General features: G+C 35.3%; 6 protein-coding genes across 6 annotated transcripts; 2 read left to right on the forward strand and 4 right to left on the reverse strand.

Moving 5' to 3' along the window:
* The first annotated feature begins 43,242 nt into the window (after nt 1–43,242).
* On the forward strand, nt 43,243–44,017 carry atoh1b (atonal bHLH transcription factor 1b). Its single transcript, XM_051127833.1, has one exon. It carries the CDS (start codon nt 43,295–43,297, stop codon nt 43,991–43,993), a length of 699 nt encoding a protein of 232 aa, XP_050983790.1. The 5' UTR covers nt 43,243–43,294; the 3' UTR covers nt 43,994–44,017.
* A 156-nt stretch (nt 44,018–44,173) lies between these two features.
* Nucleotides 44,174–57,684, reverse strand: dok3 (docking protein 3). Its single transcript, XM_051127830.1, has 6 exons — nt 57,566–57,684; nt 57,360–57,456; nt 55,486–55,794; nt 51,950–52,031; nt 49,423–49,592; nt 44,174–47,412 (listed from the first exon to the last, which is right to left on the reverse strand). Exons 2-6 carry the CDS (start codon nt 57,414–57,416, stop codon nt 46,162–46,164), a joined length of 1,869 nt encoding a protein of 622 aa, XP_050983787.1. The 5' UTR covers nt 57,417–57,456; nt 57,566–57,684; the 3' UTR covers nt 44,174–46,161.
* Nucleotides 57,685–57,695: 11 nt separating this feature from the next.
* Nucleotides 57,696–70,222, reverse strand: LOC127176250 (probable ATP-dependent RNA helicase DDX41). The gene is made up of 17 exons (XM_051127832.1): nt 70,049–70,222; nt 68,375–68,464; nt 68,030–68,183; nt 67,261–67,335; nt 67,114–67,174; nt 66,907–67,043; nt 66,746–66,818; nt 64,856–65,009; nt 64,528–64,664; nt 63,835–63,997; nt 63,498–63,629; nt 62,211–62,282; nt 62,023–62,119; nt 61,516–61,665; nt 58,645–58,716; nt 58,354–58,464; nt 57,696–58,194 (listed from the first exon to the last, which is right to left on the reverse strand). The coding sequence occupies exons 1-17, from the start codon at nt 70,073–70,075 to the stop codon at nt 58,058–58,060; spliced, it is 1,842 nt and encodes a 613-aa protein (XP_050983789.1). The 5' UTR covers nt 70,076–70,222; the 3' UTR covers nt 57,696–58,057.
* Nucleotides 70,223–70,657: 435 nt separating this feature from the next.
* fam193b (family with sequence similarity 193 member B) lies at nt 70,658–90,627 on the reverse strand. Its single transcript, XM_051128111.1, has 10 exons — nt 90,171–90,627; nt 88,071–88,346; nt 85,129–85,312; nt 84,501–84,716; nt 80,030–80,432; nt 79,755–79,941; nt 77,884–78,117; nt 75,058–76,099; nt 74,878–74,953; nt 70,658–72,531 (listed from the first exon to the last, which is right to left on the reverse strand). The coding sequence occupies exons 1-10, from the start codon at nt 90,345–90,347 to the stop codon at nt 72,435–72,437; spliced, it is 2,892 nt and encodes a 963-aa protein (XP_050984068.1). The 5' UTR covers nt 90,348–90,627; the 3' UTR covers nt 70,658–72,434.
* Nucleotides 90,628–91,916: 1,289 nt separating this feature from the next.
* Nucleotides 91,917–103,397, reverse strand: abhd18 (abhydrolase domain containing 18). Its single transcript, XM_051128009.1, is given in 14 exon segments — nt 91,917–92,946; nt 94,576–94,738; nt 94,825–95,203; nt 95,391–95,492; nt 99,742–99,831; nt 99,964–100,102; nt 100,202–100,228; nt 100,340–100,425; nt 101,577–101,652; nt 101,775–101,875; nt 101,989–102,004; nt 102,006–102,071; nt 102,645–102,754; nt 103,286–103,397. Coding segments are annotated over 13 exon segments (1,392 nt in total). The 5' UTR covers nt 102,737–102,754; nt 103,286–103,397; the 3' UTR covers nt 91,917–92,891.
* A 1,710-nt stretch (nt 103,398–105,107) lies between these two features.
* Nucleotides 105,108–121,081, forward strand: LOC127176008 (metal cation symporter ZIP8). Its single transcript, XM_051127410.1, has 8 exons — nt 105,108–105,800; nt 105,933–106,092; nt 107,569–107,738; nt 108,310–108,432; nt 108,903–109,037; nt 112,462–112,651; nt 112,799–112,983; nt 120,378–121,081. Exons 1-8 carry the CDS (start codon nt 105,585–105,587, stop codon nt 120,525–120,527), a joined length of 1,329 nt encoding a protein of 442 aa, XP_050983367.1. The 5' UTR covers nt 105,108–105,584; the 3' UTR covers nt 120,528–121,081.
* Nucleotides 121,082–121,896: the final 815 nt, after the last annotated feature.

Raw genomic sequence — 121,896 nt, forward strand, 5'->3', positions numbered from 1 at the left:
GCATCTGAGAACGGCTCGATTTGAAAAAGGGCATATTATTTTTACAGATTAATTAAAAACCACTGCATGGATTTTAATCATTATAGGGTAGATGTGTACATACACTGTCAACACACATTAATGTTTAAACAACATGAAAGAGTGAACTTTGCATCCGATGACCCCTATATACAGTCATAACAGTCAAAAAAAAAAATCTAATTTACTTGGATTTGCCAAAAATGTCTTTTTTAAAATTACTGATTTAGGGCTTGAACCCTGGTAATCACTGCTTGCAGCTATATTTTAAATTGTTACTGCCTTGAGTTAATATTTTGGAATAAATATAAAAAACTTAAAAACACTAACTAGAGATTCATTCTTAGCTTTAATAAATAGAATACTGATTGCATTGTTAATGTAATTTTTTTTTTCTCGATAGTGTAAGTAATGTTTATTTAAGAAAATTTAAGAAAATGGGACATGAATTTATGTTTGATTAAAAAAAAAAAAACATTACCTCTTCATTACAGAACACCATCGCACACCACTGGTAAATAGGTAAGGTTTCTGAAAGAAATCTCTTTTGCTTACTAATGCTCATTTATTTGTTCTAAAATACTGTAAAAACAGTAATATTATGAAAGATGATTACCATTTAAATGAACGATTTTCTATTTGAACATATTTTAAAATCCTTACTCCAGTCTTAAGTGTCACATGATCCTTCAGAAATCATTCTAATAAGCCTATTTGCTCCTTAAAAAAAAGCTATTATTATCCAAATCAAAACAGTTGCTCTCATAAATACTTTTGTGGAAACCATGATACATTTGTCCTTTCAGAATTCTTCTGTGAATAGTAAGTAAACACACTTTCACACGAACTTGACATGATATGCTAAATAAACACATAGATTTTTGAGATAAACAAACACCACATGGTAGAACCAAACATGCAGAGTGATGACGACAAACGCTCACTGCATAATGCATAAGGCTTCACTTACTATTTTTATAACATAGCATACAGCACATGCTTCACTCTTAGCACTAGTCCAGCATTTCATGCTGAGCACAACTATGATTTTTGATTATTTTGGACATGCACTTACAGCATGGTAAAATTAACAAACAATAACTTAAAAACATATACGCATTCACATACATGCAGAACAAAAACCATTCCATCAACCTGACAAATAAATTAACAGGCATACTAATAACTCCGGCTTCTCACCCCCCCCAGGCAGAGTTCATCAGCCCAGGTGTTTACACCTCTTAACATACTGAGCGGAGCATGTAATTGACATTCATTTGAATAACAATAGCACCTGTGTGTTTGATTATATGGACGCCAACCATCACTCCCGGCACTCTGAGGCCATCTAACCTCTTACAAGACCATTCCAATTCCTTATCGAAACCAAGTGATGTAGCGGCCATTAATACGGCAGGAGCTCAGCCCTAATGGAAGATAGCTTGAAGCCTGTTGACAAAGCATTTGAGAGCAGGCCCTAATGCTGTGCCTCATTAGGATTACCCGGGGCCTGAGCCCCAGCAACATCACTCACGACGGCCGTCATGACAACAGGAGAGTGCAGAGCTGTCACGGAGCCCCGGCTACAGCCAAACATATACTTCAGGCGGAGCTGGAAAATGAAGCGTGCGACAAAGGAGAGAGAGGGAAGGAGGGGGAAAAAAGAGAACAAGGGTTGATATACAGTCTATCACTTTCCCCTAAATAAATCCTCACAAGGGCAGACCGGCAGTGTCTCTTAACGTGAGACGGTCCAGATAGCTGCACAATACAGAGGCAGGGCTTGAACTGTCCCCAATGGCTAATAAATCTCCGCATCAAGACAACGCTGCAACATGAGCTAGTTTATCCAAGCACTGGTCAGCCTAGCAAAGACCTGGTTATCGTCTCAGGGCTTCTCATCGCACGGCCCGAGGGGAATCGAGACGACGAGACGCAGATGACAGGATGTAGTTACGGCCTGCATATCTTATTCATGTGGTCAGATTCCACCTGGGACTTGAGGTCGCCTAGAAACATCTACTTGCCACCATTGTTTTTTTTTTAATTTACGGTGTACCTCAGGGGACGTACCAGACCAGACAACCATTCCAGGAAGAGTAAATACATTTCAGCGCCATCCCAAAGCTAGCGTGTTACAGATAAATCCGGCTAAGTGAAAATGATCTATGTGCCGTTTATATCTCAACAAAGTGAGATATATATAAGTAAGACTATATAATATACAGCAAATCTCAGCTACTTGATTGCTTGTATCGTCACAAAATGCGACTACATTATCGCCTTGCTCTAATCAGCTAAATTCAACTATAAAGGGTATAAAGGCAGATTTTATAGCCTATATATGACATTAATTTGATATAATATTTAGTATTTTCACATGTAGGTGGAAAACATTGCAATTTGTACTACTTTCTGTTTAAAATGAAAAGAAACCTAGCATAGTAGATTTGTTTGTTTGTTTTTTCTGTTGTACCGAAATCGCATCGAACCGTATTTTCATAATAATTAAGTATATTTGTAAGCCATTGCTAATCGACATATAGTATAGAATATATTGTCTGCCTCATTCTATGATAAGAAGCCACATCAGATCACAAAAGGAAGTTATTTCAAACACTCGACTGATGCTGTGAAGTAAAAATAAGTTATAATGTTCTCTTTTGTTGGACAACAAGTTTAAAACGCCTTATCGCATTTCATTAGAAGGGAAGATGCTCTGCAAGTATTGCTTTTTCAAATAAAACGGGGAGGCATTTTCTCATCTCAGCATGAGAAATAACGGGCACACACAGCAAATCTTGAGAGAAATAAAACAAGCAAATTATTCACAAGGACGTATTGAACCGTGGATGTCGTACCAAACGGTTCAATATTATATTAAGTATTGTGACATCCCTAGTATTTGACACACTCAAATGTATCTAGTATGATAAAACAGCACTGCTTTTTTCTACATACACATGACCGGAAGAAGTGGAAGTGATCGACTGTGGCATAATAACAGCGCAGCTACTTTGAGCCGTGTATAGCGCTCGTCCTTCATTAGTAATCGCTCCAGCGTCCTCGTCTCGCTTAAATGACTTTTAGCCCCACCCTGCTTCATACTACAGTAACCTTAATAAGCATTTAAAACATTAGCTCATCAAAGAACATGATTTCTGTCTGAGTCACATTGGGTTGCATTGGCTGTGATTCCAATGATTTCAAACTTAATCATGGCGTCATCAAACTACGCCTTTGTTCTTTGTTTGTTTTGAATATGCGCCCTCTAGCCACGAAAACTTACCTTTAATAATTATAAGAATCATTTCTGCCATAATTATTCAAAACCACCATTTTACAGAAATATTAAAGGGTTAATTCACTCAAAAATGACATATCTGTCATTAGTCACTCACCCTCATGCCATTCTAAACCATTCTAAACCATTCTGAACCACTCGTCTCAGTTGTGTTGCTGTCTATGCAGGGTCAGAAAGCTCTTGGATTTCATCAAAAATATCTTAATTTGTGTTCCGAAGATGAACGAAGGTCTTACGGGTTTGGAACGACATGAGGGTGAGTAATTAATGACAGAATTTTCATTTTTGGGTGAACTATCCCTTTAAGAAATAAACATTAAAGGGGTCATTGGATGCAAAGTATCTCTGATTGAGTGATTAAGGTGTTGTGTAGCTGGATGTAATAATGAACATATTGGTCGTCATTTACTCCCAACATCTGAGCCACTGAAGATGCAGTGGAATACACTTGTTTGTGAAAGGAATGCACCTCCCAATCCACATAAATGCCTCTATGTTCGCACAAATTATTCGTGATCCAGCTTCACCTACAGAAGAAGTGAGTATAAGGGTTTTTTTTATGAATCTCTGCAATCACCTTTGCTAATAACGTGCTAGTTAGCAAGTTTCACGGCTAAACGCGTTAAGTGCGTAAATTTAAAGGAACAATCCATTAGAATGGGTTGCTTTTTGCAGAGCTGATTTTGACAAGGTAAAAAGGGTGTTGTTTTACAGTACCATTGAGAATTTTTAACCAAAGTATGTTATAGACTTTTCATTAAGACCCTAAAGAATCATATCAACTTGTGGAAAATGGGCATCCGATGACCCCTTCAACATTATTATTTTCTGTAAAGCTGCTTTAAAAAAATATATTGCAAAAAGTGATATACAAACCATGCCAAGAATATCGCTGTCCCAAATAACACACTATACACTATGCACACACTATTTACTCTACCATGGTTATTTTTATCTAAAAAAAATGGCATAGAATTGTGAACAAGTACACAAATTGACAAGCACAATACATCTTTCCTCCAGGTGCACAAATCACACGATTGAGATTAAGCTATGTCTACGTTACCAAACATGATTTTACATTCTCAGACGACAACAATAGCTAGCAGAATTCAGAAGCTGCGGTCATGCACGGATTCAAGGTTGGCCTGTCAACACTTTTTGTCCACGGGAAGGGAGGCACTCCAGAGAGGGCATTTGCATGACTTCATTGTTTTCCGCCGTGAGTCATTTGAATGGCGCAGGGGGGAAGTGTTAGAACAGACACTCGACGAGAACGAGCGCCGGGGCAACAGCTGCCTTATCTTCTCTCCATCGTTTTTTTTGTGCGAGCAAAACCATAACGGCTGTGGCACGGTAAAGGAGATGTCATCGGAATGGAAACGAATTTGACAGTTGAGAATGAAATGAGGTGAAAAATCAAAGTCACATTCTATTTGGGCTCGGTGTGTGTGTGTGCAGCTGTCTGGTCTGGTCTGAGATCAGTCTGAGCACGTCTGTGTGTGTGTGTGTGCTTCCGAGCGCTTGAGCCCCTGCCTGTTTATATTATCGGCAACACACTAATAATTCACAACTAATCCCGACCGTATCAAATCACAGATGAAATGCAATTTACAGCAGTAATCACTGGCGATCATTGAATTCCTGGCTTCGAAATTGATTGGCGCGATACACTCAAAACATTCCCCTTACAGGCTGGAAATGGAATTTCACACAAAATGTCTGTTCTCAGGATTAATCTACGTCTTCCAGGCCCACCGTGATGTATATTCCGCCGAGCGTGTTTGTTTTGCGTACACGTGCGTCAGCATAAACTCAAAGAATCATTGTAGTCTGTTCAAGTGGCCTGCGTCCTGCTCCGAGAACAGCCTGCATCTAAAGAGCCCTAAAAGCGGAGAGAGGCACGGCAGTTACATCTGACACGCCGCTGGTCAGGGAAAACAAGCAGAATGGATGAGTCTATTCACAAGCTGTCCATTAGTTTTCATTAGTCTGTTCTGGGAACCTGTAGATTTATTGGCCACATTTGCTTCACACTAAGTCCTGGGGGCTTCTGTGCGATTGCGGCACTGCACAAAAGAGTGATCAGCTCCCATACGTTTCAACTCAAATGCTTCATTTTTATCCCACGTCAGGGAGAAAAGTCTGCCAGATGAGGCCTACCATTACCCTTGATCTGATTCATTTGATTTGGACCCGTTCTATCAATTTTGGAAAATCTGAATCGCGCCACACTCTTGTAATGTGTCCTTAACTACTCAACAGTTGCATGCTTCAGTAAACGTCCTTGACGGGCTCCTCAAAGATTCTCCTCGCAACATGGCGGCTCCAGATATGAATTTTCTTCAGCTTGGGTTGAGAATCACAACTCGTGACCTGCATCGACCGGTGTGGCGAGTTGAGAATCGCTAAAGACGAATTGCTTCTATTGATTCCACAAGTATCGATATAGAGGAGGACATAAAAGAAAGCGCAATCTTGACTAATAATACCCTCCATTCATAAACACACTTTGCACGAGCTGACAAAACCCTCATAATATTCATTTCTCGCCATGCCTGCGTTTGTTGTGACATTGAAGCATTATGTTCTTGTTTATGCCGGGTGAGGTGACAGAAAATCGGGTGTTTCATGTATCAAAGATATGATATTCTTAACCGCATCCACCCAATATTTAAAGTGCAAACAGAAATGATTAATCTGATCACCATGGAGATATTGGATTCCTCCGGCAGCTTCCAATCGATACGCTCTTTTTCTCAAAGGGGAAATTTGGAGATTTCATTAACCCACTACGAAGCTCTTGACTGCGGTGGCTGAACCATTACATGAGGTGAGGAAGGGCAAGTCCATTCTTTTGGCCTAATCAAACATATTTCCTTCCGCATGTCTGTACTGCTTTTTTGGGGCTGTACTTTCGCAAAGCAGTGACCAGGATTTATGGTGCAATAAACTGAAATGTATTCAAAAAAATGAAGGGCCATTTTTTACAGCTTCCCACTGGTGATATATACTGTTTTGCTATTTGTTTCAACACGTTTCATCTTTCTCGTCTGCAATATTTTGCAATTAATATCGGTTTATGTTTGCCCACCGCATGGCCTGCAAACATCTCTGCAGTATTGCATGGTTTATTCATGTAGAATTTGTTGAATGTGATTGCAAGCCATGCAGATCAATTCTTAAAGTACCATTGTACGCTGAACATCTGAAAGCTTTGACTTACTGTCTCGCAGTTTACTGAGTCTTTTTAGTAATCAGTCATTAGTTATTTCACTTTCCATTCATCAACAAGCCTTGTGATTCACATAACGCCCTTAGCATCGCTGTGAATGAGTGCTTTAAATCAACATTGAAACTAATTTTACAAATCTCCTTTCTCATTTGCTTTTCTATCTGTACAATCTCATGCGGGAATATGTGTGGGCTTCTGCTCTGGAGTTCATCCCAAATCCTCCTGAATTTGTATTCGGAAGGGCCCCTTTCCTCTGAAACGCTCTGAGACAAAAAAGACAAAAGCCTCATTAGCAAAATTTGTCAAACTTGCATCTGAAGTGCAAAATTAGTTCTAACACAAGGGTGGAAAACTCAAGATGACCTTGTTGGTAATATATAGCCAGCTCCTCTGTTTTATTTCTTTAATTTTACGGCTTGGGAGGCACAACTTTTAGAGCTGAAGTGTGCAGAGACTGGCAAACATGCTCAAACTTTAATCTTTGCAATGGACAGGATGGACAAAGCGTTTTATTGTAGTTTTATAAATTGCTGTCGAGTGCTACTTAAACCCTTTCCAAATCATGCATACTAGAGACAGTACAGTCCCTCACAATGTCACGGTGTTTTGTCTTAACAACCTTGCAGCCGGTATTTCCGTTCCTCTTGTGTTTCATTGATTGATTACACTCTGTCCTCACCACAAACCCACCAGACGGGGATAAAACACGAATGATTTTTCTACTCTGCCACAATGAGGATCTGTTCAGCAGAGTCTTGTCATTACATTGAACTATTTTAATCAAGAAGGATGCCCTCAAATCAATGAAATTACATTCCATTTTTTCTCTTTATATATGCTTTATTGAAGTTCTACCACTGCAATCTGTCATTGTTCATCTTAAAGCTTCATCCCAAAGGTACTGAAACGTGATAAAACGGTGGATTTATCTATATGTTCATTCAATATTCATTCAAGTCTTTCTTTCTTGAGTCGCAAAGAAATTTATTTTTTTTAAGAAAACATTTCAGGAATGTTCTCCATATAATGGACGTCAGTGGTGGTCAATGGGTTCAAGGTCCAAATTGCAATTTCAATGCAGCTTTAAAGGCCTACACGATTCCAGCTGAGAAATAAAGCTCTTATCTAGCAAAGTGATTGGTCATTTTCTACAAAAAATCTAAATCTATATACTTTTTAACTACAAATGCATGTCTTGCACTAGCTCTGCGATGCACATTCGCATTGCGTTATCACACTGGAAAGGTCACGTGTGGTTGGCTGTTCGTCTGTGTTCTTCGGTTCAAAAAGGTAGGGGAGGGCGAAAAACTCCAGCTCATTTTCTCCCCCAACTTCAAAATTGTCCAACATTGTTGTTTTGCATTTTTTTGTAAAGGGTTTTTGACTTTCTATGCACGTTCACTTTGTAAACACTGGGTCGGTACTTCCATCTATGTCACGCATGTGTGATTTGTGTGATGTGTGAAAATCCTTGATTGCATTTTGCCCGTGTCCAATAATCGGCAAAATACCGAAAGTGGTGCATTCCACATATTAAACCCATTTAAAAATCACAATAAAGCATTAAGAATTAAATTAAATAAATATATGTGATGCAGGTTTAATATATGCGCTTTAATCATTTACATGCCTGTAAGTTACGTATGTAGGGCCCTATGAAATCTGTTTTATTTTTCCCAAATTCCGTTTTATTTTTTTCAAAATTCCGTTTTTTTTTGTTTGTTTGTTTTTTTTCAATTTTAATTTTTCTTTTTTCTTTAATTTATTTTTTAACTAATTATTATTGCCTCATTGCTATTATATATGTATTTTAAGTCATTTTAAAGGTTATTGTGCACTAAGGTCTATTCTTATTACTATAAAAAAATATATATAATTATCCAATTACTCGATTAATCATCAGAATAATAGACAGATTAAATGATTACCAAAATAATCGTTAGTGACAACCCTAGTGTGAATACATGCGTAAGGTCGAGCTAGTGCAAGACGAGCATTTGTGGTTAAAAATTAAACACATTAGTATTTTTCTTAGAAAATGACAGATCGTTTTGCTAGATAGGACCCTTATTCCTCGGCTGGGATTGTGTAGAGCCCTTTGAAGTTGAATTAAAACTGCAATTTGGACCTTCAACCTGTTGAACCCCATAGAAGTCCACTATATAGAGAAAAATCCTGGAATGTCCTCAAGAACCTTAATTTCTTTACGACTGAAGACAACATCTTGGATGACATGGGGGTGAGTAAATTAGGAAATTCTGGAAGTGAACTTTAAGACATAGAATAGCTGAAATTTAAATAAATAAAAAAAAATGGACATTTCTGTTAACTCTCTGTAAACACACTTCAACGCAAATGTCAAATACAGGTAAAACACCTGTAAAAATATGGAATAAAAATATGTAAACTTCCTTCAAATCAACTCTGTACATTGTGCCCTATTTTTATCTTCAAACTAATATAGTACATTGTGTTCAATTTTTTTGTGTATTTTTTAAATTCTCTCTATAAAGAGTTTTTAACCAAAAAGAGAAACAACTGGTAATCCACACGTCCTGCTACAGCCCACAGATGTAGTTTAAGTCATTTTGTCTCCTCTCCTGGTGGAGAGATGGAATTACCCATCCTTATGTGCTCATACATCTTTTCTTCTTCAGATGACCAGCCCCCCCTTTGGGATTGACACCTACCATTTATTCTCATTTTATGCTTTCTTCAAGACGTACAGAGCTCCTTAGTGAGGTATAACCAGCCTGGCTATCAACAGACTGTGTCGTCCGAGCTATCCGGGAGCTCTGAAGCTCCCACTGTGCTAAGCCATCAGCGACGGCCAGTATCAGAAGACTGATGCTATCCCATCATGCTGTGGGAATAAGCGCCAACACATCAGTCCATCCTCGGTGAGGAGGGTAGAGAGGAGTCATTTGTCATTATCAAATGCCGATTAATTTCTGCATCTGATTTATGAGTTTCATCCCTCAAAGTAAGACGTTCATTGGCAGTGTTTTCTGTTCTGTGGCATTTAGTTTTCATTAATACGTGAGTCACAACGACCATTCTAGAATGAATGACGTTATAATTTACGTAATACTGCATTTTTGTGCTATTCAGAATTGAACTGAGAATCAGTGAATTTATCTTTAATTTGAACTTAAGTAGTAAAAATTATGTAGAATTGTAATTAAAAATGTATGTTAAAGAAGTATATATATAAAAAAAAAAAAACATAAATGTGACCCTGGACCTCATAACTAGTCATAAGTAGCACGGGTATTTTTGTAGCAATAGCCAACAATACATGTATGGGCCAAAATGATCAATTTTTCTTTTATGCCAAAAATCATTAGAATATTAAGTTAAGATCATGTTCCGTTAAATTCTTTTGTAAATTTTCTACCACAAATATATCAAAACTTAATTTTTGATTAGTAATATGCATTGCTAAGAACTTGGACAACTTTAAAGGCGATTTTCTCAATATTTTAAATTTTTTTTTTTTTTTTTTGCACCCTCAGATTCTAGATTTTCAAATAGTTGTATCTCAGCCAAATATTGTCCTATCATAACAAACCATACATCAATGGAAAGCTTATTTATACAAAAAAATGTACCCTTATGACTGGTTTTGTGGTCCAGAGTCACAAATGTTGTTGTACAACATATGTACCTTGCTGAAAAAAAAACAATAAAAACCATCACAGAACTTGCAATGGCTTTACTGGTTATAATGGGAATTGTATTGGTTTTATTGTTTGATTGTTTGTCATGTTTGTAACGGTATTTGTAGTGGAAACCATTAGAATTTTTGTAATGGTTTCAGCAGGGGAATATTTCCAAAATATTGTGAAAACTAATTTTCCAACTGTAACATAAAACGCCTCAGACATAGCCTATATTACAACAACAACAATACTATCCACACTATGTCAAGTTAACACAACATGTTGGCTTACAGATCATATGTCAGCTAACCAGCTTTATCTAACAGCATACAGCTATGGTGCGCAAGCAATAACAACCGCAAACCTACCGAACTCCACCGCGTCCACCTGCGTCGCATATCCGGTACCCGCCAAATTTCTTAGTGCCAAACTTTTTACACGCTAATATACATTAGAGCGCCTCCTTCACAAGTTCAAGCGATGTGCATGGTGCCACCATGTGCATTTAGTTTTACCCAAGTCACCACAGTTTTGAGTTGTTTGAGAGGGTTCTCGCGTAGCCTATTCATTTACATGTAAATGTATGTATTTTTGACTTATTTTTAAAACTACAAAAGGCTAGTTAGAGAGAAAAATTCTTAAGCTTTAGCCACAAGTTTTACTCCTTTAAGTAAACTTAGCCTATGTTTTAAAAACAGAAGTGAATGAAATAGTAGGCATTCACAATAAATGTTTTAAAGACTAGTATGCTGCCTTGTGATATAATCTCACCAAGCTAAATGTTTAATTCAGAATATAAATGTGTAAATAAAGAAGTTATTTTGCATTTCTAGTGGGATAATAATAGTATGCTACTCCACATATAGCCTTAAATTCTGAATATTATCCAAATATGTGCACTCATACAACTTGATTTGGTAATGTATCATGATGATAATGTACTACTTTCTTTCATGTTTTATGTATACCTTCACAGACTCCAGCAGAGGTCTCAGCAGATTCCGACAGGCGTTGTCTCCAAATTCTCATATCTATACAAACATGCCTTGGGCCAATTTGAATATGCAAGGCGTATTAAAACGGGCCCCTTTAGCTTTGTAATGCATGGCTTCACTTGCTCTTTGTTTGTCTGTGGAGACAGTGTTTTGGTTTTAAAAGTTTTCTCTTTTTTGTGCACTCTTTTGTGCTGCTTAATTCATTACAGCGATTTACAATGGGACACCATACCAAAAACTAAAAAAAGACTATACAGTTGTTCCAGGATCCTTGAACTAGTCCAATTCTTTTAATGCTGTGCTAATGCTTTCATTGAGTTTATTCATTCTTTTGACATTAATATTAAATATTGGTCTTTGCTGAATTAATTAATTCCCCCAAGAAAGTAATATGCAATCCTCGCAGATGGAGGCAGCGCGTAGGTACCGCTGTTTTACAAAGTGAGCAAAACTCTTTGTTCTGTGCAAAACAAACAGGCCAGGAAGCCGCCATCCTGGGCCAAGGTTATAAAGAAACTCATTTATTAGGTTTGCAACATAGAACATAAGGGAAATTACAATGCACCAACAGCTGAGCAATAACCGACTGCTAACCTAAAAAGCTAATTTGATTCATTTTCCAAACAGCTGAATGGAATCTCTTTCTGTGACTCATTTGTTTACCGTCCGTGACTGAAGATCCACAATCACTGGAAACCACATCTAGAATGAGAGAAGAGGTGAAAAAAGAGTCGCTGGTGAAATAGACTGTGATTCAGATTGCTCTTAAAGCCTCCTGATTGTGTAGAGAGACCTCGTCTCCACTCAGGAACAATCTCGACAGCGCAGGAGCGTTCCAGTTCGGGGGTGGCATCTAAATTGCAAACAACAGACACAATCAGCAAGGAAATGGCCATTTCCTGTGAGTCAGTCACCGTGACAATTCTCCTCTGATAGCTACTGTTACAGTACAATGAGCAGGCATTGATGGAGATGCGGGCAGGGAAAACAAACCCTCAGTAAGTCAACAAGCTCGTGCGGTTTGGGATGGGCAGTGGAGGGGAAAGGGGTCCGGATCACCTGTGGGGTTAGCGGGGCCAATGCAGGACCAATTGCGGCTCTGATTGGGCCAATTTAACATGTTTCTTTGCGGCGGGAAGGTAAACAACCCCTGAGACATGGTCAAGGGTGTGGATACACAATCCCACCTGCTCTAATTCATTATAGACTGTGGCAACTTTAAACTGCATTTTATGAATTTTATCAATCTGTCTGATTTTACAAATCCTGTCAGTTTGTTGCATTCCGTCGGTGCGATGGGAGGCATATGCTTTTCGCATTTGCCTTCATTATAACAAATACGTGAAGTTTGAGAATTATATTGCATGGGACGCACCAATGTCGCTTTCTCTCTGATGGCTTGTTTATTGTTTAATTTGGGTTCAGCGAGAGCTCCTGCCCAAGTGCTCCAGCCCTCAGTCACAGAGCAAAACAAGCATGTCTTTTCACTGATGGCTTTAATGATTGTCTTTCGGGCTTGTTGTCCGGGTAACCATTCCTTGTTTAGACGTGTTGTCAAGGCAACAAAGATGGAAAAATCAGTGGATTGAAATTATATTTTTAGAAAATCACCAAGATGCTGCTCGAGGTTGATCTAAGGGGCTGTTAATTCTAGAGATCTGCATGTGTGAAAAACACGAGAACGTTTCATTTTCTGCCACTCTGTAACCCTGAAATGTCTTTTTGAATGGGCCATTAAAATGAAATGGAGATCAAGACTTTAGCTTTTGTATGAACCCTCTACAATAAATGCTCTTAAATGAACTTCTGTTCACAATTATAGATTTTTCACCTTGATTATTTATTACTCGCATAGCTGAGGCTTGGATTAATTTGTTGTTTGTTTTCACCGGTTTTCATCGGAAAGCTTTGAGCACTGCAAAAAAAAAAAAAAAAAAAAAAGTGCGATTGGAGATTAGATAGATTTGTTGTGTTGCTATATAATTGCTCTTTCTGCATGAGAGGCTCTCACTGCTGAAGTTGTAGTGCTGCGGTCTTGAGAGAATAGTCGGGCAGTATGGCACTGTATAGTTTTTGCCTTAAACTAAACCTGGCCCAAATCTCTTCCCACATAGCTCTTTTGTTTTCTGTCAACACACCCACTACATCTGTCATGTTAAGCATTCTCCTCTCACTTCACTTTTTTCCTATTTTCTCTGCGATTCACACTGTCTGCAACAGTGATGCATATTTGAGTTTAACACCTTCTAGTCAACATGATACACAGTTCACAACCCATTTTAGTTCTGCATAAAGTGGGATATTCTGATATTCTTTGTACTTTATTTGTATCTTCCAATTCAAGACAATTCATTCTGTTTATATTTTATCCTTTGTTGTGTGTATGTGTGTACATAAAACAGTTCTTTCTGGTCCTCAAATCTGATTGATTGAGAGGAGTGTGATATTCTAGTTATATCAGAATCAACCGTTTTACCATTTGTGTCATGGCGGAGGTTCAAATCCGCCATAATTTTATAAATAATACTGTTTTTGTGTCACCGAATGTAGTTTTAAAAGTTTTTAGGTGAGAATGTACTAGTTTAGACTTCAAATATGTGGTTTGTTAATAAAGATAATGTGTATTTGCTCCAGGGCGTCAGCGGACGTTCAGCACTCATGAACCTGCCAAGAGTAGCCTTACCTCGGTCAGATCTTCTGGAATTTGCCGCTGGCTCTGATGTCTCTGTAGTGGTTAAAAATTTGTTTTTTTTTGCAAATCTAATGTGCAGTTTTTGGTCTCATTAATCTATTCTTTGTTCCAGATAAAATAGTTTTGGCTGAGGGCAAAATCTCATCACGTTATATTTTATGTAAATTTAATGCTGTATATCAGAGCGCTGCCTTTGTACTTTTGACTGAATTGCCTAGCGACTTTTATGATGGCTGTTGTTATTCAATAAATACTATTATTCAATAAATTATATTTTATAGAAATAATAGTAGTATTTAATAACAATATTTAGTGTTGGGAAATGGTGTGTGTGTTCATGATTTTGTGATTTTATTTACATTGATGAGACTGTTTTTATGAGTGAGTCAGCAGTAAACACTTTTTTTATTGAAAGAGACTGGAATAGGTTTGTAAACTTTTGTTGTAAACAAAAGTAATTTTACTTTTAACAACACATTGTAAGACGCAGCCAACAAATGCACTAAGCAGTGCTGATTGGAAATCACCCTTAACAGATGAAAGGATAGTACGACAAAGATATCGCTTTCCTCAGCAAACATTCAAATTAATGTTTTATTGTGAATATAAGATTGAGCTGAAGAATGAATACTGTATCAGATGCAGGTAATCACACTCGTTTAGTCCATCTCTCTCCCATATTGCTCAAATCTACATAACACAGTGAGCTGTTAATAGTACAATAAGCTTTCAATGAAGCAATTTAACGTTTCTTCATTACTAGTTCAAAAGTGATTTTTTAGAATTAGTACTGGAGGCTTGGGCTCAGCTGTTAAACTGTCAACTTGAGATTTGAATCCATGGCAGAAGGAAGTAGTTCGCACATAAGAAGGTATTTAAAGACACTCCGTTGTTTCTTATGTATTTACACACTTGTGATATTGAACTGTTGTATAAACACAATATCTCACTCATAGCTGTGAGATATGGCTGGTTTTGGTGAAAGATTGCGAAGATGCTTTCTTCAGAAAAAAACGAGCGCTGAGTAACTATAATAAAACCAAAAAACGTCCATTTTAATTTCATGTTGTCTTTAAAGTCTTTTAAAATGGTCCTTCAAGCAGCATCTTGGATAGCTACCCCTATTTTGTAGAAATGCTTGTTTATATTGCAGTGAACAGTGCAATTAGTATGTAATTATTTTAAAACCTCGCTTGTCATACTATTAGCACTTTCTCTCTAAGAATTCTTTGTGTAAAAATGTTCATTTAGCTGTAAGCGATCATCTTCCTTCACGTAGCATTAGTCACAAAGATGAGAATTATGACAACTTCACAAAAACATCTTGAGGAGCCTGTCCTGGTGCTGACGGAGAGGCTTTGCAAAACTTCATTTAGAGGATAATTGGTGTGCAGACATTGTTAGATTACAACCTTTCAATGGCAGTTCACTGAAGGCAGGTGATTATAACGTCTGATGTTCATGGTGAGGACAAAGCCGAGTGCACTGCATGACAAGAACTCCTTCTGCTGCCATTCCCTCTCCCGACCCTCCAGAAAACACCTGCCATGTGAGACATGGTTGTCTACTTTAATGGGACGAGGGGCTGCTTAGGGAGAAAGGGACGCAGAGACACTCATAAAAATTATGTCTTCAAAAATCTAAATTATTTCTTCTAGACAGCAAAAGATTAAAAGAAGAGCAATTTTTCCCTAAGTCTCGTGTTTTCTAAGAAAACCTAGTTATCACACATGCGTCACCTTTATTTTCAGACGTGATCTCAACAGTGTCTCAAAATGTACTCTTTATTTGACAAGGCAAAGACAATCAAAAGTTAAGAGGACTATTTTAACAATGTCCTTACTACCTTCTGGGCCTTGAACGTGTTAGTTGCATGTCCTGGTTTAGAAAGCATTTGGATTTCTTAAAAAAAATCTTCATTTGTGTTCCGAAGATGAGCAGAGGTCTTACATTTTTGGAACAAGATGAAGGTGAGCAATTAATGACAATTTTCATTTTAGGGTGAACTATCCCTTTAAATCAGACTTCAAATTGTTTAAACTCAGCTTCAAGCGTAGGTTTCATCGGCGGGTTCTACAAAGTTTTCCATGTGAGCGCCAATCTGGTTTGTCGGTCTGCAGGGCAAGCTTTGGTATTTGCTACAATACATCTACAGAGAGGCTCATTACTGAGAAGGAGGGTCTTTTCTGTACTGGCTCACTCACCTTATTAGCAGTCTTTATTACTTTCCATTTTAATGAACCACAGAGCAGAGGATCAGTTTGTCTGTCTGTGTTTATTTGAGTTGCTAATGGACCAATCTAATGCAGCTCAAGGCTAGAAATTCAGATCTAAGAGCTGGGAACAGTCCCTCAAGAGATGACGATGATGGGAATTTTGATGATTTTTGGGACAAAATGCCTTTATACTGAAAGGAAGAAAATGGATTTGCGTGAAGTTAAAAACACTTTTGTTTAGGGAAATCTGCTTTTGTCTAATCATGCCTGATGCCTCAACTGATTAGACAGTTCAGCACTGTCAAAACAATTAACTAATCCGATTTAAATCCTGCTGCATAGTACTACAAAAAGACAAACTCAGTGTTTTAAAATAACTGACATGAAACTTTAAATATATAGATTTTATGATTTTTTTTTTAATTCAACACATTCCAGAAAATGAAATGTATGTTAAACCTACACGTAAAATTGAATATTATTCATTATTATAATAACACCTCATGTTTTTGGAAATACCAGACTTATTTTTAAAAAGTTTTTTCATGATTGATTTACACATACTTCTGTCGCTAATGGATTGTAACAAAGGATTGTAGAAGAAAGCTTTTAATTAATAGAGGACAGCATGAGACAAAATGACAGAAAGATCATTTTGTCACCTTAAACTTCACCATAAATGAGTCTGTCTCACTTTTTTTTTTTTCATTTCAGCAGGGTAGGTGACAAAACACTTGCTCTTTAACAAATATATTGAGTAGTAGCTAAGACAACATGTTGTCGTTAACGTTTTTTCTTCTATGTATTAAATATATGTGATAATGTAATGTATATGAATACTTTTTTCCTTGTTCATACAATCTAGCACCCAGTAGAGGTGCAAATGACATATTCACTGATCTCTGAAGACCTTTTTTCATCTTTTAGACTATTTTTAATTTCTTTTTTCCATCTCTCTAATGTCTTCTTGTAAAGAAATAGTTCAACCAAATATGAAAATTCTGCCATTATTTACTCACATATGTTGTATGTGTATGACTTTGTGTATGAATAGCAACATTAATTTAGTCTGATATAGTGTGATTGGAAATCTAGTGTAGAAATCAAACTACTTCAATCAAACTACTTCAATTATAAAGTATTTTTTAACTTTATTTTGGAGGATAACAGTTCCAGTCCATTCACTTTTATTATATTGAAAAGGGTGAGTTAATAATTCTAATCGTTCAATGTCGGGTTGTCCTTTAGTACTGTATGTGTACTTGGTATTGCAAATAATAAAAATGGAAATTTACAAGCTCACACCACCCAACAAGGTTGAGATCACGGATTATGGCACTGCATGAAAGCAAGTGCCATACAAGTGCCAAGCATGAGATATTCACTGCGCTAAAGCCCACCTTGAATGGAAAGGCACAAGGACGGGGTCTCTTTAAAGAGGAGAAATATCTACTTAGCCCTTTTCATCTACAGCCCACAGTGGGGAGGTGAAGATCAATCAAATGCATTTTCAGAAATGTCAACTCCCCGTCTTCCTCCGGCCCACTGTACTGTAAACAGAAGGGCCTCTATTCGTTGAAAATTGCTGCTGTTAATTATAAAGCCCATTAGGTTGGGACGCAGTCGATAGAATCCTGCTATAACAAACTAGAGCTTGTTTTTTTTCCAAAACTCATTCCAGCAACCCTTCGCAAACAATCTCTGTCCGTGCACTGTTAATCACCTCCACGTTGCCACGGCGACATTAGTTCTGAAGACAGTTCTGTCAATTAAACAGCATTCAACAGAAAACAAACAGCCAATCAGGGATAGTCTGTACCGTGGCCATTATGTGTGTGGCAATAATATTTATCTAGAATATGGAGATGTCGAATGTGGAAAAAAAATGAGAGAAACATCCAGGTGATACATGGATCTGGTATTTATATATGGAAATTGTAGGACTGGAGGCATTTATTTATTTTTCTTAACAAAAGTCGTCCTACAAAAAATTAATTAATTAAAATAATGAGTACATTTTGTAGAAAGCTGGCAAGACATTATTAATGGATTACATAATGAAATATTCATTAGATGAAGTGTGACTTTTATTCTGTCTAAATCGAAACGAAACCTGTCAGTTGATTAAACATACAGGATTGTCAATTCATTAATATAATGAATTATAATAACTGCACATATAAATATGTTGATAGGACAAGAACCTAAATGAAAATACATTTAGTATGGCAAAAGAAAAAAAAAAAACATAAATTTGCTTCATTTAATAAACATTAAATATATACAGTGGTATGTGAATATTTGGGAACCCCATGCAGAATCTGTGAAAATGTGAATAAATTTAACAGAATAAGAGAGATCATAGAAAACGGATGTTATTTTATATTTAGTACTGTCCCGAGTAAGATATTTCACATAAAATATGTTTACATATAGTCCACAAGAAGTTATTAAAATAACCCCCTTCAAAAGTTTGGGAACCCTTGGTTCTCAATATTGTGTGTGGTTACCTGGATGATCTACGATCTACGTTTTTTTTGTTTTGTGAAGGTTGTTCGTGAGTCCCTTGTTAGTCCTGAACAGTTAAACTGAGAACTGTTCTTTAGAAAAATCCTCCAGGGCCTGCAGATTCTTCAGTTTTCCAGCATCTTTTGCATATTTGAACTGTTTCCAGCGGTGACTGTATGGTTTTGAGATCCATCTTTTCACACTGAGGATCAAACACAACTATTAAAAAAGGTTTGAACATTCCAGAAGGAAACATGATGCATTAAGAGCCGGGGGGTGAAAACTTTTTGAATTTGAAGATAAAGGTTAATTGTACTTAATTTGTGTTTCGGGAAACACGCAAATATTGTTTGTTGCTTCCAAAGGGCAGAACTAAATGGAAAAAAAAATGATATTTCAATAATATAAGAAAATTTCGGACATCTTCATCCTTTTTAAAAGTTTTCACCCCCCAGCTCTTAATACATTGTGTTTTCTTCTGGAGCATCAGTAAATGTTTGAACCTTTTTTTAATAGTCGTGTTTAAGTCCCTCAATTGTCCTCAGTGTGAAAAGGTAAGAAAAGGTTTCAAATATCCAAAAGATACTGGAAAACAAGAGAATCTGCAGGACCTGGAGGAATTTTCTGAAGAACAGTGCTCAGTTTAACTGTTCAGAACAAACAAGGGACTCATAAACAACCATCACAAAACAAAAAAAAACTGTCGTAGATAAACCAGGTAACCACAAGCAGTTATAAGAATCAAGGATTCCCAAATATTTAAAGGGGGGTATTTTAATAATTTTAGCTATTTTTTTGTCTTGTGGACTATATGCAAACATCTTTTATGTGAAATATCTTACTCAGGACAGTACTAAATAAAAAATAACATGCATTTTGTATGATCTCTCTTCTTTGTTAAAATTATTAACATTTTCACAGATTCTGCAAGGGGTTCCCAAACTTTTGCATGCCATTGTATCTATCACTAGCTTACAGTTTACGACATTTTATTTTGCAGTCACGTTTGTCCGTTTGTTTTCTATTTCATCTGCACTATTTTCAAAATGGGTCAGGGCATAATTAATTGCATAATTAAATGTTATTTTCTTCAAAAGTAATCCGCTAAATTAGCATGCTAAATTGAAAGTAGCGATGTTTGATTCTTGAACAAATTGTTCTTTTGAGCCAGTTCTCAGGAAGTAACAGGTTGAGCCGGTTCACAAAATCGTACCAAATCGAACTATAGTTCAGGGCTGATGACACAAGATGCAAAGCCAAAGGCCCTGTCCCAAACAGAATAGTTCATGTGTGCTTACGGTCTTATGGATTTACAATGGCTGCCACATAAGCTTGTCCGTTGAATCCACGAGACTGTAGGGTGTCCCATTTGTCATTTTAGCATTCAGAAGGGTGCTCACGTCCTCGATATGCACTTCTGCCGAGCCCGCACTGAGGCGAGCTCTGTGGCAGACTGCTACCCGACAGTCAAAGCGGCATTACGTTACAAAAGTGTGGACTCAGAAGAAGGCCACAAGGGTTTAGGGTGCGATTTGACAGAAAACAGAATGTTTGACTAAAAAAAAAACCAAATGAGCCGGTTCAACGAACTGTTGAAGTGTGCCGGTGATTATCAATGGTTTTGACGGGTGAGTTGCTGACATTGTACAACGAGCCTGATGCGCCATCTAAACTTCTTTAATAATAGACAAAAGTACAGAAAAAATGCTTATAACTGGTCTTATTAAGTAGGCCTTAATTTTCATTCAAATCATTGGGAAAAAAACTACATTTTACTATGGCTTATTGTGTGTGCAGATTATATTCTAAATCAAGAAGTTTATAAGGACAATAAACTTACAATAATGAGTTGATAAAACTGCGTTTGTGGATTAGTGTCTGTAATGTGTCCTGTAGGTGCGCATTTAAATGTTTCCTTGATATAACACAACGCTTAGTTTTTTGAAAAGAAATACATAGTGACATTGTTGATGATGATGTCAGGAACAGATGAATCAGCTTTTTGAACTGATTCATTGATCTGAACTGTCAGAAAAGAATCAGTTTGTGGAAATGAATCAGACTTTGCATCAGTAATTGATAGCTCAAATCAAAACATGTGGATTTAAATAAATTGTAAGTAAGTTTTTACCTTGAAATATCAGTTTTTAAATCATTTTGATGGTATACTGACTTCTAATAGGATGAATGGCTTTGATTTCTATCCCTATCTGCAAACATCTGTTCTGGGAGCATGTTTGGTGAGCTTACAAAACATTATGGTGGGATAACAGTCTGTTGGATGTATCATTATCCTATATACACTTTTAGGCATAACATTACATTCTTTGTGATATTTGTGTTTTATAGTTATAGATCTGAGGTGTTTAGCCCAGTTGTGTCATGAACCAGCCTCAAAAGGATTTATTGAGGTAGCACTATAAGCCAAATTTCATGATATTAATAGTAAATCCATAATACTGGGAGACTTCACATTATGTTAAGCTGAGAAACAGTGGGAAAGAGTGAATGTGTCTAAGCAGAGGAGGATCCAGGCTGATATCTTTTGCATAATGGTATGATTTGTGTCCCTGGACCACAAAACCAGTCATAAGTAGCAAACAATACATTGTATGGGTCAAAATTATCGAATTTTATTTTATAAAAAAATCATTAGGTTATTAATTAAAGATCATGTTCCATGACATTTTGTAAATTTCCTACCAGAAATATATCAAAACTTAATTTTTGATTAGCAATATGCATTGCTAAGAACTTCATTTGGTCAACTTTAAAGGCGATTTTCTCAGTATTTTGTTTTTTCCACCCTCAGATTCCAGATTTTCAAATAGTTGTATCTCGGCCAAATATTTTCCTGTGCTAACACACCATATATCAATGGAAAAATTATTTAGTCCTCTTTCAGACTGACCCTTATGACTGGTTTTGTGGTCCAGTTTGAGTTCCTGGATCCACCTCGTATCAACCAATAAGATTTTAGTATTAAGTTATAGGTTTAAAACATTTTTATGATATAAAAATGAAGGAATTGTTAATTGTTTGGGCCAATGGGTCAAGGTTAGGCTGGTTAGCAGTGCTCCACTTGGCTCTGACTAACTGGGGAAAAAAAAGAGAATTTTTAAAATATGTATAAATTAATTTATAATATATTTATTTATTATTAATTCATAAATATTTAAAATAATTATACTAATTACAAATAGTGTTTAATATTTACACACATTTTAAAAATAGTAATAATTATTTGTACATTTCTAAGTATTTATTTACATGTAGTCGGTGTAGCTCCATGATCAAAAGCAGTATGCGTGTTGAAGTCCTGTTATAAAAATTAAGAAGAAATTGTTATGAATGTGCATCTACCTTTCAGACAAATCATTACCAGGGCCTTAAAATAGCACAGCTGTCTGTTTTGAACTAAATCTGCCAGCACAGATTCTCTCCAAAAACAGACCTAAAGGAAAAAAAGAAAAGATACATGATTTATAAGCACCTTTAATCCATAAGTGACTTCCTCATGAATCATTTCATTGTATTCTGTGTGTTTCCCAGTTCTGTCCCTGTGGGAAGGCAGGAGTAATCAACAGAGCCATATAGAGCAGCAGTGCTCTTACCTCCCGTGTGGAAAACAAAGTGCCAATCCTAATAAGTAATGGTGCAGCTATGGCAACTGCGTTTGGCGGCTGGTGCTCGGACTCCATTCCTTCAAGTGCTCACAGCGAGGAGGTGCATTATGGGATGTGTTTTCTTCAATGTCTGGACCGCCTATGAGTTAAAGGCTTCCGCAGTGATTGCTACACAACCGCCCGAGCCCTGTGTGTTGATGTTGCAAGCGCAGTGCAGACAGCCAGTCACGCTGGGGACTATAGAGGTGGACAATGTCAGGCCAGGCTGAATAATGGGCCCTGCATTAGCCTTAGCTCTCAGCATATGCCAAAAAAACACATTCCCCCTTAGCTATTCTCTCTTATGTTTTTGGAGCACCTCTAGCCAGTCTGCTAACTGGACATGGATGAAAGCAGTAGGGGAAAGTAGAGACTTAGATTTAGTTTTCTGGTATGAGGAAAAAGCGAAAGCTTTCTTGCTCCTTAGAGATGTGTCACTGTCATTCTTTCTCTTTCTCTCCATCAGTCTTTGTCCTACATTCATAAAATGTATTACACTACAGCGGTTGAAGGGATTTGATTGAAGTTGCTCTGGATGCTGAGCGTGCAGGATCATGGGTCTTGTGTATTTAGACTCCGAAGGTAAGGCAGGAAAGAAAAAATACATTATAACAATAATAATTAAAATACAAAAACATAAAACAGAATATTACAAAATACTGGTGAAACATCTGGTGACAGCCTCGTTGTAATTGGCTAATTATGCTGTCAGTGCAATAATGCCCGACTACCAGCTTAGTTTGATAAATACATCTGTTCTTTTTGTGAATCAAAAACATTGAGCACCACCAATGTGTTTTGATTTACTAACAAATGTCTATTATGAGTTCTTTTCGTTCAATCAAAAACATGCAGCATGACCAGTGGAGGCCATTGACTCCTATGAACCTAATCTTTGATTTTTGAATAAAACAATACAGCAGGACCAGCGAAGACTGATTCATAAACAGCTCTTATGAGCCAGTTCTTTTAACAAATATTTACAAAAAATAACCTGTCTGATGAATGCATCGCTGAACTGAATGCAAGGAGGCAACGTTTCCCAAAAGCATCATAAGCGTAAATAGATCTACTTAGGCTTACAAGGATTTTAGGAAACACATCCTTGTCCATCAAAATTAAAGGGATAGTTCACCCAAAAATGAAAATTACCCTATGATTTACTCACCTTACTCACCTACTTTTTTTACACCAAAAGTGAAATGAATAAGCCACAAGGCTAAAGGAAAAGTAAATTCATGTTTGTACAGCAGGAGGAAGGAGTAGGAGAAAAAGTTCAACACTCTTCAGCAATAAAAAAAAAAAAGAAAAGAAAAGCAAATGTTAGTTTATCTTGGGTAATTTTTGTTTAGTAGTATGGCTGAATCAGATCATCGAAGGTCAGCAGCAAAATTGGATTAAATAAAGGATATTTGTATTATTTAACATATTTAATTATTGCAGGATCGCGTCATATTCTGTATTGTATTTCACTGTTTTTGTTCATTTTGGGGAATACTGAATCTGTTTTTTGTGAGTGAGATGAATTAATGCATGTTCACATTTATTCTTGAACTAAAGTAACATCTTACTCCCAATTTCTCTCAACATGAGGACAGGAGAGCTTTCAATCAATAAAATGGGGCGGGGGGGAAGGTAACTGGCGTTACTTAATTGAAAAAGTAATTTAGATAATTTTTTGTAAATTAAAAAGTAATGTGTTACTTTACTATTTACTTGAAAAAGTAATTTGAATACATAACTTACGTTACTTGTAATGCGTTACCCCCAACAGTGCCAGTGAATGGCTGTTGAGATTTTGAAGTCCAAAAAAGTGCATTCATCCATCATTAAAAGTACTCCACACAGCTCCACAGGGTTAATAAAGGCCTTCTGAAGCAAAATGATGCGTTTGTGTAAGAAAAAATTCCAGCAGATGACATAGGATGTAGGCGTAAGCTCCAATGAGAATATGCTAGTTTCATGAGAACCAAGTTTTGTTTACAGCAAAGGAAAACCAGTCTCCTCTTGCCTTATATCGAAATCCTCCAACATTTTCTTTACAAATCCTCATTTTGTACTTCTAATTCATGAACTGTGTTTTGTTTTGCTCTCTCCTCTGTGCTTCTGTGTTCGTCACTTCTCACCAGAGCTTACATCATCCACTGGAACGCCACTCTCTCATGGACACGCATACGACAGTTAGCGGACGCTAGAGATTACGGTTTATAAAGTTTTAAATATGGATATTTTTCTTACACAAATACATCAGCTCATTAGAAGGCCTTTATTAACCTCCCGGAGCTATGTGGAGCACTTATTTATGATGGATGGTCGCACTTTTTTGGACTTTAAAGTCTCAACAGCCATTCACTGCCATTATAATGCTTGAAAGAGCCAGGACATTTTTTAATATAACTCCAATTGCATTCGTCTGAAAGAAGAAAGTCATATACGCCTAGGATGTTTGTTTTTTTTGCTAAACTATCTCTTTAAGAAATTTTTGTGACACCAGTATTACTGATTGAACATACACGTTGTCAAAGATACACAATCAAAACAGAGGTTTTGATAAATGCTGTAAATGTCTTTAACATCAGGTGAAACTGAAGCATGAATTTGTACTGGACAAAAAAAAAAACCACATGCAGAGTGGCAACTTTGCTTCTTCAATTCAGAAGACCAACAAACACCAGTGATTTCAGGTTTTAAGAGTAGCTTCTCTCCCATCCCACAATCACGACCGCACGGAAGGGTTTTACATATGACTCAAAGCACAAGCACACAGGGGTCTTTTTCTCCATTGAGCTGAGGTTTCTGAATTTGAATAGTTCTCTCCCTGCAGTGATGACTGCGCCCTATGCAAAGGCCAGACAAAATATCTTCAAAGCGGTTTTGCCGAATTTACCACAGAGCACGATCTCCGTTTACCTGCTCTCTACATTCATCAAGAAGCTTTCAGCACCTTCGGATTTCAAAAGGAGTGACTCAACAGTGCTGTGTAGTATGAAATCCTGTTGGAAAACAATGCTGCATTCAGCAGGAAACATATTTATGCATGCACTGATGCAATGCTTAAAGTTGAATGAGACACAGTGAGGCGATATAAAATGGAACAAAGAGTAATATAAAATAGAACAAAGTTCTGCGCAGATGCTCAAACTTCTTATTTTCATGTTGAAATCTGAGAAAACTTCAAACTGATAGCAAAGACCCCTTGACTCCTGCTAAGCCTTAAATATGTATGTCTCCTATTTAAGAATTTAACGGCACCATTCCTGCACTCACTGTCTCACTAACATTCCTCCTCACCCTTGACACCACTGATACACACACAGACTTTATTCTACAAGTCCATTACCACTAAAACTGGCGGCGATGTCTCACTCCCCTAATGCAGCCCTGCTCATCCGTAAAATTATGTTTTACATAAAGGACCCGTAACTGAATGTGTGGTCGACCCGAAATATCCACAACAGCCACTCGCTCAAACGCTACTAGTTAACTAATGCTCCCCCTGGTTTAATTATTCTATTTAAAGCCACCGACTTTAAGGAGGGCTGTTTTTTGGGGATCTAGTCTGCGTGCATGTGCGCTTGAGACAGCCAATTAATTCAGCTCGTGGAGAGAGGGTGAGGAGACATAGTGACTTCCAGGCAGTATTAGTCATGCGGCGTGCCACAGAACGCCAGTCATTGGGGAAGCTCTCATGCATTTTAAAGGTGATGGTGGAGATGTGCTCCTTCTCCTCTCTTTGCCTCCTGGCTGCGGTCCTGTCCTGTCCATGCCTTCTCTCGCAGTGGCACGGCAGTGCCCCGCATGATATTCCCAGCGCTGCTTAAACTTGTGCTATCGCAGCCTTGTTTAAAAAGTTCTGAGAAAAATGTAACTATTCTGAGAAACTATAATTTACTATTTACTTATCCTCACTGTTAGTCTATCAGGGATTTGTACAATTCGTAATATAACTGACACTGCCTTTTAAATTCCAGTTCAATTCCTCAATTTCAAATGCAGTTAAACAGTAAGAAGAACAGGATGCAATATGGCAATTCAAATCCAAAAATAAAATTACAATGAACTGAAATTCAAATTCATTTAATGGCAATAAGTGTAATTTCTAAATGAAAAAAGGTTATCCAAAGAAACTTTTTAATGCTAATGTGACAAAGCGTTGTTTGAAAGTTCTAAAATTAGTAAAAATGTATAATTAAAAACATACACTGTAAAAAAAATAATAATAATTGTTGAGTCAAAATAATTTGTTACCACACTGCCTTAAAATTTTAAGTTCTGTTGACCCAAAAAAGTTTAGTCAACTTGAAATGTTGAGTTGTACTAAGTGACAACTTCAATATTTGAGTTGATTCAACTTACAATTTTAAGGCAGCTGGGTAACAAACTCAGCTTTTAAGTTTAACAAACCAAATTTTTTGTTTAGTCAACCCAAATATAACATTTCAAGTTGACTAAACTTAATTGAGTTGACTGAACTTCAAATTTTAAGTTGACTCAACAATTTTTTGTTGTTGTTGTTGTTGTTTGTTTGTTTTTTGTTTTTGTTTTTTGTTACAGTGTATTTGACCCTGGACCACAAAACCAGTCTTAAGTAGCATGGGAATATTTGTAGCAATAGCCAAAATTACACTGTATAGGTAAAAAAATTATTGATATTAAGCAAAGACCATGTTCCATTAAGATTATTTATCAAAACCTAATTTTTGATTAGTAATATGCATTTTTAAGAACTTTATTTAGACAACTTTAAAGGTGATTTTTTTCAATATTTTTATTTTTTTTTTTTTTTTTTTTGCACCCTCAGATTCTAGATTTCAAATAGTTGTATATTGGCCAAATATTGCCATACCCTATAAACCATACATCAATGGAAATCTTATTTATTCAACTTTTAGATGATGTATAAATCTCAATTTCAAAAAATTGACTGGTTATGACTGGTTTTGTGGTCCAGGGTCACATACATTTTAATTGTATTATATGAAACCTATTTATGTATCTATTTATCAATATATATATATATATATATATATATATACATACACATATACAGACGTTGTTTTATTTTTGTACCAAATTTTTTCTCATCCAATATTTTGAGGAGCCATATGATAGCTTTGTGTCAAGAACAGAGTTAAATTCAGGTTAATATTAGATCATTTTGTGTTCCATAGAATAAAAAACAACAACATATGGGTTTAAAGCGTCGTGAGCGTGGGTAAATAATTCATCAACATGTGCCAGCACCGGGTAGTCATGTGCAAAAACACGCATACAAACACCGTGCAATCACTACCATGCCTTGGGTAATTTCACTACTACTATAGGGAACATAAAGCAAACAGCTGAGTTCAAATTAAATTTCCAATCACTCAGGCTTGTTGTGTTTCGGCAGCAGCGTGCGCTGCCCATAAGGATGAAAACATTGGTAGTTAAATAAGACGGAAGGAGCGCTAAGAGACTACAGCTGCACTGAGCTGTCTTTGGGCTTGCAGAAGTGTTATGAGTAATTAAGACTCGGTTGGAAGCGGTTTTGGACCACTAGAGGACTGTAACTGTACACTTATTGTTATCGACTTCTCTGCGGCTGCCAAAAGGTTACACACGTTACACAATACAGAAGATGATCAAGAGCAATAAGACACTGGAAGATGAGTTCAGCATTTCTCAAACCTCATGCATAAAAATTAATGGGAAAAATACGCCATCTTCTCATCATCTATTCATTTTTTAAGGAGGGTTTTAGAACAGGCCCTCACATATGAATCAAAGGTGTTTCTCGTTTCTTACAAATATTACTGAGTGCTTCATTGTAATGCCTACGCTCACTTTATTAACACTCCTGTGCGCTTTATGAACACAAATGAAGCTGGGTATTCACTAGGCACTCAGTTGTTGTCAGTGCTCTTAAAAGTGTTTCGTAAGCCTAGTAGATTTATTGCAATTTAACGCATTTAATGAACATAGCCCGTTGTCTTGATTTACTGGTTGTGACAAACAACAAAGTAGCAAATCATGATGTTAAATATTCACTCGCACACACACCAACTGCCTTGAAGCCTTTTGTAAATGGGTATACAGCAGCTATGAGAACTCGGAAGCCTGTTTTTAAAACTGAATTAAATACATTAAATGTTTTTTATATCTATATTCCCATGACTATATTCACCTTATGTTGCAACACTGAAGTAAGCTATTTTCTGTGAGTATGCAAGACTTCCGATTTAATAGCCACTAAAAATAACTAGAAGAACAACAAAGTGCAGTAAATGGTTTGCAAATATCAGGCAGCGTTGTTTTTGTACAACTGAAAACGGATAACACCTGAAGCCCTGTACATTTTAGTTACAGATGAACACACTTGCTTTTACCTTAAAAATTAGGTGGATACTTTCACATAATTGCAATATGTTTCATGTATTTCATTCTCAGATGTGTTCCTTGCATTTTAAAAATATTACTGAGTGCTTCGTTGTAATGCCTGTGCTCACTTTATAAACACTCTTGCGCATTTTATGAACACAATTGAGTTGCATATTCACCAGGCACTCAGTTGTTGTCAGTGATTTTTACAGTTTTTTCTCATCTGCTTTGACTCATTTGTTTGTTTGTTTCTTTCTTTTAGTCAAAATATGAGTTCAGATCTCTGAACAATTAGTTTCTATGAATTTCCAATTTAAGCAAGCTGCACATTTCAGCTTGTGTGCAAAAGATTACATTTACAATTTGCAAAATAACAATGCATATGAATTTCAATCAAAACGCTGATTCACAATGAAATTGTACACTTACTAAGACTGTCAGCTCTTCACTTCAAAACATTCTTTCACTGTGTGAGTAATTCAGTTATCAAAATCTGCCAGACAAAAATGTATATGTATAATTGGTCCAAAGTCAGAGTTGGAAACGTTTTAAAATATATATATATATTTTTTCCAAAAAAATTTGTATGTATGCAAATTGTATAATATCCGAGGTACACATTTCTAGTAATTGTGCAGTTCATTCTCATATTGTATTTTCAGAAAGTTTTGGAATATTTGTCCTCTCCCCAATTTGTCACTATCGAAACACAGTAATATATAGTTTAATAAGAAGGGTTATATTGCCCTAATACGATTTTTCTTAAATCTAGATTGTAGATATATATAATATAATATATATATATATTTTTTTTTTTTTTTTGCTATTTTATTAGTTTTTTTTTAGAGGTAAATCCATAACAGTTACATTTTTAACAATATTTCAAGTGTAATATATGAGATTTGTTGTATTTTGAATTCAACTTTTGTTTGTAAAAGCCAAAAAGTTGATCATACTGATTTCAAAGTTAAGTATTCATTAGTTTGAATATACGATGACCAAAAAAGTGTCATAACATCTTAGCTGATAATTCAGTATACTTTATTTTTGACAAAACATCCCATGTTTCGGCAGTGACATTTTCGGTAGTGACAGTAATGCTTTGGTAGCGAACCACATCACATTACAGAATTTATAACTTACATACTAACAATACTAAAACATACTAAAATACAAAAAAATGGTATAAAAAATACAAACATACTAAAATACAAAAAAAAAAAAGAAAAGATGTCACTACTCAAACTCCACCAAATGTTTCGGTAGTGACAATTTTTAGATAGTTTTGAGTCATCAAAGATGTTAATCAGCACATGGGTTAGCTAGCACAGTTCTGAATAGTGGTGTACATATACAAAACTAAATGTTATGGAATAACTCCCAAAAAAGTATGCTTAACTGCAGAAAAAAAGATGTTCAGTAGTGACTTTCCTTTAAGTTACACACAGATTTTTCAGAATTTTGAACACATTTACCTCAAAATAATGAGATCTACTCACACCTTGTAGCTATGTCATACTGGTAATCTTCATTCTGCATTCACACAGAGGGTCAAGGTCAATCTTAACTTTATTAAGATCCCTTACGGGCAGTTTGGATGCAGCGAGAATCAGAAACACAACAGACCCATACAATACATTCCAAAACATAGATACATAAAAATACATAAAAAATATAGTAAGATCGAATATAATTTCCCTAACAAAGACCATTTATTAGCCGAATTGCACAAGAAACAAACTAATATTTGTATTGGTTACTAATCTTTGGTAGTCTATAACGAGAATCTAAAGGGAGCAAAAAAAACTCTGGAAACAAAAATGGTCACTGTCTAAGAGCACAGATCAAGCCCGACTCAGAACATTTCTATTAACAAAAATGACACATTTCTTTGTTCTTTACCTATAATCTTCCCACTAAGAGTAACTATTCTATCTAATGCATTTTTATGTTTCACACTGAGATTACCAAACCAGCAGCTAATAGAAAAGCACAACATCAACTCATTGTAAGACTTACAGAACAATTCCATCAATGTCCTATCTATATTGAATGATCTTAGTTTCTTAAACAGTATAGGCGTTGCTGTCCCTTTTTACATAATACCTCTGTATTCACATCAAAACACAATCTGTTATCAAGGGTGGTCCCCAGATATTTATAACTATCCACACATTCCACCTTCTCACCCCTAATAAGAGTAGCCTGGGAAGAATGTGTTTTTGTTCTAAAGTCGATGATCATATCTTTTGTCTCAGACACATTCAACTGCAAACAAGCATCATCACACCATAAAGTCGTCGACCACTGGACTATGACACATTTCATTGTTTTCCAAAAGACTAATGATAACTGTATTATTACCAGACTTTAAAAGAAACCTATTGTTTTGACTTATACAATCATTTTTTATAGGAAATATATAATAAATGAGACAAAACACAGCCTTGAGGAGTTACTGTGGATGTCGTCAAGGGAGCTGATAAACTACCATTAACTCTCACTCTTTGAGTTCTGCCAGTTGCCAGAATGAATTTAGCGGCGTTTTTGAAAACGTCCTGTTCACACATGATCCCCTAACGGTAATTTACCAGCTAACGACTGTATGTGTGAGGGGCTTATGACATGGAATGTTTGCAATATCTGTTAAATTGGTAAATGTTTATAGTCTTACTTTCTATGTACTACAGCATAGAGTTTTCCCTGTAATGTTTTACCCTTCCGTGAGACAAAACTGAAATTCTTGTACAGTGTCAAAAAAATCTATTTTGTGGCATTGGCCAATTTACTGACACAATAACTAGGCTTTGAAACAAATGTCTTTAGTGAGTTACTACATTTTGTAAACATGGGTTGTGATGTCCCATAAAACAGTTGCACTTACAGTATAGAGAATGTTAACTTTCTTTTTGAACCAAATGAACCAAAGCAATTGAGAAAACCTATAAATTGATTTAAGTCTGTAGTATGATCTCACATTCTCATCCATCGTGCACAGGGGTGGATCCTGGCACAAGCATCATGTTTTCCCGCACAAGACACCCACTCCACTTTTCTTTTGCTAATTCACGGCAGTTTTATGGGATTTAGCCCACTTTCCATTCCGCCTCCAACTTTCATTGGAAATGAATGGTGTTACTTCCTCCGGGCAGCACCTTGCGCTTTGCTATAGTGCCACCCCACCTATTTATACCGCTATCTGTTTACCAATAAAAAAAAAAAAAATCCTCAAAGTCATATAAAAAAACAGCTTCCCTAATATCTGAGAGAACAACACAAAGTATAAGGCAGGCATTGATTTTGTCCATCTACGATTGATTGGATTGTTGTCGTTGACAATTTTAAATTCATGGTGACATTTACATTTATTTCATTGTTTAATTATGACTTACAAATGACAAATAATACAAAACAGATGCTATTACTATAAGGCAGAATCAAGTGCAACACAGTGTTATCATAGTACGACACCATAGAGCAGTGCTGAGAAGGATATTTTGGAAATGTAATAGGTTACAGATTACAAGTTACCATATCTGAAATGTAATAAGTAGTGTAACTATTTCAATTACTTTATTAAAATAATGTAACTGATTGCATTTGATTACTTTTCTAAATGCAGTACTCAAAACTGAATAGTGTCAGACTTTTAAAATCCTTCATCACTTGAACTAAGATTATAACAATTTAATTTTAAAGCAAAGCCACCACTAAAGCAGACTTTGGCACCTCTTTTTACTTTGAGACTGTTTTGAGGTTAAATACAAATTTAAAATCATAAGATGTAGTTTAATATTTATGATACTGTTTTTGAAATCAAATCTTTGCATAGTTATGACAGTAAAACACTGGCATCTAACAACGGGTGGAGGGGGGGGACAGTTAATCTTAAAAAAAAATAAAGCATATGCATAAACCCAAATAGGAAATAAAACAGTTCTCAAATAAGCATGTGTCCTATTCTGTGTCCTGTGCAATTTGGTGAAAATATTCAGATGTAATCCTCTTTTCAGTTATTAACATTTTTATAAATAATTGTAATTTAATTGCATTTTTTTCTCAGTAGCTGTAACACAGTATTTTGCAATTAAATTACATAACTCTGTTACATGCTAGTTACTCCCCAACACTGCTATAGAGCCAAATTCGAAGTGCATTCAAGTGCAAACTGTGTTTTAAAGTACAAGCTTTTTTTAATGCAAGTGCAGAGCTTTTTTTAAATCTAAGTTTCTTTTTAAAGTGAAAAAAGGCAAAGTGCAAATAGGCTTGTTAGTTAGTCAAGTGCTCACAGATTTTGCAGCTTGAGTGAAAGTTGGGAGTTCTTTTCTACCAAGGGACAGTAAGTGTTAAAGTTTTTAATAGTGGCCTTGCACTCAATCAAAAATACTCACTAAAGATAGCAGATGGATAAATGGATGAACAGATAGATATATAGATAGGTAGACATAAATTCACACCTTCTATTTGCACCATTAGCAACAACAAAGCGTGTACAAGGTCATGGAATGCTTTGTGTGAAAGACCAGGGATGCATTCTCCTATTTATGCTCATCAAATATGTACTTAACCTGGGTCAGCTGATCAAAGACTCATGAGCCAAATTCTGCAGTTGATGCATGACGGCTCCCCGTAGATATAATGGCCATGTTATGATTTACAGTGTCTGTATTTAACAGGGGATATTAATTACCGGGAGCGGAGTGACAGGAACAATGGAATGAGGAGTGGGACGTCTCTGCTCCGGCGTTCTTCAACATCTCCCCCTGCAGCAAGGCTGACAGCAGCTCACTGGGCTTTACATTTGCCCTTCAGAAGCCCTCTCCCAGCCAGGAGCATCTGCAGAGAGAGAGAGAGAGGGATAGAGATGGAAACAAGAGATCAGAAAGATAAAGGGGATGATCCATGAAAGCAAAAAAGAATCTGGTTAAAAACAAAAAGGCCTTTTGAGGAACTAAAGCACCAAAACAAGAGGAAAAAACAAAGGATAGAGTTAAACAGGGAACCCAGACAGTAAAGGAGGATTGAGTCAGTGCTCATGAAAGCCTTTACGAGTCCCCGTGATCCATTTTGCCATAACTCACATAAGCAATGGCTCAATGATCAGAGCGTGGTCGCAAAATCATCTCTGTTGAACCAGAACCTTTCCCAGGGGGAGCACGGCCTGTCTTACCCTCTTTCCAGCTGCCTGCAGCAAACTAAGACAGCTTAGGACAAGACCGCACTGACGGAGGATGTAAACACGGTATTGAAATGAAACGAAAAACCAACAGCCAGTCTTAAACATTCATGGCCTGACAACAACCTGCAAGGTTTATTCCCTATGAAGTTTACAGAATGTTCAGCTTCCTGCGTATTCTCATCCCATCAGGACCTTGAAAGGAGTCGGTCGCTGATTTAATCAGCAGCCTTTTTGTTGACTTTTTCTCAGAACAGGAGTTATTGATTAGTGATGTCACCGCGATAAGCAAAAATGCCAGATAAATGGCGGTGAAAGACATGCAGTTCGCAGACGCCTCACCTTCCTCTCAATCAAATACAGTGTGCCGAGAGAGAAGCTTTCATGCAAACAGTGAATGTCACTTTCATTCTCATTATAGAAATATCCCAAAGGACGTGCACAGTGACAGTTGTTAATATACAATCAACAAGCACCAGTTAACAAACAATTAAAAGAATGCTTCCAATAATTGAAACCTCCTCTGATAGTGTTACTGATTAGATAGTTAAATCTCTTCTTATAATGTCTCAATTATAAGAAACGTATCTATTGCTGCATGACTTAAATGAAATATATTCTCTTAAGTAAATCACTGTCAGCGAACTAAACCACTGAATCAAGCTGAATTTGATATTAATTTAGTTTGCATTTAAAGCTAGTTGCAACTCCTGTGAATTTCCACAGCAAAACAGGTGATGTAATGAGGTATACCGAATACTGAATAAACCGATGGTGAAGAGAGATGAAGACAAATTCAGGAAAAATTGAACAGACAGGGACATGTTTGAAACACTAAAGGGGTATGACATGGGGGCATTTTTGAGAGTCTTCACTGATCAGGAATCTAAGTTTGAAACACCAGGACGCCATGACATTTCTCTCACCATGAATTTAATTACTGGGGTTACTAAGGGCAGCGGCAAAAAGGAAAAACACAGAAAGAAAGAAACTTGGCATTCAACAACAACAAAGTGGAGCACTACTGCCCTCTGTTGATCTGAAACATTAAGCCATTTGATCTCATTTTTGTCAGTACATGTATTCTTTGCATACATCGATAAACTCCAAACTGTACTTTTGAAAAGTTTCAGAAAAGTACATGATGTTTTATTTCTGTGACCTATATAGTAAATTATAAGTGTTCTACTAAAATTGTTTACATCAGGGAATTGTAGACGGGAAAGACAACCCTGGTGAAAAAAATGCTGGGATGCTGGTTAGGTATGTTTTGGTGCTGGTTTAAGCTGGTCCTTAGCTGGTTTATGGTGGTCCTTTGCTGGTTTAAGCTAGTCCTTGACCAGCAACATGACCAGCATAAACCAGCAAAGGACCAGCGTAAACCAGCAGGACCACCCTGGTGAAAAATCCAGCATATGCTGGTAGGTATGTTTTGATGCTGGGATGCTGGTTAGGTAGGTTTTGATGCTGGTTTAAGCTGGTCCTTTGCTGGTTTATGGTGGTCCTTTGCTGGTTCATGCTGGTCCTTGACCAGCAACATGACCAGCAAAAACCAGCAAAGGACCAGCTTAAACCAGCATCAAAACCTACCTAACCAGCATTCCAGCATCAAAACATACCTACCAGCATATGCTGTTTTTTTCACCAAGACAACGTGTTAAATTATTTATTGTATTTAATGTAGCCTATTTGTGAAATGGATTTTATAATGTAAGTTAATTATTTATTTATTCAAAATAGGTTAATTAAATGCTTATCAGACATGATGATGTGCCTTTGGTTTGAAGAAATGAAACAATGTAGTGTTCTCTTTTTTTCGCAGGAGATGAACACAACAGTCTCGATCTCGATCACATGTCCGATTGAGTATTTACTGGAGATTGTTTTACGCATGCGTATTGCTCAGTGTTGATGTCATTGAATGGACAGAGACCACTTATGCCAGTTCATTTTCCTCTTCGCCGAATAACGAGTGGGCACAGTTCAATGAAATGCCAGCTGTTTGGACTTGGCAAGAATTTATAATGCTCTGAATAAATGGGTCTGCCTTTTAAGTGTTTGGTTTATGTTGGGTCTGTTGAACTAAGTAGCCTGCAGAATAAACACTTTGAGGCAGAATGGTTTATATTGTCTTTATTTCATCTAATAAGCTTAATAAAAAATAGAACATAGACCATTCAGAACAAATATTTGATACATTAGGAATGATTTTTTTCTTCTTCTTTCTGGCCCGGATTATTGATGAAATGTTAAAAGTCTCTGAAGCATGTTCACGAAGTGAAAGTTCATCATATCTAAACATTTCAGAAGTTTCGCTCCCTTTTATTCTTTCTGCTCTGTCTATTGTAGACAGTACATTACTGCCATCTGTCGGAAGGTGGAGAAAACACCGGAACCACTTAAAACCCGTCAACATCACGCCACAGGCAATCCATCCATATTAATTTATAAAGAAAATAAATAACCGAAAATAGACAAACTCACAATAGTTCGATTTTGTGATTGCTATTACTTGAATTCATATACTTATACTTGCTATACGTCTACCAAAAAAACAAACAAAACTAAACATAAACTTCCTACACTCTTAAAAATAAAGATTTTTTTTTTATTAGCATCAGTTGTTCTATGAAGAACCTTGAACATCAACGAAACCTTTCAAATGCAAAAAATAATCTTTATAGTCGAAAAAGTTTCTTTAGATTTTTAAAATATTCCTCAAAATGGTTCTTCTAGGAACTGTTTCCTGAAAGGTTTTTGAGGAACCAAAAATGGTTCTTATATGGCATCACTGCAAAAACACCCTTTTAAAACCTTTATTTTTAAGAGTGTATAACAATGATAAAAAGGCACTTGGTGTTTTCTTGTTAGTCCAAGATGATTAGACATATTTTTATTATTAGCTTTATTATTAGTAAGTATATAGCCATGTGCATTTCTGGAGAAGGCTTGGCTGGTCTTATTTTCTGTTGTTTGTAGCCACATGTTCATTTAAAAAAGTACAGACTCATTAATTACATAAACTCTTTAGGTGTGGACTGTGTTCAGACCAAACTGACAGTCATATGACACAGAATGTGTTGTGAAAGCAAAGTTATTTGGAGTTATTGAATTATGGGTGTCACTGCTGAATTGTTTGCCCAGGGTCAAGAGTGTGCCACGTGCCTCTCGTTGTCCATATGCCATCATGACGTGTTGTGTACAGCTTTACTGATGGTCATGCAAAATTGTAGTTGAATTTCCTACAACCATAACACCATATAATATCTTTAAGTAATCCAACTTCAACATCTACTCTACCATTTTTTTTTTTTTTTTGAAAGAAATTAATATTTTATTTAGCAAGGATGCATTCATTTGATCAAAAGTGACAGTAAATATTTTTACATTGTTAGAAAAATGTTAAACATTGTATTCATTAAAGAATACCATAACAGTGTATCACTGTATTTGTGTATTTCCACAAAAATATAAAGCAGGACATCTGTTTTCAACATTGATAATGATAAGAAATGTTTCTTGAGCGGAAAATCAGCATATTAGAATGATTTCTGAAGGATCATGTGACACTAAATACTGGCATAATGGCTGCTGAAAATTAGAGGAATAGGCCTAAATGTTTAATCAAATAAATGCAGCCTTGGAAAGCAATAGAGACATATTTCAAAAGTCTCTCTTAAAGAAAATATTACTGACAAAAAATATATATATATATTATTATTATTTTATTATTTTTGTTGTTCACTAATAGATAAAACACAAATGTGACCCTGGCCCACAAAACCAGTCATAAGGGTCAGTTTTTCAAAATTGAGATTAATACATCATCTGAAAGCTGAATAAATAAGCTTTCCATTGATGTATGGTTTGTTATGATAGGAAAATATGCGGCTGAGATACAATTATTTGAATATCTGGAATCTGAGGGTGCAAAAAAATCTAAATATTGAGAAAATCGCCTTTAAAATTGTCCAAATGAAGTTCTTAACAATGCATATTACTAATCAAAAATTAAGTTTTGATAGATTTACAGTAGGAAATTTACAAAATATTTTCATGGAACATGATCTTTACATAATTTCCTAATGATTTTTGGCATAAAATAAAAATCAATAATTTTGACCCATACTATGTATTTTTGGCTATTGCTACAAATATACCCCAGCGACTTAAGACTGGTTTTGTGGTCCAGGGTCACAAATGTGTTTCATACTTTTGTCTCAAATGTCAAAAATAGTTCCTTGTGACAACATCCCTTTATTTTCTCAACTATCTGTCCAAGTTTTTATGAAAATATCAGCATTTCAAACTATGTGAAGTTTGAAGTTATGTGATATCCATATGTGTTACAGTAATAATTTAAAAGCATGATTACAGACTTTGGATTCATATAATAAAAAATATATTTTTGGTGGATCATCTGTGCAAGAGTGGATATCATTCTTTATTATCTTTAACATCAAAGATCTGATCAATTGAACGACTGTACTGAACAAATGGTTACCGTAATATAATGTGGATTTTAATGAGCCCTTAGGCTCAACACAATATTACTTCCCTTCCCAAAATTAATGAGGCCGCTAATTTGCTTAATTTGCGGGTAAACCCCTAAATTAGACCTAGAGTGACAAGTCAGTATCTAAAGAAGCACGTCCGTACCTCGGGCTGAATTGGAATAATTACATGGGGCTGAGATCAAGGGCGGTGTAAAGATAGGCCGAGCGATTTTCACTGTTTCTCTGTGATATTGTCTATTGTGTGAAAAGTGGAAGCGTTCGATCTCGGCAGGTCTTTAATTAACTAGAGAAAAAACAGGCGATGCACGCGTACCCCCGGTCAAACGCGGATCATTCACCCTCGCTTGACTGAGCTCCGAAGAAAGGATCCATCGTTTCAGGCTCTCCTGGAGTTTTGTATTATAAGAGCCTATGTTCTATTTGCAGGCTTTTGTCTTTTGGCGCATATTTCCACCTTAGATGCTCACGAACAAAAATCGCAAGCCTGAGGAGGTAACCATAGAAACAATATATTGCCTATATAATGTCCTAATACTGTGTGTAGCCTCATTGTGCCTCAAAAAGTTCAGTAACAATTATTCAAATTCTTTTTGAAAAAATGATAGACTAGACTAAATCTTATTTTTTCTGTTTTTCATTAGTCGCTCGTCACTTTTGACGTTTTTCTGCCAAAAGGCGACTAAACATTGTGCATCAATAACCATGACGCCATGGGAGCTCAAAAACTGACCTTTGATATGCTCCCAACACCTTCCGCGGTCCTCCACCGCCACCCCCGTCTCAGGGCCTACAGCAGATGGGGAGTGTGTCCCTGTCTGCTCAGGGCTGCAGGCTGTTGCGCTGGCAGTAGGGTAGCGAGAATTAAATATTCATGTAAAAAATGAATGGAGAACCCCTGGACTGAGAGCGTGCCCATTTATTCAGCTCGCGCAAGCCTCATTAACCCGATGACTGGCTAGCAGGTCACGCTGATTTCCTTACCAACATTTAACATCTACCGCCTGTCTCCAAACACATACAACCAACAGAGCTGCGGAGAGGAATTCCAGACTTTTGCTTTAGAGTTTCAGAAAATAATTGGCCTATTCAGATAAAACGGAGTATAGTTTTAGCATGTTTTTTACCTTTATTGTGCCTCTGTTTTGATATTTCTTCTGTTCATTTCTTCTGTAGCGTATTTACTGTCTTCTCCCTTAAAAATATTTAACCAGAATACATTTGCTGTTATTTTCCACCGCTGTCAACAAAAAGAACGTAATTAAATAGCGAATTACAGAAATTTATGGAAGCCCATTTGCGCCACTGATTAAAAAAGGCAACTGCGACTTTTTATCTCACGATTCTGTTTTTTTATCTCGCAATTGCGAGTATACATTTCGCAATTCTGCCATGTTTTTATCAGAAATGCGTGATATAAACTCTCAAGTGGGACATAAACTCACAATTCTGAAATAAAAGTGGCAATTCTGACAAATAAAGTAAAAATTGCGAGATACAAACTATAAAATTCGAATCAGAAAGTACAGATACGTAAACTCCCAACTGTGAGAACAAATAAGAATTGTGAGAGAAAAAAAAAAAATCGCAATTACCTTTTTTATTTTTTATTCAGTGGCGGAAGAAATTTTAAAAATGTTTTTAAAATAAAACTTAAATAAAAAACAGTAAGTTTAGATGCTGCTAGCCTACATAGTTTTTTTCAGGAAACATACATTTAAAATACAAAATATGACTTAGTAGTGAAGAGCTGTTCACACCAAGAACGAAAACTATAAGGATAGCCATAAACAGGGAAATCCACACCACAGCTATATTGACAAAGCTGGGTAGATTACTTACAAATTGCAATCCGTTACTGTTTCCAAATTACATGACAAAAATAACAGTTATCAACATAGGCTAATCTGTTACATTACACATTTTAGGTAATATAATCAGACTACTTTTAGATTACTTTTAGATTACGTTTGACCTTGCTTGTTTATCAAGTTGATTTAAATAGGATAATCTTGTACCATATTGCCATAAAAATAATAAAGAATTAATAAAAATAATAAAAAGTAAGAAAACATTCAATTTGTTGTTATTAACAGCATGAAGTGCATTAAACATTTACATTACATCAAGGTTTCCCAAGTGAATAAAAAAAAATCCAAAAAAACTTACTAAAATTTTTTTTTATTTACCTGCATGTCATGTGACCATAACCAACTTCAGAGAACCATGCAAATAGGATACTTAATTATTAAAATGATCTTTGTGTGAATGTACAGTAAACTGGAAGAATTTCTGAATGTACATAGACTAAGCGGTAAGCCATTTTAGAAAGGAAATTTGAAAATTTGAAAAAGAGGAATTATGGATTATGATTAATAATTTATTGCTATTGTGTAAATAATATGTAATCCATAAAAAAGTAACTGTAGTCTGATTACAAGTATTTTAAAATGTAGCCTAATTTAATTACAAGCAATTAATTTTTGGAATCCGATTATGCAATCCAGATTACATGTAATCAATTACTACCCTGCTCTGTGTATGATAACAACACAGAAGGGATAGTTTTCAAGGTTCATCAGATAAAAAAAAAATTGTTCGCTTTTAGAACAATTTTTTTTTTATCTGATGAACCTTGAAAACATTGACAGCCAATCAAAAACCACCCAGTGTCGGCGCCAATAGCCTCGCGATTAGTCTGCTGACATACACTGTAAAAAATAAAAAACACAATTTGTTGAGTCATCTTAAAATAATTTGTTACCCTGCTACCTTAAAATTTTAAGTTCAAGCTAAAATAAGTTTAGTCAACCTGAAATGTTAAGTTGTACTACGTAACAACTTAGATATTTGTGTTTGCTAAACTTAACAGATGGGTAAGTAACCCAGCTGCCTTAAAATTTTAAGTTGATTCAACTCAAATATCTAAGTTGTCACTTAGTATAACATTTCAAGTTGAATAAACTTTTTTTTTTTTTTGAGTTGACTGAACTTAAAATTTTAAGGCAGCCAGGTTACAAATTATTTTAAGTTGACTCAACAAATTGTTTTTACAGTGTACAGCGCAACAGCGCTCACAGCGACCCGAGTTCGAATCCCGGCTCGTGGTCCTTTGCCGATCCCATTCCCCTTTCTCTTCACCCAGTGCTTTACTGTGTGCTCTACACTGTCCTTTCCAAATAAAGGCATTAAAATCCCACAAATAAATCTTTAAAAAAATCCATGGTGTCGACGCTAAAATAATGATCTTTATAGTTATCGTTAAATTTATGGTTCTTGCTGTAAAACGGCCTTAACTATGGAGTTTTGGCATAGCCTAATTATTGTTTCCATACATCTTGCAAGGACTAAGCGTGGGGCTCGAAGGGGAGTGCTAGCCCTGTAAATTAAAACGATGATGCTGTAGTGCTCAGTGATTAACACTGTCATGACTGAGGGGGGAAAAGTGTGAAAGTTAAACTATCCCTGGACGCGTCGCAGCATATGGGAGACGTTAGTGTCGGCCTCTGACTGTGAGACGGGTGCCAGGGGACAACAGCTGACTGGGCTGAAGTTTGCTACTCTATTCAACCCTTATGACGAGCAGCCTCAGAGGGGCCGCCACTGTCATCACGCTCTCTGTGTGTGTCTCTCTCTCCATCACCTCATTTGAGCAAAACAGTCTCGTGTCTAAAAGACGTTGACTTGGACGTTACATTTCTGTTGTTGTTATTGTCTGACTAAGAAGTATGGCTACATAGCCTTGCTGTTCAAAATATAACACACACACATACTGCTGACTTAGTATTTTGGATATGCATCTCTGTACTAAACTGGAGAGCTGAATTAATGGCATACGTTTAAAATAACCTGTTAAACAACTTAATAAAACAAATATAAATTAATTAGAATATAGGATAGTGCCACTTACACATTTCGACATCTCGGCGTTTGAGTAACCGCAAAGTTAGATAGCGAGTTATCAGACATACATCGACACGACATAAATGCTGTTATTGTGTATATATTAGATATTTTTAGAAATACATGTTTTACGGATATTTAATTTTTTTTATAGATATTTTTAAATTTAAAGAGAGTAAAAAACATTTGGTGTTTTGTTTAAAAGTTTAGATTACGGACCAGCTGTGATAGGAAGATTTTCCTTTAACATGGTCGTTTCGTGTGTTGTTTCTCAGTGGGTGTCTCCACCTATGATTTGTCCAAATATTGTTTTGCTTCATTGCTAAATGATTTATGACGAGACTGAAGACACTTATCAGTTTTCCTGGACTCTGACGACAGGTGCGACTCACAACCTGCTTTCCACCTGCTCGTTTTATTGCCGCAGATTTTACAGTTTATTTGAGAAGAAATATGACGCTGCTATGCAAGTTTCTTGCTAGATTTTATTGGATGCCAATTCCGTTGCTTATCTTGGATGAAGTGGATAAGGATGTTGGATCAAGTCCTCTGAGGTTTGAGATTTGGGTTTTATTTATATTTATATTTTATCTGATTCTGTTTTATTTATATACCTTTTTCCTAAAATATATAAATAAAAATTCATTTAAAAATAAATCCAGACATCACAAAGTATAAAATAAATGTTTGTTTTTTAAAAAATATATATATATAATTGTATTTAAATTCACGTATCTACCGTCATTTATGTAAATGTACGAAGTAAATGACAGTTGGGTAAATTCTAATCTGTGTTGTGATCGTTCTTTGGAAAAGATCTTCCATCACTCAGCTGACATGTGAGGGGGAAAAAACAACACTTTATTCTATGGAAGTTTGCTAAGCATTTTCTATTGGCTGTGAGCACTCAACAGGAGCACTGAGGGGAGGAGGGAGAGGAGGTGATGCCACTATAAGGACGACCAGGATCCTGTCTGAAGGTAAAGGGCCCACCCAAGACAGATCGAGTTCAGCTCCTTATTTTATTTTAGCACATTATACCAGCAATGACAGCAAAAGCCAAACTTTTGCACTGGTCAAATGGAAAATTTCGCGAAGGACCGGAGGAGTTTACGCTCTCTGAACATCCGAGGTTGACCCGCAGTGACCCACGGGCCTGGATGACCTCCGCGACCCCCGCGTACTCACCCGCAGGTGACCACTACGCACACACGTCGGTGGATGCTGCGATGGACAAGTACATGTCTGGAGGCAGCAGTCCTTTGACAGCGGAATCTGACCTGGGAGGATCTAAATCACATGGTGGGACCAAGCAAAATCTCACCGGACCTCAAAGACACAGACGTGTGGCCGCTAATGCGAGAGAAAGGCGGCGGATGCACGGACTGAACCGGGCGTTTGACAAACTGAGGAGCGTCATTCCTTCTTTGGAGAATGAGAAAAAACTGTCTAAATATGACACCCTTCAAATGGCGCAGATTTACATCACAGAACTGTCCGAGTTGTTGGAAGGTGTCGTGCAGTCAGAGTGCAGAGGTCTGCGGGACGGATGCGGCGCGTCTGGTAACCATGGTAACATTGGACAGAGGAGTTCAGCTCAGACTTTGAGGACCAGCATCCCTTACGCAATGGACGCACCTTCTTCTAATTTTACTCCTGAGAAAAATGATGTCACGTCAAATGCGAGTGATGGCGAGTCGTCTCATTTCAGCGACATCGAAGAAGGACAGACTGGAGGACGCTGATGGCTTTGATGGATTGGCTTTGAGACTGTGGCACTCTGATTAATCATAATTTATTTGTCTGTGTTTTAGTAGACACTGAAAGAACCAAATAGATAGGCCCTGTGGATGTTGGCTAGTTCTAGACAATTCTTCATTACTTGATCGACAAAAACTCACAAGAAAGGGAAGAAAAACATAAAATATCTATACAAGCCCTTTAGTTGCACTTTAAGACATACATTTGGATTTTTACACTTCACATGTACAAAACCTCCATCAGCAATGACAAAAATGTTATTTATGTACGTTTGTGATTTTTATTACCTCAAAAGTTTAATAAAGATTTTCTTTTCATATATTTATTCGAATGGCTTCGATTCATACATTCATTATAACAGTTGCGCAAATGTTTTCTGTAGTTATTTAATTAAACAGCATTCAAATAACTTTTTATCCAGGAAGGTATCATATTCTATCGATTATCTTTTAAAACAGTTTACCTAAAAAGATGTTCAGATAATACATAACGTTAGTTAGACTACATATGGCGCAAAGAAAGTGTATTTTGTGTGCTGTATGAGTCATTTAAACCATTCACTTGAAATCGCCATTCACACCTCAACTGATTCGCTCAAAGGAGTCGTTCACGACTGAAACGATTCATTTAAAGCGTGCGTTGACCGCGTGTTGTTCTCAACAAATGAAAACAAAGCAAATTCATAATTTTCCCTCCATTTTGGATGGTAAATAAATTACTTTTGTTTAACCTTAAAAGCAACAATTGTCTAATCAGTTACAATAGAGTGTTTTCACAACGCGTCATCAATTGGCCATAATGGCGGCACTGAACGTAAACAATGCTACTAAACCAAAGGGAACTCCAAACTTTGCTGATTATTCCTGCTGAAAATGGCCAATTACTGTCATGTTTTGGGCTGTACTAATCGTTCAGACCGGGAAAAACATTTGGAGTACTATAGACTGCCAAAAGTTATAACAAATCAAGGGGAAGAGTGCAAAAAATGTCTGAGGAACAAAAGGCGTTTGTGTCCAAACTGAACCGGGATTTACAGGGCAAGAATCTTGACAACATTGGTGTTCGTTCTTATCATTTCCAGTCAGGTAGGTGAAATATTAGGCTAATATTTTAATGAATACTGCTCGAACGTAACTTTGCCACCTGTTGACTTTAGTTTGTCTAAATATTACACGCTTTCCTATTTACCAAGTCCTCTATATGATTTAGCAGCTTCCACACATTTTTCATGGTTTAAACAGCATAAATTAGCAGAACAACATATTCAGTAGTACAGTAACCATGCAATCCATGCTGTTGTTTACATCCGAGTATCTCCAATATGGCTGCACATCCGAGTAACTGACCAGACCGTGACATAAGTGAAAACCCTCTGTTCTCCAACTGGTTTGAACTAGATCTACTCACATGACTCTTTTTCAATCGGTCAGCACTCTTCACCACATGCCATGTTTCATGCAATCAGTTCGTTCACGAATGAGTTCAATTCCAGTTCAGCAAAGGGGTCGTTTAGTAGTCTAACCAATGAAATGATGATTCAGGGTCTGCACTCAAATGCTATTGGCTCGTGCTGTAGTAAGGGTTTGAAGGCAAGAAAGAGCTTCAAATTGGATTGCACTGAATTGAAGGAATAGTTCATCAAAAAATTAATATTCTGTCATCATTTACTCCCCTCGAGTCCCAAAACAGAGTTCCTTTTTTTGGAGAATGTGGGTGATCAAACAGTTGCTGGTCCTTAGTATGGACAAAATACTATAAAAGTCAATAGGGAACAGCAAATTTTGGGGTGAACTATTAATTTACCTTAAAGGATTTATTAAAAGACACGACCAACGAAACAGCACTAACTTGTGTTTGAATTTAGAGTATTTCATGCCAGAGACCAAATCACAACCAAAACGTTTTAAATAACTTGTGATATATTGGTTAAATATACACAGTTTTACAATATATCTTACAAAGAAATTTTCAATGAAGATCATTTACAGAATATTCAAAGCATACACTTTCCTTACATTTAATCATCTCAGTACATATTCTGTGCGCTATTATTAAAAGTTTTGTGTTAAAACGTTTTGCACACTTCAACACATATCGCTGACATTAATCAGTCTAGCAGTGACACGGACCTCAACTGCAGACAATAGAAACCTCAATCAGTCATCTGCTCATCTATTCGGTCCAACTGATCACAACTTCCCCCATGTGACCTAGGCGGAAATGGGGGTGGAATCTTGGACAGATCTTTAAACAGAATGCTAGAAAGGGTCTGTTTGAAGTCGACAGGGAGTTCATTGGAAGAGACAACAGGAGTTTGTTCTTCAGTGTTAGGCTGCTCTTGATCATCACTGTCCTCAGTCTGTCGGTTCTTACGTTTAGCTGCAAAATTCACTGTGCTGTATAGATCCTCAATATTCAGTTGATCCTGCTCAGCAGTGGTCTTCGCCGTCCAGTTAGTGTAGGGGGCTTCTTCATTATTGTCCTCAGACGGTTCTTGTGGTGATTTCCACTCCTTCTCTTTATCCACGCTTACATCTGTATCTGTGTTTGGTGGCAGACTGGGAGGCGTTGGAACTTTTGGGAGGTTCATTTTTGATCTTGGTTTTGGTTGTGGAAATATCACTGTATACACAACTTCATTTGGGCTACTTACAGGGCTTTTGACGCAAGGTGGTGGATCTGGTAAGGAGATGTATTTGCGTGGTATCACTGGACAAGGTCTATCTTGATTTATATTGGCTGGAGGAAGCTTTTTAAAATTAGATCTGTTTTGCGGTTTGTTTTTAGGCAAGGGTGGTGGTGGTGGTGGTGGTGGAGGGGCTTGTTGAGGAGTAGATGATGCCTTTTGGACATTCTTTTGTGTGAGAACCCCTTCAATGAGCTTGTGTATTGGCTGCCCAGGTTTTTTCATTGCAGGTGGGCAAGGTCTTTCCTGATTTCTGTTGCCTTGAAGTTGCATATTGACCTTAGGTTTGTCCCTGGCTTGTGTTTTGGGTTTTGGTAAAGGTGGTGGGGGTGGAATGGCTTGTGGAATGGCTTGTGGAATGGGTGTGGATGGCGGGAGCAGTTCTTGGAGACTCTGGTGCGCGAGTGCCTCCCCAATGGCTTTGTGTATTTGCTGCCCCTGTTTGCATTGTAATGCTGGGCGCGGTCGCTCTTGATTCACGCTGATTGGAGGAAGATTTTTCACCTTAGGCCTTTGCTGTGGTTTGCTTTTAGGCGAGGAGGGCTGGGAGGCAAACTCTTGCGGAAGAGCGGTGGCTTGTGCCAGCAGTTCTTGGACACTCTGGTGCATGATGGCCTCCTCAATGGCCCGCTTTATTTGCAGCCCCTGTTTTGACAAAAAAATGAACTGACCCTCCCCACTGTGACAGCGACGACCTGCCTCGATCATAATTCCCCCCTGAAAAAAACAATAAATATTAAATAAATAATTTAAGCCAGCACGACTGTTTTCCAACACTGATAACAATAAGAAATCTTCCTTAAGCAATAAATCAGCATATTAGAATGATTTCTGAAGGATCATGTGACACTGAAGACTGAAGAAGTTCTGTCAGTACAGGAATAAATTTTACATTTTAAAATATATTAATATGAAATATTTAAGTAATAGGTGGGTCATTCAAGAAAATGGTGCCTTTTTGTCCTTTGAAAAAATCAAACATAGATTTAATATATAACAACAAATAAATGTGCAATTTAAAAACATAATACTATGTATTTTTTCATCAATATTACATAAAAAAATTAAATATTATTTAAAATAATTTAAATAGCACTTATGCTGGTAAAGGTAAGATTGACAATGATTTTTCTTTTTCAGCAAACTTTTAAGAGAAAATATATAGAAATCACATTTGCATATTGTTCTAAATATAGTCTCATTGTTAAGCAATGTTTTTGGCATAAGTATGCATTTTATGAGTCTTGACTGAGGGGGGGGGGACATCAAGCAATGTCAATTTTCAAAATGTAAATTGAAACAATTATCTCTTACATTTAATATAATCAAAATTTACAAATAAAATCCTTTCAAATTGTATAATACGTGCTTCGGTAAACTTGACTATTAGCTAGCAATTAGAAAATTTGCTTGAAATGGTCAAACCAGTTACTTTTTCGAGTAGCAGGTTTTGACGTGGGTAACAGGAATGACATTGATTAGGTTTGACCGTGTTTTTAAAGATTGTCTGTGTAAAACTCAAAAATTTTAAAGGTCACCTTTGGTAAATTATTGAGCTAATGCCTGTATCATTCAGTGGCGTACGAGTTCTAATTAAACTGTAGTATCTAGTAACGCTTGTGTCAGTAACAGGGTTGACAAAAATACCAAAACATGAGGTAGAAAAATAGTCATAAAATAATTAATTGCATAGCCTGAGATGGCACAATACAATTTCTTGTCATATTAAGGTGTCTTTATTTCATGGATATTTAAAAAATACTGATTTAACTTATTTTATTTTTCAATTTTTCCAAGTGGAAAAGGCACCGATTTCGTGTAATGACCCATGCACTCAGCTTTATCGTCACAAGAGACAAAAACATTTGGAAAAATACACTACCTCAAAAGTTTTTGAACAGTAAGATTTTTAATGTTTTTTAAAGAAGTCTCTTCTGCCCACCAAGCCTGCATTTATTTGATCCAAAGTACAGCAAAAACAGTAAAGGTTTGAAATATTTTAACTATTTAAAATAACTGTTTTCAATTTGAATATATTTTAAAATGTAATTTATTCCTGTGATTTCAAGGCTGAATTTTTAGCATCATTACTCCAGTCACTTGATCCTTCAGAAATCATTCTAATATTCTGACTTGCTGCTCAAAAACTAAAAACAAAAATCTATTTTTATGATGTTGAAAACATTTGAGTAAAATTTTTCAGGTTTCTTTGATGAATAGAAAGTTCGGAGGAACAGCATTTATCTGAAATAGACATCTTTTGTAACATTAAAAAATGTCTTTATCATCACTTTCGATCAATTTACAGCATCCTTGCTAAATAAAAGTATTAATTGCTATCATTTTTTTCTTGAACAGCAAATCAGCATATTAGAATGATTTCTGAAGGATCATGTGACACTGAAGACTGGAGTAATGATGCTGAAAATTTAGCTTCGATCACAGGAATAATTTACATTTTAAAATATATTCAAATAGAAAGCAGTTATTTTAAATAGTAAAAATATTTCAAAATTGTACAGTTTTTGCTGTACTTTATATCAAATAAATGCAGGCTAGGTGAGCAGAAGAGACTTCTTTAATGACTAATCTTACTGTTCAAAAACTTTTGACTGGTAGTGTATATCCATCCCAAACTTTTGAACGGTAATATGTATATAGTTATAAAAATTAATTTATATGAGCAAACATGTTGAGTCACAGGGTTGCATATTTCTCTTGAAGTACCTTGACTTGGCCAAATCTCCTGAGGTGCCTGTAGGGCCATTGGTAGATGGCCTGTCCGGTCTTAAGGTCCAGCAGACAAATAGCCTCTTTCTCCGCAGACAGCAGGTATGACCCAGACACCCTGCACCTTTGAGACGCATCTGTGCTCTGCACTGTCACCTGGAACTGGCCTGCGGGGTGGAATTCATAAAACCATCAAACCGAAGTCTCTCTAGACAAACCCTCAATCGCTGAGGTCAGATCTCTTGAATTTAAAATGAAGACAGAACAAAAGATATCTTACAGGGGTGGCCAAGAATTACGAAGAACTAAAAGCTTCCACTCAGAAAAAAAAACAGTCTACAAATGTTTATTTACTAATAAAAGGAGAAGTCCACTTCCAGAACAACAATTTACAAATAATTTACTCACCCCCTTGTCATCCAAGATGTTCATGTCTTTCTGTCTTCACTCGTAAAGAAATTATGGTTTTTAAGGAAAACATTTCAGGATTTTTCTTCATATAATGGACTTCAATTGTGCCCCCCGATTTTGAACTTCCAAAATGTAGTTTAAATGCAGCTTCAAAAGGCTCTAAACAATCCCAGTCGAGGAAGATAAGTCTTATCTAGCAAAACAATCATTTTTTTCCAAAAAAAAAAAAATTGTGTACTTTTTAAGCACAAAAGCTCGTGTAGCACAAGCTCTGGAATGCACGTTTTTGAATGATTCGTTCATTTTGAACGGATCTTTACTGTGACTTGGGAAGAACGAGTCGTCTCGGGGGAGTGATTTATTCTGTTGCGCAACATCCTATTAGATTCTGTACTGGAATTAGTTCACCTGTTTTGAGTCTTCAGGTTTTTCGAGTCGTTCGTTCATCTTATGGGGCTGTCACGTGATGAACGAATGACTCAAACCCGAAAATTTGTCAGATAAGAGGTGACGTGAGTTAATCATAGACTAAAGACCCAGGTAAACAATGAATTAATCTTTTATGTTTCTTACAGCATTACAGTTTTGTCTTGTTTGTAGTGTAAACAAACGTTTGTGTAAGCAGTAGATGTGTTAGGGAAGTAACAGGTTACATTTTAATGATATTTTGCTAAAATAAACTAAATGACTCTGAAAAAAGATTCCTTCATTTTGCTGAATGAGACTCAAAGGTCTGAGTTGGTAAAACGATCCGAACTTTCCATCACCACTACGAATCACGTCTAAGTTCATCATCTGTGTACTCCGGCTACAAAAGGTAGAGTATGGCAAAAAACTCTGTCTTATTTTCTCCTACAACTTCAGAATCGTCCGACGTTGTTGTAGCTTTTTGTTTGTTAAGAAGCTGGACTTTGTTAGTCTTTGCGCGTTCGCTTTGTAAACACTGGGTCTATAGTTCTGCGTGACCTTTCGATGTGATTCAATAGTACGTAGTGTCGTAAACGCGCATCTCAGAGCCTGTGCTACACAAGCTTTTGTGCATAAAAATTATACAAATGTTTATTTTTCGAAAAAAAATGACGTTTTGCTAGATAAGACCCTTCTTCCTAGGCTGGGATCGTTTAGAGCCCTTTGAAGCTGCATTTAAACTACATTTTGGAAGTTTAAAATCGGGGGGGCACAATTGAAGTCCATTATATGAAGAAAAACTGAAATGTTTTCCTCAAAAACCATAATTTCTTTACGACTGAAGACAGAAAGACATGAACACCTTGGATGACAAGGGGGTGAGTAAATTGTTTGTAAATTGTTGTTCTGGAAGTGGGCTTCTCCTTTAAGCTGAAGTGATGTAACAAACACTTACTAAATGTACCAAGCTGTCCTTGAATACTTTTATGCACACTCACATTTATTGCCCTACAGCGGTACATCAGTGTGGCTCAAAAACACATTTCAGATAAGAACAAAATATGTTTCTACACAGTGACCAGAATGTTTTTAAATGGGAATTTCCCAAGTTACTTTGCGCTCCATATAGCGTTATCGGTGTTACAAATCAGCTTGAGAATCAACTGTTTCTCTAAGACTCAAAAAGTAACTTTGCCATAGAGCATTTGTTATTTAACACCTTTAAGAAGTGTAATACTAAGAATGTGAAACTAGCTATGCACTACCTAATATTTTTCTATGAGAAAGAATACAGACCTCCAAACCACTTCCGAATAAGATTAAAATACAGAAGCTGCAAAAAAACAAACGTAGGATATGATGCAACACCAAAGTTGTCTGTCTGTATGAATACAGACAGACCAACAAGTAAAAAAAATTAAATAGAGAACTTAGAACACAAACTTGAACTTAATCGCTGTAACTAATTAATATGTCTATTTTTGTTCTCGTCTTCTTTTACACCTACGTAGATGAAGGACCAAATGTGTCTGACCTCAACAAAAACACTGAGTAATGGAAATGTACATTTGCACCATTAAGACACACCCTCTTGCTCAACTGCAACAAACAGTTTGGTAACACCTAGCATAACAGCAGATAATCGTTACTGTGGTTCTGCATCAGCTTTGCTGGTAGAGATGTGTATTTTAGAGGCCATTCTCACCTGCTCCCCAGGTGGAGTAGATTTCATTATCAGCCAGTGACGTGTATTTATCTTTCTTGGTATCTTCAGTTCCTTGAGTCTTCTAGAAGTATAAGACAGTTGAAAACAAGTGTACATTAGTAATTCCTCTTTTTTTTTTATCATATCTTTCTTTGAAGAAAAAAAAAAGACCATGAACACTCTTGTGTAATCACAGACACGAAGGTATGGTTATCAGCACTTCCTCTGTGACGGCTTAGCTGTTGTGTGAACCTGTACCTCAAAATATGAAGTTCATCATAAATTCATCATAAATTTTAGTAGCAGAAAAATGGCCTTCATTACGAGAAAAATGTGACTCATATTATTCAATAAACTCCCTTCAATCAAATTTCCCTTGATCTTTTGGCATTTATGAGGTCTGGTTTGTATCATTAAAACATCTTGCAAGTTTCAAACCTTAGCATTTATTTAATCAAGCTCCAAAAACAGCTTGTTTGGATCTGAGGTGTCAGGGTGATGTCAACCGGGCGCTGTCGTTTGCATAAGCAAGGCATCGACAAATAGTCATCTTCTTGCCATAGGCCCTGACCACTGGCGCTCAGTCCCTTAACGGCTTTACACTTCATTACGCTGAATGCGAGCTTCGTCACGTCAAAAGCAAATCGAAATTTTGTCTACACTGGATTCAGTATGAAAACGCTCATTTACTTTCTGACAGTCCATGCGCTTAAATCTGTCATTATAGGAATAAATTGAGTGAAAAAGCGTTTGTTTTTATGCATTTGGTTTAAACAGCTCATTCACTTATCAGATATCAGAATGATCCCAGCGTAAGTAACAAGTGGATAGTTTATTTTTAATGCCATGTTTTGTTTTGTAAACAAGGCACAGTCTCATGGAAAGTTCACAAAGAAACATTTGTTGAAAGTTCACTGTAAAAAAATAAAAAACACAATTTGTTGAGTCAGCTTAAAATAATTTGTTGCCCTGCTGCCTTAAAATTTTAAGTTTAGTCAACTAAAATAAGTTTAGTCAACTTGAAATGTTAAGATGTACTAAGTAACAACTTAGATATTTGTGTTTGCTAAACTTAACAGATGGGTAACCCAGCTGCCTTAAAATTTTAAGTTGATTCAACTCAAATATCTAAGTTGTCAGTTAGTATAATTTAACATTTTTGCATAAACTTTTTTTGAGTTGCTGAATTTAAAATTTTAAACAAATTATTTTTTTTGAGTTGACTGAATTTAAAATTTTTAAGGCAGCTACCAGTTTAGTCAACTAAAAAAGTTTTCAATTTTAAGTTGACTAACAACTTAAAATTGTTTTTTACAGTGTTGGAGCAGTACTTTTTTACACTGTAAAAAATACAAAAAAACACAAATTTGTTGAGTCTGTAAAAAATAAAAAACACAATTTTTTGAGTCAAAATAATTTGTTACCCTGCTGCCTTAAAATTTTAAGTTCAGTCAACTAAAATAAGTTTAGTCAACTTGAAATGTTAAGTTGTACTAAGTAACAACTTAGATATTTGTGTTTGCTAAACTTAACAGATGGGTAACCCAGCTGCCTTAAAATTTTAAGTTGATTCAACTCAAATATCTAAGTTGTCAGTTAGTATAATTTAACATTTCAAGTTGCATAAACTTTTTTTGAGTTGACTGAATTTAAAATTTTAAGGCAGCCAGGTTACAAATTATTTTAAGTTGACTCAACAAATTGTTTTTTACAGTGTTGGAGCAGTAATACACTGTAAAAAATAAAAAACACAATTTTTTGAGTCAGCTTAAATAATTTGTTACCCTGCTGCCTTAAAATTTTATGTTCAGTCAACTAAAATAAGTTTAGTCAACTTGAAATGTTAAGTTGTACTAAGTAACAACTTAGATATTTGTGTTTGCTAAACTTAACAGATGGGTAACCCAGCTGCCTTAAAATTTTAAGTTGATTCAACTCAAATATCTAAGTTGTCAGTTAGTATAATTTAACATTTCAAGTTGCATAAACTTTTTTTGAGTTGACTGAATTTAAAATTTTAAGGCAGCCAGGTTACAAATTATTTTAAGTTGACTCAACAAATTGTTTTTTTACAGTGTTGGAGCAGTACTACACTGTAAAAAATAAAAAACACAATTTGTTGAGTCAGCTTAAAATAATTTGTTACCCTGCTGCCTTAAAATTTTATGTTCAGTCAACTAAAATAAGTTTAGTCCACTTGAAATGTTAAGTTGTACTAAGTAACAACTTAGATATTTGTGTTTGCTAAACTTAACAGATGGGTAAGTAACCCAGCTGCCTTAAAATTTTAAGTTGATTCAACTCAAATATCTAAGTTGTCACTTAGTATAATTTAACATTTCAAGTTGAATTAAAATTTTTTTTGAGTTGACTGAACTTTTTAAGGCAGCCAGGTTACAAAAAATTTTAAGGCAGCCAGGTTACAAATTATTTAAGTTGACTCAACAAAATGTTTTTTACAGTGTATATCTGACTGCAGCTGTATCACAAACTGTAAGTGAATTATTTCATAATGCTTTGTCTGGAAATTACAGTTTTATTTTGATTATGTTATCAAAACACTCATGTGCGATAGCGAGTGGGCGGGGCATCGATACTGTTTCCTATGCAACGACGTTAGCCAATCATAATGAAGTCTTAAAGGACCCGCCCCTTAAGAGGGTCAGAATGAGGGTTGAAAATAATAATTTTTCCACATATTTATTTGTTTTGTGAGTGCAAAAAACTTTATTAACATTATAAGTAAACCTCAAGGAACATATTAAAATAATAATAATAATAATAAAATAGTAATAGTAACTGAATTTACACCACTAAATGAGAACAAAACTTGAACTGAATCGATCTGAATGATGATACTGTTGTTTTCTGCTTTATAGCTTATTCAAATTTGTTCAGATTTAATTAAAGAATTTTGCAACATTCATACTGAATTGAATGAACATTAACCGATTCGAGCTGAATAATGATGCTAGTGTCTTCTGTAGAGCTGATTATAGTTGAATTGAACTTGTTGAAGTTTACACAGCTATTGATCTGAACTGAATTAACATAAAACTGATTCGAGCTGAATAATGACACTATTGTCTTTGGAGAGCTGCTTTACAGTTGAATTGAAATTTGTCTCATGTTTGATGAAGTTTGAATCATTCTGTTATTTTACTAATTTTGCTAAACTGTTAAGCTGTATTGTATAAAGCACAGTATAAATAAAGGCTGAAAAATAAAACTAATAATAGAAATCATCACAGAAATTCTAACGGTTTTCACTACAAATACCATTACAAACATTACAAACTATCAACTTTTAAACATTAAAACCATTAAAAAAAATTCCTGTAGTGTGTTTTGGGACATATTCCATTAGGATTTACCAATAGAAGGTGACCAATTACCTGTAAAGACTAATAGGCACCATTACAGTTTCCATTAAAATCAATACAAGTACCATTATAACCAGTAAAACCATTAAAATTCTGTGGTGGTTTCTATTGTTTTGGCACATCCTACTTTGTTGTATCACCCAAGCTCCATACCTGAAATGCTAGCTGGCACAGAATAGTTATCCAGTCCTCCTGGGTGGGAGCAGCGATGGTGTAGGTGCATGAGGTGGTGTTTAAAAAGAAGGCAGAGCAATCTGTGGGACAGCTTTCTCCTGGGGCTGGAGTGATGCTCAGACAGTCTGTCAGGCGGATCACCCGTTTGTCGGCCTTCCTGGGCCCTGAAGTCCTCGCAATGGCAGATCCCATCAGCCCCCCTCTATCACGCATGTCGTACAACTCCATGCGGCCAATCCCAGCAGGGCTGGGCTCAAAAAGAATGAGCCAGGATTTCCGCCATACCTTCTGCAAGAACAAGAAGAGATGTTAGTTTTAACGGAGGTAACGACAGAGTAAAGAAAATGAATTATTTGGCGTGTAACTCAGAAGGGTTTAACGTCAAACTCGGTTCGGTACTCCTCCATTGGGACCGGTTAGATAGTTGGAAGAACATGCCAGAGGGAGCAGAACTTCTGAAACGTTTCCTCGTTTTATCTCCCATGCATGATTCATGGCCCTTAAACGCTACCATGAAGATGGAAGCACCTCAGGTGGTTAACCAGCTGCCGTTTTCCTACTGTATTAATAATGTACAGTTGAAGATTTCTGACCACCTATAATTCCCAAGGCTTGTTGTAAATAATTAAAGTGATGTTTTAATACTGTTATAACTGTGATTATCTATGGTATGTCCCACCTTTTTCCTACCAAAACTCCTCCTTAATAAATTGTAATTACATTACAAGATAGTTCATATGGAAATTCTGTCATATTAACTCAGCCTCATGTCATTCTAAACCTGTATATGACTTTTTTTTTTTCCATCTGTGGAACACAAACAATGATTTGAAGAACGTTGGTAACCAAACAATATTGAAAATGCATATTATTTTTTGTTTAGTACTGACCTGAATTAGATATTTCACATAAAAGACGTTTACATATAGTACACAAGCTAAAATAATAGTTGAATTTATAAAAAAAAATGACTTTGTTCAAAAGTTTACATACACTTGATTCTTAATATCCTGAATGATCTATCGCTGTTTTTTCATGAGTCCCTTGTTTGTCCTGAGCAGTTAAACTGCCTGCTGTTATTCAGAAAAACTCCTTCAGGTCCCACAATATTTGTTTTCACAGCATTTTTGTGTATTTGAACCCTTTCCAACAACGACTGTATGATTTTGAGATCCATCTTTTCACACTGAGGACAACTGAGGGACTCACATGCAACTATTATGGAAGGTTCAAACGCTCACTGATGCTTCCAAAGAAAATATGTTGCATTAATAGCCAGGGGTGTAAACTTCTGAACAGAATTAAGATGTGTACATTTTTCTTATTTTGCCTAAATATAATATTTTCATTTAGTACTGCCCTTCAGAAGCTACAGAAGATACTTACATGTTTCCCAGAAGACAAAATAAGTTAAATCTACCCTGATCTTTAAATTCAAAATGTTTTCGTCCCCCGGCTGTTAATGCATAGAGCGTTTGAACCTTCTGTAATAGTTGCATACGAGTCCCTCAGTTATCCTTTGAAAAGATGGATCTCAAAATCATACAGTCATTGTTGGAAAGGGTTCAAATACACAAAAAAGCTGAAAAACTAAAGAATTTGTGGGACCTGAAGGATTTCTTTTTGCAGATTCTGCAAGGTGTATGTAAACTTTTGACTTCAACTGTATATCTCAAAATATTTTTCTTGTTCCGCTAAACAAAGAGAGTCACACAGAAAATGATATTATTACAAGCAATATAAAAAGCATAAGACAGTAAACATCAAACAGTAGTCATAGTACTAGAATTAAATAATATACTGAATAAAAGAAGACATAAAAATGCCATCTCATTTTCAACGAATAACCTCACCTTTCCAAACTTCACCCCCTGCAAATAGAGCGGACCCTCTTTAGAGATTACATCCATTGTGCTTGTTTGCCTCAAAGTGCTCTAGTTCCTCTATTTTCTACAGAAGGTGAAAAGACAGAGAGAGTGAGAGAGAGCGAGACGGTGTATGATGCTAAACTTGATATTAAGCAAGCACTTCCGTGAGGTTGAGGGGCCACGTCATTCACCAGAAAGTGGCTAAAAATGGTCCTCACTGGTTTCCTCCACAGTTGAAAACTTCACATTGACATGCTTCTGTATTAACAGTCACCCAAGCTTAGCCATAAACAGGACGCTGAAAAGAAATGTAACCAGGGATACAATCTCAGAGACTAATTTTATTGCAGTTTGCATCATAAAATAAAGAGGGCACATGAGCTGGCCATCATTTATTTACACTGGATGTGTAACAAATAAACAATTCACTGTCAAAAACATGCCTGAATGAGCTTCTGTAAGTTTCTGTAAGAATTCAGCTGTTACATTATTACGACAACATCATTATGAAGCAAAACCTACTGAAAACTCCAGAAAAACTTAGCTTTTTGACTATTTCGCAACAAACGAGAGATTGTTTCACTGAAATAAACAAAAATAAATGTACAGTTCCATGAATAATACATTTTGTACAACATGACATAAGACATGACACAGGATTTGACGCCAAGCAGCAAACAGCATTAAAAATCCATGGAGCTGTTGGCCAGATAGTCTTTGCGGCCGATGTTGGTGACCTGTTTTGTCTGCATGGCCTCCAGTTTGGGACAGTCTGTGATTCTGTGGCCCAAACCACCACAAAATGTACAGCCTCTCTCTCCTAGAATGAAAAAAGCAAAAAAAAAAGAGTAAAATATCTTATACTTTTGGGCACTGCAGAGCCTCTTTGCACAACCAGGTAAATGTTGCAATAATTTTTGACATGTGCTCAACTGGCTATACAAGCTTGTTTCAGCAAGAAGTGCATCTGCATTTGTACCTCCAATGTCCAGCATCGTCTCGTCTCCCATTTGGAGAACCTGCAGCACAGGTGGAACCTTCTGCTTAGCTTCAACCAACAAAGCCTTCAGATCCATTAGTACAGACTCATCTACAAAAAGAAAAAAGAATTTTGGTGCTTAATTAAATTTATACAGTACATTCTTTGAAATAATTATTAATTGTGTGTGATCATTTAATCTCAGAAAGAGGAACGATAAGATGAGAAAGAATGGAAACTGAAAAACAGACACCAAAGATCAATCTATATTTAAAAAAAAAAAAACCCTACCACATCCTTTGTTGATAAATGTTGTGGCTATTCCAGTCTTTCCGGATCGACCTGTTCTGCCTATTCTGTGGACTATAGAATAAAAACGTTACATACATTTCAAACACACACATATACATATATATGAAGAGTTCAGATGCAAAACCAGCTAAAAGGCATCTCGGGCAAAAATTAGATAATGATACTGAGTGAGTGCTTTTGACACATAGTATACGTCCATCAAATAGTTTTACTTCAAACTCACTAAATCCTAGCCTCAGCTTAATTAGAAGTGCCGGTGTTGTGCCCATTTTCGACCCCTGCCAAATTATTACACCCTCTCGTTGAAATCGCTACCTGATTGCCTAATCCTAACCCCACCCCCGCACCTAACCCTAAACCTACCAATACTAGGGGGGTAGTAATCTGGCGGGGGTCAGAATTTGGCATAACACCGGTACATTACATACATACTTATATATGTACATTTTACATTACATATATATACACACATATATACATATATACACACACATACATACATACATATTTACATATATACAGGTGCATCTAAAAAAAAAATAAAAATAATATCCTGAAAAAGTGCACACATTTTTTATTTCAAAAACTGAAACTTTCATATATTCTAGATTCACTACATGTAAAGTAAAACATTTCTAAAGTGTTTTTGTTTTAATTTGATGATTACAGTTTGCAGCTATTTGTGCGTGTATATATATATATATATATATATATATATATATATATATATATATATATACACAAACAACCAGTCAAAATATATGTGTATAGATAGACAGACAGACAGACACACACATATCAGTGTATATATATATATATATATATATATATATATATATATATATATATATATATATATATATATATATATATATATATATATATATATATATATATATATATATATATATATATATATATATATATATATATATAAAAATAGATAGACAGATATCCGTTTGTGTGTGTGTGGTGTGTATATGTGTGTGTGTGTGTGTATATATATATATATATATATATACACACACACAAACACAAACAAACTACCAAATTTTTGGACAGTAAGATTTTAAAGAAGCCTCTTCTGCTCACCAAGCCTACATTTTATTTGATTTATTTTTATTTAAAATAACTGCTTTCTATTTAAATAAATATCTACTGGAATTGCTCAGTTTCTTCTTCTCCAAAATGAATCGCATTTTTGAGGGCCTAAACATGTTTGAAACTCATGAAACCTGTGAACACATACTAGAAGTGGTGAAAATTTACATTTGATATGGTTTTCAGAAGTGGGTGTGGCAAAATGGCTTGATAGCGCCACCTCTAAAATTTAAACCAAGTGCCCTCAAGCTATATTTCACATACATGTACGAAATTCGGTAGACACATGCAACACACAATATCTAACAAAAAAGTGCAGTACAAAGTCCAAAACCCAACAGGAAGTCCGTTATTTTAAATTTTCTCTGCAAGTTTTGTGCCGTTTTTGCCATTTTCAGGCGTTGTATTTAAACTAAACAGATCAACGTCAAATTTGGTCAGCCTAATCTTAAGCCTTTTGTGACGTTACATTGCGAAGATCTCCCGTGTTGGTGGCGGCCTGACAAACTTTGATTTTTCGCCATTAAACAGGAAGTTGTCATGATTCGACAAACAATGTCTGATCTGCCCCAAACTTCACATGTTTGATAAGAGTCCTGTCCTGAACACATGACCATATTTACTTACAGTCTAAGCGCCACCTGCTGGCAACAGGAAGTGGCATGTTTTATGCCCTAACAATCTCCTCATAAGAGATTTAATGACATCAACATGATATTTGGTCAGTCTAATCAAAAGGCCTTTTTGATGTTAAACTGCAAAGATCTTGAGTTTTCGTTAAGGGGCGTGTCCTTGGTGGCTTGACAAAGTTTAATGTTCATAGCGCCAGTTATAATCATAGCGCCACCTGTTGGCAACAGGATATGTCATGTTTTACACTAACTCAAACATACCATGTTCAATAAGCACCAAACGTCATATGTTTGATCAAAGTTCTGGCATCAACACATCTACAGCCAATATTCGGTTATACTAATAGCGCCACCAGCTGGCAGCAGGAAGTTTGTCACATATGAAGGACATATTCTTCATAAATGGACCACTTTAAATGCATATTAAATGCTGTTCTTCACTTTTCAGAACCGTTTTGCAATGACATTTAACCAGTCAACTTCAAAGTTGGTTTACAAACTTATGTCAAATAGTTTGGCTAAAAGAACTGCTTGTATTATCAGTACTTAAATGCCAATGTATTTATTGATATTTTCATATTCATTGCTGTCACATTTTAATTGAAATTCAAATTGAATAAAGAAATTAAATCTAATAAATTACATTATGTGCTAATGAATTAATCTAATTAAATCACATCGAGTTGAGAAATTGGTGTTAAACTGACAGCCCTAACTGTGAAATGTTATTAATATTTAAAACAGCTGCTTTCCATTTTAATATATTTTAAAATGTCATTTATTCCTGAGATGCAAAGCTGAATTTTCAGCACCATTACTCCTGTATTCAGTGTCACATGATCCTTCAAAGATCATTCTTCTATACTGATTTGCTGCTCAAGAAACATTTATTATGCATTTTTTAAAACAGTTGTGGTTCTTAATATTTTTGATAAATCAATGACAGCATTTTGTAGCATTATAAAGACACTTTTGATAATTCTTTTGTGCCCTGCTGAATAAAAGTAGTAATATATAAATAAATACATGAATAAATCAATCTTACCGACATCAAACATTCGAATAGTAGTGTATAATAAACCAAAAATGTCAAAAAAACAATCATTTGAACACCTACCATAGTTCTCAATCTCCTCCGGCATGTCATAGTTCACAACATGCTGGATAGCTGGAAAATCCAGACCCTTTGAAGCGACATCAGTAGCCACTAAAACATCTTTCTTCTCCTCTTTGAATGCCTCGATGGCTTTCGTTCTCTCCTCCTGGTCTGAAAAGCACACATAAAGTTTATTGAGGAGAGTGTGGTTGAACTGTATGAGCCATTTAGTTTTCGTGCTGAACAGCTATTATATATTTTAGGTAAAATTAACAGTAGTAGTAAGCGCATGGTCAGAGTCATGTAAAACCACAGAAACTTTGCTGCTTTGAGGTTAAGCGAGATCAAAACTTCTGACATAGTTTGAGCACTCGTTTAGCACGCTCATCACACAGTGCTATGATAGGAGCCACAGCGCAGCAGAAGCTGACACCCGGTGGAGAGCACATGTAGCTGCAGGAAACAGCACACATAAAGCTGATTGATGGTGTTTGTGCTACAAGCAGATTGAGATGGATGATGTCGTACCTTTTCCTCCGTGAATAGCCACCGCCTCCACACCTTTCAGGAGAAGATACTCGTGTATGGCATCTACATCTGCTTTCTTCTCAGCGAATATTAATACCTAAAAAACAATATAAGACGACTGATTGTTAGAAGAGATTATGTAGGGTTATCATTAAGTTACGTGGCAGATGTGGCAAGAAGCTACGTACCGGCGGTGGGGTCTTCTGGAGACACTCTAAGAGATAAACCATTTTGGCCTCTTCTTTGACATATTCCACTTCCTAAAAGTGACAGGATGTATACAAGTTAAGTTTCTGTTCTGATTAACTAGTATACACAAGTGTGCAAAAGTATAGGGTTGTTAAAGATTTTTTTTGTACAGTAAAAACAATAATATTGTGAAATAATTTAGGACCCTGTGACTGGAATCACAGAATCCAGTCATAAAAATGGAAACTATTGTATAACACGGAATGTTGTGGAATTAGACAAATTTTGGAGGAATAAATCAAAAGTAGGTCAGTACACTTAAATCAAAAAATTATATGGACTAGTGTCTGTGATTATTAAGCCATTTCTGTGAATATTAAATCACTTCATGAACATTTTACCATTTTATTTGAGAAAAACTATCATCTTATCATATACAAACAGAAACCCATCTTCACAGCAACCCGTCAAAATAAAAGTTTGGTTTAACTTGAAGAAACTGTGACAGAAATATTATTACTACTGGTTATTAAAATTTAATGAAACCAACAAAATGGAATCCAGAAAATGAATGGAAAACAAAATTTGTTAAAAATAAAACTGAATTTGAGAGAACAAAAGGGCCTTAAAAATGTAATTTTTGTTAAACTTTTAATAAAATGCTGTTGAACTGTCTAAGTTTCATTATTTAAATTTATTAGACATGGCTTTTGATGAATATTCTTTTATTTAGCCGTTAAAACAGAGTCTAGAAAAATTAAAATGGAAAAAAATGGAATCCAGAAAAATTAAAACAAACAAACAAAAAAGTGGAATTTAATTACTATTTAAAACAACTGTTTTCTATTTTAATATATTTTAAAATATAATTGATTTTACTCCAGTCTTTAGTGTTACATGATCCAGAATCATTCTAAAATGCTGATTTAGTGCTCAAAAACATTTCTTCTTATGAAATGGTAAAAAAAAAACTGTTGTGCTGCTTTAATATTTTTGTGGAACCTGAGATTATTTTTTTCAGGATTTTTATTTTATTGAAAGTTGAAAAGAACAGCACATATTAAAAATATTAATCTTTTCTAACATAATGTCTTTACTATTGCTTTTGATTAATTTAATGCATCTTTGCTGAATAAAGTTTATTAATTCCTCACAAAAAAAATAAAAAATGTGTTTCACAATGCTTGAAAAATCGATCTTGGCAAAGCTCACAAAACAACTAAAAGGATCGAATGGAACATGAGGAAAGAATAATGCTGGTCCTTGCGTGAATCTTAATGTCTTACCTGGATGACGTCCAAGCTTGCAGCTCCAGCTCTCCCTACATTAATGGTGATGGGTTTCACTAAAGCACTTTTGGCAAAATTCTGGATCTTCTTGGGCATAGTGGCACTGAAAAGCAGCGTTTGTCTCTGACCCTAAAGCAAATCATAATAATGAGCAAAAAAGCACTCTGGTTATTAAAAAAAAAAATAATAATAAATTCATTACCTCCAAAACAGTACTATTTTCAGTTCTAAAATCACTACATATTAAGGAAAACACTGACAAAGGGGAGGAACTTTTTTACTATATTTATTGAATTTATTATTGGATAACCTAAATAGTAGTGTAGAAAAATACCTTAAAGTAAGAGAAGATGGTTCTGATGTCCTCCTCAAAACCCATGTCAATCATCCTGTCAGCCTCGTCCAGAGCCAGATAGCGGCAGATATCCAGACTCACCATCTTCTTGTTTAGCAGGTCCATCAGTCTGCCTGGAGTGGCTACCATCATGTGCACCCCACTACAATCACACAATCATTTGTAAGTTTATAAGGGTTTTCTAATCCAAATAAAGAGCCAGTATGAGGAATCATTTTTGACCATTTCCTTTTTAAATTACGTACAAATTTAAAGGCATAGTTCACCCAAAAATGAAAATTACTCACTCAGGTCGTTCCAAACCCATTAGACCTTCACTCATCTTTGGAACACAAATTAAGAGCTTTCAAGCCCTGCATAGACAGCAACACAACTGACACATTCAAGGCCCAGAAAGGTCGTAAGGACATCGTTAAAATAGTCCATGTGACATTAGTGGTTCAACCTTCATTTAATGAAGCTACAAGAATACTTCTTGTGTGCAAAGAAAACAAAAATAATGACTTTATTTAACAATTTTTCTTCTTCCGAATCAGTCTCCGGTGTGAGAGCACAACAATTTAGGAACGATTTTGGTTTGGAACGACATGAGGGTGACTAATTAATGACAGAGTTTTCATTCTTGGGTGAATTATCCCTTTAAACTCTTTAAACTTAAAGGAAGTAACTTACTGTTTGACCACCTCCATCTGTTCTTTGACAGACATGCCTCCAATACACAGGGCACAGCGCAGCTGAGGAGCCCCCTCATCCTCTAGAAGTTTACAGTAGTATTCAATAATACCATGTGTCTGTCTTGCCAGCTCCCTCTACAGATGGAGAGAAAGACATGCAATAAATAAATGACCAGACTGTTGCTGTCTGGTGCCTGTACTGTCTGCCTCTTGACTTATGATTTGTATGATGAAATACGGTGAAATATATAGGTAATCTGCTTCTCATTTTTCTGCCATATTTCTGGCAGAGGACACAGGTTGTGCCAGAGACAGAGTGGGCTTACGGAAGGACAGATGATGAGGCCATAGGGTCCCTCTCTCTTACAGAACGGTAGCCGTTTCTCCTGCTCCAGACAAAACATAATGATGGGCAGCGTGAAAACCAGGGTTTTCCCTGAGCCGGTGAAGGCAATGCCAATCATGTCCCTGCCAGAGAGACTGAAACAAACAAACAAAAATGTTAATAAATATCACATTTAAATATATGGGGCATTGTACTGAATTGGTGCAAACTGCTGCCCCACAACCAAAAATCACATTTAAAAAGCATTTAAGTATTCAAATCTCAAATCTTTACTAAGATCCTTCTATTATCTACTGAAACCCACAATAATATTTCAAATGGCAGTAAGCATAATATATATGAATCATCATTTATTTGGTACTTTTTAAAATGGGAGGCTGTCCCAAAGCTTAACCCCTAAATTTAAACTTATGAAAATTATATAATTTTTTTTTACCATTTTATTCCATTGTTGTTTTTAAAAACACCTTTTTGCTTTTGTAAAAAAAGTAGTTCAAAAAAAGAAACTTTATGTAAAACAAATGTGTCCCGCATTTTCATTTCACTACTGAAACAGTGCATGTTTTAGTCCACTGGCTGAGACTGATTTTAACTACACTCCCATAAGGCGGATGCTTCTCCTGAAATGGTATTTAGTCTATTAACACATTTATTTTTTATAAATAAAAATGCACAAAACTGCATAACAAAAATATCTTTGGCCTATATTGTATTACTCCCTTACATTGCATTTAATTTGCTTATACACTTCCAGTCAAAAGTTTTTGAACAGTAAAATTTTTAATGAAGAAGTCTCTTCTGCTCACCAAGCCTGCATTTATTTGATCCAAAGTACAGCAAAACAACACAATTTTGAAATATTTTTTACTATTTAAAAAAACTGTTTTCTATTTGAATATATTTTAAAATGTAATTTATTCCTGTGATTTCAACTCTCAATTTTTAGCATCATTACTCCAGTCACATTTACTTCAGAAATCATTCTAACATTTTGATTTGCTGCTCAAAAAACATTTATTATTATTATGTTGAAAACAGCTGAGTAGAATTTTTTCAGGTTTCTTTGATGAATAGAAAGTTCATAAGAACAGCATTTATCTGAAATATAAATCTTTTGTAACATTGCTCAACTGTTTTAAATATTAATATTAATAATAATAATAATTATTATTATTATTATTATTATTATTATTATAAACATGCAGCAAATCAGCATATTAGAATGATTTCTGAAGGATCATGTGACACTAAAGACTGGAGTAATGATGCTGAAAATTCAGCTTTGATCATAGGAATAAATTACATTTTAAAATACATTCAAACAGAAAGCAGTTATTTTAAATAGTACAAACATTTCACAATATTCCTTGCTTCCAAATAAATGCAGGCTTGGTGAGCAGAAGAAAAAAACAAAAAGAAAAATCTGACTGTTCAAAATGTAGGTAGTTTATATGTCCACATTAATAATATAATAAAATTTGGTACAAATATCCTACATTTCTGCCACAATACCATAGTTACTTTTACTACAGTAAATCCATTGTAAATGTGAGTGATTTGTGGATTGAAAAGAATTCTAACTGCATTGTTGTGCGGTAAGGAAATGGCAGCGCAAATTGTTATCGCTGAGTTTTACTGCTACATCTGGTCAAAAGTCTAATGCTGTCACCTTGCGTTGACATTGTGAAACTGCATATTTTAAAAATCATGTTTGGCGGGCCACATGTAATACATTTCAGTAGACAAGCTGCGGGCCTTTTGAAATTCATCCACGGGCTGCATTTGGCCCGCTGGCCGGACTTTGGACACCCCTGCTGTATGATAATAGCTGAATATAGCCTCAAGCAAAACAACCCCACATGTGACTTACATGGTTGGTATTCCCTGAATCTGAATGGGTGTTGGGTGAACGATTCCTTTTTTCTTCAGTCCTTTCAGGATGGCTGCAAAGACCATAAAAGTTGAGAGCGGGCCATTAGCGTGAAGCTGTGAGTGAGGTGCCGCATGTAAAATAGGTGGGATGGATCTTACCCTGAGGAAACTTCATCTCTCTGAAGCTCTTAATGGGTGGTGGAATGCCTTCACCTTCAACAAGAATATGGTACTTCTTCCGTACACGTTCGTGCCGTGCTCCCGGCATGCCGAGAATGTAACGTGGCGCTTTCCAGCTGAAGAGAAAATCAGAAGTTAATAGCCGTTGTCTTTATTTGCAAAAAAAGCTCAATAAAGGTAGCTCACCTTGTTTTTATTGGGTCTTCATATGTGATACCTTTGGCCATTTCCTTCACAGACATTAGAGCTGATCAAGAGATTGAGAGATGCGTGTTTATGATGATAAATACCAATAAATTCAAGAATTTGGTAACTGATTCTGTTTTTACTTACCTCTGCCTTCAGCAACGCTCTCCAGAATCTTTTCTTCCTCTTTCAACTGTTTCTCCTTGGCAGACTCCTTTCGAGCTACAATTATTAAGATTTGAGAATAAACAACAAATAAAATAAAAATATACAAAAACAACTCAAGGATAATTAAAAAAGATCTTCACAGAAAAAATAATAATTTTGAAGTGGATCAATATGTTCAAAGTTGTTCTAAAACCAAAATATTACCTGTTCCTGCCTTATAGGACAACTTTGATGATCTTTTTTGATTCACTTCAAATGTTGACTACTGTACATATATGAAATGAAAAAACATGATTTTTGAAAAAAAAAAAAAAAAAGTGATATATATATATATATATATATATATATTTTTTTTTTTTTTCCCTAAATTTCAAAAATCATGTTTTCATTGTTTAGATAAAAATGAAAAAAAAAAAAAAAAACTACCGCAATACAACAATAAAAACATGATAACATAAAAAACATTATTTTTGGGGAAAAAAAGGAGTTATATGTTTTTGCAAAGTCTTTATATATTTATCTATATATAAGTTAGACAAACTATAATACTTTAATAATGTGATGATAACATTTCTAAAAGGGAACTTACTAAATATACTAAATTAATATACCTTTCCCCCCACAAGTTTATTGAAACTTCTAGAATCATAAAATGAATTGTGTCTGTTTAATTTATTTTACACTCTGATTGAGACCCACTGCACTGGACAGTAAATAAGTAACAAAGCACAGCGGAGGGTGTAAAGACCTTCAGCTTTCTCCTTGAGGTGTTGGTGCTGGTCCAGCAGACTGACATTGGATCTGGGACCCAGACCCTCATCTTCATCTTTTTGCTCTCCACCACTATCTTTCTGTTCCTCCTCTGTGAGTCCTTTCCCACGGAAACGCGTCACCTTTTGGAGCTGAGAGTCACATCAAATTAACATATGCAATTAGGATGCTTGAATTTATGTTAGCAAAAGAATGAAATTTTGTTCCTCAAAAACCACATTGTGATGTGCATCAACAGCAAAGACAGTAGCTGTGAACCACAGAGCCACAACAGGAAACGGAAAAGAATGGCCATGCTGTAATCTTAGCAGTGGTTGCTTACCATCTGCTGTTTTCTGATCTTAACAGGAACATACGGCACATAGTCATCATCTTCTGAGCCCTCGGATTCAGACTTCTCTGAGTAGTTTCTCTGACAATTACATAAAGCATTATATATATAATACAAACTGCAGACATGCCAAACAGTATCTCATGAAATTTAGCAGTTCAGAAGCACTATCAGTCAAAAGTTTTTGGACAGTAATGTGTTTTAAAGAATTCTCTTCTGCTAACCAAACCTGTATTTATTTGATCCAAAATAGCAGTAATATTATTCCTGTGATCAAAGATAAATTTTCAGCATCATTACTCCAGTCTTCAGTGTCACATGATCCTTCAGAAATCATTCTAATATGCTAATTTGCTGTTCAATAAACATTTATTATTATCAATATTTAAAATAGTTCAGTACATTTTTTCAGGTTTCTTTGATGAACAGAAAGATCAAAAGAGCAGCATTTATTTGAAATAAAAAACTTTTTTGTAACATTATACACAAAAGCTTGAAGTCAGTATATATATATATATATATATATACACACATATATATAAATACATATATATATATATACACACACATATATATACACACACACACACACATACATATATATATATACACACACACACACACACACACACACACACGTCTGGTTTATTATCTTTGTGGGGACTCTCCATAGGCGCAATGGTTTGTATACTGTCCACACTGTATTTTCTATCCCCTTACCCTAACCCTACCCCTAAACTTAACCCTTACAGAAAACTTTCTGCATTTTTACTTTCTCAAAAAATCTCATTCTGTATGATTTATAAGCTTTTGTACCCATGGGGACCTCAATTTAGGTCCCCATCGTGACACGAGTCCCCATTAGTATGTGTGTATTCAGGTTTAAGTCCCCACCAGGATATATAAACCAAAAGCACACACACACACACACACACACACACACACACACATATATATATATCATAGAAATTAATAAAGCAAGGATGCTTTAAATTGATCAAAAGATAAAGACATTTATAATTTTACAAACGATTTCTATTTCAAATAAATGCTGTCCTTCTGAACTGTCTTTTCATCAAAGAAACCTGAAGAAAAATTATACTCAGCTGTTTTCAACATAATAATAATAGTAATAATATAGTTTTGAGCAGCAAATCAGAATATTAGAATTACTTCTGAAGGATCATGTGACACTGAAAACTGGAAAAAATATTAGCTTTGAAATCACAGGAATAATTTACATTTTAAAACATAAATAATAAAAACATTTCAAAATTTTACTGTTTTGCTGTACTTCTGGATCAAATAAATGCAGGCTTGGTGAGCAGAAGTGACTTCCTCGAAAAACAAAAAATCTTACTGTCCGAAAACCTGTTGACTGGTAGTGTATTCTCTTATTAAAGCTTTTATTATTTACACTAAAGCTGAGTAACGTTAAGTCAGTACAGCTTACTGCATAAACTCTCTATTAAAACATAGGTTAAAACACACGTTTGTTTATTTTCGGCACATTTTACATTAGATAACCTGTACCAGACCTGTAGAGGAAAATCTTAACGAAATATAATCTAACGTTTAATACAGTGAATGTGGTTTAATCTGTTGCTTGAATCGATTTACTTGATTAAGATGCGTTTATATAACGTTAGAGTCAGTAAAACTCACCTTTTTGGGTCGGTTTTCCGTTTCCATGATGCTCGACGTTACTGTCTCTTTAGGGTTATAATTCAGCTATGATATTTAGTACAGTAATGTCAGATAAATGTTACATTACACCCAAACAAGCATTGTTTATACTAGCTAGCATGTTACGCTGCTACCGCTCAGCGGAAGTGTGACGTACAGGATACGTACATTACGGTGGCTCAAAAGGGACTAAATGAAACCAAAATATTTCGGAAACGTGAAAAAAAGAAAGTTTACCCAAAAATGAACTTATTTTTCACTATGATGTTTTTTCAAACCTGTAAAACTAGGAGATGTAAAGCAGAATGTGCCTCAGTCACTATTGTGAATAGTGCATGGTGACAAATACGGTCAGTCATTCTCAAATTTCTGTCTTAACATCTCAAGTCACACGGTTTTACTAGAGTAATTATTTACCCACGAAGGCCAGTAAATAATACATTTAGACTTGGACTGTAAAAACGAAATACTCATATTCTAATCTCAACATTTATGTTGTTTCTTATATTACCACATTAGCATGGTACCACAATATGTTCAGAAAGCAAACACAACACATTTTTCTTTTCTCAAAACTGTCATGTTTTAATCTTTCGGCATGAAAGATTTTCACAGTATCAAAAGTGAATAATAATAATAATTATAATAATAAAAAACAACAAAATAAAACAGAAAGCCAACATACACTTGGCCATTAATGGTATAGTATAAATCTACATTCCAAATGTTTAAGATAATGTTTTCTAGTTTAATATAACCTGGATAGAGTCAAAGATGTCGGAAAAATATGAAAAAAAAAAAAAAAACTCAAAACAGATTTCTCAAGAGATCTCGTTCCTTCAAAGAGATTTAGTCTATCATAAAACCCAGAGACCCTAATTTCCAGAAAAAAATGCCTGTATTTGGGATTTTTACCAGAAGGGGCTCAGCTTCAGGGATAAACGTGTAAAAAAAAAAAAAAAATGACGCAGACATACAAAGCTATGGAAAGGGCCACCAGATGTTACAAGCGCCGTACCACTGAAGGGAATCTTAAACCCCTTTAAAAATCATAAAATGCGATTGCAAATGTAACGCATGAAAACAGGTCTGAACTTGTTACGCACCAGTGGACTGAAACTACACCAGCAGAACTACTGCAAGTGTCTGGGATGTATAAATTCAGGTCTGATACCATCATGCAGCCAAAACAAGGGTGCACTGCTGGAGAACCAACTACAAACTGAAACTCACAACAACAGCATCGAGAACGTGGTCACAGCACAGAACTATATCCAAACCACCACATGGGAGGATCAGCAGGGATACTACCATACGATTTCGGTCAGGGAATCAGGGAATTCTGCCAACAGTCAGTTTGGAATAGCATTCCATACAGAGTCGAAGGACAAGGGAGAGACTCGTAGTTGCCTATACTTGTCAGTTTTCACGCATCATGCAAAGGAAACGTAGCTCATCTGCTTAACCTTAGATTTTGTGTATAAAAGTGACACAGTCAACGGATACAGGTCTTTTAAAATCAGTTTCTTTTTTAGTGTTGATTCCTCTTTTCTTTTCTTGAAAACGTCCAAAGTAATAAAACAAAACAGTTTCACACATCACACATCGTAAGCATAGGTACTGATGTTCTCATTGCTCTAAAAGACAACAAAGTCCATGTGCACGGTTCACCTTTAGTGCATATAAATTGTCACAGCTGCACTTGGCTTTACAAAGTCGATTGTGAAATGACAGGGGTGTAGTATATTCTATCCAGATCGTTGTATTTCACATGGACAGCTCTACAAACTAAAACACATCTGTGAACAAAACAGTCTTTGCTGCCTTTTTACCTCCATTATGACAATCAGACAGCAATTCGAATTTTGTATTATCTAGAAACCCACATTTTTCGCATCTATTCTAAGACTACAGTATATTTGCAGGGTGAATGTGAGAGTTTGCAAGAATGCATGATGGTGCAACCGTAGAAGTACCTTTTAAAGAACAAAAGCTTGATGGGTCAAACCGCACCGTTGTTGCGAATTTAAAACATTTTTATTGTAAAACAACTGTGTACATACGACATATAAAGCATGTAGATGCACTGGATCAGTACCCGAACGTGTTTTAGCGATAACAGGATGCAAGTTTTCGGACTGAGGTCAGGATGCAGTGTGATCCCCCGTGAACAACAGGTAGAAATGAAAACGAGTCGATGACTGGTGGTCAAAATCAAGGTCCCGTGGCATAGAGGCAGAAAGGGCTGTGAGAGGGAGAAACCTTAGGCCGATCAGGTGTTAAGTACAGTAACCAAAGGCCAAACTGGTTTTTAGTACAGTCTTGCTGGGAGGGGTGGGGGGGTCTGTTTACCATCACCCATCTGTTACTGAGCTGCATTTGAGGGCATCTTTTTGAGGCTGAAGTTGGACCAGTTCACGGCCACCTTCTGTCGGGTTTGTTTAGCAGAGTCAAGGCAAAACCTAAAAAAGAAGCAACAAATTAGATTTTTTACATCTCTGACATTCTTGTTCCAAGAATGACCTGCAATGTAATCAAGGGGCAATCAATATCTCTTCCATGTAAATCTGAGTTGTTCTCCTAGCAATGAGCACTAGGAAGTTTTGGTTTCCTTAGCTGTATCTTCATCATTTGTTCTCTATATCTGTACTTGGTAAGCCCTACTGACTCTGAAATCTCACTGGAACAAATCTAAAATGTCTATATTGTATCCTAAAGGGATAGTTCATCCAAAAATGAAAATTTTGTCATTAATTGCTCACCCTCGTGTCGTTTCAAACCAGTAAGAACTTTGTTCATCTTCAAAACACAAATTAAGATATGTTTAATGAAGTCCGAGAGCTTTCTGACCCTGTATAGACAGCAACGCAACTGCCACATTCAAGGCCCAGAAATGTAGTAAGGACATCATTAAAATAGTCCATGTGACATCAGTGGTTCATCCGTAATTTTATGAAGTTACAAGAATACTTTTTGTGTGCAAATGGTACTTTCATGAACATGTGTTGAATACTGACATGGAAGAGTTTGAAATTGTCGAAAGTCGTTATTTTTGTTTGCTTTGTGCACAAAAGGACTATTTTAATAGCTGCATTTCCACCGTCAGGCCAAAAGTGGGCGTACTAGTGCACGCCAGGGCCAGTCACGTTACCACTGTCACTTCCAGGGCTTGATCGTGCCTCGTTGGGGGTTCCCTGGGGCCAATGGTCAGGGATTTTTGGCCTGCTGAAAACCTTGGGCCAAACAGGGCCAGCTCGGGCTTGAAGAGTGGCTACGAACAAAGGCAGAGTTTCTCCGCGTCTGGACAGCATCAGCACTGCTAATTGTTTCATATAGTTAACAGCTATAACACCAGACTTTTAAAATAATTTATGCTCAAAACTCACTTTCCGACAATAGCAAGTGTTTGAAATATCTTCTGTTTGTGATCCGTTGAGGATTATGATTATCATACAAGGCAGAAATATTTATAAGCGATGCAAAAGACTATGCACGTTAGCCATTACCATAGTGAACATGGTAAATATGACTGCTTGAAGAAATCAGATCATATGTGACCCTGGACCACAAAACCAGTCATAAGTAGCATGGGTATATTTGTAGCAATAACCAACAATTCATTGTATGGGTCAAAAATATTGATTTTTCTTTTGATGCTCAAAATCATTAGGGTATTAAGTAAAGATCATGTTCCATGAAGATATTTAGTAAATATCCTAACGTAAATATATCAAAACTTAATTTTTGATTAGTAATATATATTGCTAAAAACTCTGATTTTTTGCACCCTCAGATTTCAGATATTTAAAAAATGTTCAAATATTGTCCTATCCTACCAAACCATACATCAATGGAAAGCTTAATTATTCAGCTTTCAGATGATGTATAAATCTCAATTTAAAAAAATTGACCCTTATGACTGGTTTTGTGGTCCAAGGTCCATAGGCTATCACAATTGTGTATTTATTTGGTAAAATATTTTATCTGTCAGTAAGTCTCTTTAAACCTGACTGTCTGATGTTCATATTTAGCTCCACGTATGTCGTAAAATGTATCATAATCAGTTTTTGTTCAGGAGCTCCACTTGCTACTCAGGTTGTATTTTTGATAGAAATGTGATGTATGCTGTGACTACAATAAAGAGAAACAGACGTGACCAATGTGTGTCCTCTTTCTTTTGTGAAATAATGGTAAATACCACTTTATTTCTCTGTGACTAATTTTCAATGAAAATAATTTCATTATGATCAATGAATCATTTATTAATGTAAAACTGGTAAAACATAGATGCTTTTGGTTTTAAGTCTTTAAGTAAATTGCAAACAAAGTACGTTTGTTCGCGTTTTAAATTAAAAAGCAAACAAACTGACGCTTTTATCACGTTTATTTTGTGATTACACTAGTTCCAGTGATTTATTTCTGGTTAGTTTTCTGCTAAATTCTCTTTTTTGGTAAAATGATGGGGTTGAGTGACGTTGTTCCAAAGAGGCGTGGTATAAAAAGCGGGTTTTAGTGAAGCGCTGTGGAGCTTCTGGCCTGACAGCGCAAACGCAGCATGATTTTGGGCTCGGTGGTTGCAGGTCCGAGGCTATTAGCCCCACCCGGCCTGTTGAAAGCACTGGCTCGCACTGGGCCAACAGTGGAAATAATGTCAGAATAAAGTCCTTACTACCTTTGGACCTTGAATGTGTCAGAATTGTCATTTTTGGGTGAACTATTCCTTTAAGTACAAACAATAATAATATTGAAGCTTGTCAAACACCACTAACTAACTGAGCCGTTTGCCTTTGATAATGACTGGACTGTACCTCTTGAAATATTCAACCTCCCGATCAATCTCATCCATTTCCGTAGGGTCGACGTCTTTGGGAAGGAACACATCATCTATCAGGGAGAAAGGGGGAAAAAAAGATAAAGAGCTATAAATTGGTCTGACACAACTGATTTACCAAATCAAACCAACTTGCTTTTTCCCAAAGGTCACTTACCGATTGCATTACTTGATTTTTCCGTCTTGTTTTTGTTCTTATTTTTAGTCTTTCCCTTCGGTTGCTGTGCTTGCTGCTGTGAAATGGGAGTGCTGGAGGCGGTTTTAGTGTCTACGATGTCATGCTCCAACCTGTTTCCCCGTGCATCCGAGAGGTCGTTCTTCCCCCTCTGTGTGTTAGACCCTGTATTATGGTGACCGTTTGAAGCTCCATTGGATGACTGTTTGCAAGCTTTGACCTCTTCTGCTCTCTTACTTCCCATTTTCTGCGAGTCTGCCTGCTGTTGAGTCTGGTGGTTCTGTTTAGATCCACCTTTGGTGCTTCTATCTGAATCAGCTGCCCTTGTTTCTTGCGTTTTGTGCGTGTCAGTTTTTGTCATTTTCGTACTGGTCACCTGCTCCTGAGTCACCTGGTCTTGGTGCCTCTGATTCTGCTGCTTTTTACCCTTCTTTGTCTTGGAACCGACTCCAGTTGTGGGCTTGGTTTCAAGGACTGCATCGCTTGGCTTGGCCGCAGATGCGGTGCCAGGCTGGATGGACTCTGAACCCGTGGCTGGGCTTCGTTCTGGTGACCGCACACGGATGAGCTTGGAAAGACTTGGCGTGGAGTGGAGCCTCTGGATGTCTTTGGCTGCAGTGGTGGAGTCCTCCCAACCGTTCACTATATCTAGGTCTCTCTTGAAGTTCCTCAGCGAGAGCGGCGCCAGATCCAAATCTATCTGCTGCAGATCAGAAGATCCGTTGAGGTGAGACAGCAGATGGTTTCCTTCCAGTGTCGCTGCCTTTTTTGGGAAGTCGTTGACGTCCAGGTTGAGGTCGTACATGCTGAAGGAGGCACGGATGGAGTCTTTTATGGTGTTTTTGATCTCCTCCAGACGGCTGGTCAGGAAACTGTTAACTCGCTCCAGCTCCAGCTGAGGCCACTCCAACAGTCTGTTTGCTTCCCCGTCTGGAGGCGAATCTTCTATGGGGTCAGGGGGAGATGCCGAGCGGGGTTCACTCATGGCTGCCTCGACGCTGCCCTGAAGAGCCCTCTCCTTCTCCTGATCAAGATTGATGAGAAAGAGAAAGCTAAGTAAATGCATCTGCATAAAGAATGCAATGGCAAGTTGGCTTCAAAATAAACTATTTCTGGAAATCAAAGGCGGCAGAGCTTCAAAAAGGTAAAATCTCAAAACAGAAGCACATTTCATCATTACAACAGTTTCTTAACAGAAACGGAAATTCAAAATAATATTTTAAGCACATTATTCAGTTTTTTTAGCCCACCCTTATGCTAACCCAGGCTGTAAATATTATTGCAATATTACTACAAAAAAACTTTATATTTTAATATATCTTAAAACTTTTCATATTTTAAATATTTTTGTAATTTCTGATGACAAAGCTGAACTTTCAGCTGCCATTACTCTAGTCTTCATTGTCACCTGATCCACTAGAAATCATTCTGATATGCTGATTTGGTGATTATTTTATTTTTTCCGAAATTTTTTCAGAATTCAGTAACTTCCAATGTTACAAATGAACCAGAAATGACTGCTGTAATTACAGTTGAAATCAAATGTTTACATATACCCGTGCAGTATCCGCTAAATGTTAATTATTTTACCAAAATAAGAGGGATCATACAAAATGCATGTTATTTTTTATTTTGTACTGACTTAAATAAGATATTTCACATAAAAGACAATTACATATAGTCCACAAGAGAAAATAATAGTTGAATTTATAAAAATGACCACATTCATAAGTTTACATACTCCTGATTTTTAAAACTGTGTTGTTACCTGAATAATCCACAGCTGTGTTTTTTTTGTTTAGTGATGTTGTTGTTCATGAGTCCCTTGTTTGTCCTGAACCGTTAAACTGCCCGCTGTTCTACAGGAAAAATCTTTCAGGTCCCACAAATTCTTTGGTTTTTCAGGGCTTTTGTTTATTTGAACCCTTTCCAACAATGACTGTATGATTTTGAGATCCATCTTTTCACACTGAAGACAACTGAGAGACTCATATGCAACTATTACAGAAGGTTTAAACGCCCACTGATGCTTCAGAAGGAAAAACGATGCATTAAGAGCTGGGGTGAAAACTTTTGAACAGAATGAGATTGTGTACATTTTCCTAATTTTTCCTAAATATCATATTTTATTTCCATTTAGTACTGATCTTCAGCAGCTACAGAAGTTACTTACATGTTTCCCAGAAGACAAAATAAGTGAAATTTACCCTGATCTTCAAATTCAAAAAATTTTCACCCCCTGGCTCTTAATGCATAATTTTTCCTTCTGGAGCGTCAGTGAGCATTTGAACCTTCTGTAATAGTTACATATGAGTCCCTCAGTTGTCCTCAGTGTGAAAAGATGGATCTCAAAATCATACAGTCATTGTTGTAAAGGGTTCAAATGTACTACAATGCTGAAAAACCACAGAAATTTTGGGACCTGAATTTTTTTTCTGAAAAAGAAAACAGTTTAACTGTTCAGGACAAAAAAGGGACTTATGAATAACTCTCACAAAGTCTGTGAGATCATCTGTGGATCATTCAGGTAATAACACAGTATTAAGAAAAAAACTTTTGAATGTGGTAATTTTGATAAATTCAACTATTATTTTCTCTTGTGGACTACATGTAAATGTCTTTTATGTGAAATATCTTATTCAGGTCAGTACTAAATAAAAAATAACATGCCTTTTTTAATGACCTCTCTTATTTTTGATAAAATAACATTTTGCAGATTCTGCAAGGTGTATGTTAACATTTGACTTCAACTGCATCTCTTTTCCAGACGTTTATACGCAAAGCTGAATCAGACAACAAACATTGCACCTTTTTCTTCTGTTTGTGCCGTGCCCGTTTTGCAGCCTTGGCGCTGTTGACGGGCTTGGGCTCTGTGCTATTGATGAAGTCTAGGAGTTCATCCACGTCTCGATGGTCTATGGCACTCGGTGCTGCTGGGTCTAGATCCTGCCTCTGAGGAAGTTCCTCTTTACGTCGGGTCAGCCTGGACCGAAGCTTCTCCCTGATCTCAGCATAATTCCGACTGGTGGGGGCGGCCGGAGGCTGTCCAGAGGAAAACATGATTTTAGTCATGGAAGATACAGCATAAATATAACATAGTGCAATTAGTGCAATGACTAAACATTAAAGATGGAACAACAGGACAGGGTTTTGCAGGGTCGTGGAAAAAAAATAGAAAAACGTAAGACCAAGTAAAGAATTTAAAGGCATAGTTCACCCAAAAATGAAAATTCTGTCATTAATTACTCATGTCGTTCCAAACCTGTAAGACCTTCGTTCATCTTCATAACACACATTAAGAAAGTTTTGATAAAACCTGAGAGCTTTCTGAATCCTCCATAAACAGCAACGCAACTGACATGTTCAAAGCCCAAAAAAGGTAGTACGGGTATTGTTAAAATAGTGCATGTGACATCAGTGGTTCAACCTTAATTTTATGAAACTATGAGAATATTCTTGTGTGCAAAGAACGATGTCCTTACTGCCTTTCTGGGCCTTAAACATGGTAGTACTGTTGCTGTCTATGCAGTGTCAGAAAGCTTTCAGATTATCATAAAATATCTTAATATGTGTTCTGAAAATGAACCTTACGGTCTTACGGGTTTGGAACGACACGAGGGTGAGTAATTAATAACACAATTTTCATTTTTCGCTAACTATCCCTTTAAGAAATAAATTGCAGGGAACACAATCCGTCAACATGTTTTCAAAACATAAATGTCTAGGAACCACAAAATAAGTTGCATAAGCAAAATCTCCATTATTTTTTTCATTCATTTCACAAAAAAAATCATCCAACCACTAGAATATGTATTTACGTTTTCTGTACCTTAGGATCACACTGCAAATTTTATTTAGCATTTTATATTCTTTTCTAGTACAAATGTATAAAGAATGAAGAAATTAAATTACATAAGATTAGAAGTCTTGCTTGCTAGAAAATTTATTAAATTAAGTGGGTTTATTAAAACAAGAACAAATATCTTCCAGCGGGCTTAGATAAATTAAATTAATGTAATGGGAGAACAAGCTTTCATACCTTATTAACAGATATTTATTCTTGTTTTAAGCATAAACTCACTTAATTTTGTTCTATTTCTTAGAAAACAAGACTAAATATCTTCATTTTGTATCTCAAGTAAATATATAGAGTTAGGGATGCTGAGAAATTTGTATTGGGAAAGACAAAAACACAAAGGAAGGTACAACTTTTTTTTTGTAGTGAATGCAAGTTTACATTTAAAGGGATAGTTCAGCCAAAAATGAACATTCTGTCAATAATTACTCACCTTCATGTCATTCTAAACCTGTAAAACCTTCGTTCATCTTTAAACACAAATTAAGATATCTTTGATGAAACCTGAGAGTTTTCTGACCCTGCATAGACAGCAATGCAACTACCACATTCAAGGCCCAGAAAAGTAGTAAGGACATTGTTAAAACAGCTGAATTTCATCAAAAATATCTTAATTTGTATTTCAAAGATGATTGAAGGTCTTACGGGTTTAGAACAACATGAGGCTGAGTAAATAAGACAGCATTTTTTATTTTTAGGTTAACTATCCCTTTAACGCCTTGACTTTCTGCACAGATTAAGACCTTTTCAAGGTCTTCATTTGTACAATGGAGAACTAAAGTCTTTTTTTAAGACTCACAGAAACCCTTAAAAAAAAACATACCGCGTTGTGGCCAAAGAACTCGCAGTAGCAACAGTCACAGTATTTCCCGTCCTTCTGATTGGTGGAGGAGGAAGCACAAGAGCTGCGCTCCGAGCTGCTGTCTTCATCATCTCCTTCTTCAAGCTCACAGGGCGGAGCGTGACACAATGACCCGTTGGGCAACTTGTGCCCTTTACACGCCTGGTCCCTGCTCATACAAAACACCACAACTTAACACACAGAAATATTAAGCAATAAACCCAACTGATGCTCAGTGCACGTCCACTGATGCTCACCTGCATGCTCCTGATGTTAGATGGCCAGCATTGGAGGAGGCTACAGAGCTGCCGTTACTGTGTCCGTTACACGGGTGACTGCATCCCAGGGGGTTGAGTTTGACGTGTTGTTGGTTTCCAGCGGGAATGTGGGAGTTCTTGCAGGCGCTGGGCTTGTGTTGGGCCCCCGGACTGTCCGCCCCACTCGAGTGCTTGACTGCGGGAGCGTGAATGTTTGGTACCAGCGGAGAGAAGGGAGCGTGCGAAGGCAGCCCCGAACTAGCGGAGTTGACGTGAACATGCTGACTGGAGTTTTGCTTGGGAGGCAGCAGCGAGGAATGCTGGGACGAGAGACCCGTTGGACTGTTGGGTGGCACTGACAGGTCTGCAGCTTGGTGGTGGTCATTTGGGTGGAACGCCTCACCTGTACAAATCGCATATTTCAATTCTTAGTTATTTAGTTAAGCAATGTTTATTTAGTTTAACGTTTGCACATACTGTATCCTGGCCAGACACAAGTGATAAATCCTATGTCTTCCATGCTAATTTGAGTGACAGCAACAAGCAACAGGACATTTTATCGGTCGCTTCGTTTCTATTTTTGCTGCGACCGGTGATACTACCCACTGTGACTTCATTGATTCATAATCTCACCTTACATAACAGCTAATTAAACATCAAAATATTCTGATTGGATGTTATTGTGTCAGCAACATTTTTTTTTTTATTGTAGTCTGACACATACTTGTGACCACGGACCACAAAACCAGTCATAAGGGTCAATTTTGGGTAAACTGATGTATGATTTGTTAGGATAGGACAATATTTGGCTGAGATACAACTATTTGAAAATCTGGAATCTGAGGGTGCAAAAACCAAACATTGGAAATCAGAAAAATTGCATTCAAAGTTGTCAAAATTACGTTTTTAGCAATGCCTATTGCTGATCAAAAATTAAGTTTTTATATATATATATTTTACGGTAAGAAATTAACAAAATATCTTCACAGAACATGATCTTTACTTAATATCCTAATCTATAATTCTATAAAATCTATAATTTTGACCCCTACCATGTATTTTTGGCTATTGCGACAAATATACCAGTGTCACTTATGACTGGTTTTGTGGTCCAGGGTCACATTTGTCACATTGGGTATGGTGAGGACATAGTGCAAACTTAAAAGCTTTGTGGTTCACACCCATTACATAAGCCAGTGCAATATGAGTAAATGGTAAAAGTAAATTAATTTAAAACGCATTAATATACTGTCACCATTTACATTAAAGCTGTTGTGCACGCATACATATTCTTTCACTCCTTCTCCTTCAGTCTTTTTACTGCAATACTGCGCTAAAATTAGAACAAGCACTTCAACCCCATAATCTATTATCTTCTATCCTTAAACACAACGTCAGTAGAAGCATTGAGATTAAAAACAACTTCTGATATCGTATGTAAATATGGCTAAACAAAGTGAAAAATTACATTTCAGTAACACTTTTTATTTGATAACATCACATCATGCATGAGGTATCATGAACCAACAATGAACCTTATATTAAGTAAAATTTAAAGTAAGATTTTTTTTTAAAGAAATTAACACTTTTATTCAGCAAGGATGTATTAAATTGATCAAATGTGACAGTAAAGCAATTTTATGTTACAAAATACTTATATTTGATAATAATAATAATAAATGTTTATTGAGCACCAAATCAGCATACTAGAATGATCTCTTTTCTCTGTAGAAAATTCAGCTTTGCATCAAAGAAATAAGTTACATTAAAATTGTACTGAAATAAAAAATATATATATTTAATATACTATATATATATATATATTTTTTTTTTTTTTTTTTTTAACTGTAGTTCTGATGAAATAAATGCAGCCTTAGTGAGCATAAGAGAAGTCTTTTAAAACTATTACTGACTCCTGAACTCTTACTGAACTTTTGAACAGTAGTGTACACCAATAAATGTTTTACAATTTAAGTTGTATAAATTAAAATGAGTGAATGTGTTATACATACACATGAATTAAAAATAGTATATTTATAATAAGGTTAATTAGTGAACATTAGTTAATTAGTTAACTACTTTACTTAACATGAACTAAAAATGAACGATAGTTCTACAGCATTTATTAATCTAAAAAAAAAAAAAAAAAAGAATTGGAAAAAATCTACAATGTGTACATTTTAAAGTTAAATTCTTTTATCTAATGCACTTTGATTCATTCTGAAGGCGGATGTGAAACTAGTATATCGCTAAATGAGGAGCTCCAATCTGGAACTGGTTTGGTCAAAACAGTAACTGTACTAGTAGCAAGTGTGCGATGCAGTTTTGCATGTGTATGAGCCTGTTTAAAAATCTGTTGTCCAACAAAGATCATTTATTGGCATACTTTTTCTCCAAATTAACGTCATAACATGGTCAAGCATTTAAAATAATATTTGATCAGTAGTGGTTTCATATCACAGAATGTAGCTGAAATCATACTTTTTATAGTATTATAGGCTATGTCGATTAGCATTGCATTATAAATATACTTAATCCTTATAAAAATACCCAAGATTGCGTGAAGAACACAGACAAACCATATATTGTAGCAATCGTATGTTTATTGTCTTCAAGTGTCCTCAGTTAAAATTCCTCTATCTGCGTTTTATTCAGCTACAGCGATAACTGAATTAGAGATTCCTGGAGCATTGTAGGTACTACTACTTCTGCTGTTTAGCATATGTGGGGTTTCTGCGCAAAGGCGCCCTTCTGAATCAGAAAGAGCTTTATTGCCAAGTGTGTTTCACACACAAGGAATTGTTTTAATGTTAAGAGCTTCCAGTACAGAAAGTACAAACAATTTATTTCACATTCCAGTCAATTAAACAGTCATCACATTACGTTTGTACTCAGTAATGCTCACAACACCCTTTTTGGGTATTTTTCTCTAAAGAAACAGGATTTCCCTGAATTATCATCATTGATATTGGTATCGCAATAAATACCAGAAATTATTGTAATACATTTTTAAGCCCACATCTCCCATCCCTAGTACTCACCCCCTTGTCATCCAAGATGTTCATGTCTGTCTTTCTTCAGTCGTAAAGAAATTATGTTTTTTGAGGAAAGCCTTTCAGGATTTTTCTCCATATAATGGACTGATATGGTGCCCCAATTTTGAACTTCCAAAATGCAGTTTAAACGCGGCTTCAAACGATCCCAAAAGTGGTTGTAAATGATATCAGCCAAGAAAGAAGGGTCTTATCTAACAAAACCATCGGTTGTTTTCATTTAAAAAACACAATTGAAATACTTTTTAATCTCAAACGCTCGTCTTGTCTTGCTCTGCCTGATCTCTGTGTATTCTGTTTCGACAGTCAGGGTATGTCGAAAAAAGGTAAAACAGCGATATATGATGATTCTGAGTTTGAGGGAGAACATGAGATAGGATATTTTTCAACATACCCTAACTGTCATGAACCGGAACAAAACCGGAACAAGAACCAGAACAAAACGGTCCAGGCAGAGTAAGACAAGATGAGCGTCTGACATTAAAAAGTATACAAATTGTATTATTTTTATGAAAATAACCGATCGCTTCGCTAGATAAGACCCTTCTATAAGTCTAGATAAGACTTTCTCAGTTGGGATCGTTTACAACTGCATTTGGGATCATCTGAAGCCGCATTTAAACTGCATTTTGGAAGTTCAAAATCAGGGAGCCATATCGGTCCATTATATGGCGAAAAATCCTGAAATGTTTTCCTCAAAAAACATAATTTCTTTACGACTGAAGAAAGAAAGACATGAACATCTTGGATGACAAGGGGGCGAGTACATTATATGTGAATCTTTGTTTTGGAAGTGGACTTCTCCTTTAAACCGCTAGTTGTCAGCAATTCATACTGCACTTCTAAGGTTTTATTTTGACAGAAAACTTCTATTTTATTTTTTATTTTGACAGCTTCAGTGAAAAGCGGCTTCAAATCACTTCAATTTCACTATAAATCGTGTGAAATGGTGTAATCATCTGCCACGAAAATAAAGCATAACTGGTGGCAGTTGCGTTCCAAAACACACGCTAAACTCACAGTATATGAAATAAAGAAATTCACTGCAACTGTGAACGGAGCCATTCTAAAGCACGGAAACAAACTGATCGCCTCACTTTGAACTTGATGAAGATATTAAGCCATATTGTCCCTTCGGTTTTAGTTTGTTTGACAGATACTATGTCAAAGCTTAATGGCCCAAAACATGACTTTAAAGACCTTTTATGTTAGGATAAGCAGTTTAAATATATTTAAAAAACTACACTTTTTGCCCACAAGACCTATCGTTTATATCGTCATGTGACCACGATAATATCGAGACAGTTTTGCTATTGATAATATCGTTACAACCCTATCTAATGCATTAACTAGTTAAAACCTAAAGTGAAGTGTTATCCATATTTCATATCATGGCATGGCCTTAACTGTGCTCTTACCTGGAGGAGTTGGTCGTCGACACATTGTCTTGAAGTGCTTGGGGTTGGTCTTACATAGATCAGTGGAGGCAGACAGAGTCCCAGGAGAAGCCGTATTGGAATTCTGGGATGCGGGATGACTGTAGGGACAGACTTTCGTCCCGAATGTTTTGGCAGCCTTCCCAGGAGCGTCATGAGAAGATCTCTTTTCATGGCAGGCTGGTCCCAACGTTCCGCCTGATCAGGACAAGAAATAACAGTCAGTCTGCTGTATTTCTACAGTTAAATTCTATTAAATACTTTCTGTACGTCTGTCAAAGAAAACCACTCAGCAGAAAGCAAGAAAAGTTTGATCAGGCCTTATATCAACACTAAAGGGCTTTTCTGTTCACAATACTATACATTATCCTGCTTATTACACAGCTAAACACTAAATAAATAAATAAAAAAGCATTACATATTGATTTGAGCTCATAATCTGAGAAGGAAAAGAAATTATAGAATAATATGAAAGCTGATACAAGCACTGTTGTGTAGGAAATCGAATGCCTGAGATGGTCAGTGGTCATTACATAAAAATATCAGCTGCAACCGACCAACCAGAATCAAGTGATTCAGCGCGCCGTGCAATGAAGAAAAAGAGACGTACTCTGTGAAAGCGTAGGTGTGCTGTGGTTGCATTGAGACCCTCCGTTAGAATGAGCCGAATTCCACAGGCCAGACAGTTTGCGCGCGGAGAGGAAGGAGCTGGGGTCCCAATCCACCGAGCTATGCTCGGGATAACCGTTCCCACAGCTCTGAGACTTACAGGAGGACGAGTGGGACAGCGGCACCTGGATAACAACACATTCATGTTTTAGACAAAAGACAGAAAACACCTCAAAATGCACACTTATTGAAACTGCTGGGGATCTACAGGGTGCATGGAACTTGTGGACATGTCAGGGCTAACAGATTTGTTTTGTCTTTTTTGTGTTGTGTACACAGGATTGTCCTCAATGACATACTGAGCTTTCCGGTTTAAAGAAAAGGACAGTTTTGAAGAGTTACAGTTGTGGCACAGTGTTCATCATCCAATTAAAGAATGGATGTAAACTTAACATCAGCAAACTTTAATGAACATTGTTCATTTTAGCTAGTGCAGTCTCTACATTTACATTAATTTATTTGGCAGACAACAAGCGATTTATCATAAGATGGCAATAGACACGAGAAGTGCTAGTTATACAAAGTTTCAGTCATCGTTCAAAATATGAAAAGCTAGGACAGGAAGGAATAAAGGATGATAAGAGAATAGAAAAAGAAGTTTTCAGTTGTTTCTTTCGAAAATCTTACAATAAAAATATGATCACTTGATACAGTGCCAACTTATAACTCTATGGATGTGCAGTGAATCTAAAAATCATTTGGACACACACTTAATATAAGAATGTCACTGGTTTAGATGATAAAATATTAAAATGCAAATGCACTCCAATATTTCATTTATAACTTCTGAAAATAATTTCACTAAAAATCGCTGCGATATTGGCTGGTTAAAAGGTACAAATTACCATGAATGGTTTAGAAAAGCCAAGTTGGTTTTCAAAAAATAGCATAAGAAAAACACTTGCTAGGTATGAAATTAAGTATTTAAATGTCCTACTCTAAAAAAACAATTTTCACTCACTTTTCACTTTTCAGAGATTTTTAAGTAGAAAAAACTAAAATGGTATTTTGTTGATAAATGCACTCCTATATTTTTGGTTTATTTACAACCTTCAATAATAATTTTCACGATGTACGTTTGTTAAATAGCACTAGGAACTTGAGGAGAAGCACCACTAAAAATCACTGCAATATTGGTTGGTTAAAAGGCACAAATTACCAAGAATGGTTTAGAAAAGCAAAGTGAGTTTTCAGAAAATAGCATAAGAAATGTATCTACAGACAGGTTTAGTAAGTATGAAGTTAGGTTTTTGGAAACATTTTTGGTGTCTTACTCTAAAAAAAAAAAAAAAAAATGGTGTAGAAACAATTTTCACTCAGAAATTGCTAGTAAATTTCACAATTACAAAGAAATGCAGAGTAAGAGATTTTTAAGTAGAAAAACTGAAATGGTATTTTCTTTATAAGTGCACTACAATATTTTAGTTTCATTTACAACTTCCAAAAATAATTTTACGATGCATGCTTGTTAAACTACCACTATGAACTTGAGGAAAAGAACCACTAAAAAAATCACTGCGATACTGGCTAGTTAAAAGGCACAAATTACCATGAAAGGTTTAGAAAATCCAAATTAGTTTTCAAAAGAAAGCGTAAGAAAATGATTCACAAAAAAAGTTTGCTAGGTATGAAATTAAGTATTTGGAAACATTCCGGATGTCCTACTCAAAAAAAAAAAATGTGTAGAAACAATTTTCACTCAGAAACTGTTAGTAAATTTCACAATTACAAAGAAATGCAGAGTAACAGATTTTTAAGTAGAAAACACTGAAATGGTATTTTGTTGATAAATGCACTCCTATATATTTTATTTACAACTTCCAAAAATAATTTTTACAATGTATTTTTGTTAAACTCACTATGAACTTGAGGAGAAGCGACACTAAAAATCACTGCGATACTGGCTGGTTAAAAAGCACAAATTACCAAGAAGAAAGTTAGTTTTCAAAAAAATAACATAAGAAAATGATTTACAAAAAGTTAGCTAGGTATGAATTTATGTATTTGGAAATATTCTGGATGTCCTACTCCAAAAAAAAAAAAAGGTGCGGAAACAATGTTCACTCAGAAATTGCTAGTAAATTTCACAATTACAAAGAAACGCCAAGTAAAACATTTTATGTAGAAAAACTGAAATCCTGTTTTCTTGATAAGTGCACTCCAATATTTTTGTTTTATTTACAACTTCCAAACATATTTTTTACAATGTATGTTTGTTAAACACCACTTTGAACTTGAGTGGAACCGCCACTAAAATCACTGCAATTACCAAGAATGGTTTAGAAAAACAAATATAGTTTTCAGACAATAGCGTAAGAAAATGATTTACTAAAAAGTTTGCTAGGTATGAAATTAAAAAGACATACAAATAATTTTCACTCAGAAGTTGCTAGTAAATTTCACAATTACAAAGAAACGCCAAGTAAGAGATTTTTAAATAAAAAAACTGAAATGGAATTTTCTTGAAAAATGCACTCCAATAATTTAGTTTGATTTGCAACTTCCAAAAATAATTTTTACGATGTATTTTTGTAAAACACCACTATGAACTTAAGGGGAATCGCCCTACAAATCACTGCAATATTGGTTGGTTAAAAGGCACAAATTACCAATAATTATTTAAAAGAGCAAAGTTTTTAGTTTTTAGAATAGTTTTAGCATGATTTGTTTACCACTCAGCTTCATATTTTGTCCAAAATGATATTTGGCTATTATGGAGTACAACTTACAGATTAGTACACCTTATTTTTTTTCTCACAAAATTCAACACAACATTCACCATATTCTGAAGTTACAAAGATAACGTCTTTTGACTGTGCCTAAAAAACACTAGGCTTTAAAATCTGAATTTCAACAAATTACCCCACAGCTAATCTCAATTACCTGCGCAGTCTGCTCCTGAATCGTTCTCCTCTCCTCCTCTTCCACACTCTTCCTGCAGCTCTGGCAGATCCACAGCGGTACCTCACCCAACAGCGACTGGGAGAGCGAAGGCACGGCGTCTGCCAGCTTGCGGCCTGGAACCTCCCGCAGCAGGGCCTGGGACAGTGCGGGTACAGCTTCTGCCAGTTTGGACCCATGACTGGGGAGCCCGTTCACCTGGCCTGCCCCCCAGTCTTTAAACTCCCGGTGGCACAGCAAGCAGCAGGTGTGCATGGACTGTGGGACGAAAGGAAATTAGTTAAAACAAACAGACTGACTAGTTTAGCTAGCTACATCCACAACCTAATAAAAAATGACTAAAATGATTTCTCATTTGAATGAATTTTCAGCATCTCCAAATCTAAAATTCCCTGATCTTTCCCAGTTTTTCAAAACCTCACAGCAACGGTATATATAAGTTGTTCAGTGGTTGGTAGAAAAATTAAAAAGCCATCCATATAAATAAAATGAGTTCATTAATGACATTTTTGTTCATATTACAATTCATTTTCTACAAGGAAACAAGCACTGCAGACATTAAATATTTGCTTTGTTTTGGATAAAACTCATTTTTATTTGTTCTAGATCATTCGAGATAACGTTACGGTGCTTTGAAAGCTTGTCTAAAACCAGTGCATTAAAAAAAAAAAAAAAGAAAATCTTTACACAAAAACGCTGTCAAGTCACTGACTGACTGGTCAGTGAGACAAGCTTTTTATAGCAGGAACTCAATAATTAAAGCACAACTCTCTGCAAAAGAGATGCTACACTGCAAATCACATCACAAATATAAGTTTTCTACACAGAGCTGTTCCAGCATTAAAATATGTATACAGAGAGCTAAAAGGGTTCACCAAGTCAATTGTAACCCATCAAAAACAAATACTAAACAGTGAGACTCCGCTGTACACAATCCAGTCAGTGAACAACCATAATGTTAAATACATCATCTCAAACAGTATTTATGTTTTTGTGCATTGCAAGTGAAACATTAGCAGGTGGGTAACCACGAAAGGCTAGTAGAGCTGAATCGTATGCCAACTCTTGGCACATAGTAAATATGCCTCCCTAAGTCATTTGATGCACTAGACCATGGTAATTATATCAGAACATAAAGTGAGACTCCATAGCTGGGTTAGTAGCACCGCGTTAGCCTGATCTCTACAGGAATAATTTAGTAGCCACAGCAGACGACAGCAACACACTGCTAGCTTTGTGCTTCACGTACTTTCGTTTAGCTTTCTTTGACCAGCTATACACATAGAATCAGTGTCGTATAAAACATTCAGATGTAAGGTAATGCACTGCTTAGAGCCATCAGAATGCTTTGAAGGCAATGTATTTATTTATTTATATCTTTGCATAGGTGGCGAGCGAGCTAGTGCTGCTCCGCCCGTGCAGGCTTAGTGATGGGAAATCCGACTCACTTCCGCGAAACGATTCATTCGAACAGTCGATTCAAAGAATCGGTTCAACACAGCTTCAGAGATTATTTTACGCTTGGACGTTAAGACGTCATAACGTCGTCCTTGGCGGCATATGAGATGCTGCAAATTGCATTTTGCTGTTAAGGTTTATTAATAAGCGTGTATTTACACGTGTCCCATCTCAGTTAGTTTCAAACGTGATTTAGTAATACTAAACTTAATTTACGCTATGATGTTCGAGTAAACACTTTCCATTAAAACTATTTTGTTTTGTCGTAAACATATTTCCAGCAACTAAAAATACTTTTGGCCCCAATCAAAATGTTACTATCAGCCCACGGTTCATTGAGCAAGTCAGTTGTTTTGATTCATTTTGACTGTTCTGACAGATTCAGTCCGCTTCGTAAACGAATCCGTCGATGAACCGACTCACAAAGGGATCCGAGTCGTTCATGAATCGGACATCGCTAATCAGGCGCTACAAAACGCAAAATAAGCGCGAAAACACAAATAACTGCACGTGCAACAGAGCCCCAGATAAAGCGCCGGTTAAAATGATTAAAAACCAAGTCGCTAACAGCGTGAACCGGCTGAAGGAGGTGTGTTGTCGGATGTACGTGTTAGCATTAGCTACCTGATTGGTCCTGCTCGCTCCTGCATCTCCTCCACCGCCAGCGCCGCCGCCTGCTGCCGCCGCTGCTGCTGCTGCTCCCGCATCGCCGGGCTTCTTCGACAGGCTCTGCTGCTGCTGCTGTCCCGACACTAAATCCTTGGCCCCGACGCCCTGCTGCTTGCTTTTTTTCCTCGCCATCGCTTTAGTCCGTATTATGCCCGTCGGCTGGTCTCCAGGTTCAGTGTAAAAACACAGTTTCGGTTCTTGTAGGCAGTCGCAAATGCTCCTGTTCTTTCTCAAGGCAAGACAACAGTGAATATGGCGGAGGGCTGGCACACACACACTCGCACACACACACACACTCGAGCAGGTTCAGGGGTCACACGTACTGATGGCAGACGGCTTCAGTAAGCTTGGAAGAAATCGAGGACTCCATGTTTATTGAGGGCAAGATTTCCAGGTGACAGAGTACAGTCGGTCAAACTACAGTAGCGCAGGAGTGAAGGAGAAATATCAACATAGTAAACACGTGCAGCTTTAATACATAATGAATACATGGAATTACGCTATTTACTTGGTACTTGTAACGCCGGTAAAATGCAATAAAATAAAATAATAAAAGAAAAAGAAAAAATAGCATTTATGAGCATGCTATGTGTTTTAAAATATTTTACGAACATTTTAATAATTATTTTAGATTCTTAGTATTTATTTTAGATTATTAATAATTATTTTATTCATATTTTAATTTTTTAACATTGCATTTTCCACAAATTTTGTGTGTATGTAAATTGTATAATACTGAAGGTACACATTTCTAGTAAGTGTGCAGTTATTTCTGTTCTATTTCTATATTGTATTTTCAGAAAGATTTGGAATATTTTTCCTCTCCCCTTATTTGTCATTATCAAAAAGCAGTGATATATAATTTAATAAGAAAGGTTACACTGACCTATTAAGATTTTGCTTACATCTACCTTGTAAATATATTTTTTTGCTATTTCATTAAAAGTTTTTAGAGGTAAATCAATAACAGTTACAATTTTAACAATTCTTCAAGTGTGATTTATGAGATCTGTTGTATTTTGAATCCAATTTTTCTTTGTCAAAAAGCTGATCATACTGATTTTTCATTAATTAATATGAATATACATTAAACCAAACACTATCATAACATCTTTGTTGATAATTCAGTATACTTTATTTTTGACAAAACATCTCGTTTTGGTCGTGACTGCACATTTTCGGTAGTGACATTACAGATTTTTAACTCATTAAAACACTATTAAAACACTAAAATACTAAGAAGTTGCATAACTTTACTAAAAATTTTATTTCCCCCAATAAAGGATTGTGTATTCCCTTTTGTCACGACCGAAACAATGATGACATGTTTTGGTCGTGACTGTTACGGTAGTGAAAATTTTACATAAATTTTTTTTATATATATATATATATATATTTTTTTTTTTTTCAGTATCATTTTCATAAGTTGAAACTTATGGGGTTAGGGTTTGGTACAGCCACCTCCCAATTGAAAGTATAATGATTTTATATTATGATAATATTATAATATGGTGTGTGATATTTTTTCTAAACTCTTATGACCTTTTATACACCCAAATAACTATATTTTACATAATACAGTGTTCCCTATATTAGTTTGGTCTTTTATATTATCATTGTGATATTTCACTGTCAGCATTTAAGTTAGTTCAAAAGTTTATTTTTTCAAGACAAAAAAAAAAAAAAAGACAAATTCTTAGGATTGTCTTTTTATTTTTAGAGTGGAGAAACAAATGAATGACTCATGATGAATACAGAACGTGATACATCAGAAAGTGACAATAGTAATACATAAAACATTTCAGTCTATTGAAACACTGGGATTGTTAGCCGTTACTGTAGTATTTGGCAGTGATTAGGATTTAAGGAATAGAAATACATGCAGCACTGATTTTTAAGAAAGCAGTTCACAGAAAGTCTATTTTGAATTGTGGTCATGTTTCTTGCCATCAGCACCTGAGTTTTGTCTCATATGCATATGTAATATGTATTATATCTCATATTTGTCTCATATATGCCAGTCATTGCTAAAGACCTGTTTAAGTACTAAAAATATATGACTTGATCAGTTCTCAAACAATTCACCTGAATTTGTATTTTTTTAAATTTCTGAGATACATCTGCAAGATTAAAACAATGACCTGCCCATGACAAGGGCATTTTTTAGATGCATTATTTTATAAAAACAGGCAAACATTTGCTCTAAAAATTAGGATGAAACAAAAATATCAAATGCATATCAAGTTAATTCATTGCCCTACAATTCAAAATAGTATATTTTCAAAGATCTGCTTCGTTAGGAGGTTTAAAGACACCTTGATGTGTGAATGAGTTATGGTTTGGAGGCACGTCTGTTTCGTTTGGTGAAATATGTTTCAATCATGATGACATACATGAGTAAAGGCAGTGAGGTCAGGAAGACGAGGTTTTGTATGGGTTGAGCACATGTAAGTTGGCTTCAGGTCATTCTGAGTTTTGAGGTGAATCACAAAGAGAAACACACTTCTGCCACTACAACCGCTGCACACCGACTCCCTTTGGTAGCACCAGGTTTAGTTCCAATTACATATTCTTCTGTAAAAATCAAAGTCATCATATTCAGTGTTCTCCATCTCCACATCATACTCTCAGAATCCAACAATTCTTGTTAGTAGGGAGTACCAAAAACATCCACGGCTATAAGCTGGAATACTTTTGAAGAAACCTGTCGTAGGCGTCATAAATTGCTTGCCTAGAAGTAAACAATAATGAAGGAAATTGAATGTTAATGCATACAGTTAAGGTCATACAAGGATCATATAAAATGCATGTTATTTTTTATTCAGTACTGACCTGAATAAGATATTTCACATAAAAGATGTTTACATATAATCCACAAGAGAAAATAATAGTTACATTTCTAAAAAGTTTACCCACACTTGATTCTTAATACTGCGTTGTTACCTGAATGATCCACAGCTGTTTTGTTTGTTTAGTGATAGTTGTTCATGAATTCCTTTTTTGTCCTGATCAGTTAAACTGTGCTTCAGAAAAATCCTTCAGGTCCCACAAATTCTTTGGTTTTTCAGCATTTTTGTGTATTTGAACCCTTTCCAACAATGACTATATGATTTTGAGATCCATCTTTTCACACTGAGGACAACTGAGGGACTCATATGCAACTATTACAAAAGGTTCAAACACTCACTGGTGCTTCAGAAGGAAAACTGATACATTAAGAGCCGGGGGTGAAAACTTTTGAACATAATGAAGATGTGTACATTTTTCTTTCTCATTCACACATCAAGGTGTCTTTAAACCTCCTAATGAAGCAGATCTGTGAAAATATAGTATTTTGAATTGTAGGGCAATGAATTAACTTGATATGAATTTGATATTTTTGTTTCATCCTAATTTTTTGAGCAAATGTTTGCCTGTTTTTATAAAATAATGCATCTAAAAAAATGCTCTTGTCATGGGCAGGTCATTGTTTTAATCTTGCAGATATATCTCAGAAAGAAATTTAAAAAAAATACAAATTCAGGTGAGTTGTTTGAGAACTGATCAAGTCTGCGTGAGGGTCTCATATGCAACTATTACAGAAGGTTCAAACACTCACCGATGCTCCAGAAGGAAACACAATGCATTAAGAACTGGGGGGTGAAAACTTTTGAACAGAATGAAGATGTACATTTCTCTTATTTTGCCTAAATATATATATATATATATATATATATATATATATTTTTTTTTTTTTTTTTTTTCAATTAGTATTGCCCTTCAGAAGCTACAGACGATACTTACATGCTTCCTAGAAGACAATAGTTAAATTTACCCTGATCTTCATTATGTTCAAAAGTATTCACCCCTGGCTCTTAATGCATCAGTTTTCCTTTTAAAGCACCAGTGAGCGTTTGAACCTTCTGTAATAGTTGCATATGAGTCCCTCAGTTGTCCTCAGTGTGAAAAGATGGATCTCAAAATCATACAGTCAACTGTTGGAGGGGGTTCAAATACACTAAAATGCTGAAAAACCAAAGAATTTGTGGGACCTGAAAGATTTTTCTGAAGAACAGCATGCTGTTTAACTGTTCAGGATGAACAAGGGACTTTAAAAATTATGCAAGTGCATCATAAAGAATCATGATTGTAGTGCATATTATTTGTGTATATTAACGTTTTCTGAAGACGCAGCTTGTCATTACATGGAAGAAAAAATAAGTAAGCCGATTCATCTTTAGAACTATTTTTGTGTTCCACATGAAGTCATATAGGTTTGGAACAACATCAGGGTGAGTAACTGATGACAGAAATTCATTTAAAGTGATTCATATCACTTTAAACCCCATGAATATTTATTTATTTCCAAAGTCTGACTTACCGAAACAGTCCTTGTTTGAAGAGGTAGGCACTGATGTGGCCTCCATTGAGGTAGCGAACCTCACAGCCAGGCCAGATTTCCTGTAAGCTGCGAACTCCAGTGCGTGGAATATAAGCGTCTTCCTTTGCCTGGACTATAATAATCAGACTGGGATCTACAGGCACTGGAAACAAAATATACAAGAAGGAGAGAGGATCAAACACAGGAACACAATCCAAACTGTGTCAACAAAACAAAACAGATCTGCACCTGAAAAATTGGCGATGTGTGTGCATTCGTCCATTACGCCCTTCATGAAGCAGAGAGATTCTCGTTGCCACGAATGCCGCTGACCAGCCCCGCAGGTGATGTTTTTAGCATGGAGCATGTCCAAATGAGGCCTGCTGCTGCTCACAGCAGACAGCATCTGATCCAGGCCGTCTCTCTCTCTTCGGCCCATCAGTAGGGCCGAGTCTGAGGCGTGACCTCCAGTCCCCGGCTGAGAACAAGTGGAGTGCAGCCCCATCTGGTGGTCCCTCTTTGGCGAGTGGAGGTCAAGAAGGTCATGGGTAAGTTCCAGGTCAGAGAGACGGTCAAAGCTGCCCGGGGCATTTTTTACAAATTCCTGGCCCATTCTGAAAGAGTCTGTCTACAAAAAAAGGGTGTGTCAGCGAGTGACTAGCCAAAAATGTTGCACCTTCAACATGAGTCATGTGACATATTACGTAAGGAACAAATCATATTTTGTTCTGTGATCTTTTATAGTGTCCTTTATATAAAACCAAGCTACACTGCAAAAAAAAAAAGTTGTTTTGCCTACAGAATAACATCCCTACCCCACAATACTCCAGCATATTGATGATTTCTTCCTCATAGACTGTGTGTGCTGCATACTGCTTTTCCAATTCTCTCCAGTTCACAGCTCGACTTAAAACACCCTGTAAAAAAGCATTTTTTTAAAAAATAGATTGGAAAAAAAAGCTCAATGAACCTAGAATACCTAAAATTATTCCCAGTTATTTTAGGTTGACTGAATCAATGAATGAACAATTGAACAACTGTAAATGGGAGTGTCACTTAGTGACGTCTATATTACCATGCTCTGATGCTGTTGGTGACACAGGAATGAGACTTAAAGGTATTCACAGCAATGACGTTCAGTAGTTAAATGAACCGCCTTTGAGTCTTGAGAAATTCCTAAATACCAGGGTTATTACAGTTAACTAAAACTAAAACCAAAAAAACCCCAATACAAACAAACTAAAAAATACATTCGAACTGAAATTTAATATAAGAAAACTTACTTTATTTCAACTAGCTGCCAAACCAACATTACTTATTTAGTTTAACTGATGTACTAAAACATCTAAAAGCAAACCTAAAATAAAATTAAACTATATAGAATTTAAAAAAGACAGAAACCCAAATTACAAATGTAAAAATTACAAAGGAAATTTAAAAATAAGCATTAAATCAAAGAATCTTTAAGCTACAGTCTGTAAATTTTGCCTCTTTGTCACCATCTCTGTTTGTAACCTTCAATTGCAGTTATTTACGGAATTTTCTTGGTTGTTACATGGGTTGTGTTTTCGGCATGGCGCGGAAAAATCTAATGTTTTAAGGTGTATGTGTGGGCTGTCAGTCTGTACTTTGGAATTACAGATTCTACATCTTGGAAGTACACTGACCAAAATTATAAACGCAACACTTTTGTTTTTGCCCCCATTTTTCATGAGCTGAACTCAAAGATCTAAGACTTTTTCTATGTACACAAAAGGCCTACTTAGGCTGGCCACAATAAAAGGTCACTCTAAAATGTGCAGTTTTACTGTATTGGGGCGGTCCGAAAACCAGTCAGTATCTGGTGTGACCACCATTTGCCCCACGCAGTGCAACACATCTCCTTCGCGTAGCGTTGATCAGGTTGTTGATTGTGGCCTGTGGAATATTGGTCCACTCCTCTTCAATGGCTGTGTGAAGTTGCTGGATATTGGCAGGAACTGGAACACGCTGTCGTATGTCCAAAATAAGTTTTTTTTTTTTTTTTTAACCATACATGATGTGTATTTAGTATGTATTAGGCTAGCAGCACACTAGACAATTTTAAAATGCTAACTGATTTTAAAACCATGGGAGACGATACACATGAAGACATTAAGATTTTCTCTGAATGTGCACACTAGACCATCAACAAGACTATTCGACCAGACTTGTTGATTGTAGGAATGATTTCACAGAGACACGTGATCTCACAGAGATTTGCAAGGTCAAACGTGACTAGAGAAGAAAAACACATGGAGGACAATCAACGTTGCCAGCTGGTTCTCCTTGTGTGCGTTCTGTTTCACAGTGAAAAACAAAGAATAAGATATAGCTGCAAGCAGCAATTACTAAGGTTCAAGTGCTTTAAGGCATTTAAGCAAATATGGAAAAAGACATTACATATTGTTTACGAAGCCTGTAACCACTTAAATCAATGATTTAAAAAAAAACATTTTTGGCAAATACAGCTAATTTGCCATAGAAATATGTTTTCTAACATTTGTTATAGTGCCAACTGTAGTCCAACCTCCTTAAAACTTTAAATGTTTGTTTAGAATCACCTGTCGCACGTGCTCACCAGGTTTTGTCAAGTTTTGAGTTTTCCTTTAGGCTTTATAGGATTTGGGGTAAATTTGGACAGGCCTCTTTTCTAAACAACCCAGTTATGGCTCCGAAAGGGTAAATTTCTTTCAAAAAAACTTTTTTTTTTTGATAATTATTGACCTAGAGAGTCTAAAGAATTGTACTGCAGTGTTTTTTTTCCAGATTGAGCAGAAAACCTACGACTAGTTCACAAAAGTAGGTTTTTTGCATCTTCTCAATTATTTAACAAATGATTTGATTGACAGCAGTGGTTCTAGAGGCAAAGTTGTCCAGAATGACGAGTTCTATCATCTCATATGAATACTGGGTGTATGTGTATACGTATGCAAAATATCTCTCAGTGTTCTGAGTTTGGCGAAGATATCTCATTCTGTTCAGGAGTTATAGGCCTTTTACCAAAAGCTGCCCTGCCCCTTTTGAACGTTTTGGCGTCCCCCCCTCTTCCTGCACTGGTTTGGTTCCAATGGGGCGAAAATCCTAAGACTAGTTTGCAAAAGTAGGTTTCTCAAAAAATCCAAAATACCCGTGAATTTCGCCAGGTTCACATCAAATCTGAGGCGTGCGTTTCGTCCGGCGAGAGCCAAGGTTTCCAACAACATGAGACATTGAGCCTGTGATGAACGGTTTAGGAGTCATGAGTCATTTCGTACTTTTGATTGCTGTAGCGCCCGTCAGGCCGATTGGGGCGAGCCTTGGTGATGTTGTAGGCGGTGTGAGTACTACCATCCCTCCAGGTTTCAAGTCTCTACAACTAACGGTTTGGGCTGCACAATCAGTTTTACGTGGGGACTGCTGATCCTTTGTCGTTCTAAAAATTACAACAGGGTTTCAGCGCTACGCTGAAAAAGAGTATGGGTGATGTTCTTTCTTAGTACTCTGCTTTTGTGGCATTTTTGTGGCTGCCAAGTTTCAGCTATAGAAGCACACAACATCCAGTAGGTGATGCTTGGTCGCTCTCGTTCGGGGGTGCAAATCGGCCTTAAAATCAGCCTTAAAATCTTGTAGTGTGCGGCCAGCCTTAGCGTTATCTGTAGATTTTTATTTCTGCACTGTCTAATCTCTAATTGTGACACTGGACCAAAAAATAAATAAGCTTTCCATTGTATGGTTTGTTAGGACAGGACAATATTTGGCCGAGATACAACTCTTTCAAAATCTGGAATCTGAGGGTGCAAAACAAATCAAAATATTAAGAAAAATCTCCTTTAAAGTTGTCCAAATGTAGTTCCTATCAAAGCATATTACTAATCAAAAATTAAGTTTTGATATATTTAACAGTAGGAAATTTAGCAAATATCTTCATGGAACATGATCTTTACTTAATATCCTAATGATTTTTGGCATTAAAGAAAAATTGATAATTTTGACCCATACCATGTATTTTTGGCTATTGCTACAAATATACCCATGCTACTTATGACTTGTTTTGTGGTCCAGGGTCACAATTGTCATAGCATTCGAACGTCATTAAAGGAAATATTTCATTTAACCTCAAAAATCAACTGAATGTCTTTAGAACTCTCTTTGTGTTATCAGATGCACATTTAAAACTGGACTGTAATCTAATTTCAGTCACTTACATGTTTCATTACCACCATGTAGGGATGGCTCGATACCATATTATTGGCTTCGGTACGATACCAAAATTTGATGCCTCGGTATTGATACTAAATAGATACCATAGGTAAAAAATAACCAGCCTCAAAAGATAATATTAGTTCATTTATCATTTATAGCTAATTATTGACCTAGATTAACAACCTAATGAATTTTAACAAAGTTTGCTTTACTGTAAAGTGTTAATCTAACAACCAAAGTATTCAAAATCACGGTATTGTCTCTATCTCTCTGGTTGTTTTCAGATTTCAGACTCAGACAGCCAAAGAAAAAGCATTCAATATAAATCTCTCGCACGCTCTCTCAGCTACTTCATATTAGCGCACATACTTTGATCAGTTGTCAATAAAAGTTAGTTAAAACTTTTTTTCTGAATTTTGAATGATGCACTCACCTGTCAATCTCTAAATTTGCGTTAAAGATCAGGATGAGCAAGTGACAAATGCTTGGCAAGATTTGTTGTGTTGCCTCCTGTGGCAACATGATTTATAGCTTGCATACAGGTGCAGTAAGGTCAGCTAGTTCACCTTTATCATGCTTTATATGCAAAATAATTCCATTTCACTTCTACTGTTGTCTTTATTTACTAGTTTCGATACTTTCACTTTCAATTTTCATTTTCTGACAAATATCCTGTAAGCTTAAAGGTATAAGCTCTTCAGAGATAATGCCATGAATGAAGAGCAAAAGATAGGTGTGTATTCGTTTACATTCTTGTGCTGCCACAGTGTAAGCAGTATTTTCTAGAAAAAAATTGTAGTAATTGTTCATTAAAAGATAAAATGCATTCACACGAAAAACGTACCGTCGATAATTAAACTTGACAAATCTCAATAAATCAGAGCTTAAAGTAAGTGAAATGACTTGTAGCCAACATTAAAACGCCACAATATGTCTAATATGATGCTAAAACTTAATACTTACTGTGGTAAAAACACTTGAAGCAGTCGTCCAGGATAAACAAGGTATGAGTGGAATTGGTTTGGGCCAGTTTGTTACAGCTAATGACGCCATCTAGTAAGAAAATGAGTATGTAAATAACCAATAGATTTTATATATGATATGAAACCGGTTCTTCTAAACACATTTGATTGCAAACAGCATGAACTAAATAAGTCATATGTAAAAGAAGAACCCAGAACCTACATGTCCCCCCATAGAAATGCCAGTCATGCCTAGAGGCCAGAAACCCTCTCGCTCCAGCCAGTGTAACAGCGCAGCAGACTCTAGGATCAACGCTCCACCCATCACAAACAGGTCCGATACGTTCTTCAGACTGGAGCGACTGCGTTAAACACAAATCATATCAAAATTATTGTAAACACACACTCGTCATTCTAAAGAAATGGACAACGATAGCTGCTGCAGGTAAACAAACACTCACAGCTGGTCTTTAGGTTTCCTGTATCCGTGTGCAGCGCAGAGTCAAGGAGGTGTCAGAGAAGATCTAGTCATTCTTGATACTAGGGTTTACATACTAACAAACTAACATGTGATCTGTAGTTTAACATTTTTAAGGATATAATAAGGATTCTCCAATAGTAGAGATGCCATCCCTGATTCTTTAATCATTGGTCTGGCCATTAGTGTTCGTCTTCTCCAGAAAAACTGCAACACACATAAAAACATAGTGTCAAACTCATGATACTAATCAGCCAATACTTTTTTCAACTTACGGGTAATAAATGATTTTTTTTGTCTATTTTGTCTCAAATAAACATAATGAAATACATTAAACAAAACACTAAATAAATAAAACACTAAATCATTTTAAATCATATGTTATTGATACACTACTTTTCAAAAGTTAAAATTGAAGTCCACTTCCAGAACAACAATTTACAGATAATGTACTCAGCCCCTTACCATCCAAGATGTTCATGTCTTCCTTTTGAGGAAAAAAAAAATCAGGATTTTTCTCCATATAATGGACTGATATGGTGCCCCGAGTGTGAACTTCCAAAACGCAGTTTAAATGCAGCTTCAAACGATCCCAGCCAAGGAAGAAGGGTTTTATCTAGTGAAATGATCGGTTATTTTCATTAAAACAAATACAATTTATATACTTTTTAATGTTAAACACTCGTCTTGTCTTACTCTGCCTGAACTCCGTGTATTCTGGCTCAAGACAATTAGGGTATTTTCTCCCTCAACTTCAAAAATCATTTCAAAATCATCCTACATCACTGCACAAGTTCCAACCCAGTCTTTGGAAAGCGAACATGCAAAGAAGATCAAACACCCTTAACAAAAAAGGTAAAACAGCGATATAGAGCGATTTTGAAGAGTAAGACAAGACGAGCGTTTGACATTAAAAAAGTATATAAATTGTATATTTTTATAGAAATAACTGATCGTTTTGCTAGATAAGACCCTTCTTCCTCAGCTGGGATCATTTACAACTGCATTTGGGATCGTTTGAAGCCGTATTTAAACTGTATTTTGGAAGCTCAAACTTGGGGCACCATATCAGTCAATTATATGGAGAAAAATCCTGAAATGTTTTTCTTAAAAAACGTAATTTCTTTACGACTGAAGAAAGAAAGACATGAACATCTTGGATGACAAGGGGGTGAGTACATTATCTGTAAATTGTTGTTCTGGAAGTGGACTTCTCTTTTAAAGGTTGGTAAGATGTTTGTGAAACTTTCGTATGGTAACAGTGTATATTGTGCATCCCTACAAAAAAAACCTTCACCAATGATAGAGAGACTAAACTGAGACACACAGGTAAACAATCACAGTTTTCGCACACTCACGTGGTCTCCTGTTCCTGCCAGGTGGATACAGACTGGTCTGTGCCTTTTCCATTTCTTAGGTACAATAAACTGGAATCTAGTTGGAAAGTTCAAACAAAATGTCTTCATTTGAAATAACTTTGAATACAAGCCACACAACAAGTCACATTAATCCTTCACATTTGCATTCAGTGTTTGTGGGTGATTTGTTTTGGTTACCGGGCTTTGACAGACTCAGCTGGCAAGATGCCCGGGACAAAGTGCTCCAGCGGTGATATGAAATGACCGTTGTGAATTTTGCAATCTGTGTGATCTTCTACCTTTGGGCACAACAGTGGTAACACACAGTTAATGGGTCATAATGCAATTCGCAATTATGCAGAATAGGTGTTTATTCAAAAAAACAAATGTAGATTTAGAAAATGTTTCTTACCTTGTCAATAAATACTGTAGTCCCTCTGTACCAGATCCTTGCATTTCTCCCTGTTGCCAATAATCTTCCGGAATGCAAATATTCTGTAATATCCATAAATTAAATTATCAATAAAATCATAAATAATTAAATAACCAACTAAATCATATATTATAAATAAATAAATAATAAATAAATAATTAGATGCACTTATTGTTTTTTGTTTTATTTCAGTAAGCTGGTTGATAATGGCTCACCTGCCATTATGGAGATAAAATGTTTTATACATACTGTTTTTACAAAAATTACTACAAATATTTTTCTCAATAAACATATATTTTTATACATGTCTGCTTTTTTCACATCTAAGTATGGATTTATTGTGTGGCTAATCATGTAATATACCACTGTCTGTACTCAAAATCTAAAGTAATTTTTAAGTGTACATATCATTTGCATTTTTGGTTTTATGTATTTATTGGGTTTGGTCCTACATCCATATCTATCTTCTTTGGAAAATTCTTTTAGAACAACTTTAAAGTTTATCTTAAATTAAATGAAATATAAGCATGATATGTAGCACTCATACCACTACTAATTATTATTTAAGCATCATTATTTAATTATATCATAAGTCATTAAAGATTCTTTGTTTTTGTTTTTTTTTTGTAATTTACCTTTTCAGGTCCTCTGGCTTTCCCCATCCTTGGATGAAGAGTTTGGTGAGGAGAAGCCTTCTATACAGAACATCAAGCCGACTCACACCCATTGACAAATAACCATTCTTCTGCAAAGAACAAATTACACTTAATCAGAATCTGATATAAGTCATAATCCATCAGTCAGTCAGTCTTATGGCTTTACACATTCCAGTATAAAAGAACCGAGCAGCTGAGAGGGTTTATAAGCACAATACACACTTACAAGAAACTAAGTCACTTTAAAGGGCGCTTTTGACACCAGAACTTTAGTTAGTTTCTGAATGAGAATATAAACTCGGTACTGGACATGTCATAAGATCTCATTCATGATTGTACTGACTACTTGAGCAACCCCTGACAAATGACATTTCAAAGAGTTCTTCTTGTTATTTTGACCTTAAAGTGATTATTTGATTTCTCACATTGTCACAAAAAGAAAAAAATGTGTGAATATCCCACACTGACCGTCTGTTGTAAATGTAATCAGCTGTCAGTGAGGAAGCTGTAGTAGAGTTGTATGTTAACGTTATGGTTTGACAAACCGCTTGCTTTTCCAAGCCCACAAAAGAGTTTAAAACAAACTACCTATGAATGAACGTAAATAAATAAGAATATACCTCAAGCTAAAAGGACGGAGATGTGGGTGTCTTTGCAGAAACCAGATCAGTACACATGACAGAGGGCGAATTCCATTTGATGGTGCAGCGCCATCCCAGCGTTCATTCACTGCCGGAAGTAACTCTTCTTCTACGCTCATGATCGGTGGTGCTGTATTCGGTTGCACCAGTTGATGGCGGTGCTGTACAGAATACATCAGACTCCTCATAGCAACTCTTCTGGATTCCTTTCAGATTTTCTAATGTTTTTTAAACGATACTGTGGATCCTATCTTCACACGATTCTAATATAAACTAATTTTTTTTTAAAGCACAATTTCCAGTAGAATCAACATGATAAAAATCCCTGCTGGACATCCAAAGGAATTTAAAGATTCCTTTTCTAGAACTTTTGCCCCAGGTATATTTACTTTATCATTTTTTGTACATTAAAAAGTTTTGCTAATTTTATCTTGAGCATCACTGTAGAGCAGAGTTACACTACTAGTTAAAAGTTTTTGAATAGTAAGACTTTTAATGTTTTTTAAAGACGTCTCTTCTGCTCACCAAGCCTACATTTATTCGATTCAAAGCACAGCAAACACAGTAAAATTGTGAAATATTTTATACTATTTAAAATAACTGTTTTCTATTTGAATATATTTTAAAACGTAATTTATTCCTGTGATTTCAAAGCTGATTTTTTTGCATCATTACTCCAGTCACATGATCCTTCAGATTATAATATTTTGATTTGCTGCAAATCAATAAAATACATCTATTATTATTATTTATTATTTTATTTTTTTAATTTTAAGTTTTTTTTTCTGGTTTCTCTGATGAATATAAAGTTCAGAAAAAAAACATTTATCTGAAATAGAAATCTTTTGTAACATTATAAATGTATTCGTCATCACTTTTGATGAATTTAAAGCATCTTTGCTAAATAAAAGTATTAATTTCTATAATTTCTCATAATTTCTCAATGCTTTTGAATGGTGTAGTGTATAATGTTACGAAAGCAGATCAATGCCGATCTTGGGATCTTTCTATTCATCAAAGAATCCTGAATTTTTTTTTTCTGTTTCAAATACTGATAACAACAACAACAACAACAACAACAATAATAATAATAATAATAATGTTTTGAAGAGCAAATCAGCATACTAGAATGATTTCTGAAGCATCTTGTGATACTGAAGACTGGAGTAATGATGCTGAAAATGCAGCTTTGATTACAGGAATAAATTACATTTTAAAATATATTCAAATAGAAAGCAGTTATTTTAAATAATAAAAAATATTACTGCTTTTGCTGTATTTTGGATCAAACGCAGACTTTGTGATCAGAAGCGAATTCTTAAAAAACATTAAAAACTTTTGACTGGTAGTGTGACTTTGGTTTAATAACACAATTAAACATTTCAAACAATGCTACTTGAATAAGCGCAACTTTTCTGTCCTCTGAGATGATTTTTAAAAAAAATGGTCTAAAAAGTAAACAGTGTTAACGGATATAATTTTAATTGTGTCTCTTTAATGAAATATTTACAACATATACTCTTTAATAGCATTATGCTAGTGTTGAAAGGTTAAAATGGACAGAATGGGCATGTAATAAACCACTTCATTTATTTTATTTATTAAGATTCAGGTAGTCAAAAGTGCCCCTACTGATAATTGGTCTGTTCATTTGTGAACATGTCCAATTATTGTCAGCGCAATTGGAAATGAGTAAAATAAATCCACACAGAATAGCAATGTAATTACATGCAGGCTCCGCCCATGCCCCGCCCACATCAATATATTATGCAATGTTTGCTAGTTATAAATTAAGCAAGGCGTTTTTATTCACACGCTCTTCACAGTTAACTAACTAGTTGATCATTTTGCCTGTATTAAATGTAAATATTACTTTAGTGTAAATTAACTTCAACCTCACACCAACTGGACTGTTTTGGAGCCACTTCTGTTGGATTACAGTCAAGATGTTTTGACCGCAGTAGGCTACTGAGTACCAGTTTGTTTGTGGGTGAAACAAGCGGAATTTATCATGCTTGGCTGGGTGCCAAGTGGAGGCGCGACATATTGGTCAGGTCACCGAGGATACCTACTAATAGTGAAGAAATAATTAACTCTTTTAATAGTTCTTATCTTTATTCTTAAAATGCAGCTTTGCCTGCTGCTCTGTTGTGTTAGATTGAGTCCTCTGGAGTCGCTCGCCGCTCCCCGGATAATAATCTCCACACTGCGCGATTAAAACCCTCGCTGCTTTTGCCTCATTCGGGTCGCTTCAGACTGAAACGTGGGGTCTGTAAGCATGGCAGGCATTCCCAAATCTTTTGCTCATGTGCTCACAGGCTTTCTAATAACAGTAATCTCAGGATTAAGAGCCAGCTCTCTGCAACAGGTTTTCGTCAAGGATATTGTAGCTGTTTACGGAGAAAACGGCTCACTGGATCTCAATAGCATTAACAGTTTATTGGACACAATTGTGCATGACAAATTGGATCCGAACATTCCTCTGCATGCTCAGGTAAACTAGTTACTAAACTTGGAAATAATACTTGACGTTTTATATTTTAGGCATTTGAGAGCAAACTTGTAAAATTGGACTTGTTTGCTCATTCTCAACCTTATTTCATTGATCTGTGTCCCTGTTTATCAGTGTGTGTCTGGTGTAGATATTCTGGGGCACTATGGACTTCAGAATTTATCTCATCTGACAGAGGAACATCTGGTTACGGTCTGCCCGGCTCTTCTCAACCAAGCTGTGCTGCCACCCTGTTCAAATGAACCTCCGGGGCACAATGAACCTAATGCTCGTGGTGAGTCTTCATTAGCTGAAAAACTTAATATCTGAACTTTCCAAGTCTATAGTAAGCATAGTCAAAGACATTTTTCTCCAAAACAGCATGCATTTAGATTTTGTATCCTCTCAGTGTAAAAACAGCAGAGAATGACAGGAGGTTTGCTATCTTGAAATAAGTTACAGGCTATATAAATTATATATGGAATATTGGATACTTTATATTAATTCACTGTGGTAATTAAAGTAATTATTAATCTCAAAGCAAATCTCAAATGAAAAAAAGTTTAAATTATTATTATTTTTTTTTTGTATTAGTAGTATTTTTGTACTGATTTTATGTTTATTTAGCCTAAACATTAAAATAGTATTTCATTATTATAATAGCAACCAAATACTGTATTACAGTAATGAAACTGTAAGGATTATTCTCACAGCTGAGAATAATGGAAGTTCACTTGTTTAATTGTCTCAATAATAATGCTACAAAGCAATATTTTTTCTTTATGCAAAACATCTCATCAAATTGATGCAAAACAATCTCAGAAGACAAAAAAAATAAAATTATTTAAATTAGTGCTGGTCATATCTTCAAATATAATGTCACAAAACAAAAATCACTCCTTATGCAAAATTGCATGTAACTTGATGAAAAAAATATATTTGTACTGTATAAAATTATAAAATATATAATATACAATAATAATACACTGTATTACAGTAATGAAAATCACAGTTGAGAATATTAGCAATTATACCCAATTGTGTTTAATTGGTTTAAAAATAATGTCACAAAGAAAAAAAAAAAAAACTATTTAAATAATTGAATTTTTTAATATGCAAGAAAAAATGTACTGTATTATAGTAATGGAATTCCCCATTAAGAATAATGACAAGTGAGTTTAATTGTCCAAAAAAAGTATGAAAAAAACAACCTCTCATGGAGAGTTACAATGGTTGAACTAAAACTAAAACCATTAAACCATTTTTTTAGTTAGTTGTCAAGACAAAATGTAATCATTTTCATTTAGTTGTATAATTACAATGTACAAAAATAATTCAAACTAAATCAGAAATAAAAACGATTAAAAACTATATGGACATACCAAAACAAAAAATGAATAACAAATTTTAAAAAACATAAAAAAAAAAAAAATACTGAAAATGATGATGAAAATAAATAAATAATAAATAAATAAATAAAACTACAATATTATTTCAATGATCTCAATGCAAAACAGTACAGTCTTTTACTATAATAGAGAAAAAATACTGCTTTCAAGTAATAAAATGTCAATGTCAAAATATTTTTTTTTCGCTATTTTTAATTCAGCAATGAAAGTAGTTGAGAATATTGGCAGTTACAGACAATTATGGTTTGTTCTCTTAAAAATAATGTTACAAAGCAAAAATATATATTTTTTTTATGCAAAACAAAAATTTCCCTATGCCTAAGTTTAACTGTGTGAGCTTTCCCTGTTCTTTCTGCACACAGTATGGGGATTTGGCTTCTTGGCTGTTACCATCATTAATCTGGCCTCACTGCTGGGTTTGACTCTCATTCCTGTAACTAAAAAGCCCTACTTCCCCAAAGTGCTCACCTACTTCATTGGTCTAGCTGTTGGCACTCTCTTCTCCAATGCTGCTCTCCAACTTATACCTGAGGTAAAATGATTTTCCATTTCTCACTTTACGCCATTCACATAGTTTGCATTAGCTCCCTTTCTGTGCTTTCTCCGAGTCATTTAGGTCAGTTTAAGGACAGTCCTCTAAGAGACTGTTGAAGGTCACACTAGTGGCACAACGTGATTATGAACCCAGTCACCTAGACTGGTTCATTCTTGCTTCATAGAAACACTGAAATCAACTTCCAACTGACAAGCTACCATTTTACATCTTTAACTGCCTTTTTATCAGGAGCATGATGCTGATGCAGATTATTTATGTTTAAAGTGATTGCATTGTAGTAAAATGCAAAATGCTCTTTGAACTGGACTCATTCATTCATTTTTATTTTTCAGAAGATTGCAAATGTTGCAGATGTTTCTTGATATGTGATGACATGATCGTTGCATGACGTCAAGTTTGTTTTGCAATGATTATATGTTGTAATATTTATTTTGGGTTTGCTGTTTAACTTGAACTAATAAAGTGTATGTGTACACAGGGAACTCTGGATATCTAGTTTAACTTGCTCAAAGACACAATTAAATGATTAATACCTCTAACTGAACAGGCCTTCGGGTTTGACCCAAATTCGGACGGTTACGTTTCCAAAGCTGTTGGGATCTTTGGTGGATTCTACGCGCTGTACGTCACAGAAAAAATCCTCAGGATAGTCCTGAAACCAGACCATAAGGTGGGTTCATCTGAATGGTGTATAAGAGCTTAATTTGTGCAATTTTGTTTTGATATAATTGTAAACTCATCAACAGTAATAAAATACATAATTACATGGCTAGAATACTTGATTCTGATTGATCAGTCACAGCATTTTGCTGTCAAATATTTCACTTTGCAGTCTGTTTCATATGTAATTAAATATTTATACTCAAACCAATATAACACATCTGATACTATACGATAAATACAGTAGTTGCAAAATGAGCAGGATCGTGCACAGTCAGCTGGTTATCACTGAAACAGCTTTTTCAAGATGATAAAAAGTTTATTTTGTGATAATGAACTGTTGACTGTATATTATCTCATACGCCATAACCATATGTAATTGCAATTAACTGCAAATAAACAGCAGAGCTTCCTTTTGGGTAATGACAGATATGTCGTATATTAAGATGTACATACAGTAATCATATGATTTGCTTTCAGCATGGCCACGGTCACAGTCACTTTCAGCCCCCAGAGAGCGTCCAGCAGAACGGCGTCATCAATACGGTGGACTCTGAATTCAACTTTAACAGTGGCGACAAAGCCAGCATAACCTCAGACCTTCCAGCGGAGCAGGTACAACTGGCCAGATCTCACAAAAACTACACATAATGCCAAGAGACATGCGAATGGCCTAAATATAGCCGTAAGTTACACAAACAGTATAAAAATAGCAAACAGTTTGGAAAAGAAAAACAATACTCATTTATTCCCCCATGTAGTGAAGCTAAAACTTGAAATTGTAGTAAAACTACATTTTTACATTTTCTGCATAAATTTTCTGCTAGTGTGTACTAGATGGTTGCTTACTAATCCAAGTAAGTATAATATAAAGAAAATCTAAGAAATAAAAAATGTATCACCGTAACCACAAAAATATAACAGCAGAAATATTACAGCACCAAAATAGCAGCACAACCGTTTTAAAATTTGATAGCAGCAGATCAGCATAGAATGATTTCTGAAGAATCATGCATCACAGGAATAAATGATATTTTAAAATATAGTTGAGGTCAAAACTTTACATCCCCGTTTCAGAATTTGCAAAATGTTAAATATTTTATCAAAATAACAGGGATCATACAAAATGCATGTTACTGCTTATTTAGTACTGACCTAAATAAGATATTTCACTTAAAAGATGTTTACATATAGTCCACAAGAATAAATAATAGCTGAATTTTTAATAATGACCCTGTTCAAAAGTTTACATCCCCTTGATTTTTAATACTATGTTGTTACATGAATGATCCACAGCTGTGTTTTTCCTTCAGAAAAAATCCTTCAGATCCCACAAATTATTTGGTTTTCCTGCATTTTTGTGTATTTGAACCCTTTCCAATAATGACTGTGTGATTTTTTTGATCAATCTTTTCACACTGAGGACAACTGAGGGAGTCAATTGTAACTATTATAGAAGGTTCAAACGCTCGCTGATGCATCAAAAGGAAAAAACATGCATTAAGAGCCGAGGGGTGAAAACAGAATGGAGATGTGTACATTTTTCTTGTTTTGCCTAAGTATTGTATTTTTTTTTATTTTGTACTGCCCTTCAGAGGCTAAAGAAAATTTAGCACATTCTGAAAGGGGGATTTAAACTTTTGACCTCAACTATACATTAAAAAGGAAAATATAAAACATTTAAAATTGTGAAAATATTTCACACTATTACTATTTTACTATATTTTAGAAAATAAATGCAAGCATGGTAAACCTAAGAGACTTCTTTCAAAAACATCTTATAGATCAAAACATTTTACCAACCCCAAACTTTTGAAGGGTAGTTAATAATATAAACATAAATAAATATAAATATAAATATAAATTAGCCAGTTATTCCCAGTTGAAATAAAGCTAAAACTAGTTGAAGAAATTGTGAACTTCTTGTAGTAAAACCAGTTTTTACATTTTCTCTGGTGCTTGTCCATTCAAAAACAAGATGCCAAGCAATTGCTTTGCGGTTGCTAAGGTGTTTTGGGTGGTTGCATGCTCTTAAAAAGCCCAGCTTGTCAAGTCTCTATGATAGTCTGCTCTCTGTAAAGGGCTTAGGAAGCTCACTGAATGTAAGTCTGTGGGATTCTGTGTTTACTTTTGTGCACCCCTCTTCTCAACAAGCCACATGATTTGAGGTAACATTCCTGTCTGTGGATTAGTGTTTAAATATGAATCTCAATTGTTCTGCATGTCTCTGTGTGAACGAATGGCACAGAGGCGCAGTTTTGTTTACTACACACATACTGAAGCACGTGTGACGCTTGCTGTGTTTTCAGCCTCTGCTGCCTCAATATACATGTACACGTGAACATAATCTCTAAAACTGCTCTGAGAGTCACTTCATGAGCAGTTTTATCGTTTCCTTTGAGAAAAACCAAAACTATCATAATAGCATATACAAACAGAAACTTAAAGATCTTCACAGAAACCTGTCAAAATAAAAGTTTGGTTTAACTTGAAGAAACTGTGACAGAAATATATTACTTAATGTAATGATAGTACTACTAGTAGTAATAAAAATATTATTAAAACATTATTTAAGGAATATTTACCAGAAAAAACAAATATTTACCAGAAAAATGTAAATACAAAACAGAGTATTAATGAAAAAAGCTATAAACTAATTTTTATAAAAATCTATTATTTAGTGATGCTTTTGATTATTAAAATTTAATGAAACCATTAAAATGAAATTCAGAAAATTATTGGAAAACAGAATTTGGTAGAAATCAAACTAAACTTGGGGAAAAATAAAATGTATTTCATAGGGCCTTAAAAATGTAATTTTTTGTTAAAATTTTAATTAATTGCTGTTAAATTGTGTAAGTTTCAGGATTTCGATTAATTAGACATTCTTTTTGATTGATTAAATTTAACCATTAAAACAGAGTCTAAAAAAATTAAAACAGAAAAACAGAATTAGGGGGAAAAAAACAGATTTCATAGGGCCCTACAATAGTTAGATTTTGTTATAGATTTGCTTAAACCCCCATATGTGACCCTGGACCACAAAACAAGTCAGAAGTAGCACAGGTATGGGTCAAAATTATCGATTTTTCTTTTATGCCAAAAATCATTCGAATATTAAGTAAAGATCATGTTCCTTTAAGATATTCTGTAAATTTTCTACTGTACATATGTCATACTTAATTGTTTGATTAGTAATATGTATTGCTAAGAACTTCATTAGGACATCTTTAAAGGTGATTTTCTCAATATTTTGATTTTTTTGCACCCTCAGATTTCACATTTTCAAATAGTTATATCTCGGCCAAATATTGTCCTATTCTAACAAACCATACATGCTGTAAATCTCAATTTCAAAAAACTGACCTTTATAAATGTTTTTGTGGTCGAGGGTCACATATAAGCAATTATATCAATGATGCTTTGTTTAGTAAACACCTCTAATTTTTATGACATCTATAAAGACTGTTTGATTATCGCAACAGTAAGCAATTTTAGATTACTCTAAGGTGTCATTATCAAATATAGATAAATACTAATTATTTGTCATGACAACAAGGCTATTACCCTATTAAGTGTAACAGCAGACTGCAGTCAATGGTTAAACCAGATTCTCAGGTCATGTGATAACAGTTCTCCTTCAGCAAGATCAAATAGAGTTGAAGTTGAAAACCCCCAATCAGCTTCCATTAGCATTTAAGACAACATGACTGGAGTGTTTTAAAAAGCAGTTTTTGGTAAAGAATTAAGAAGTTCATAGTGTACAGGTCAGTGCAACTTACAGTCCAGCTGTAGAGACACACACAGCTGTGTTTGCTTTCATCTGTCACAGCTGCCAGCAGAAACAAGATTGTCTTCTGAGCTTTGACCTACATCACGAGCACCATGCATTTTGACCCTGAAACAATACAAAAAGTTAGACCTTGGGGCTAAAAGTAAATAGTATTTGAAATATGAACCTAGGGTTGAAGCTCAAGAGGGTACAGTAATGTTGTTAATAGGAAATGAGGCTTTAATGTAGATGTGAACGTCGTTGCAGGGGTCTTGCAGATGGCTCAGAGGAAGACGGCTGGCCAGTGTGAAGACAGTGGCATGGATGATTTCCCTCAGCGATGCTCTACACAACTTCATTGACGGACTGGCCATCGGCGCCTCGTTCACCGTGTCTATTCTCAGCGGCTTTAGCACTTCTATCGCTATCGTCTGTGAGGAATTCCCTCATGAGCTGGGTAAGAGAAATACTGGCTCTTTTACTCAACTGTTGTCCATATGACAAACCACCTCTATGACTATTGCCCTTTGAATGTTGACCTTTACTAAAAGTGAAGAGTGAAACACAGATGTGAAGCATATTTGTTTTCTGTCTCCCCCTGTAGGCGACTTCATTATCCTGCTGAACGCAGGGTTGAGCGTTCCACAGGCCATCTTCTTTAACCTGCTGTCTGCTATGTCCTGCTATGTGGGCCTGGTCCTGGGTATCTTGTTGGGTAGCGCTTTTGCCCCCAGTATCATCTTTGCCTTCGCTGGTGGCATGTTTCTTTACATCTCCTTGGCTGATATGGTAAGAACAGTATGGGTCACATAACATCACATTCATCATGAAACAGACAGATTAAGAACAGATTAAATTGTCAAAACTGACAGTAAATACATTTTTAATGTTAGAAAAGATTTCTATTTCAACACTGCAAAAAATATTTTCTTGGCTGCTTTCCTGTACAAATAAATAAGACAGTCTTAAAGGAGAAGTCCAGTCCAGGTCAACAATTCACAAATAATTTACTCACCCCCTTGTCATCCAAGATGTTTATGTCTTTCTGTCGTCAGTCGTGAAGAAATTATGGTTTTTGAGGAAGACATTTCAGGATTTTTCTCCATATAATGGACATTGGTGCCCTGATTTTGAACTTCCAAAATGCAGTTTAAATGCAGCTTCAAAGGACTCTAAAGAAGGGTCTTATCTAGCGAAACGATTGGTCATTTTTCTCTGAAAATAACATTTTTTATACGTTTTAAGCACAAACTCTCATGTAGCACAGGCTCTGGGATGTGCGTCCACGACGCTACGTACTGTTGAATCACGGCGAAAGTTTGCACGGAATGTAGGTGGAACCACAGAACCAGTGTTTACAAAGCGACCGCGCAAAGACTAAGAAAGTGCAAGTAGGTTTGTAAATGCTGTTTACAAACAAAAAGGTACAACGACGTCGTCCTCTCAAGTTGTAGGAGAAAATAAGATGGAGTTTTTCGCCATAGTACACAGATGATAAACTTACACCTGATTCATAGTAGTGATGGGAAGTTCGGATCATTTTACCGACTCGGACCTTTGAGTCTCGTTCAGCAAAATGAACAAATCTTTTTTTGAGTCATTTCGTTCATTTTAGCAAAATATAATTAAAATGTTACGTGTTACTTCCCTAATACATCTACTGCTTACTCAAACGTTGATCACATTACAAACAAGACAAAACTATAATGCTATAAGAAACAGAAAAGATTAATTCATTGTTTACCTGGGTTTTTAGTCTATGATTAGCTCACCTCACATCTTATCTGACAAATTTTCAAGTTTAAGTCGTTCGTTCATCACCTGACAGCCCCATAAGAAGAACGAACAACTTGAAAAACCCGAAGACTCGAAACAGGTGAACTAATTCCAGTACAGAATCTAATAGGATGTTGCGCATGTGCAACTGAACGAATCACTCCCCGAGACGACTCGTTCTTCCCGAGTCACATTAAAGATTCGTTCAAAATGAAAGAATCGTTCAAGAACAACCCATTACTAATTCAGAGCGTCGTGGACGCGCATCCCAGAGCCTGTCCTACATGAGCTTTTGTGCTTAAAAAGTATACAAATTTTTATTTTCAGAAAAAAATGACAGATCGTTTCGCTAGATAAGACCCTTCTTCCTCGGCTGGGATCGTTTAGAGCCCTTTGAAGTGGAATTTAAATTACATTTTGGAAGTTTGGGGCACCAGAAAATTTTTTTCAGAAAACAAGACTTAATATTTAGTTATTTTGCTTCTCAAGTAACTATGTCTAAATTGAAGAATTTCTAGACATTTGCACTGGAAAAAACACAAAAATACTCATTAAGATTTTATTTTATTTTTTTTGCATTTTCTTTTTCTTTTCTGAAAATCCTACAAAAAATATTAAGCAGCACAACTGTTTTCAACATTCACAAGTGTTTCAAATCAGAATATTAGAATGATTTCTGAAGGATCATGTGATACTAAAGACTGGAGTAATAACTGCTTTGCCATTACAGAAATAAATTCTATTTTTAAACATGTTAAAATAGTAAACAAAGTGTTTACTGTATTTTTGTTTAAATAAATGCAGCTTTAGTTGAACACTTAAAAAAAAACTTTAACTTTTGAACAGAACAGTAATTCAGTGCTAGCATTTCAATTTACAAAATTTAGGGTTTTTTCATGATTTAAGCTAAATAAGAAACATTATGTTAACATAATATGTTTATTGCTTATTTTAATAATATCACTATATTACTGTATTTTCTATCAAATAAATGCAGATTTGTTCAGCAGAAAATACTTAAACAATTAAAATATTTTTGAACAAAGCAGTAATGGACCCTTTTCACAAGACAGTGATGATGTGTTTCAGTGGTCATCTGTATTGTAAATCCTCTGAAGTTTTTTAGATTTTATTTTTTAAAAATGTATGTGCATTTCTAACACTATCATTTGTATTATATCACCTCTGCATCAAATTACAAAAAAACTAGTTGACGCCAATGCGAGGGTGTTTCCAATGCAGCGTCTATAGGAGGGACGGTAAATTTGAGATTATCTCTTCTGACTGCTGTTATCAGTCTCTCTCAGTTTTTTCCTTTTTTTTGAAGGTGTGGAAACACTATTGTGAAGTTTTTCTTTTGCTATTTGAGCAAATGGGAATGCAAAAATATATTTGTGGTACTCTCTCATTAATTTCTCTTGAAGTTTACTCAACAGTGATGACTTCCACTGCTGAGAAACACGGAAATATGAAAAAGGTCTATTCACTGCTAGCATTTCAGCATTTAGGGATTTTTTTCCCATGAGTTAAAAAAGAAATATTATGTTACAATTTTTGTCAGAATTTGCTTATTTTTAAATTTCACAATATTTGAAAGTTTTTACTGTATTTTTGATCAAATAAATGCAGCTTTGGTGAGCATAAAAGACTTAAAAAAAACATTTTAAAGAAACAAACCCTATAATTTTTGAACAGAACAGTAATTCAGTGCTAGTACTTTAACTTGCAGCACTTAGATGTTTTTTCCTATGACTTGAGCTCAAAAAGAAACATTAAGTTACCATTTTTGTCAAAAATGCATTGCTTATTTTAAATATCACAGTATTTGAAAGTTTTTACGGTATTTTTGACCAAATAAATTCAGCTTTGTTGAGCATAAAATACTTTTTTTTTTTTTTTTAAAAATCAACCTTTAAACTTTTAAACCGGGCAGTAATGAACCCTTTTCACAAGACTGTGATGATGCGTATGTGGGTCATTCCACGAAATCGGTGCCTTTTGCGTCCCTAAAAAAATAATAAATAAATCAACATAGATTTAATATAACAACAAATAAATGTACTATGTATGCTTTCAGCAATATTAAATAAAAAAAGTCAATTAAATATTATTTTAAAAAATTTAAATAGCATTTATTTATGCTGGTAAGGATAAGGTTTCTGACCTGTCCCTCACTATGATTTTTCTTTTTCAGCAGGACCTTAAATTTGCAAAATGAAGGCGAAATGATATTAAAATCACATTTGCATATTGTTCTAAATATAGTCTCATTGTTAAACAATGTTTCTCACATTAGTATGCATAGTATGCAAAAAAAAAAAATTATATATATATATATATATATAAATATGTCCTTTGATTTCATGTCAGCCCTGTTACCCTCATCAAAAAACTCTTAAAATAAAATAAAATAATGTACATTCAAGTGACATTATTTTTAGGAGTCTACATCATCTCTCAACCAGGATTCCAACACTTAAAACGCAAGCATGTTTCTCTCACTCCTCTATAATGTTTTATTTTTGATGATTTATGAGGTTTCACTGTAATGTCAATCCCGTTACCATTTTTAAAATGTAAATTGAAACAATTATTTCTTACGTTTAATATAATCAGTATCTACAAGTAAAATAATTTCAAAGTGTATGTGCTTTTGTGCACTTCACTATTGGCTAGCAATTGGCAAATTAGTTTGAAATTGTCAAACCTGTTACTTTTCAGAGTAGCATGTTTTGACGTGGGTAACAGGGATGACATTGATTATGTTTGACACTATTTTTAAAGACTGCCTTTGTAAAATTCAAACATTTTAAAGGCCCCCCTCGATATATTATTGAGCTAATGCCTGAATCATTCAGTGGCATGTGTTTTAATTAAACTATAGTATCTAGTAACACTTGTGTCGGTAACAGGGTTGACAAAAATACCAAAACATGAGGTAGAAAAATAGTCATAAAATAATAAATTAAATAGCCTGAGATGGCACAATACAATTTCTTGACATTTTAAGCTGTCTTCATTTCCTGGATATTTTAAAAATATTGATTAAACATTTTATTTCTTAATTTTTACAAGTGGAAAAGGCATTTCGTGGAATGACCCATGTGCATTTATAACACTATTATTTGTATTCCATCACCTTTGCATCAAATTACAAAAAAAACTAGTTAACGCTAATGCGAGGGTGTTTCCAATGCAGCATCTATAGGAGGGACGTAAATTTGAGATTATCTCTTCTGACTGCCGTTATCAGTCTCTCTCAGTTTTTTTTTTTCTTTTTTCTTTTGCTATTTGAGCAAATGGGAATGCAAAAATATATTTGTGGTACTCTGCCATTAATTTCTATTGAAGTTTACCCAACTATGACGACTGCTGCTGCTGAGAAACTTGGAAATGTGAAAAAAGTCCATTCACTGCTAGCATTTTAACGTAGAGCATTTAGGGTTTTTTTTTCCTTGAGATTTGAGCTTTTTTTGAGATTTTTGTCAAAATGTATTCCTTTTTTTAAATATAACAATATTTTAACTTTTTGCTGCATTTTTGACCAAATAAATGCTTTGGTGAGCATAAAACCATTTTTTAAAAACTTCAATGAAACAAGTAATTCAATTCTAGCATTTTAACTTACAGCATTTATGTTTTTTTTGTATGATTGGAGCTAAATAAGAGACATCAGTTTAACATTTTTGTCAGAACTTATTGCTTATTTTTAAATATCACAATATTTGAACGTTTTCACTGTATTTTTGATCAAATAAATACAGCTTTGGTGAGCATAAAAGACTTTTTAAAAAACTTCTTAAAGAAATAAACCCTTTAATTTAAACTTACAAAATTTAGTTTTTTTTCATGATTTGAGCTAAATAAGAAATGTTAATGTTACTACTTTTGTCAGAATGTATTGCTTATTTTAATAATATCACAATATTGGTAAGTTTTTACTATATTTTTAATCAAATAATTGCAGCTTTGTTAAGCATAAAACACTTTTTTAACATAAAAAAATCTACCTTTAAATTTTTGAACGAACAGTAATAAACCCTTTTCACAAGACTGTGATGACGTTTCAACAGTCATCAGCATTGTAATCCTTAAAAGTTTTTTATATTTAGATTTTTGTTTAATGTATGTGCATTTATAACACTATACTTTGTATTCCATCACCTTTGCATCAAATTACAAAAAATCTAGTTAACGCTAATGCGAGGGTGTTTCCAATGCAGCGTCTATAGGAGGGACGGTAAATTTGAGATGATCTCTTCTCAATGCCATTATCAGTTTCAGTTTGTTTTTTTTAAAGTAACAATATGCAAAAAATATGCTTGTGGTACTCTCTCATTAATTTCTCTTGAAGTTTACCAAACTATGACGACTTCCACTGCTGAGAAACCCGGACATGTGTAAAAGGTCCATTTACTGCTAGCATTTTAACTTACAGCATTTAGGGATTTTTCCCCTCATGTTTTGTGCTAAATAAGAAACATTATTTTACATTTTTTGCAGAATTTATTGCTCATTTTTAATTATCATAATATGATAAAGTTTTTACTGTATTTTTTGACCAAACAAAAGTTGTGTGCACTTATAACACTATGATTTGTATTATATTACCTTTGTATCAAATTACATAAAAACTAGTTAACGGTACTGCGAGGGTGTGTCCATGCGGCATCTATAGGAGGGACGGTAAATTTGACATTATCTCTTCTGACTGCCGTTATCAGTCTCTCTCACTTTTTTTTTCTTCCTTTTTCTGAAAGTTGTGAAAACACTATTGTATGAGTTTTTCTTTTGCTATTTGAGCAACCCGGAAATGTGAAAAAGGTCCATTCACTGCTGGCATTTTAACTTACAACATTTTAACTTAATTTGTGCTAAATAAGAAACATTGTTACCTTTTTTTCAGAATTTATTACATGTTTCTAAATATCACAATATTTTGAAGATATTACTGTATTTTGGATCAAATTAATGCAGCTTTGGTGAGCATAAAAGACTTCATAAAAAAATAAAAATAAAATAATAATAATAATAATAATAATAAATTATAATAATAATAAACATTTTAAAGAAATAAACCCTTTAATTTTTAAACAGAACAGTAACTTAGTGCTAGCATTTTAACTTACAGCAAACTTTGGATTTTTGGGATTTTTTTCCATGATTTGAACATTGTGTTACCATTTTGGTCAGAATGTATTGCTTATTTTTAAATATCACAATATTTGAAAGTTTTGTCTACTTTATTTTTGACCAAATAAATGCAGCTTTGTTGAGCAGGAAAAAAAATAAATAATCAACCCTTAAACGTTTGAACAGAACAGTAATTCACTGCTAGCATTTTAACTTACAGCATGTTATTGTTGTTGTTGTTTTTTTTTTCAATGATTTGAGCTCAAAAAGAAACATGTTACCATTTTAGTCAGAATGTACTGCTTATTTTTAAAAATCCCAATAAATCATCATGGTTCTATACTGACACCTAGAGGCAAAATAGCCACCTACATATGACAACCTGCTGTGTAAAACAAAACATCCCTTATTAAAGAAGAAGTCCACTTCCAGAACAACAATTTACAGATAATGTACTCACCTCCTTGTCATCCAAGATGTTCATGTCTTTCTTTCTTCAGTCGTAAAGAAATTATGTTTTTTGAGGAAAACATTTCAGTATTTTTCTCCATATAATGGACTGATATGGTGCCCCGAGTTTGAACTTCCAGAATGCAGTTTTAATGGCTCTAAACGATCCCAAATGCAGTTTGATCCCAGCAGAGGAAGAAGGGTCTTATCTAGCGAAACGATCGGTTATTGGCATAAAATTGATACAATTTATATACTTTTCAATGTCAAACGCTCGTCTTGTCTTGCTCTTCCTGAACTCTTTTTTTCCGGTTCATGACAGTTAGGGTATGTCGAAAAACTCCCATCTCATGTTCTCCCTAAACTTCAAAATCGTCCTATATCACTGTTTTACCTTTTTTGTTAAGGGTGTTTGATCTTCTTTGCATGTTCACTTTGCAAAGATTGGGTCGGTACTTCTTCAGCTTTGTAGGATGATTTTGAAATCAAAGGGAGAAAATACGTTTGGAGTTTTTCAACATACCCTAACTGTCTTGAACCAGAATACACTAGGGGTGGGAATCTTCAGGCACTTCACGATCCGATTCCGATTCTAAAACGATTCTTGATCTACCTTGATCGACCAATTAAGTCTTGCAAATACATCTTTACAACCATACATTTAAACCAAAATTGCAGTTTCTTTGCTTTTTTGTTTATAGTTGGAATCTCTGTAAGTCAGTGCTATGAATTATGAATGTGCTGTTGATGCTGTGCTACAAGATAAATCTGTGTTAACGGAGCAAATACTAACCATCTTTCGTTTTTCTCTCTCTCTCACCTAGCTGCCTGAAATGAACATGATTGCCAGCGAACAAGCGAAGAGCACGAGGGCCGATGTCATTTTTTTTGCCATCCAGAATGCAGGAATCCTGACAGGATTTGCCCTGATTCTTCTCATCACATTGTATGGTGGGAACATTAACTTGGGCTGAGCCCTCGCTTCATACCGCCCTTAATTTCTGTGCCTTTTCCAGATCCTATTCTCATTTAAACTATTTATTTGAGAAGATACTACTTTATACTATTTTTAAATCATTTATACCGTGGAAACTTGAAAATCGTTAGGTGTAAAATAATTAGATGATTTGCTGATTATTCTCAACATGTATAATTCTAGTCGTTTTTATATTGTTGTAAATACCTGACTGACTTACTAATCATGTTTTGTAGAAAAGAAAGCACACGGAGTGATTTACAGATCACATTTGGTGCTATATGAATGATGATACTTTGTACAATAGGAACTTCAAAAATCATGCAAAATAAAAAAGGACAGACCACTGTATTAAAAAGTCCAAATTTATGTCTTTTTTCCATTGGACACATCCATCTGTTATACAGCTGATGATATATCTATACATTTAGTTATTTAATATTCATTAAACACAATGTACACTTAAAAGCATCTTTAAAACAGTACAGTCAGTGCAATATCTTTACAGATCAAATTAAAAACATATTCTCTCCAAAAATATACATCTATATAGATCTCAGAACATTAATTCTAACCCACTTTACAAGTAATCAGAAAACTTCAATCACGCAAGGAGGTAAAATAACTTTAAACAGTTTTGACCGAACAAAGTTATGGAGTGAATCTCACAAAAAAAGTTCATATTTCATCCTAAAAATCAAAAGAAAAATATAATTACTTGGTTTGTTTTTTATTTTTTTTTATTTTTAAGATATTGTCAAGTATTTATACAGAATTGTAGTAAATGTGGTAGTCTCTTTAATGCAAATGTAATAAATGTAAACAAAAAATAAAAATAATAATGGATAAGGAGGATCTAATGACAATCACCAGTAGGAATCACCAAAAAAAACAAACTAAATTATGAGAATTTGGGTGAAAAATATGCTTAATTCTCATAAGAATAATGTCAATAATTTCAAATTCCAACTAAAAAAAAAAAAAAAAAAACTTAAATGTTTTAAAATTATATTTTAATATAATTATTTCTATTTTCCTTTTCCTTTTTTTAAAGATATTGTCAAGTATTCAGAATTGTAGTAAATGTGGTGCTCTCTTTAATGCAGATTAATAAATTTAAACAAAAAATAAAAATAATGGATAAGGAGGATCTAATGACAATCACCAGTAGGAATTACCAAAAAAAAAAAAAAAAAAAAATCCTAAATTATGAGAATTTGGGTGAAAAATATGCTTAATTGTCATAAGAATAATGTCAAAATGCAACATAAAATAAAAAATAAATGTAAATGTCTTAAAATTATATTTTAATATAATTATTTCTATTTTCCTTTAGATTTTTGAAGTGAAATGTTATTTTTTTATTT

Source organism: Labeo rohita, chromosome 14, assembly GCF_022985175.1.
Source record: "Labeo rohita strain BAU-BD-2019 chromosome 14, IGBB_LRoh.1.0, whole genome shotgun sequence".
In the NCBI taxonomy this organism is placed as follows: domain Eukaryota; kingdom Metazoa; phylum Chordata; class Actinopteri; order Cypriniformes; family Cyprinidae; genus Labeo; species Labeo rohita.

Bases quoted from the DNA above. Each gene is read 5' to 3' on its own strand.
- atoh1b (XM_051127833.1), top strand. From the start codon at position 43,295: ATGACAGCAAAAGCCAAACTTTTGCACTGGTCAAATGGAAAATTTCGC.
- dok3 (XM_051127830.1), bottom strand. From the start codon at position 57,416: ATGGATGTAATCTCTAAAGAGGGTCCGCTCTATTTGCAGGGGGTGAAG. The intron at 52,032-55,485 runs GTATGGAGCTTG...TTATACTTCTAG, and splicing joins TGTGCCAGCTAGCATTTCAG to AAGACTCAAGGAACTGAAGA. The intron at 49,593-51,949 runs GTGAGAATGGCC...TCCACCCCGCAG, and splicing joins CTACTCCACCTGGGGAGCAG to GCCAGTTCCAGGTGACAGTG.
- LOC127176250 (XM_051127832.1), bottom strand. From the start codon at position 70,075: ATGGAAACGGAAAACCGACCCAAAAAG. The intron at 64,665-64,855 runs GTAAGCCCACTC...CTCCATCTGTAG, and splicing joins GCCTCATCATCTGTCCTTCC to AGGGAGCTGGCAAGACAGAC. The intron at 63,998-64,527 runs GTAAGTTACTTC...GTGTGATTGTAG, and splicing joins CAGATGGAGGTGGTCAAACA to TGGGGTGCACATGATGGTAG.
- fam193b (XM_051128111.1), bottom strand. From the start codon at position 90,347: ATGGCGAGGAAAAAAAGCAAGCAGCAGGGCGTCGGGGCCAAGGATTTA. The intron at 85,313-88,070 runs GTAATTGAGATT...GTTGTTATCCAG, and splicing joins TTCAGGAGCAGACTGCGCAG to GTGCCGCTGTCCCACTCGTC. The intron at 80,433-84,500 runs GTAAGAGCACAG...CGATTTGTACAG, and splicing joins TCGACGACCAACTCCTCCAG to GTGAGGCGTTCCACCCAAAT.
- LOC127176008 (XM_051127410.1), top strand. From the start codon at position 105,585: ATGGCAGGCATTCCCAAATCTTTTGCTCATGTGCTCACAGGCTTTCTA. The intron at 106,093-107,568 runs GTGAGTCTTCAT...TTCTGCACACAG, and splicing joins CAATGAACCTAATGCTCGTG to TATGGGGATTTGGCTTCTTG. The intron at 109,038-112,461 runs GTACAACTGGCC...ACGTCGTTGCAG, and splicing joins CAGACCTTCCAGCGGAGCAG to GGGTCTTGCAGATGGCTCAG.